Genomic DNA, 118,413 nt, shown 5'->3' on the forward strand with positions numbered 1-118,413 from the left:
CAGTCTGTCTGCTACTAAAGTCAGCGCACCGGCACATGCTGAGCTCTGAGAGAGAGCAGGTCTTCTTTGCCACACACAGAAGGGCTGGGGATCTGATATTGATGGCGTTTTTCTGCCGCCAAACATGACGCCACCCACGGCATTGTCTTAGTTGACAACGCTTCCGGTCAACATAGATATGTCCGGGCTATTTTTACTTACCTAATCAGCTGTTAAACTGTCAGATGTCAACACAGAAGTGAAAGTAAACACAGCTGATTGAGCAGATGGACATCTGTATCTTAAAGGGTAATAAAAGAGGAAAACCTAGCCGGCTCTGAGTAGCGGACCATGATAGCTTGGCATTAGACTTCAAAACATGAGAGTAACTTACTGTCACAGGCTTGAAGCTGCGCGTTCTGCCAGTAACACTCTCATTATGAATAATAATAATAAAAATAATCTGTTTAATGTCAGTTATTGCCATAAAATGTCTTTTTTGGAAGGAGGAGATCCCACAACTGCTGCATCTTCAGTGACTGCACAGCCGATGGCAGTTGTGAGGTAAGGTAAGGTAAAACTTTATTGATCCTTCGGGAAATTGTTTTTTCCAGTAGCCAGCAATTTTTCATAAACAATAAAAAAAAAGAAAAACAGGTTGTACAGGCTTCTGAAACACTCAGCTACTAGATGGCACCAGTGCACAGAATGACTGGAAGTGTGACTGATGTGAGTAAAGAGGGGTGAGGATGAAGGGTGCAGAGAGAATGAAAGGCTGGAAGTACAAGTTGAATAAACAAGAAAAGTAAAGTTCCATCTCCTTTGTTTTCCTTCACCAACACCACAAATTGGGCATGAGGATGAGCTCTTCAGTACCGACTCCACCACCGTTCCTTCAACATGTTGGTGAGCCGCACATGCAGTTTGAATTGTGGTGGAAGTTTTTTGGATAACTACATGCTAGTGATTAACGCAAGAGGAGATGCTAGACAACGAGCCGTCTTGTTACACTGCTTGGGTCCCGAAGGACAATGTCAGTTCTACGCTTTGCCCGATCAAGGTACTGCATATGATGAAGCCATGGCGGCACTTGAAAAGCACTTGGTTCCAAAAGTAAATGTGTGAGCGTCCAGACACAAATAAGAACTGATGAAACAGTTGCTGCATTGAGAGCTTTGTCTACTCTATGTCGTTATGGACGGATTAGAAAATGAATCAATCAGAAATCGGCTGATTGCTAATGTCCAACTCAGTGCTGTGTAAAAACAAGTTGCTAAAAGAGGAAGAGCTAACGTTGGAGAAGGCTTTTACAATTGCATGTCAAGTTGTGGCTGCAGTAAAGAATGCTTCATTGCTCTCATCAAACAGCACATCACCAACTGCCTCTTTTCAAGCTGTGCGTGCAACAATAGAATAGAATAGAATAGAATAGAAAAGCTTTATTCATCCCCAGAGGGGAAACACACTTTCACAACAGCGCAGTTTAAAAAATAAAGTGCAAGGAAAAATAAATAATAAAAGAGATAATACAAAATAAAATAAAAACGATCTTAAGAATATACAATTATTTACAAAAATTAGAAATTTAACACTATTAACAAAATAAAATATAATAAAATAAAATAAAATAGAAATAAAAACGGGAAAAAAATAAAAATAAAAAGCACACGAGAAGAAAAACACACTACGAATTAGCATCAGGATATTTAAAGTAGAGAGTTAAATATCCTGACACCAGTTGGGATGAAGGACCTTCTATAACGCTCCGTCCTACACTGGGGTGCCTGAGCCACTGAAGGAGCTGCTCCTCCACGGTCAGGTGCAGTGGGTGAAGAGTGTTGTCCCTGATGGAGGATAGTCTGGAGAGTGTCCTCCTCTCTCCCACCTCCTCCACCGAGTCCAGCGAGCGGCCCAGGACAGAGCCGGCCCTCGTGACCAGCCTGTTCAGTCTCTGCATATGATGAACTGAACTGATGAAACAGTAACGCAGTATGTTGCTGCATTGAGAGCTTTGTCTACTCTATGTCGTTATGGACGGATTAGAAAATGAATCAATCAGAAATCGGCTGATTGCTAATGTCCAACTCAGTGCTGTGTAAAAACAAGTTGCTAAAAGAGGAAGAGCTAACTTTGAATAAGGCTCTTACAATTGCATGTCAAGTTGTGGTTTTTTTTGTGTTCAGTAAAGAATGCTTCATTGCTCTCATCAAACAGCACATCACCAACTGCCTCTTTCGAGGTCCCGGATCATCAAAATTCACTGTCGATGCTCAAGTTTCGAGTGAAGAAACCTTTTCGCGTGAGAAAGGGAGAGAGAGTACATTGATCCTTGCGGCACAAATTCCTTACGACCTGGGCGAGGCTCTTTGTTGGCACCAAAGCCATTAATTGTTGCAGCTTCATATTAAACCTATTGTTTTCTGGGCATGAATTATCTTACCTTCTTTTACCGAGATCCTCAAGGTGTCTTGTGGAACCGGTCCTGTCAAGGTGAGAGAGAGTTCCGCATCTTCACCCGAGTGACCCCAGACCACCGCTCTCTGAGGAGCCTTCTGGAGAACCATGTGGTCCCCAAAGTAGGAGGAGAACCTCAAGAGTCCGGCTGCAGCACAGAGACACAAAAACAACGGCGTCACTGACAGACAGAACGTTTAAACACAATTTAAAATGTACAGGAAAATTTGTATTCGTAGAGAATTTGTTTTTCCATACAAAAAAGTATCATAGTATTGAATTTAAAAAAACGTTAGTTAACGAAAAGTTATTCGCAGGTTAGCAATGATGTCATTAGACTCACCACAGCTCTTGAAATAAAGCAACACCAGAAAAGTCTTCAAAATCATGGTGAAGTCAACTCATCTGCGGTGAACTGATCATCTATCTCTCAGTCTTCAGGTATACCACTCCTTCACACCGTTCACCTGACGTCACAAACACTCGTCTGTCAAAATAAAAGCCTAATAAAACATTTAAATAACAATAACCTTTTATTACAGGCATGGAGTTTGATGAGATCACACTGAGGAACTTACAACATTAGGTGAACGACTAGTTAAGATCATGAACAAAAAATATACGGATAAGTTAGAATTTTACTTTAGAAATCATTTAAATTTGCTGGAGTATTTTGTACTGACAGTTTGAAGTAAGATGTTCTTTTCTATTATTGAATTTGAAAAAATGTCTAACTTTAATCAAGTTAAACGCTGCTTCAATAAATATGCCCAATTGTTTAAACACTCTCTCTTTTCATTAAAAATGTATATAATTATATTTTATATATACAGTACATATAATTTCTTTAGGAAAAAGTCTTTGATATCCTTATGTTTATCTTTTCAAGAGAATTCTGAGATCCTTCTTGTTAATTTTTTTTTTTAAAAGTCTTAAATCTTTTAGTCATTTTTTCAAGAGAAGTAAATTTCTTATTTTATTAAATCCTTCTGTGTTTCTTTCATGAAAAACAAACATCTTTCCATGATTTTCTTCAGCCTAGTGTTAATAGAGATATAGAGAGATATAGTTTGATATCCTTGTATATAATTTCTTTGTGAAAAAGTCTGACATCCTTGAGGTAATTTTTCTTAAAGAAAACGACACAATATTATTCCAAACTTCTGTATCTGCACTAAAGAAACCGCTTAAAAACAATGTGTTCAAATATTGTTCAGAAAAAGTGTTTGAACACTCTCTGCTATCATCATAAACTCTTACACAGATTCAGTAAAGGAAAGGCGTTGCTCAGATGCTGTTGTTGTTGTTGGATATAAAAGTGACTGAAGATCTTTTGAAAACTTTCTTTAGAACCGGCTGTGTTTGTCACAAAAACCAGTGATAGTTACCAGATTAATATATTATCTTCAGTGTTTGTCACTTAAACCAGTGATAGTTACCAGAGAAATATATTATCTTCTGTGTTTGTCACTTAAACCAGTGATAGTTACCAGATTAATATATTATCTTCAGTGTTTGTCACTTAAACCAGTGATAGTTACCAGAGAAATATATTATCTTGTGTGTTTGTCACTTAAACCAGTGATAGTTACCAGAGATATATATTATCTTCTGTGTTTGTCACTTAAACCAGTGATAGTTACCAGAGAAATATATTATCTTCAGTGTTTGTCACTTAAACCAGTGATAGTTACCAGAGAAATATATTATCTTGTGTGTGTGTCTCTTAAACCAGTGATAGTTACCAGAGAAATATATTATCTTGTGTTTGTCACTTAAACCAGTGATAGTTACCAGAGAAATATATTATCTTGTGTTTGTCACTTAAACCAGTGATAGTTACCAGAGAAATATATTATCTTATCTATCTAAGATGACTGAAGCTATTATAACCCTTTTAAAAAAGAACATCTGGTCGATTTAACTTTAAAATTGCCTCTAGGTAAGAATACATTGAAGTTGGAGCACCACCTTTCAGTCTTAGTCCAAAGAAAACTATTACATTTACTTGGATATAATTAATATATTGGTCTCATTAATTAATTACGAAACCCTAGTTTGAATCAATCCCATTAACTGAAGTCACTACTTGTTATGGTGATACATGTTCTTTACTGAGTAAGAGGCTCTTAAATTGATTTCACAAAAATCTGAAAAATTGTGAAGGGACTTTTTATAGTTTAGGTTAGGTTAGGTTAGGTAGAACTTTATTGATCCCTTAGGAGGTCTCCTTCGGGAAAATGTTTTTCCAATTAGACACAGCAATACAGCAATTATTCATTAAAATAAAAACAAGAGAAATAAAGAGAAAGAACAAGATGACACAATTTAAGTATAACAATAAAGAACATAGATCAAAGACAAATAAAAAAGACAAAGGATACAAAGATCATAGAACAGAATGTCAAGATATTTTTCCTACAAAACTCAGAATTTTTCAAACTTATAGCCCAAGATACAAATGAGTCCCTGAGTCTATTAGTTTTGCACCTGGGAATGAGCATTTGTGCTCCATCTGCTTCTCTGTTCACTGATGACAGTGTTCAGAGGATGACTGTCATCATCCATGATGGACAGTAGTTTGTTCAATGATCTCCTCTCAGCAACTGTCACCAGTGAGTCCAGCTTCAACCACAGAACCAGCCCTTCTGCTCAACTGTCCAACCTGTTGACACTCCTCTTGTGTTTGTCACTTAAACCAGTGATAGTTACCAGAGAAATATATTATCTTGTGTGTTTGTCACTTAAACCAGTGATAGTTACCAGAGAAATATATTATCTTGTGTTTGTCACTTAAACCAGTGATAGTTACCAGAGAAATATATTATCTTGTGTTTGTCACTTAAACCAGTGATAGTTACCAGAGAAATATATTATCTTGTGTTTGTCACTTAAACCAGTGATAGTTACCAGAGAAATATATTATCTTATCTATCTAAGATGACTGAAGCTATTATAACCCTTTTAAAAAAGAACATCTGGTCGATTTAACTTTAAAATTGCCTCTAGGTAAGAATACATTGAAGTTGGAGCACCACCTTTCAGTCTTAGTCCAAAGAAAACTATTACATTTACTTGGATATAATTAATATATTGGTCTCATTAATTAATTACGAAACCCTAGTTTGAATCAATCCCATTAACTGAAGTCACTACTTGTTATGGTGATACATGTTCTTTACTGAGTAAGAGGCTCTTAAATTGATTTCACAAAAATCTGAAAAATTGTGAAGGGACTTTTTATAGTTTAGGTTAGGTTAGGTTAGGTAGAACTTTATTGATCCCTTAGGAGGTCTCCTTCGGGGAATTGTTTTTCCAATTAGACACAGCAATACAGCAATTATTCATTAAAATAAAAACAAGAGAAATAAAGAGAAAGAACAAGATGACACAATTTAAGTATAACAATAAAGAACATAGATCAAAGACAAATAAAAAAGACAAAGGATACAAAGATCATAGAACAGAATGTCAAGATATTTTTCCTACAAAACTCAGAATTTTTCAAACTTATAGCCCAAGATACAAATGAGTCCCTGAGTCTATTAGTTTTGCACCTGGGAATGAGCATTTGTGCTCCATCTGCTTCTCTGTTCACTGATGACAGTGTTCAGAGGATGACTGTCATCATCCATGATGGACAGTAGTTTGTTCAATGATCTCCTCTCAGCAACTGTCACCAGTGAGTCCAGCTTCAACCACAGAACCAGCCCTTCTGCTCAACTGTCCAACCTGTTGACACTCCTCTTGTGTTTGTCACTTAAACCAGTGATAGTTACCAGAGAAATATATTATCTTGTGTTTGTCACGTAAACCAGTGATAGTTACCAGAGAAATATATTATCTTGTGTGTTTGTCACTTAAACCAGTGATAGTTACCAGAGAAATATATTATCTTCTGTGTTTGTCACTTAAACCAGTGATAGTTACCAGAGAAATATATTATCTTCTGTGTTTGTCACTTAAACCAGTGATAGTTACCAGATTAATATATTATCTTCTGTGTTTGTCACTTGAACCAGTGATAGTTACCAGAGAAATATATTATCTTGTGTTTGTCACTTAAACCAGTGATAGTTACCAGAGAAATATATTATCTTGTGTTTGTCACTTAAACCAGTGATAGTTACCAGAGATATATATTATCTTGTGTGTTTTTCACTTAAACCAGTGATAGTTACCAGAGAAATATATTATCTTGTGTTTGTCACTTAAACCAGTGATAGTTACCAGATTAATATATTATCTTCTGTGTTTGTCACTTAAACCAGTGATAGTTACCAGATTAATATATTATCTTCTGTGTTTGTCACTTAAACCAGTGATAGTTACCAGAGAAATATATTATCTTGTGTGTTTGTCACTTAAACCAGTGATAGTTACCAGAGAAATATATTATCTTCTGTGTTTGTCACTTAAACCAGTGATAGTTACCAGATTAATATATTATCTTGTGTGTTTGTCACTTAAACCAGTGATAGTTACCAGAGAAATATATTATCTTCTGTGTTTGTCACTTAAACCAGTGATAGTTACCAGATAAATATATTATCTTCTGTGTTGGTCACTTAAACCAGTGATAGTTACCAGAGAAATATATTATCTTCTGTGTTTGTCACTTAAACCAGTGATAGTTACCAGATTAATATATTATCTTCTGTGTTTGTCACTTAAACCAGTGATAGTTACCAGAGAAATATATTATCTTCAGTGTTTGTCACTTAAACCAGTGATAGTTACCAGAGATATATATTATCTTCTGTGTTTGTCACTTAAACCAGTGATAGTTACCAGAGAAATATATTATCTTGTGTGTTTGTCACTTAAACCAGTGATAGTTACCAGAGAAATATATTATCTTCTGTGTTTGTCACTTAAACCAGTGATAGTTACCAGATTAATATATTATCTTCTGTGTTTGTCACTTAAACCAGTGATAGTTACCAGAGAAATATATTATCTTCTGTGTTTGTCACTTAAACCAGTGATAGTTACCAGAGAAATATATTATCTTCTGTGTTTGTCACTTAAACCAGTGATAGTTACCAGAGAAATATATTATCTTCTGTGTTTGTCACTTAAACCAGTGATAGTTACCAGAGAAATATATTATCTTCTGTGTTTGTCACTTAAACCAGTGATAGTTACCAGAGAAATATATTATCTTCTGTGTTTGTCACTTAAACCAGTGATAGTTACCAGATTAATATATTATCTTCTGTGTTTGTCACTTAAACCAGTGATAGTTACCAGAGAAATATATTATCTTCTGTGTTTGTCACTTAAACCAGTGATAGTTACCAGAGAAATATATTATCTTCTGTGTTTGTCACTTAAACCAGTGATAGTTACCAGATTAATATATTATCTTCAGTGTTTGTCACTTAAACCAGTGATAGTTACCAGAGAAATATATTATCTTGTGTTTGTCACTTAAACCAGTGATAGTTACCAGAGATATATATTATCTTCTGTGTTTGTCTCTTAAACCAGTAATAATATATTTCTCTAGTAACTATCACAAATATTAAGTGCTTGAATTTAAAAATCTCAATTTCAAAATTGCGTGCATGTTTATTCTTCTAAATGTAAAGCGTCTTTCTGTGTCCCAGAAAAGCGCTGAATAAATATGATGTTTATTATTATTATTATTTAGTCTACAAGTCTACCCTTCTGATGATGAGTGAAAGAGTCACAAATGGTCAAGTGTAAGATACAAATGAGTCCCTGAGTCTATTAGTTTTGCACCTGGGTAGGAGCATTTGTGCTCCATCTGCTTCTCTGCTCACTGATGACAGTGTTCAGAGGATGACTGTCATCATCCATGATGGACAGTAGTTTGTTCAATGATCTCCTCTCAGCAACTGTCACCAGTGAGTCCAGCTTCAACCACAGAACCAGCCCTTCTGATCAACCTGTCCAACCTGTTGACCTCCTCTTGGACACATTTCCACCCCAACACACCACAGCATAGAACAGGACACTGGCCACCACAGACTGGTAGAACATGCAGAGGAGCTTCCTGCAGATGTTATATGATCGAAGCCTCCTCAGAAAGTACAGTCTACTCTGAACCTTCTTATACACATGGTCTGTGTTGCAGGACCAGTTTACTGTCCATCCACACACCGAGGTACTTATAGTTGTCAACTATCTCCACCTCGTCACCTCTGATGGACACTGGACGTGGCTTTGTCCTGGACCTCCCGAAGTCCAAGACCAGCTCCTTGATATTTGAGGTGTTCAGCTGCAAGTGGTTCCTCTCACTCCAGTCCACAAAGTCACTTATCAGACTCCTGTACTCATCTTCGCTGTTGTCCCTGATGCATCCAACAATGGCAGTGTCGTCAGCAACTTCTGGACGAGACTTAGCTCTGAGTTGTAGCAGAAGTCTAAAGTATAGACGGTGAAGAGGAGAGGGGACAGTACTGTCCCCTGAGGTGCTCCTGTACTGCACACCACAGTGTCAGACGCGACAACCTGAAATACTGTGGTCGATCAGTAAGAAAATCCGAAATCCAGGAGACCAGACCAGGGTCCACCATGCATGTGTTTCAATTTGTCCTGGAGCAGAGTGCAGGAGGCGAAGGACGGCATCTTCTACACAACTGCGCGTGCTGGACTAGTGGCCTGAGATGTTTGAGGACCAGCCGCTCCAGTGTCTTCATCAGCTATATATAGGATGTTGTAGGATTTATTGAAAGAAACAAAGAGAAAAGGGAGAACAGTTAAGAACACTTACTGCTGCCATCGAGTGGCCAGAAGTTTAATTGCAACAAACTACAACAACTAAGTGTGAAAATGTGCATGTTTATTGTATATATACAGTATATATATTGTTTATGTTCACTTTTCGTTCAAATATAACACACATATAATGCAATTTGAAAACAAATTAAAAAGGAATATTGCTTTTTAATATTAATATATTAGTATTAGTATTGTGAAAAAGAAAATCGCAATAACCACTAGAGGGCTCTGTCTCCATTCAAACACCTTCTGATCCTATTTAATCAACACCATTCCAGTAGTTATCAGATGTAGTGTAATCCTTCACGTTTCTGTTCCTGTTAACTGAAAGACCAAAGTTCTGGTTTACGAATTCTTTGGAATGCTGACCTTCCCCCCCATCTCTCTCTGGCTTCCAAAGGCCGGCCATTTTACACATGGTCAGAAAACCAGCATGGCCAGAAGAGCAGAATGACCAGATGACTTTTCAGAATACTAAATGTATTTTTCTTGTTCAATAAAATATTAAGGAGGAGGTAAGGAGACGCCAAAGAAGGAAGTCACATGAAATATATTTCCAAATATAAAAGTGTTTTGATGTTTATATGCTGTTTGAACATACATATCAATACTATGGTTTCCTAACATATAATGTTTGATATCATACTGATCCTTAGAAAGAGCTGGGAAAGTTATGATAAGTTAGCATTTTATGTGAGCCTCAGATCTGTCAATAACGTCAAATAAAAGAAGTTTCAAAGTCAATTCGAAGGAGGAGAGAAATCCAAAGGACAGAGGGGTGGACCTTCTCCAGCCAATGTGGGGGTGAGGAATCAGATGTCACCCACCAATCAGGAGCACGAGTGGATGGCTTTAAAAAGACTTCACGCTGGACTCAAGGGGTCTCATCCCCTTCCCTCTTCACCCCCGTTCCTGACACCTGCCCCCCTTTCTTTCTGCAACAAGGTGCGGCACGTCTCCCTAGCCGCGGTACTTTCTCAAGACGCAAGCAAGCTGCACGCAACCCAGCAGCCAGCCAAGCAAGCCTGAACCTCTGGCTCCAACGAGCAACCAAACTGCTCTCCCAGAAAAGACTTGTGACCCTTGCACCGAGTAAAGATACGTCTCTGGTTGGTTACGCCAACGCCTGTAACTCAGAGCCAGGACCAGACCAAAGAAGACCGTCAGCGCTTTCCGCCGCCAAGCCTTCTTCACTGTGATCCCTGCGAAGTCAAGCCCGACATCACTGGATCCAGGGCCTTCAGTCGTGCACCTCCTGCTGCTGCTCATCCTCCTCATCCTCCTCAACTTCATCACGCCGTCCTCTCTCCTCTTGACGACGTAAGAAACTGTAACATTGTCACTCTTGCATTAATTGATGTGTTGGGATTTTTAATATTGATCAGAGGTAGCAAGATTAGCTTAAGATAAGTTGTAAAGCTTTCCCAGAAGTTGACATTAACAAAGCCTTCAAGTCCGTTTCTTCCTGAGTAATTAATATTGTTCCTTCCATGATATCAAAGCATCATCATTCCATTCCATTGTTCTTAACTCTTCTCCCTTTTCTCTTTGTTTCTTTAAATAAATCCTATAAAAAGTATGTCATTTGTGTTTACATAATTTCATAATTTTGTATAATCAATTTAAGAGACTCTTAGTCAGTAAAGAACAGATAATCACGACAACAATTTGTAACTTCAGTTAAATGAGATTTATTAAAACTAGTGTTTCATATTTAATTAATAAGGCCAATTAATTAATTATTATCCAGGTAAATTTATTAGTTTCCCTTGTACTACAAAACAAAGGGTGGTGCTCCAACTTCAGGTAAATTTTACCTAGAGGCAATTTAAAGCGACCAGAACTTAGATGTTCCAAAAATAAACCTTTTAATAGGGAACATATAACATTACTACACAGATATAAACATATTAAGTTAGGTTTGGTAGAACTTTATTGAACCCTCAGGAGGTCTCCTTCGGGAAATTGTTTAATTTCTTTCTTTCATTTATTCTTCTAGATCAGGGGTCGGGAACCTTTTTGACTCAGAGAGCCATGAAAGCAAAATATTTGGAAATTTATTTCAGTGAGAGCCATATAAATAATATATAGATGTAAGAATCTGTGCTTGACATGAATTCAAGCCCTTTTCCTTTGTTCATCAAAATCAACAAAGAATTCAGACGGGTTCATCCCTTTCCATGCCTCCATTTCAATATGTCCATCATATTTAAATGAAGCACAAGACTAAAATTTCTCCATTTCTGTGATCATGAAAAAACAAAAACAAATGAAAACATGAATTCAAACTAACAGTTTATATTTGTTAATTTTAAACATGTCTGATATGAATCACACAAGTGGATTAATTAAATGTCAGATGAAGTTTAACGAGAATAAAACTGTTCATCAGTAACTTCACATCATCATCGCTTTGTCTGATCGTCTCTGACGTCATTAGAATGTGTCTCACCTGCACCTGTTTAACGTGTTTGTGTTTCTGCGTATTCTCATTACATTCGTGAGATAAAGGTAATTTACAAATAGTCATCATGTGATGGTGTATTAATACAAGTGTGTTTTAAGGACTCGATCACAAAAGGAAAACCAGCATTTGTTGCGCTTTCATTGAAACCTGCAGCTTAACTTTGATGGAACTGACGTCATGTTTCTGTGACTCTCGTAGAGAAGAACCTGAAGCGATCAAACGCGCATTATTTTGTTCGATATATTATTTAAAAAAAAAAAAAGCTTATAATTCTATATCGTTTTTCTGAATTGCGTAAAATGACTGTCGCACGTTTTGCTCTTTTTATTCTCGATTCATATGATCTTTTCCGTGCGTTCCGTGGAAGAGGCAGGAGCTCTGATTGGCTGCTGTGCATATCAATCAAATGTTCAACCAATCGGCGCAATAACCATTTGATTAATATGCACAACAGCCAATCAGAGCTCTCTTTACTATTTTCTTATATCATATTTTATTAAATCACGCGATCTACTCGCAACAGCTTCGCGATCGACGTATTGTCCACCCCTGAAACAAGTGATAATATTTTATGTTTTATATGAAAAGCCGAAATCTGCGAGCCAGATGCAATCATCAAAAGAGCCACACCTGGCTCGCGAGCCATAGGTTCCCGACCCCTGATCTAGAGCCACATCCCACATGTACCATAATATAACCAACATTAAAACTTATGACAGGAAGTAAAATGATTTGATCTTCTATTTTGAAAGACAAGAAAATGTACAAGTAAAAGCTGAAAAAAGGTTTAACCTTTTTTTATTAATCACTTTTTTTTTCTTACAATTTGTTTTTAAACTGAAAGTACTTTCACCGAAACAGGCAGAAAAAAGGTTTTTTCTTTAAAACACCCACCAATAATATTTTCAATGTTCAGCAGTAATTGAAAGAAACAGAAAGATCTGTGAACATGGTTTCATTCATTAACGTGTGAGTCGTGGCCAACATGTCTGAAGCTTTATCAACCCTTCTTCCTGCAGTGAGAACTAATGGTCGGGAAAGACAGCGATCCTTTTTGATCACTGGACACGATGAACGGTGGTGCAGGTAAGACTCCGTCTTTGCTGTAGATGGGGCAGTGCTTGTAGTCGCACGGCCAGTACGACCACGCGTATCGAAGAGCGGTGACCCTGGAAGTACTTGAACAAGGACGCGCCGACACTTGGATGGTGGACGGTCCCGTCCTCATTATGGTAGTCGAGTGCCATCGTCTGGGAGACTTGCGTGAAGAGCCCTTGCAATAGATCTGCAGGAGAGAATTAACAGAATCAACACTTGCTTATTGAGCCTGAGGCCGAACAGATTCGTGCTCGCAACTCTTCCTCAACACTGACACGAGACTTTACCTGATTATAAGTTAGAACTTCTTCATTATTCTCTCTTCAAACGCAATATATTTTGGTTTTATGTTTTTTTTAAAGTGTTAAAATCCCTTTGTTTGTTTGTTTTTTAAAACATTTTTTTTCATTTTTTTTAAGAAAAAGTCTGACATCTCTATGATTGTTTTTTTCTTTTTATGACTATTTTTTCCAGAGAAAAAAACCTTTCTTCATTCTTGTTTTTTGTTTATTTAAATAAAAATTAAAAAATGCTATATTTCTTTTTTCTTCATGATCCCATTTGTTTTTGTACAAAAGAACGTATGAATCAGTTTGTTTTTTAAAGAAAAAGTCAGATTTTTTTTTTTCTTCTGTTCGTTTTTTTTTTTAAAACAAATAAAAACAAATAGTTTTTGGTTGTTTTTTTGGTTTTTTTAAGCCTGACTTTATGATTTTATTATGTTTGTTGGGTTTTTTAAGAAAAAGTCTGACATCCTTATGAATTCATCAGTTTTTTAATAGATGGTGTGACTTCTTTATGTTCCTTAATTAAAATACTTTTCTTTCTCATTATTCTTTTTAATTAAAAATGCTTATGATTCCATTTGTTTTAATGAAAAAAGTTGTGATTATGTTTTTTTTCCTGTTGTAAATCCTAATGATTCTCGTTTTCATATTTACTAAAAATCTTTAAAGTCTGTTTTTCAAATTACAATCTTTCTGATTTCTTTTTTTGTGTGAAAACAAAACGTGAAAAAGTCTGATATATTTATAAATGTTTTTAATTAAAACTCCTTATGATTCTGATTATTTTTCAAATTAAATAGTCTAACATCCTTAAGGTTATTTTTTTTTCTTTAATAGAAAATCCTTATGATTCTGTTTGGGGTTTTTCAAAGATAAATTTAGACTTTATTCTTTATTTAAAAAAAATATATGTACGACATCCCATATATACCATATGATTTGGTAAGGTTTTCAATAAAAACACATATCATTCTGTTTGTTTTTTATTCCAAATATTTGTGACAACGATCTACACGACAAGCTCACCTCGAAGATGCTGGGATGCTGCGTGGCCGACACTTCCTGGTCGAAGGTGATGTTGTAGGACATGGAATCCTGCGTGATGTTTTCAGGAAAAGGTCCGGCGAAGGCTACGTCCTGGTCGTACGCCACCGCCCTCGCGCCCAGACTCAGTCTGTAGGCCACGTCTTGTTTGTAGCGCGGATGGCGCCTGAAAGAGTTAAGATAAGTTACACCTTCACACGTTTGGGAAATTTAAGATGTGGAAGGAGGTGTAGTGACAATGTCTTTTGACAATTGCGTGTACTTTGATTCCATGGGTTTAGAAATGTTATTAATAAATGCTGTACAACATTCATCAGACACTGTAATTTTACACTAAAAAACGAAAATTTTCTTTCGAAAATGATTAGTAATTAAATACATTTAAACATGTTTTCATAGGCAATCAACACATTCTTAGTTCATTTGAGTTTTATTTTGGGTCTAAATTTGTCCAATGAGACAGACTGAGTTGTTATGTTTTGCAATGCTGAACCCAAGAGCAGACAGAGGCGAAGTTCCAGAGGATACCAAAAGGGGTTTATTGTAGAAAGGGGAAGCAGGTGGTGGAAGAGTAGGCCAGAGGGAGAGCGAGGTCAGCGAGCTGGAGTTAGTGATCCGAGTTACACGGTAGAGTGAAATACGATCTGGCGCCGACCGCGGGGAATCCAAGGGTTGATGAAGGGGGTTGATTGGGGATCAGGAACAGGTGAGCGTGATTGCTGATGAGGACCAGGTGTGAGGTGAGACGACCGGAGGAGTGGCAGACCAGGGGGAGGGGAACACAGCAGACTGATGTGATCACAACAGTACCCCCCCCTCAAGGGACGACTCTAGGCGGCCTAGGCCTCTCTGGGTGAGCCCGATGGAAGTCACGGATGATGGAGGGGTCGAGGATGAGACCCTGCGAAACCCAGCTCCTTTCCTCTGGCCCATAACCCTCCCAATCCACGAGGTATTGGTGCCCCCTGCCCCGACGACGAACGTCCAACAAGAGGGGACGGAGATATCCTCCTCCTCGGCGGGAAACAAGGGTGGCTGGTACCCCAGGGAACACTCGAATGGGGACATGCCAGTGGCAGCGCAGGACATGGAATTGTGGGCATACTCAATCCAAGAGAGATGGTCGCTCCATGCAGAGGGGTTGCGCGCAGCCACACAACGAAGTGCAGTCCCTAAGTCCTGGTTAGCTCTCTCAGCCTGCCCATTCGTCTGTGGTTGGAATCCTGAAGACAGGCTGACAGAGGCTCCAAGTGCTCGGCAGAAAGCCTTCCAAACTTGGGAGATGAATTGGGGGCCACGGTCGGAGACGAGGTCAGTGGGAATCCCGTGGAGGCGGACGACATGCTGCACAAGCAGCCGGGCAGTCTCTGTGGCAGTGGGGAGCTTGGGGAGGGCAATGAAGTGAACTGCCTTCGAAAATCTGTCCACCACCGTTAGTATCACAGTGTGGCCCCTAGAGGGAGGAAGACCGGTCACAAAGTCCAGGCCGATGTGAGACCGGGGAGTGGCAGACCAGGGGGAGGGGAACACAGCAGACTGATGTGATCACAACATGAGTTATATTCTGTCAGCATAGTCTAGGGTCTAAATTTTGTCAATTGTAACAGAGATGTTTTTTTGTAAACATTATTTACAACCATCAGTATGTGCTTACGTGCCATAGGGGGAAAGTTTATCTGGCAGATCAACAGCCACAGCCATGAAAGTCTTGTTCATGCATTTATTTGGGACGAAACCAAAGTCGGCGGTTTGGTGCCACCGGATTTCCTTGTATCTGTCTCTTTTTTTATCCACGCACAGCTGTGTGAAGACAAAAAGTGTGAGACTCACAATAGCAAGATATGGTTGTTAATCTAAAAAAATCATTTTCTATCATGGATCCTTAAACGGTCGCACCTGAACAAATCCGAAGGGGAAGTTGAGTGGCGTTTGGCCGTCAGAACCTTCATGGAACGTCTCCCTCCAGTCGTCAATCATGGCAGGGAACGAGCAGTTGTATTCGTCTCGATGAAACAAGGCATTTCTTTCACCTGAAGGAGCGAAACGTCAAGCTGTGCGGTCACAGAGTCAAAGTTTGGTCGCTACCTTGGTACCACAGGACGCCTTTGATGGTCATGTTGACCAGCGGGTGGATCATGGCATTCCACAGCACGCTGTTGCTGTCCTGATTCCTGAATAGGATAAGATAAGTTGGGTTCATTTATTTAATATTGTTCTTTCTAGTTGGTGAGTTTAGTGCGCAGTGACAGTTGTCAGCAGCAGATCTGATGTAAGTAAGTAAGTAAGTATTTATTATTTATATTGTTTGATTTCTAGCAAACAATTGACCAAGCTGTTCAGCCTCTGGGGCTCAGATGGATCAAAAGAGCAGTAGAGCTGGATGTCATCAGCAAAAATGTGATAAGAAACATCAGGAAATCTCTGAATGATTTTACCCAGAGGAATCAAGTACAGCAAAAACAATAAAGGACCCAGAACAGAACCTTGAGGGACTCCACACAACAGATTGCCGATTCAGACCTCATTTGATTGGCAGATACACTGAAACTGCGCCTAGAAAGGTACGACGAGAATCACTGTAACACAGACCCAGACAGTCCCACTTCATCCCTCAGTCTAGGAGACACTAGAGAATTAATCATGTCAAACAACACTTTGGGGTACTTGACTTCCAGGTCCTCCCACATCGTCTGATGGATCCAAGCTGACTTCACCACTGGGCTGGGAGCGTTGGAATGTCATTATATTTGACTGTAAATGGGTGGCACCCCGAGAGTGTGCAATTGATACGTTTCAGTTACTATTTAAAGCAGCGAACCCTCTGCATATATTTACAAGCGTCCCACATTCACTTTAAATCGACAAAACAGGTTCCTGGCAAACAGTCGTCCCTCTTCGCCCCCGACGTCACTTCCAAGTGTATGCGATGACAAGGGGCCGTGTCTGCGACGGAGATTTCCTGATACTTATATACAGGTACATGTGAACCCTCTTTGATTTGTTCACAAGCAGGAATATCACTCAGTGTCTCCTGTGTTTATTTCCTGCATACATGACCACTCATCAAGTTTCTTGTCCTTGGTTTGTGGAGCAGTGATGTATATCAATATTTTAACCTGCTAGTTCTCAGGACCAGCTACGAAGTGTTTGAATGTCCTCTCGGTTTGACTCTTTTTACACTTATGTTCTGGTTTATTCAGACATATCCTCGCTGAGGCGAAACCATGGCGGGGGGATGTAATCCTGGGCAAACAGTCACCCCTCATGGCATGCCACTCTCACGGGCGTCATGATGACTATGCGTTGTGAATGCACTACTGCCCTCTGCTGCTAGGAGAGTGCATTAACTTTTCTCAGAAGGTTGAAAGAGCAACCCATAGCAACAGCTTGTAGAAGGCCCCTATCTATTCGTAGAACCATGGTTATATAGATAGATGTTGTTTTTTTTTGTTGCAGTGCCTCACCACACAATTTACGTTGTAAAGTACATATTGTACATACATGGAACTAAGTGGACGCAATATTAACCAATCAGATGCAACTAAAGGCGGGTCTATCACAAAATCTGTAATTTTGGCAACACTTGTCTAAAGCCGTCGCTCAGGATTCTTCACTCTTGAGCCAAACTTAAATCTTGAGAGTTCTCGCTAAACTTTAAAGTAAATTCCCCAAACTCCATTTAATAGGAGGAAATAAACGTTTGGCTTCCAAATTAAGAGCATTTAATCAGGTGTCTCTTCCTTGTTATCCTTTATTATCACGGTTATTCTCTATACTGTTTAAATCCACGTTTGCTAATTAATTTTAAATATCTATTCGTTAATTCATATTTTTCTATACCCATTGACTGTTGATGAATGGTTTCAAATTATTTAATATGGCAGGTTAAAGATTTTAAATATAGATTTTAAAATAAATTGTTAATTAAAACATCATATTTCAGCTATGACTTATGTCTTTGTCAAGGATTGTTTTTTGATGCTATAAACCAATATTTTCCACAATCGAAGACTGCCATAGATCTATAGGATGTAGACTAAGGCCCCACAAAATATCAGAATAATTCAATATAGACTTGTTGAGAAATGATTAGTTAAATCATACATTTTGTAAACTTCATATATGTTTTAAGAATCCTGATGAGATATAAAATAACAAGTAGCCAATTAAATAAACTTCCCTTTTGGGTTTATATACTTTTAAATCTGACACTAATGGAGTCAGTGCCTCACCAACCATGAACCGAAGCTTTCAACACTTACTGTAGCAACACTGTCTTGATACTGTGACTAAACACTGACACCTGCTGGACCTTAAACATCTCTACAGGCAACCTATTTGACAGACTCAAATGACACTGATTTAATGAACTAGTTACAATATAAAATACAATGACTTGTATATACTAGGTTCTAGTATATACAAGTCATTGTATTTTATATTGTTTTAAAAATTAATTTATCCTGCTGTGGAAAACAAACGCTCACATTGAAAAGATGCCTCAGTATTGAGGAGCTGGATTGATTTGAATAAGACAATTCTTTAAAAAAAAAAAAAAAACTTGCAGAAAACAATATCAACAGTAAACTAAGATGCACATTAAAATAAAAAAAATAAGTAATACATCTTTCAAACTATACATCTCCAAGTTTCTGTGTGAATACAGCCTCATTAATCAAACTAGCCAATAGCGTAACAATAGTCAAACCAAAACTGGGAAGTTAAATCAAAACCTTCACTTTGATTCTCACCTCAAGCTTGAGTCGTGAAATCCACAGCGCTGAAGAGCTCTGGGCGACGACCACGCCTGGATGGGAGTGTTGCCCCAGCAGGACTCCACCAGACCGATGGGGTACTTGAGTACGTCGTACATGTAGCGTCCAAACAGTCCGCACACAGCCGAGAAATTTTCCAAAATCTCTTGAGAGTTCAGGATAAGAAAATGTGAGATTACACAAAATAAGATCAATATTTGTCTCAAGTTTGTTCCCGACACTTTCAAAACGGTTGCCTATAGTTGTGTACTGTTGCTGACGATACAGGGTCAACAATACATTGTGATAGTGTAGTAAAAAGGATACGCTTGTACTATTGTCCAGTACTTGACTCTGGTGTTACGATAGTGTAGTAACAAGTATATATGTGTAGTATTGTCCAGTACTTGACTCTGGTGTTACGATAGTGTAGTAACAAGGATATATGTTTAGTATTGTGCAGTACTTGACTCTGGTGTTGTGATATTGTAGTAACAAGTATATATATGTAGTATTGTGGAGAACTTGACTCTGCTGTTACGATAGTGTGGTAACAAGTATATATGTGTAGTATTGTCCAGTACTTGACTCTGCTGTTACGATAGTGTAGTAACAAGTATATACGTGTAGTATTGCCGAGTACTTGACTCTGGTGTTGTGATAGTGTAGTAACAAGTATATATGTGTAGTATTGCCAAGTACTTGACTCTGGTGTTGTGATTGTGTAGTAACAAGTATATATGTGTAGTATTGTCCAGTACTTGACTCTGCTGTTACGATAGTGTAGTAACAAGTATATACGTGTAGTATTGCCGAGTACTTGACTCTGGTGTTGTGATAGTGTAGTAACAAGTATATATGTGTAGTATTGCCAAGTACTTGACTCTGGTGTTGTGATTGTGTAGTAACAAGTATATATGTGTAGTATTGTCCAGTACTTGACTCTGCTGTTACGATAGTGTAGTAACAAGTATATACGTGTAGTATTGCCGAGTACTTGACTCTGGTGTTGTGATAGTGTAGTAACAAGTATATATGTGTAGTATTGCCAAGTACTTGACTCTGGTGTTGTGTGTGTTGTAGTATTTACAGACCACATGACTCTTGACAAAGTCGTCACTGCTCTTATTTGTTTTCAAACCAAAATTTGTCCAAACATCACCTTTAAAAGCTTCTGGAGTCACTGTATCCTCTCGTCCTCAGTCATCGCCAGGATGTCAACGTATTTTAAATGTTATTATGTCATAGATCTAGCGAACGTAATTTTAATTGAAATACATAAATGAGCTAACGTTATGAAAATAGTGAATAAAGGTGCTGGTGAATATCGACACACTATTGTTAAAAACTTCGCAATGTTTTATGTATAAATGTTTTCTCACACCGTCAGTTTCCTACCTGGTGTCGGTACCGCCCAGGGGATTTCAACAGCCTCCAGGTCCAACAGCTCAGTGTTACTATGCCTTAAAGACGCCATGAACGGTCTGACTTGATGGTAGGTGGAAGAAATATTGATCTCCGTTGATGCGTTGAAGATCTGTCAACGAAATATTTCCATGGTTACAGAATGTGCGATTACAGGAACAGAAGAAAGAAGAGGTTTCATGACCAACCTGGGACATTTTGAAATACATGTTGCTCTGTCCTCCGCACAGCCAAACATCCCCGAACAACACGTCTGTCAAAATGGCCGTGCTGTTGTGGCCGTGGACGGTCAGATTGTAGGGGCCACCTGGAGGCACCGGAGGAAGGAGGAACTTCCAGATACCTAAACAATGAGATTAATCATTTAAAGGAGAGTTTGATTTTATATTTAAATTTCAAGTTAACTTTGAAGACAACGTGTATAACATTACATTTTTGAAACACAATAATCATGCATATAATATAATTAAAAGATTTCAACTGCTGTGCGAGCATCTGGAATGCCTGGAATGCTGGAATTCAGCTGAACCATCAATGAGTTAACGTACCTGCTCCTGTGATTCTTTCATTAGACAAACTGTAACAAGAAACTAAAATTGTATCTAAAAAGTGGGGATTGTGGAGCAGATCTAGCTCTGTGAAAGGAATCCTTCTCTATTATCCTTACAAAAAAGTGTTTCAACACACAGTCGGACTAATGGAGACAGCACAAGCTTGCTCGCTTTCTTCGTGGATGTCAGGGCCAGAAGGAGCGAGACCTCAAATAAAAAGAGTGTCTAGTGTCTAGTGGGACTTGGTCAAAAGGCTCAAAGGTTGGGGGTGCCGTCAGGGCCTACCCTGCCCAAGGGATAGCCCATGAGCTCCCGACCCCCATCTGCACCAGTTCCCGGAACCAAAGTGCCCCTGGGGAGTACTGCGCCACCCCTATTAACCACAGGCGCTCCTGCTTCGCCCTCTAAACCAAGGGGAGGAGGAGTCGCGTTGAGGAGGAAACACAAACAGTAGCTTGGCTGGCCACCATAAGTGGGCCAAACCTTCTGAGGCCCTGATGGAGAACCAAAGAGGATATTTGAAGTTCTTCTTGCTGGTGAAGGGGTCCGCCACCAGATGACGGAATCGAAACCACATCTTAGCAGCCACTGACTTGGACAGACCCCATTCGTCCTGGACGGCACCCTTTGACAGTCTGTCTGCTACTACAGTCAGCGCACCCGGCACATGCTGAGCTCTGAGAGAGAGCGGGTGACGGTCTGCCCACAGCCAAGTCTTCTTTGCCACACACAGAAGGGCTGGGGATCTGATATTGATGGCGTTTTTCTGCCACCAAACATGTCTTAGTTGACAACGCTTCCGGTCAACATAGATACAGTATGTCCGGTCTATTTTTACTTACCTAATCAGCTGTTAAACTGTCAGATGTCAACACAGAAGTGAAAGTAAACACAGCTGATTGAGCAGATGGACATCTGTATCTTAAAGGGTAATAAAAGAGGAAAACCTAGCCGGCTCTGAGTAGCGGACCATGATAGCTTGGCATTAGACTTCAAAACATGAGAGTAACTTACTGTCACAGGCTTGAAGCTGCGCGTTCTGCCAGTAACACTCTCATTATGAATAATAATAATCTGTTTAATGTCCATTATTGCCACAAAATGTATTTTTTGGAAGGAGGAGATCGCTCCCCCACAACTGCTGCATCTTCGGTGACTGCACAGCCGATGGCAGTTTTACAGGCTTCTGAAAGACTCAGCTACTAGATGGCACCAGTGCACAGAATGACTGGAAGTGTGACTGATGTGAGTAAAGAGGGGTGAGGATGAAGGGTGCAGAGAGAATGAAAGGCTGGAAGTACAAGTTGAATAAACAAGAAAAGTAAAGTTCCATCTCCTTTGTTTTCCTTCACCAACACCACAAATTGGCCATGAGGATGAGCTCTTCAGTACCGACTCCACCACTGTCAAGTCAAGACTCAATTGCACTCCAAACCAGCAGAGGGCGAACATGTGCAAAAGACTCTGGTGGGACCAACATCCTGGCCTGTGTTGCCAGTAGGACCGAATTCACCTGCGCACCCACCAGAACAGCATGGCCTAAATGTTTGGACTGAGCCCAGTCAGTCTCTCTCACCTGCTCCTGATCACCCAGAAGATGCAACTGGTAGGAAAGAAACTACTTTTAAAGAGGATTATGTTTGCTCCTGAGTGCTAATAATTTATTAAGATACTTTTGTTTAAGCTAATTTAAGCTTGCATTTTGTCTTTTGGTTTGCACTTAAAACTGATTGTTAGCACGTACTGAAATAATTTTGTAAACTTGTTTGGAAAAGCAAGTAATATGAACATTTTATTTAACATTTTAGTTGACCTTTATTGAAATGTATTAAAACTAATGCATGTTTCTGTTTTAAAGGTTTTCAACCTATTCGTTTATGACAATTATATTCCGAACTGGAATCTTCGTCTGAAATCATCAGAAGAAAATAAAAACCAAAGAGAAAGAATCGAGTTGTCCTTTGCATCCTTCGACAAGTGGTCAAGCCCTTTTCATGTTCAGGCATAGTTGTGGTCCAAACACTCACAGAACTTGACAGTTGAAAACCAGAGCGTGGCAGTGAAGACTTGGATCAAAGACCCAAAGTCAAGCTGTCGACGCAAAGGCCTACAGTTGAAAACCATCGTGTGGCAGTGAAGACTTGGATCAAAGACCCAAAGTCAAGCTGTCGACGCAAGGAGATCAATTGAAGTAAAAATCCTCAACCATGGCGAAGGTAACTCTTGGGAGAACAGTCAAGCAACTGAAACAAGAGAGAACCTTAGCGAAAACAGCCTTAACCAAGCAAGTGAACTACCTGAGCAGAGCAGCAGAGGACTTGGTCGAGCACGAGCTACGAGAAGAGTTCAGAAAGCTCAGCTCTCTTGCAAGGAACGTCAGCAACACAAATTATGAATATGAAGCTGGGCTACTTGCAGACAACGAAGCTGAAGTTGATGAGGGTGAGAGGTCAAGCTTGACAAGTACCAGCGAGATGACCTTGAAAGAATGACAGAAGATTGTGATGCAAAACTGCATGAGGTCAGGAACATAGTTCAATCTCACCTGTGGCAAAGATATGGAGAAAATAATCTCTGCAATCCAGGATGCAGGAAAAGCCTGTGAAAGAGCTGATTCAAGCCCTATTACAACCGAGACGGGTTTGAAGTTCAGCTGGAAGGAGTGAGGAACCTCATCCATGATGCCACTTCGACCATGAGGAACTGGGACGGATGGATCCCTCCTGATCAAGTAACACACCTGCAAATCAGAGTAAAGGACTTGAGAGCCCTAGGAAACACCCTCGAAGCCAGGAGGGCAGAATTCCTCACCGCACAAAGATTCGCTGAAGAGGAAAAAAGAGGAAAAGAGCCTCAACTCTTGGCAGCTCTACAACCAGTGTTGAGGATCAAGCCGACCAGCCTTCCTAAATTCACTGGGATCAAGAGGAATTTCCACAGGTGGAGAAAAGACTGGGAGAACCTACAAAAGCAGGGAGAGCCAACTGGCTCAGTTGAAGTTAAGAAGTTTCAACTTCTTGACAGTGTGGATGAGAACATATCTAGAGACCTGCACCTTTCAACATACAACAGTGCTGAAGACATATTTAGGGTACTTCAAAACGGGTATGGAAATAAGTCAACGATTGCTCTGGAGATAATTGAGGACCTGGAGAGCATCCCCCCCTCACGCCAGCCAAGAAAGGTGATCGACCTAATTCAAGCTGTAGAAAAGGCCCTGAATGACCTCATTTAGCTTGAATGTACTGGAGCCATCAAGAATCCCCTGGTAATCCGATCTATAGAGAGCAAACTGCCGGACAATATTAAGAGGGACTGGCTGACATTCATGGTAAATCAATCCAATGGAGTCAACCCCGACAATCACTTTGACAGCCTTCTCACATTTTTAAAGACTCAGGAGGAGATTTTAGAGAGACTAGACCAACTGGGTGTAAGTAGAACGCCCGAAAAGAAGTCTCAGTTCTTGGAAAAGAAATATGCCTCGACAAAGTCAACAGAAAAAGGAGGATGTGTTGTCTGTGGAGATGAAAGGCACCTTGAGAAGATCTTCTTTTGCAAGCGGTTCAAAGAACTGAAGCCCGGCGAAAAATTAAGTGCTGTTGAAAAGCTTGGTGCATGCAGAAGATGCCTCAAATGTCATACGGAGGATGAGGAATGTGTAGACACTTACCTGTGCAGGAACAAAGACTGCATGAGAGGAAGATCATCGGACCACCATTTCCTTCTTTGCCTCAAGGGAGGATTCAAAGGGAAAGTATCCGAGAAAGGGAAATCCAGCATCAGACGGCAGCCACTCACAGAGGAACAGGAGGAGTTGTTATCCGAGCTCACCCCAGGCATGGCAGAAAAGTTCAGGAAAGCCTTCACCAACATGGCTGCGAGATCCCATTGCGCTAAAAAGGACCTACCTGGAAGGATGGCCTCAATTAAGTGTGAGTTGCCAGTACTTCTTATGCTTTTGGAAGTAACCGCCAATGCAGGAGAGAAGATTGGAACTCTCATTGACCTAGCTTCAGATACTAACTACATCACTCACAGAGCGGCCAAAAGACTGAAGCTACGCAGTGAAAAGGTCACACTTGTTGTCCATGGAGTTGGAGGCATGGTTATGAAGGTCAAAACCAAAAGGTACTCCCTCAAGGTGAGAGTCAAGACACCTAAAGGCATGGAAAGAGCACACAAGCTCATCTGCTATGGCTTGGATGAAATTGCAAAAGTGCACAGAGTAGTCAAACCACTACAACTCAAGAAGTTTTTCCCCGATACCAACCTGGAAGAACTTCAAAGACCAGAGCAAGTTGAGCTCCTCATCAGCCACCGTGAAGGAAGACTTGCTCCACAGAGATTAAAAGTAGTAGGAGACCTTGTCCTTTGGGAGAGCCCTTTAGGAAAGACTGTTGGCGGAGCGCATCCAGACCTCTGTGAAGAAGTAGACATGGCTCTACATGATTCGAAAACTCACTTCGCAAGATCAATGAGAACCACAGCAGTGAGGTACAGAGAAATTGCTGAGACCCAAGAATTCAGATCCGAAACCAAAAGCACAGTTGCTGGCAGAGAGCTCCAAGACTGGTGGAAATGGGACAGCATTGGAGCAGCGAGCAAACCCAGGTGTGGAGGATGTCGATGCGGCAATTGTCAGCCAGGAGGTAAAGATATGACCCTGAGTGAGGAAAAAGAGCTTGAGGTTATTAGGCAAGGCCTTTTCTGTGTAAAAGCTGATGCTCACAGTCAGGAGCCTCACTGGGACACAAAGTATCCCTGGATTCAAAATCCAAGCTCCCAGCCCAATAACGGGAGTGAAGTGAAGGCAACCTTTCTGAGGACAGAGAGACTGCTCAAGGAAGAACCTGAGTGGCGTGCAGCATACACTACCCAAGTCCATGAGATGGTGGCGAGGAAAGCAACGAAACTCAAGCCTTGGGTCTGGTCAGGCCAAAGTGGGAGGCAGAAGGATGAAACGGAACATCCAGCATCACAAGACCCGTTCCCCATTCTCCCCAACCAAGTGAGGGGAGAAAACAAAGCTCTTGGAGTTGGATGTCCTGTTGAATCGGACGAACTCTACCTTTTGACTTCAGTTAACTTCTCAAAGAGAAAAAAGAAAAGTTATGGGTACCAGACCTTTTTCGCTAATAGAGTGGGAGAGATCCAAGAGTCCACATCTATTGAAGACTGGAGATGGATTCCTGGAAAGCAGAACATTGCAGACCTCATAACAAGAGGAGCAACAGGAGAAGACCTCAAAGAGGGCTCTGTGTGGAAAAATGGAGTTTTTGAAACGCCCCTTGGAAGAATGGCCGGCAAAGTCAGCCAAAGAAGTTGTATGCAAAGGAAGGCATAACCAAGCTCCAAAGAAAATGTTTCACAGCAGCACTAACCCGGGCACAAGTGAAAATAGTCCCAACCTCTGCTCTAGCAAAGACTGATCGAAGCAGCTCTAGTGGAGAAGATCTCCAGGTCCAAGTCTGGCGACTACCCGCTGGTGCTGCAGTGAGGAAAATCCTCGACATCAGTAAGTACAGCAGTCCAACCAAACTAACCACAGTCATTGCTTGGGTATGGAGAGCTGCCACAAAGTGGAAGAAGATGTTGGTCAGGACTTCAGCCAGGAGTAAACCGAAAGAAGAGGCGATTAATTCAGTCCAAATGACCAGGTCCAGAGCCAAAGAAGCTGCGCTTACGGTCTGGGAGTGTGAAGATGCAGTCGGAGACTTGTTCCTTGCAGCCCAAGAGGAGGTAACCTTTCCGGCCATCACACTCAACAGACTTGCTGTCATTGAGGACCAAGTGGTAAACAGGAACGTGGGAAGCCCAATCAAAAAGTGAAAGGGCATTCAACCAAAATACCTGCAACAGTTATTCACAGGGATGTTAGACGGATAGTTGTCCTGCTTCCAATTGAAGAACAGCGACAGAGGGAAAATTAAGCAAACTGAATCCAGCACAGTATGCAAGTGGTGTGACCTCCTTGGGTTTGTCAACCAGGAGGTCAAGTGGGAGGTGTGAAGTCTTGGCTCAATTGCACTCCAAACCAGCAGAGGGCGAACATGTGCAAAAGACTCTGGTGGGACCAACATCCTGGCCTGTGTTGCCAGTAGGACCGAATTCACCTGCGCACCCACCAGAACAGCATGGCCTAAATGTTTGGACTGAGCCCAGTCAGTCTCTCTCACCTGCTCCTGAAAGCAGGACATGACCACAGCTCCTGATCACCCAGAAGATGCAACTGGTAGGAAAGAAACTACTTTTAAAGAGGATTATGTTTGCTCCTGAGTGCTAATAATTTATTAAGATACTTTTGTTTAAGCTAATTTAAGCTTGCATTTTGTCTTTTGGTTTGCACTTAAAACTGATTGTTAGCACGTACTGAAATAATTTTGTAAACTTGTTTGTAAAAGCAAGTAATATGAACATTTTATTTAACATTTTAGTTGACCTTTATTGAAATGTATTAAAACTAATGCATGTTTCTGTTTTAAAGGTTTTCAACCTATTCGTTTATGACAATTATATTCCGAACTGGAATCTTCGTCTGAAATCATCAGAAGAAAATAAAAACCAAAGAGAAAGAATCGAGTTGTCCTTTGCATCCTTCGACAAGTGGTCAAGCCCTTTTCAAGTTTAGGCAGAGTGGTGGTCCGAGCAGACACAGAACTTGACAACCACCGTTCCTTCAACATGTTGGTGAGCCGCACATGCAGTTTGAATTGTGGTGGAAGTTTTTTGGATAACTACATGCTAGTGATTAACGCAAGAGGAGATGCTAGACAACGAGCCGTCTTGTTACATTGCTTGGGTCCCGAAGGACAATGTCAGTTCTACGCTTTGCCCGATCAAGGTACTGCATATGATGAAGCCATGGCGGCACTTGAAAAGCACTTGGTTCCAAAAGTAAATGTGTGAGCGTCCAGACACAAATAAGAACTGATGAAACAGTAACGCAGTATGTTGCTGCATTGAGAGCTTTGTCTACTCTATGTCGTTATGGACGGATTAGAAAATGAATCAATCAGAAATCGGCTGATTGCTAATGTCCAACTCAGTGCTGTGTAAAAACAAGTTGCTAAAAGAGGAAGAGCTAACGTTGGAAAAGGCTTTTACAATTGCATGTCAAGTTGTGGCTGCAGTAAAGAATGCTTCATTGCTCTCATCAAACAGCACATCACCAACTGCCTCTTTTCAAGCTGTGCGTGCAACAATAGAATAGAATAGAATAGAAAAGCTTTATTCATCCCCAGAGGGGAAACACACTTTCACAACAGCGCAGTTTAAAAAATAAAGTGCAAGGAAAAAGAAATAATAAGAGATAATACAAAATAAAATAAAAACGATCTTAAGAATATACAATTATTTACAAAAATTAGAAATTTAACACTATTAACAAAATAAAATAGAATAAAATAAAATAGAAATAAAAACGGGAAAAAAATAAAAATAAAAAGCACACGAGAAGAAAAACACACTACGGATTAGCATCAGGATATTTAAAGTAGAGAGTTAAATATCCTGACACCAGTTGGGATGAAGGACCTTCTATAACGCTCCGTCCTACACTGGGGGTGCCTGAGCCACTGAAGGAGCTGCTCCTCCACGGTCAGGTGCAGTGGGTGAAGAGTGTTGTCCCTGATGGAGGATAGTCTGGAGAGTGTCCTCCTCTCTCCCACCTCCTCCACCGAGTCAGGCGAGCGGCCCAGGACAGAGCCGGCCCTCGTGACCAGCCTGTTCAGTCTCTTCCTGTCCCGGTCCGTGCTGCCTGCTCCCCAGCAGACCACAGCGTAGTGGATAGCAGAGGCTACCACGGAGTCATAAAAGGTCCTTAAAAGTGGTCTGCACACTCCGAAGGACCTCAGTCTCCCCAGGAGGTGGAGGCGACTTCGGCCCTTCTTGTACACGGCGTTGATGTGTGTGGACCAGTTCAGTTTATTGTTGAGGTGAACACCCAGGTATTTGAAGCTGTCCACCAGCTCAATGTCCGAGCCCTGGATGCTCACCGGTTGATGTGGTGGGGACTTTTTCCTGAAGTCAATCACCATCTCCCTTGTCTTACCGGTGTTTAAGCAAAGGTAGTTGCTCTCACACCAGTCAACAAAGTCCTTGATGACTGACCTGTACTCCAGCTCGCCCCCCCCCAGACACGCAGCCCACAATGGCCGAGTCGTCAGAAAACTTCTGGAGGTGACAGCTGCTGGAGTCATAGGTAAAGTCCGCCGTGTAGAGGGAAAAAAGGAAAGGTGACAGCACTGCCCCTTGAGGCACCCCGGTGCTGCAGAAGGGAACATTTTCATGGGAAAAGAGGAGTGATGCCTGCCAAAGGACCTGCACCACCAGGAGTGAGTTTCAAAAATGCAAATGTAAATAATAATAATAAGCGAGGTCCCGGAACATCAAAATTAACTGTCGATGCTCAAGTTCAAGTGAAGAAACCTTTTCGCGTGTAAGAGAGAGACAGTACATTGATCCAATCAAGATTGAACACCAAACTGCTCATTAATTTTGGTGATGGAATGGAATCAAGATGGAATGCGGCACGAATTCCTTACGACCTGGGCGAGGATCTTTGATGGCGCCAATGACAACTGCCATCACGTGAGCCCGCAGTCAGCGAACGACCGTCACGGCAGCCCACATTAATAAAACCTTGCACGTCTATTGCTAAGCTAACGGTAATGACGCTGAAAGCCACCTGATACATGAGACCACTTGCAATAAAGTAACAATAATAATGTTTTATGTTGTTTTTATTCAATCTGATGCAATCCTGTTCTACTGTCTTTGGAGTAAATTATTAAAATATTTATTTATATTTATAATTTTGTGTATTTATTCATTTTAACCAACAACAATTGTGTTAATACGGATATAGCGGAAAATGTATCTAAACTCTGTTTTTTGACGTAGATTTGAAAGTCATATCATTATATAATATGTAAAAGAAACTACACATTTATTTTAAATATCATAGAATTATACTCTTAAAAGTTTAGTGAAAAATTACACTGTATTATGACTCATGATGACCTTGACTACTATCATGGTACATTTGGAGAGATTTTACGCTAGAAATTTGAAATAAATGATCATTAATTATAGTCATTATATGTTAATGACAACATTTTCAAAATTAAATTTAAAAAAAATCCTTAAAAGCTTAGTGAAAAATTCCACTGGATTATGACTCATGATGACCTTGACTACTATCATGGTACATTTAGAGAGATTTTACTGTAGAAATTTGAAATAAATTATCATTAATTATAGTCATATGTTAATGACAACATTTTCAAAATTGAATTAAAAAAAAATCCTTAAAAGTTTAGTGAAAAATTCCACTGGATTAGGATTCATGATGACCTTGACTACTATCATGGTACATTTGGAGAGATTTTACTGTAGAAATTTGATATAAATGATCCTAAATATAGTTGTAAGAGACATACAGGCTGAAGATGTGCTGCACGGTGTGTTTAAGTGTGTGTGTGTTGCAGAGGGGGCGGTTCACATGGGAGTAGGCGTGTGTGCGTGCGGAAGTGTGTGCGTAAAGGTGGGCACTCACAGGTGACGCAGAGAGAGAGAGAGAGAGTCAAGGTTGGAAGTAGCCGTAATTTTTGTTGAACGCTACACACTACACGCTACACGCGATGGGAAAAGCTATTGCTGTTTGTATCACAATAAATGCACCAAAAGCATATCTGGATCTCAGCGTATCTGTTATCAGAACAAACCAAAGCGCGTCATAAATCTACGTACCTGAGGACACAACTTCATACTCTCAGCGGCCAAAATTTTGTGTTTGGAAGCCGCAACATTTGTCAACAAAAAAGGCGTAGAATGAAAATCATCAAGCCGCATCAAAGAACCAAGTCGTCACGCACCGACTAGCCTGAGAACAAAGCAGCCACAGATAAGTGCCACACCACGCCATCCATTCACCTGGGAACAGGTAGGCCTGAACCTGTTAATGTTTGTGGATTAAGGAATCCGCTTCAACTGGAATGCATTGTGTCAAGTGAGGACAATGTATTAAATGGATGTTACGCTGGTTGCATTGATGGTGGCGCATATTCTCTGTGCTTTATTGGATTGTGATGTCGGGACTTTGTGGCATGTGGCGGCTGATGTTGAAATTCTTGGATCGAATCTGCTCTGTCAATGAATTGAAATGCAATGTCTATGGATGGATTTGAATACGCTCTTGAATGAAATATGATTGTTTTGCTACATACAAAAATACAATCCAACGGAAATGAGTCAAATAAACGCCGATGCTGAATGTTCAAACATGGAACGTGAAAAGAGGGAAATTAAACTGACGGCCAAAGCTATGGAAAATAAAATCGAACGGTTGCAGAATGAGCGCAAAAGTGCCGTTAATAAAATCAAAAAGCTTATTCCGCAAATTAAAGCGCACATGAAATCAAAAGAAAATGTAACTGAAATCCCATCACAACTGAATAACTTGAATGCACTGTGTAAAAAGGCCACTGACCTGCACAACGAAGTATTGCAACTTCTTCCCGATGATGAACATAAAAAACAAAAAGAGTGGTTTTCTAGCATTATGGATTACAGTGATGCATTCAAGGAACGTGTGGAAAAATGGATAAAGGAAAATCCGCATGAAAACTCAAATGAATTACCACTACATACAAATACTTCTGAGCAACCAACAAAGGAAATAAATTATGCAGTACAAATTCCTGTCGAAAAAAGCAAGAATTTGTCTGTGGCTGACCCTCCAGTACCTGTTTCCACTGAACAAGATCCTCAGGATGAACTACAGCCCTGTGACAGCATCTCAAATGCAACCAAGAAATCGCGCTCACATCATTCCTCATCTTTAGCTTCACGCTCATCTGCTCGCTTAAAAACGGAAACAAATCTTGCAATTTTGGCAACAAAACAAAAGGCATTAAAGGAAAAACATGCATTGGATGAAGAGGAGTTAAAGTTACGCAAAAGAAGAGAACAGCTTTTACTGGAGAATGAAATCGCTGAGGAAATGGCAAAACTAAGTGTTATAAAATCACAAAGCAGTGTCGGCAGTAAATCAAAGTCAAAGGTTTCAGACGGGATGAACTCATACTATGAAAAGACATGCTCAAAACAACAACTTAACCCCAAGGCTACGGAATTTGTACCATCACTGCCAGTTAAACTTAAACCCAACGCAATTGAAACCACACAGACAGTTGTGACGCCTAAAGTCACTCACTTAAGTAAGTAAGTAAGTAAGTAATATTTATTTATATAGCGCTTTTCAAGACCAGGGTCACAAAGCGCTTTAACAATCAAAACAATACTCAAAACAGTACATACTTCAAAGATCAAGACAACACCGAGAACAACACAGGAGTTCGAGAAATTCAAGGAAAAGCCTGAACAAATAGAAACGTCTTAAGATGTTTCTTAAAGGAGTCAGTAGATCATCAAGCGCAAAGAGAGAGGAAGATTGTTCCAAAGCTTAGGAACAACAGCCTGAAAAGATTTCTCTCCTCTGGTCCTGAGCCGTGTGCGTGGAACCATCAGTAGATTCTGATCCACAGACCTCAGAGCCCGAGCTGGGGTGTAAGGCTGGATCAGATCAGTGATGTAAGGAGGAGCCTGACCATGAATAGATCTGAAAGTAAGAACCAGAATTTTAAAGTTGATCCTGAAAGAAACTGGAAGCCAGTGAAGAGTTTTAAGGATCGGAGAAATGTGAGTTCTTCTACTAGAGCGGCTCAGAATTCTCGCTGCAGAGTTCTGAATCAACTGCAGACGAGACACATCCTTCTTGTTAAGACATGAAAACAAACTGTTACAATAGTCCAGACGAGAAGAAACAAACACATGGATTATAAGATCCAGATCATGTTGTGACAACATTTTCCTAAGTTTAGAGATTTTTCTCAGTTGAAGGAAACAGTTTCTGGTCAGTTATATACCTGACATAAAACATCTCCCAGGTCCTTCTTACATGCTCCAACGTTATCTAACAATTCCTGAAGATCCTGTGACTAATGTCACACAAACTGATGCATCACAAAACGACAGTGTGCTGGACATAATGAGAAAACAAAATGAAATTTCAACACTCTTGATGCAACAACAATGCCTCTCAGCACTCCCAAAAAGGGAAATTCCCATTTTCGATGGTAACCCACTCAAATACCATTGGTTTATTAAAGCATTTAAAAATGGAGTTGAGCGAAACACCAGTAACAACTGTGACAGACTCTACTTCCTTGAACAATACACCAAAGGGCATGCAAAGGGACTAGTGAGGAGCTGTCAGCACATGGAGTCGAGCAGAGGATATGTGAAGGCGAAGGCTCTATTGAAAGAACACTATGGCAATGAGCAAAAGGTAGTACAGTACTACAGTACACATTTCTCCAAATGTACCATGATAGTAGTCAAGGTCATCATGAATCATAATCCAGTGGAATTTTTCACTAAACTTTTAAGAGTTTCATTCTATGATATTTAAAATAAATGTGTAGTTATTGACAGATTATAATGATATAACTTTGAATTTACCCCATAGAAATGTAAGGTAGATTTCCGCTATAGCGCTATTAACACAATTTAAATGAGTTAATTCGTATTGTTGGTTAAAATAAATAAATGGAAACATAATTAATATAAATAAATTATATAATCATTTAGTCCAAAGAAAATAGAACAGAATTGCATCAGGTTGAATAAATACATCATAAAACATTATTACTTTTAATTTATTGCGTGACAAAAACAATTTTCAAGTTGTTTCAAGCTATCTGGTCGCGTCTTTACGGTAAACTTGGCAATAGACGCGCAAGATTTATTCAGTGCGGGCTCACGTGATGGCAGTCAATGACACTCATTTTTTTCAGGGCACGTATCATCATACCTTCTTTTACTGAGACCCTCGAGGCTTCTTGTGGAACCGGTCCCGTCAAGGTGAGAGAGAGTTCCGCATCTTCACCCGAGTGACCCCAGACCACCGCTCTCTGGGGAGCCTTCTGGAGAACCATGTGGTCCCCAAAGTAGGAGGAGAACCTCAAGAGTCCGGCTGCAGCACAGAGACACAAACAACAACAGACAGAACGTTTAAACACGATTTAAAATGTACAAGAACATTTGTATTCGTAGAGAATTTGTTTTTCGATACAAAAAAGTATTATATTATTGAATTTTAAAAATAAGTTACTAATAAGTTAGGTTAGCAATGACGTCATTAGACTCACCACAGCTCTTGAAATAAAGCAACACCATAAACGTCCTAAAAATCATGGTGAAGTCAACTCATCTGCGGTGAACTGATCATTATCATCACCTATCTCTCAGTCCTCAGGTATACCGCTCCTTCAGACCGTTCACCTGACGTCACAAACACTCGTCCTTCAGAATAAAAGCCTAATAAAAAAATTAAATAACACCTTTTATTACAGGCACAGAGTTTGATGAGATCACATTGAGGAACTTACAACATTAGGTGAACGACTAGTTAAGATCATAAACCAAAAAGATAACGATAAGTTAGAATTTTACTTTAGAAATCGTTTAAATTTGAAGGCGTATTTTGTACTGACAGTTTGAAGTAAGATGTTCCTTTCTATTATTGAATTTGAAAAAATGTCTAACTTTAATCAAGTTAAACTCTCTTCAATAAACATGCCCAATTTTTTAAACACTATTTTTGTCAATTTCTTGTTGTTGATCGAAGCAAATTTTATTACATTTTTTAATTTAATAATTAAAAAAACAAATGTTTCTTCATAAAACAGCCGCCACATTGCTGAATTTTGACACAGTTAACAATGATGCACTGAAACAATAACTCAAACAATTAAACAATTCAAATTACAGTATATTTTAAATGGTTAATCAAATCAGCTTCAGATTGTAATCGATATTTAAATCAAGAAACAAGAATATATTTATCATTCATTTTATAAATTACACTTTAATAATTAATTAAAAACAAAGCAACTCGATCAAAGGAAACATGTATAACTTACTAAATAAGAAGATTTTCAAGAATCCATCCATCCATCCTTCTCTCTCATTCACCTTGAACCTCCAGAGATGACGTGTCTCCATATAGAGTCAAAACCACATCAAGTCTTTATCCTCTGGTGTCAATAAAAAAAAAATTATAAGCACCTTTGAGTCAGTGACAGTCTGATGAAGCTTCATTAAACAGTGTCATTATCTTCAGAGTCCACTAGATGGTAGTGATGTGTTGATGAAGCTTCATGAAACAGTGTCATTATCTTCAGAGTCCACTAGATGGTAGTGATGTGTTGATGAAGCTTCATGAAACAGTGTCATTATCTTCAGAGTCCACTAGATGGTAGTGATGTGTTGATGAAGCTTCATTAAACAGTGTCATTATCTTCAGAGTCCACTAGATGTAGTGATGTGTTGATGAAGTTTCATGAAACAGTGTCATTATCTTCAGAGTCCACTAGATGGTAGTGATGTGTTGATGAAGCTTCATGAAACAGTGTCATTATCTTCAGAGTCCACTAGATGTAGTGATGTGTTGATGAAGCTTCATGAAGCAGTGTCATTATCTTCAGAGTCCACTAGATGGTAGTGATGTGTTGATGAAGCTTCATGAAGCAGTGTCATTATCTTCAGAGTCCACTAGATGGTAGTGATGTGTTGATGAAGCTTCATGAAACAGTATCATTATCTTCAGAGTCCACTAGATGGTAGTGATGTGTTGATGAAGCTTCATGAAACAGTGTCATTATCTTCAGAGTCCACTAGATGGTAGTGATGTGTTGATGAAGCTTCATGAAACAGTGTCATTATCTTCAGAGTCCACTAGATGGTAGTGATGTGTTGATGAAGCTTCATGAAACAGTGTCATTATCTTCAGAGTCCACTAGATGGTAGTGATGTGTTGATGAAGCTTCATGAAACAGTGTCATTATCTTCAGAGTCCACTAGATGTAGTGATGTGTTGATGAAGTTTCATGAAACAGTGTCATTATCTTCAGAGTCCACTAGATGGTAGTGATGTGTTGATGAAGCTTCATGAAACAGTGTCATTATCTTCAGAGTCCACTAGATGTAGTGATGTGTTGATGAAGCTTCATGAAGCAGTGTCATTATCTTCAGAGTCCACTAGATGGTAGTGATGTGTTGATGAAGCTTCATGAAGCAGTGTCATTATCTTCAGAGTCCACTAGATGGTAGTGATGTGTTGATGAAGCTTCATGAAACAGTATCATTATCTTCAGAGTCCACTAGATGGTAGTGATGTGTTGATGAAGCTTCATGAAACAGTGTCATTATCTTCAGAGTCCACTAGATGGTAGTGATGTGTTGATGAAGCTTCATGAAACAGTGTCATTATCTTCAGAGTCCACTAGATGGTAGTGATGTGTTGATGAAGCTTCATGAAACAGTGTCATTATCTTCAGAGTCCACTAGATGGTAGTGATGTGTTGATGAAGCTTCATGAAACAGTGTCATTATCTTCAGAGTCCACTAGATGGTAGTGATGCGTTGATGAAGCTTCATGAAACAGTGTCATTATCTTCAGAGTCCACTAGATGGTAGTGATGTGTTGATGAAGCTTCATGAAACAGTGTCATTATCTTCAGAGTCCACTAGATGGTAGTGATGTGTTGATGAAGCTTCATGAAACAGTGTCATTATCTTCAGAGTCCACTAGATGGTAGTGATGTGTCGATGAAGCTTCATGAAACAGTGTCATTATCTTCAGAGTCCACTAGATGGTAGTGATGTGTTGATGAAGTTTCATGAAACAGTGTCATTATCTTCAGAGTCCACTAGATGGTAGTGATGTGTTGATGAAGCTTCATGAAACAGTGTCATTATCTTCAGAGTCCACTAGATGGTAGTGATGTGTTGATGAAGCTTCATGAAACAGTGTCATTATCTTCAGAGTCCACTAGATGGTAGTGATGTGTTGATGAAGCTTCATGAAACAGTGTCAGTATCTTCAGAGTCCACTAGATGTAGTGATGTGTTGATGAAGCATCATGAAACAGTGTCATTATCTTCAGAGTCCACTAGATGGTAGTGATGTGTCGATGAAGTTTCATGAAACAGTGTCATTATCTTCAGAGTCCACTAGATGGTAGTGATGTGTTGATGAAGCTTCATGAAACAGTGTCATTATCTTCAGAGTCCACTAGATGGTAGTGATGTGTTGATGAAGCTTCATGAAACACTGTCATTATCTTCAGAGTCCACTAGATGGTAGTGATGTGTCGATGAAGTTTCATGAAACAGTATCATTATCTTCAGAGTCCACTAGATGGTAGTGATGTGTTGATGAAGCTTCATGAAACAGTGTCATTATCTTCAGAGTCCACTAGATGGTAGTGATGTGTTGATGAAGCTTCATGAAACAGTGTCATTATCTTCAGAGTCCACTAGATGGTAGTGATGTGTTGATGAAGCTTCATGAAACAGTGTCATTATCTTCAGAGTCCACTAGATGGTAGTGATGTGTTGATGAAGCTTCATGAAGCTATTTCCCTTTCTTTTTAGCAACTTTATTAATGAAACATAATTTTTAAACTGATGGCGCCACCTACTGACCTCTGAACAACATGACACTGTTTCATGAAGCTTCACCATTACATCACTACTTTGAGGGAGAAGATCCTGAGATGCTCTGGATTTTTTAAATCAAGTTGTCGTTAATGTGCAAAAAATATGATTTATATAGTTATTTATCCATGTTGTGACAAAGAAATCCAATGTATTATTGAGTCAAAAATGGAGAATAAGCTTCATTATATCTAAAGTTGACCTTGAGTGGGTCCAAACAAACTAAAAAAACGTGCAACTTATTCTGTCATTTGGATCAGCTTGTTTTGATATCATTTTCTTTTCACACCTAACTTTCACGCTCCACCAACAAACAGGATCTTCACATGTTGTTTACCTTCATGTGCAGATGTGACACGTAATAATATCTCTCACACTTAACACATGCTGTTTGAGAAGGTTCAACGCCCAGCTGTTATAAATACAGGATTGTCTCAGTTTATATTTGATCCCCAGAAATATAATAATTATACTAAATCTCGAAGTAAATGTATTGTATTTTGTTTTTTATTCATTATATATAATATATATATATATATATATATATATATATTTATATATTATATTTTTATATTAAAAACATATAATACTAAACATTTTCTAAGATATATGTACAGTACTGTGCAAAAGTATTAGGCAGGTGTGAAAAAGCTGTAAATTAAGAATGCTTTCAAAAATATAAATAATTGTTTATTTCTATCAATTTACAAAATGCAAAGTGAGCGGACAAAAGAGAATCTAAATTCAAATCAATATTTGTTGTTTCAACCCTTTGCCTTCAAACCAGCATCAATTCTTAAGGTACATTTGCACAAAGTCAGGGGTTTTGTAGGATTCTAGTGTCTGATGAACAATTATACCAAACAGGTGCCAAAGCTCATCAACTTCACAAGTGAGTGAAACACAGTCATTAAGGGAAAATAATACAGATGTGTAGGAGCTCAAAACTAGGTACCAAGCTGAGGTTGTGGAAGAAACTTTCATATCACAGATCATACACCATGACTGAGCAACAAGACACAAGGTAGTTCTACTGCATCAAGGTTTGTGCCAGACAAAGATTTCAAAGCACACTGGGTTTCAAGATGTTCAGGCTCTTTGAAGAAGCACAAAGAAACAACGTTGAGGATCGTAGACACAGTGGTCTGTCAAGGAAACTTAGTGCAGCAGATGAAAGACACATCAAGCTTTTTTCCCTTCGAAATGGGAAGATGTCCAGCCGTGCCATCACCTCAGAACTGGCAGAAATAGGGACCAGGTACACCATCTACTGTCCGGAGAAGTCTGGTCACACCAAATATTGATTTGATTTGTTTCTTCTGTTCATCCACTGCATTTTGTTAGTTGGTGAAAATAAGCTATAACACCAAGTGTCGGTCGGTATTTGATAGTGATTTTAATTAGTTGTTTTTTTTCTTTAATGACACAAGCCATTGATTATTCCAAACTTCTTTTTTCATTTCTGGAAAAGTCTGACATCCTTCTGTTTATTTTTCTTAGGAAAAAACTTATTTTATACTGTTTGTTTTTCTTTTCAGGAAAAGTCAGAGGTCCTTATAATTCATTTTTTTCCCCCATGAAAAGTCCGACATGTTTTGTTGAAAAGTCTCTTTTCATTAAAAATGTATATAATTATATTTTATATATATATATATATATAATTTATTTAGGAAAAAGTCTTTGATATCCTTATGTTTATCTTTTCAAGAGAATTCTGAGATCCTTCTTGTTAATTTTGTGTTTCTTTCATGAAAAACAAACATCTTTCCATGATTTTCTTCAGCCTAGTGTTTATAAATAGAGATATAGTTTGATATCCTCGTATATAATTTCTTTATGAAAAAGTCTGACATCCTTGTGGTAATTTTTTTTAAAGAAAACGACACGATATTATTCCAAACTTCTGTATCTGCACTAAAGAAACCGCTTAAAAACAATGTGTTCAAATATTGTTCAGAAAAAGTGTTTGAACACTCTCTGCTATCGTCATAAACTCTTACACAGATTCAGTAAAGGAAAGGCGTTGCTCAGATGCTGTTGTTGTTGGATATAAAAGTGACTGAAGACCAAACCCTTTCATTGCTGTGAATCATCAACGTAAGACTTTTATTGTCGACACTTTGGTAGCAATTCAAGCCTTTGTTGATTGATAAGCAGCTGCCTGTCAATCATTAATTGTTGGGAAACAATTTCCGAGGTCCGTCGCTGATCCTCTCCCAACCGTCCCGGAACACGAATCGCTGTCTTCACGTAAAAGATGAAATGGATGGAGGAAGAACTTAGAGGAGACAGAATTGTCTTTTCGAATCACCGTTTTGCAAAAGGGGAGAAATCCAGTACTACAGTTTCCGCAAACTGCACTTGCTACTGCTTAGACGGGTCCGAGGAAAGTTCTGACAAGCCCCACAGTGCGGCTTCGTTTTATTGAAAGGAAACAATGTTCGATTACATATTCAAACAAGCCATTAAAATTCAAGACAGTTCATGATAGAGTTGTGGTTCTTCGTCTGACGGCTCACGTTGTCCAGGATGTTGGTTACATGTGTCAATCGGTACAAAGGTCAGTTAGCTGATAAAACAGGACCCTTGTACGATATGTTCTAGTGTGTCAGCAAGATGTGTTTTGTCTGTCTCGCTATCAGCCCCCCAGTGAATTAAGTAAGTAATATTTATTTATATAGCGCTTTTCCAGACCAGGGTCACAAAGCGCTTAAACAATCAAAACAATACTCAAAAAAGTACATACTTTAAAGATCAAGATAATACTGAGAACAACACAGGAGTTCCAGAAAATCAAGGAAAAGCCTGAACAAATAGAAACGTCTTAAGATGTTTCTTAAAGGAGTCAGTAGATCATCAAACACAGATGTTTCTTGAAGGAGTCAGTAGATCATCAAACACAGATGTTTCTTAAAGGAGTCAGTAGATCATCAAACACAGATGTTTCTTGAAGGAGTCAGTAGATCATCAAACACAGATGTTTCTTGAAGGAGTCAGTAGATCATCAAACACAGATGTTTCTTGAAGGAGTCAGTAGATCATCAAACACAGATGTTTCTTAAAGGAGTCAGTAGATCATCAAACACAGATGTTTCTTGAAGGAGTCAGTAGATCATCAAACACAGATGTTTCTTGAAGGAGTCAGTAGATCATCAAACACAGATGTTTGTTGAAGGAGTCAGTAGATCATCAAACACAGATGTTTCTTGAAGGAGTCAGTAGATCATCAAACACAGATGTTTCTTAAAGGAGTCAGTAGATCATCAAACACAGATGTTTCTTGAAGGAGTCAGTAGATCATCAAACACAGATGTTTCTTGAAGGAGTCAGTAGATCATCAAACACAGATGTTTCTTGAAGGAGTCAGTAGATCATCAAACACAGATGTTTCTTGAAGGAGTCAGTAGACTCCATCAAGCGCAAAGAGAGAGAAGATCGTTCCAAAGCTTAGGAGCAACAGCCTGAAAAGATTTCTCTCCTCTGGTCCTGAGCCGTGTGCGTGGAACCATAAGTAGATTCTGATCCACAGACCTCAGAGCCCGAGCTGGGGTGTAAGGCTGGATCAGATCAGTGATGTAAGGAGGAGCCTGACCATGAATAGATCTGAAAGTAAGAACCAGAATTTTAAAGTTGATCCTGAAAGAAACTGGAAGCCAGTGAAGAGTTTTAAGGATCGGAGAAATGTGAGTTCTTCTACTTGAGCGGGTCAGAATTCTCGCTGCAGAGTTCTGAATCAACTGCAGGCGAGACACATCCTTCTTGTTAAGACATGAAAATAAACTGTTACAATAGTCCAGACGAGAAGAAACAAACGCATGGATTACAAGCTCCAGATCATGTTGTGACAACATTTTCCTAAGTTTAGAGATTTTTCTCAGTTGAAGGAAACAGTTTCTGGTCAGTTTTCTACAGTGTTGAACAAGAGACATGTCTTTATCAAATACAACACCCAGGTTTCTCAGGCTCAGTTTGACAGACCGACCTAAGTCACCCAAGTACTGACTCAACCCTGGAATCTTATCATCAGGAGCAATCACCAGAGTTTCAGTTTTGTCCACATTTAGCTGTAGAGTGTTTTCACTCAGCCATTGTTTGATTTCTAGCAAACACTTGACACTTGTGTTTGAGTTTGTGAGAGTGTGTGTGTTTGAGAGTGTGTGTATTTGAGTATATGTGTATTTGTGAGTGTGTGTGTTTGAGAGTCTGTGTATTTGTAAGGTGTGTGCATGTGAGTATGTGTGTATTTGTAAGGTGTGTGCGTGTGTGTAAGTTTTAGAGTTTGTGTGTTTCCACAATTTCCCCCTTTTGAACTCAACATGAGTTCACAACAATTTTGAATTCAGAGAAGTTTGATTTGACAAAAACTTATAATACTTGATCATGTAAACATAAGGCGACGCAAGGTAAACAATTCAAGTAACACAGTATCACCAATATTTGATTCACAGCGTTTCAAAATAGAAAAATATATATATATATATATTTTTTAAATTTATATTCCCCCTTTTTGACTCTGAAAGAGTCCACACAATGGAGAGGTATTAGACGTACATTGCAATTGAGCGGTCAGATTCAGGCTGGTCGTCTGACCTATCTTCAAACTGAGCGGTGACCTCGTTTTCAGGGTCCACTAGGAGTAAGGGCATCATATGTTCAGCAGGATTGGTGTCCACCGCTCTAATGATCACCCGATTCAAGAGACTTCTAATACAGGGAATCAGACAGCATCACAACAGTGTTAATATGGCTGCGAACACAGCGATTGAAATTAAGGCTGAGCTCACAAGGGCTTTGTATTTCCCAAACACGTTCATCCAGTTATCCCACATGGAGGTTTCCACCCCTGAGCGGTCTTTCATCTTTTTGCTCAGAGTTCTTAACCCTTCAAGCGCTCGGGTCAAGGATTCATCCGCGGCTGTGTTGTTGGGGATGAAAGTGCAACACTGTTCGCTGAACCGAACCGAAGACCAAACCCTTTTATTGCTGTCAATCATCAACGTAAGACTTTTATTGTCGACACTGTTGCAGTAATTCAAGCCTTTGTTGATTGATAAGCAGCTGCCTGTCAATCATAAATCTATTGAAGAAGTCAGTTCTCTGCTTCTCTCTTGAGTTCTGTGCATTCATTTGATCCAAGGAAGAGTGAAACTTAAAACAATACATTTATTTTAGGTAAAATTATCCTATCTTCTGTGTTTGTCACTTAAACCAGTGATAGTTACCAGAGAAATATATTATCTTCTGTGTTTGTCACTTAAACCAGTGATAGTTACCAGAGAAATATATTATCTTCTGTGTTTGTCACTTAAACCAGTGATAGTTACCAGATTAATATATTATCTTCTGTGTTTGTCACTTAAACCAGTGATAGTTACCAGAGAAATATATTATCTTCAGTGTTTGTCACTTAAACCAGTGATAGTTACCAGAGATACAGTATATATTATCTTCTGTGTTTGTCACTTAAACCAGTGATAGTTACCAGAGAAATATATTATCTTCTGTGTTTGTCACTTAAACCAGTGATAGTTACCAGATTAATATATTATCTTCTGTGTTTGTCACTTAAACCAGTGATAGTTACCAGAGAAATATATTATCTTCTGTGTTTGTCACTTAAACCAGTGATAGTTACCTGAGAAATAAATTATCTTGTGTTTGTCACTTAAACCAGTGATAGTTACCAGAGATATATATTATCTTCAGTGTTTGTCACTTAAAACAGTGATAGTTACCAGAGAAATATATTATCTTCTGTGTTTGTCACTTAAACCAGTGATAGTTACCAGAGAAATATATTATCTTCTGTGTTTGTCACTTAAACCAGTGATAGTTACCAGAGAAATATATTATCTTCTGTGTTTGTCACTTAAACCAGTGATAGTTACCAGAGAAATATATTATCTTCAGTGTTTGTCACTTAAACCAGTGATAGTTACCTGAGAAATATATTATCTTCAGTGTTTGTCACTTAAACCAGTGATAGTTACCAGAGAAATATATTATCTTCTGTGTTTGTCACTTAAACCAGTGATAGTTACCTGAGAAATAAATTATCTTGTGTTTGTCACTTAAACCAGTGATAGTTACCAGAGATATATATTATCTTCAGTGTTTGTCACTTAAAACAGTGATAGTTACCAGAGAAATATATTATCTTCTGTGTTTGTCACTTAAACCAGTGATAGTTACCAGAGAAATATATTATCTTCTGTGTTTGTCACTTAAACCAGTGATAGTTACTAGAGAAATATATTATCTTCTGTGTTTGTCACTTAAACCAGTGATAGTTACCAGAGAAATATATTATCTTCAGTGTTTGTCACTTAAACCAGTGATAGTTACCTGAGAAATATATTATCTTCAGTGTTTGTCACTTAAACCAGTGATAGTTACCAGAGAAATATATTATCTTCTGTGTTTGTCACTTAAACCTTTGATAGTTACCAGAGAAATATATTATCTTCTGTGTTTGTCACTTAAACCTTTGATAGTTACCAGAGATACAGTATATATTATCTTCTGTGTTTGTCACTTAAACCAGTGATAGTTACCAGAGATATATATTATCTTCAGTGTTTGTCACTTAAACCAGTGATAGTTACCAGAGAAATATATTATCTTCTGTGTTTGTCACTTAAACCAGTGATAGTTACCAGAGATATATATTATCTTCAGTGTTTGTCACTTAAACCAGTGATAGTTACCAGATTAATATATTATATTGTGTTTGTCACTTAAACCAGTGATAGTTACCAGAGAAATATATTATCTTCAGTGTTTGTCACTTAAACCAGTGATAGTTACCAGATTAATATATTATCTTCAGTGTTTGTCACTTAAACCAGTGATAGTTACCTGAGAAATATATTATCTTCAGTGTTTGTCACTTAAACCAGTGATAGTTACCAGATTAATATATTATCTTCTGTGTTTGTCACTTAAACCAGTGATAGTTACCAGATTAATATATTATCTTCTGTGTTTGTCACTTAAACCAGTGATAATATAATTCTCTAGTAACTATCATCAACAATTTTAAGTGCTTGAATTTAACTTTTCAAATATTTTAACGTTGAATTGTTTTTTTTTAAATAATTGAATGGAGGGATTGAAAATGTCTAAATGAACAACGTAATTTTCAGTTTTATATTTTGATTATTCAAAAATGAATGTTGTGTTTATCATATTGATTATGAGATAAAGTTACGTATTGCATTTTTGAATAGATCAAAGTCAAATATTGCATTTATGACAAGATTAAATTAGGATATTTCACATTGATTTTGAGATCAATTGATTATGAGATTTAAGTCACATATTTGCATTTATGATGAGATTAAAGTCGCATATATCACATTAATTATGAGATCAAATTATCGACTTAAATGATATTTGAGTTGCCATTTTACTTCATCGTTTCAGACTAAAATTGCTGAGTCAAATTCAATTCAATATCCAAACAAGTTTTAAAATCTTTTGAAACTCTCTTTTAAAACAGGAAGTGGCATCAATACTCACTTAATAGTCTTCCTTGTCCTTCTGTTTCAAAATTGCGAGCATGTTTATTCTTCTTAATGTAAAGCGTCTTTCTGTGTCCCAGAAAAGCGCTGAATAAATATGATGTTTATTATTATTATTATTTAGTCTACAAGTCTACCCTTCTGATGATGAGTGAAAGAGTCACAAATGGTCAAGTGTATCTAAGACGACTGAAGCTATTATAACCCTTTTAAAAAAGTTTTCTTTCAGAACACTTGAAGTCACTACTTGTTATGGTGATAAATGTTCTTTACTGAGTAAGAGGCTCTTAAATTGATTTCACAAAAATCTGAAAAATTGTGAAGGGACTTTTTATAGTTTAGGTTAGGTTAGGTTAGGTAGAACTTTATTGATCCCTTAGGAGGTCTCCTTCGGGAAATTGTTTTTCCAATTAGACACAGCAATACAGCAATTATTCATAAAAATAAAAATAAAAACAAGAGAAATAAAGAGAAAGAACACAATGACACAATCTAAGTAAAACAATAAAGAACATAGATCAAAGACAAATAAAAAAGGATACAAAGATCATAGAACAGAATGTCAAGATATTTTTCCTCCAAAACTCAGAATTTTTCAAACTAATAGCCCAAGGAACAAATGAGTCCCTGAGTCTATTAGTTTTGCACCTGGGAAGGAGCATTTGTGCTCCATCTGCTTCTCTGTTCACTGATGACAGTGTTCAGAGGATGACTGTCATCATCCATGATGGACAGTAGTTTGTTCAATGATCTCCTCTCAGCAACTGTCACCAGTGAGTCCAGCTTCATACCAACCACAGAACCAGCCCTTCTGCTCAACTGTCCAACCTGTTGACACTGCTCTTGGACACATTTCCACCCCAACACACCACAGCATAGAACATGACACTGGCCACCACAGACTGGTAGAACATGCAGAGGAGCTTCTTGCAGATGTTAAATGAGCGAAGCCTCCTCAGAAAGTACAGTCTACTCTGAACTTTCTTATACACATGGTCTGTGTTGCAGGACCAGTTTACTGTCCATCCACACACCGAGGTACTTATAGTTGTCAACTATCTCCACCTCGTCACCTCTGATGGACACTGGACGTGGCTTTGTCCTGGACCTCCCGAAGTCCAAGACCAGCTCCTTGGTATTTGAGGTGTTCAGCTGCAAGTGGTTCCTCTCACTCCAGTCCACAAAGTCACTTATCAGACTCCTGTACTCGTCTTCGCTGTTGTCCCTGATGCGTCCAACAATGGCAGTGTCGTCAGCAACTTCTGGACGAGACTCAGCTCTGAGTTGTAGCAGAAGTCTAAAGTATAGATGGTGAAGAGGAGAGGGGACAGTACTGTCCCCTGAGGTGCTCCTGTACTGCACACCACAGTGTCAGACGCGATGTACTTCAACCTGAAATACTGTGGTCGATCAGTAAGAAAATCCGAAATCCAGGAGACCAGACCAGGGTCCACCATGCATGTGTTTCAATTTGTCCTGGAGCAGAGTGCAGGAGGTGAAGGACGGCATCTTCTACACAACTGCGTGTGCTGGACAAGTGGCCTGAGATGTTTGAGGACCAGCCGCTCCAGTGTCTTCATCAGCTATATATAGGATGTTGTAGGATTTATTGAAAGAAACAAAGAGAAAAGGGAGAACAGTTAAGAACACTTACTGCTGCCATCGAGTGGCCAGAAGTTTAATTGCAACAAACTACAACAACTAAGTGTGAAAATGTGCATGTTTATTGTATATATACAGTATATATATTGTTTATGTTCACTTTTCGTTCAAATAAAATAATAAAAAATATTGTGAAAAAGAAAATCGGAATAACCACTAGAGGGCTGGTTACGCCAACGCCTGTAACTCAGAGCCAGGACCAGACCAAAGAAGACCGTCAGCGCTTTCCGCCGCCAAGCCTTCTTCACTGTGATCCCTGCGAAGTCAAGCCCGACATCGCTGGATCCAGGCCCTTCAGTCGTGCACCTCCTGCTGCTGCTCATCCTCCTCATCTTCTTCACCACAACCTCCTCAACTTCATCACGCCGTCCTCTCTCCTCTTGACAACGTAAGAAACTGTAACATTGTCACTCTTGATGTTCTTAGATGTTCCAAAAATAAACCTTTTAATAAGGAACACATAACATTACTACACAGACATAAACGTATTAAGTTAGGTTTGGTAGAACTTTATTGAACCCTCAGGAGGTCTCCTTCGGGAAATTGTTTAATTTCTTTCTTTAATTTATTCTTCTAGAGCCACATCCCACATGTACCATAATATAACCAACATTAAAACTTATGACAGGAAGTAAAATGATTTGATCTTTTATTTTGAAAGACAAGAAAATGTACAAGTAAAAGCTGAAAAAAGGTTTAACCTTTTTTTATTAATCACTTTTTTTTTTCTTACAATTTGTTTTTAAACTGAAAGTACTTTCACCGAAATAGGCAGAAAAAAGGTTTTTTCTTTAAAACACCCACCAATAATATTTTCAATGTTCAGCAGTAACAGAAAGAAACAGAAAGATCCGTGAACATGGTTTCATTCATTAACGTGTGAGTCGTGGCCAACATGTCTGAAGCTTTATCAACCCTTCTTCCTGCAGTGAGAACTAATGGTCGGGAAAGACAGCGATCCTTTTTGATCACTGGACACGATGAACGGTGGTGCAGGTAAGACTCCGTCTTTGCTGTAGATGGGGCAGTGCTTGTAGTCGCACGGCCAGTACGACCACGCGTATCGAAGAGCGGTGACCCTGGAAGTACTTGAACAAGGACGCGCCGACACTTGGATGGTGGACGGTCCCGTCCTCATTATGGTAGTCGAGTGCCATCGTCTGGGAGACTTGCGTGAAGAGCCCTTGCAATAGATCTGCAGGAGAGAATTAACAGAATCAACACTTGCTTATTGAGCCTGAGGCCGAACAGATTCGTGCTCGCAACTCTTCCTCAACACTGACACGAGACACTCGATTCAGTCTGGCCATTATTACTCATTATTTATGATTCTGTGTTTGATTAAAAAAGTTGTGATAATGTTATGATTGTGTTTGTTTCTTCTTTTTTAAGATCCTAATGATTCTCGTTTTTATATTTATTAACAATCCTTCTGTCTGTTTTTCAAATTACAATCTTTATGATTGTTTTTTTTGTGTTAAAAAAACATATGGAAAAAGTATGATATCTTTATAAATCTTTTTTTTATTAAAACTCCTTATAATTCTGATTAATTTTCAATAGTCTAACATCCTTAAGGTTCTTTTTTTTTAATAGAAAATCCTTCTGATTCTGTTCGGGGTCTTTCAAAGAAGAATTCAGACTTTATTCTTTATTTTTATTATCTTATGATATGGTCAGTTTTTCAATAAAAACACATATGTTTGTTTTTTATTCCAAATATTTGTGACAACGATTGACATGACAAGCTCACCTCGAAGATGCTGGGATGCTGCGAGGCCGACACTTCCTGGTCGTAGATGATGTAGAAGGACATGGAATCCTGCGTGATGTTTTCAGGAAAAGGTCCGGCGAAGGCTACGTCCTGGTCGTACGCCACCGCCCTCGCGCCCAGACTCAGTCTGTAGGCCACGTCTTGTTTGTAGCGCGGATGGCGCCTGAAAGAGTTAAGATAAGTTACACCTTCAAACATTTGGGAAATTTGAGATGAGGAAGGAAGTGTAGTGACAATGTCTTTTGACAATTATATCTGCCTTTGGCCCTATTGCTGTAGAAATTTTTTTTCACACTTTCTTTCGAAAATGATTAATAATTAAATATTTAAACATGATTTCATAGGCAATTAACTCATTCTTAGTTCATTTGAGTTTTATTTTGGGTCTAAATTTGTCCAATGTGACAGACTGAGTTATATTCTGTCAGCATAGTCTAGGGTCTAAATTTTGTCAATTGTAACAGAGATGTTTTTTTGTAAACATTATTTACAACCATCAGTATGTGCTTACGTGCCATAGGGGGAAAGTTTATCTGGCAGATCAACAGCCACAGCCATGAAAGTCTTGTTCATGCATTTATTTGGGACGAAACCAAAGTCGGCGGTTTGGTGCCACCGGATTTCCTTGTATCTGTCACTTTTTTTATCCACGCACAGCTGTGTGAAGATAAAAAGTGTGAGACTCACAATAGCAAGATATGGTTGTTAATCTAAAAAAATAATTTATCATTTTCTATCACGGATACTTAAGTGGTCGCACCTGAACAAATCCGAAGGGGAAGTCGAGCGGCGTCTGGCCGTCAGAACCTTCATGGAACATCTCCCTCCAGTCGTCAATCATGGCAGGGAACGAGCAGTTGTATTCGTCTCGATGATACAAGGCATTTCTTTCACCTGGAGGAGTGAAGTTCAAGCTGTGCGGTCACAGAGTCAAAGTTTGGTCGCTACCTTGGTACCACAGGACGCCTTTGATGGTCATGTTGACCAGCGGGTGGATCATGGCATTCCAGACCGCACTGTTTCTGTCCTGATTCCTGGATAAGATAAGATAAGTTGGGTTCATTTATTTGTCATTGTTCTTTCTAGGGGGTGGGCCTTTTTGTTTTGTCTGTGGTTTGTTTCTGTTTTGTGTTCTCCAAGAGTTCAGTGGCAAACCTGATGTTCTACATCCCATCCCCCACACAATCATGTCACCTAGTTACCGCCATAAAGACAGCTAGTCTTCTGCGCTCTCTCTCTCTCTCCCTCTCTCTATCTCTCTCTCTCTCTCCCTCTCTCTCTCTCACGATCCCCGCCCGTGTCTGATGATGGCGTGACACTGTCCGCTTCAGTTCAGCAAGACTGACTGTTTGGAGTCTGTCATTCAGTGAATGATCTGCTGCTGCCAGACGCGATCCAATGGCAAGGCAGCCAAGAACATGCAGACACAGGTGTGCGGAGGACGATCATTGCTGACATGAGGCTGATCACATGTAACTCGATATTCGATAGCCATTCCTGACGTCACATGCCGCAAAAGAGGACCGCAGCCTTCAGACTCAGGGTATGCCAGATCTATCACTCAGCAAAGCTGTCGGCGGTTTGAACCTTGTTGAGTGGACAACATCTAGACCCGCCTTTGCAGCACCTCTTGTCAAGGATATTACTAACAGTCTTTAGATGAAATAGGAATGGTTGTCACTGCCCTGTCGGCGGATGGGGGGTAAGGGGTGGGTTAGTGCGCAGTGACAGTAGCCAGCAGCAGATCGGATGTACTTGACTTCCAGGTCCTCCCACATCTTCTGATGGATCCAAGCTGGCTTCACCACTGGGCTTAGTCGACGGTCATTATATATGAGTGTAAATGGGTGGCACCCCGAGAATGTGCCATTGATACGTCACAGCCGTTCTTGGATTATGATGTAGGAACTGAGGAGCGTTTTCCAGCTGTCCTCCTGTCCTATCTGAAATAAAAAGGAAACTAACGTGCATGTGTAACCATACTCGGACCTGGGGGTACAGGCTGATCCAAACACTGCTTAATGAAAACACACTTTGCTGCCTGACTACAGTATAACACATGCCTGTTCTGGTTTATTCAGACTCTGTCGCCTTTAAATCGACAAAACCGGTTCCAGGCAAACAGTCATCCCTCGTCGCTACTTGCACGTCACTTCCAAGTGTATGCCACGACAAGTGGCCGTGTCTGTGACGGTGACAGCGCCGATATGATGGCAGTGCAAGCAGGGATATCGCTCAGTGTCTACAGTGTTTATTTCCTGCATCAACCATGCTTCTCTACACCTTGTGTACACGGACACAACCCTGCGTGCAACAGCTGAGACTTTGGTTTGTGGAGCAGCGATGTAGCTCACCATTTTAACCTGCCGGATCTCATGGCTGACGCTGTGAAGAGTTAAAATGGACCTTTCTGGTTGTTTCATTCACATGTTCTGTTCTATGCAGACATGTCGGCGCGGTCACACTCATAAGCCGACATAATGATATCAGGACCCACTACAATCCACACGCATGGTCAGGCAATTGTAATCCTAGGTGAACAGTCACCCCTTGTTTCTCCTACATGTCACACTTCAATGTACCTCAAGAGGAGTCAGCGAATCTGTGTGGGTAATTTCCTGATACTTATATGCAGGTACACCCTCTTTGATTTGTTCACAAGCAGGAATATCACTCAGTGTCTCCTGTGTTTATTTCCTGCATGCATGACCACTCATCAAGTTTCTTGTCCTTGGTTTGTGGAGCAGTGATGTATATCACCATTTTAACCTGCTAGTTCTCAGGACCAGCTACGAAGTGTTTGAATGTCCTCTCGGTTTGACTGTTTTTACACTTATGTTCTGGTTTATTCAGACATATCCTCGCTGAGGCGAAACTATGGCGGGGGGATGTAATCCTGGGCAAACAGTCACCCCTCATGGCATGCCACTCTCACGGGCGTCATGATGCGTTGTCCGCGATAATGAAAGACCTGACGCGGGACAGTTAATACTAACTGTGAGAGACTTGTGGCAGACAAACAATACACACTGATCTTGCTTCCTGCTCAGAGCAGTCCACTGAAGTTCTCCGGGTGAGCAAGTGCGGTTCAAGATTCACAACTTGACTGTTCTGTGATCAGCACTGTGGAGAGTGCACAAGCACTTCTAGTGTCTACCAGCTGGTTTGCTTTAAATGAAGCATGTTTTCACTCTGGTCCGGCAGGTCAATTTGATATGCTCGCTCCTTAGCAGAGGTTAGCTTGTTTTCTTCAGACCTGGGTGGTCACAGAATATTCAGCGTCCACTCTTCAGGTGTCCTGCTTCAGCTGCTTCAGCTTTCACTCGTGGTTTGCCATTCTTCTGATCATAACTTCCTAAGTGTTTTTTGGAGATCTCGTCCTCTGGGACCCCTGACTCGTTCATGATGAGCGCTTCTGAGTCTTTGTTTGATCAGAGACACCCATATTGCTTTGCGTTTTTCACACTTTGGTTAACATGCGGAGCGCCGGCCGCCAACGGTGTTTCGTCAAAAAGGGTGTTCTTCTGGGAGTAGCTTTTTTTTCTCCAATGCTGTGCATGGTGTAATCAATAGCAACAGCCTGTAGAGGGCAGAGCTCTGTGATTTAGAAACCCCAGGTTATCTATATAACCATGGTTCTACGTGTGGTGTGGAGCCCTCTACACGTGTGGCCCAGTTTGCCATTCTTCTGATCATTACCTCCCGCTAAGTGTTTTTTTGGAGCATTAAGATCTCGTCCAATGGGACCCCTGACTCGTTCGTGACTCACCTCACAATGCGCAATCCATCACAAACTGCGTTGAATGCAATTACTATTTATGCGCGCCGGTTTGCATATCTCTGAATGTCGCCAATTCAAGATTCAAGAGCAGCTTCGTCCGCCAGTACATATTGTACATACATGGAATTACGTGGACGCAATATTAACCAATCAGATGCAACTAAAGGCAGGTCTATCACGGAAGGCCTGACGCAATATTAACCAATCAGAAGCAACTTAACTTCGGCTTCCAAATTAAGAGCATTTAATCAGGTGTCTCTTCCTTGTTATCCTTTATTATCACGGTTATTCTCTATACTGTTTAAATCCACGTTTGCTAATTAATTTAAAATATCTATTCGTTAATTCATATTTTTCTATACCCATTGACTGTTGATGAATGGTTTCAAATTATTTAATATGGCAGGTTAAAGATTTTAAATATAGGATTTAAAATAAATTGTTAATTAAAACATAATATTTCAGCTATGACTTATGTCTTTGTCAAGGATTGGTTTTTGATGCTATAAATCAATATTTATCCAAAATAGAAGACTGCCATAGATCTAGAGGATGTAGACTTAGGCACCTCAAAATATCAGAATAATTCAATATAGACTTGTTGAGAAATGATTAGTTAAATCATACATTTTTTAAACTTCATATACTGTATGTTTAAAGAATCCTGATGAGATATAAAATAACAAGTAGCCAATTGAATAAACTTCCCTTTCAACACTTACTGTAGGAACACCGTCTCGATACTGTCACTAAATACTGACACCCGCTGGACCTTAAACATCTCTACAGGCAACCTAGTTGACGGCTCAAATGACACTTATTTTATGACCTAGTATATACAAGTCATTGTATTTTATATTGTTTTAAAAATTAATTTCTCCTGCTGTGGAAAACAAACGCTCAAGTGGAAAAGATGCCTCAGTAAAAACCTGCAGAAAACAATATGAACAGTAAACTAAGATGCACTTTAAAATGAATACAAGTAGATCAAGTTGAAACTTTGAGAGGAACAGGACGAGACAACAAACAAATTAAAGCAAATACCCTATTTTCCGATATAGGATCAAAATTGTCCCACGCAGTTGAAAGTTTCAATTTGAAACCTTACTATAAGTGCGTCTTTAATTGCTGTTTTGAAAAACAAATGATCCGCGATCCTTTAAGCAGACGCATCCCGTTGACAGATCCGCTTCCTTATAAACACAGTTTGGAGCATCAACGTCAGTTCGTAACAGAGTTGGTTTTGGTCACACGACTTTCTTAGAGCGATATGTGCAGTGTTGGTGTTGTCAGACCCATCACTAGTAAACTATTAAGTCACTAGTAAGTCCAATTATTGATTCATTGTTGTTTTTATTTGTACACATTGCATTGTCAACGTTTGAGTCTCTGTCCAACCTTTTCTATTTTTGCACACAGGAACAAATGACTAGCAGACAGCCATGGGTTGCTTGGTACTTGCTGTCTATACATCTCCTGGTTTCTGTGTGAATACAGCCTCATTAACCAAACTAGCTGCACTATGCTACGCCCTGCTAACGAGAGCCAATAGCGTAACAATAGTCAAACCAGAACTGGGAAGTTAAATCAAAACCTTCACTTTGATTCTCACCTCAAGCTTGAGTCGTGAAATCCGCAGCGCCGAAGAGCTCTGGGCGACGACCACGCCTGGATGGGAGTGTTGCCCCAGCAGGACTCCACCAGACCGATCGGGTACTTGAGTACATCGTACATGTAGCGTCCAAACAGTCCGCACACAGCCGAGAAATTTTCCAAAACCGCTTGCGAGTTCAGGAAAAGAAATTGTGAGACTACACAAAATAAGACCAATATTTGTCTCAAGTTTGTTCCCGACACACAATTTAAAACAGTTGCCTATAGTTCTATTGACAAAGTCGTAACTGCTTTAATTTGTTTTAAAACAAAAATATGTTCAAACATCACCTTTAAAAGCTGCTGGACTCACTGTATCCTCTCGTCCTCAGTCATTGTCAGGATCTCAATGTATGTCAATGTCATAGATCTAGCGAACCTAGTTTTAATTGAAATACATAAATGAACTAACGTTGTGAAAATAGTGAATAAAGGTGCTGGTGAATATCGACACACTATTGTTAAAAACTTCGCAATGTTTAAGTGTATCAATGTTTTCTCACACCGTCAGTTTCCTACCTGGTGTCGGTACCGCCCAGGGGATTTCAACAGCCTCCAGGTCCAACAGCTCAGTGTTACTATGCCTTAAAGACGCCATGAATGGTCTGACTTGATGGTAGGTGGAAGAAATATTGATCTCCGTTGATGCGTTGAAGATCTGTCAACGAAATGTTTCCATGGTTACAGAAGGTGCGATTACAGGAACAGAAGAAAGAAGAGGTTTCATGACAAACCTCAGACATTTTGAAATACATGTTGCTCTGTCCTCCGCACAGCCAAACATCGCCGAACAACACGTCCGTCAAAATGGCCGTGCTGTTGTGGCCGTGGACGGTCAGATTGTAGGGGCCACCTGGAGGCACCGGAGGAAGGAGGACCTTCCAGATACCTAAACAATGAGATTAATAATTTAAAGGAGAGTTTGATTTTATTTTTAAATTTCAAGTTAACTATAAAGATAACCGGTGAAATATTTAATTTTTGAAACACAATAATGTATATGTATACATGTATAAAATATTTAATAAAAATGATTTTGACTGCTTTGCGAGCATCTGGAATGCCTGGAATGCTGGAATTCAGCTGAACCATCAGTGAGTGAAAGTACCTGCTCCTGTGATTCTTTCATTGGACAAAGCGTAACAAGAAACTTAAATCGTATCTAAAAAGTGGGGATTGTGGAGCAGATCTAGCTCTGTGAAAGGAATCCTTCTCAATTATCCGTACAAAAAAGCTTTTGAACACCAGCCAATGTATCACTGTGTTAGCAACCCATTTTTGATTTTTATTTACAGTTAACATGCAAATATTCACGAAGTTTGTAAATTTCATTGATGCAACGAAACTTCCAGCCACTAGATGGCAGTCATTATGTCCTCCACAGCTCAAAGAACAATGAAATCCCGCAAGATGATTGAGGACGAGAAGATACAGTGAGTCCAGCAGCTTTTACAGCTGATGTTTAAACATATTTTGGTTTGAAAACAAATGAAAGCAGTTACGACTTTGTCATCTTCATCAACACCTCACAGTTTTGTGTGACTAAATGATGGGTCTTTCAGCCCTCTACTATGGCTTGAGTTTTTTTTAAATAAGTATTGGTACAAATGTGGGTATTTGGTTTAAATGTTTTTTTGCAATGACGCTTGAAAAACAAGCAGCCCTCTCATTCACTTTTATCACTTTTATTTAACAAAAAGTGCTACTGTAAAAGTAACTTAAGTAACTTTATGCGGAACAGTCGCTGAGGATTGCGCTTCCATGCGCAATCTTAAAGGAACTGTAACAGGCACAACACACACCGTTACAGTATTTTACTTAACCATGTACAAAAATGTACTTTTAATTTGCGCAGACCTATAAGAAATACAAGGACTTGTAATACTATAATTTCTTTCAGCCAACATAGAAAATATTTGTATAAGTTACAGGGCTATACATTCTTTTAAATAAGGTCTGTCTTAAATCATGAAATAAACTAAACGGGATTAAATTAAACATGTAAACATAACAGTAAAATCCACCTTGCCCCACACTTTTGGGTCCCATATGTTTTCCCATATGAGTAACAGGCCAAAACCCTCACTGGACACAACAGGTTAAGAGTCGTCGCCCGGAAGGACGAGTTGAGAACCTTCGGATTGGACGCTGGGCTCAGACGCAATGACACTGATGACTCCTCAACTCCAAATGAAAAACATTCAGGGCTAATGGAGAGAGCACAAAGCTCACTAGCTATCCTCGTGGATGTCCTCGCCAGAAGGTGCAAGACCTTAAAAAACAAGATGTCACTCATTTGTAGCAAGCCGCACCCCGGGGTGAGCTGCCACCATGAGCCACAGGAGGGACATAACAGCGCCTGCTAAAGTCACATGACGTCAAGCTTGCAGCAACTGTGTTGTCAGTTGGACTAATAGAGACAGCACAGGCTTGCTCACTCTCTTTGTGGGTGTCAGGGCCAGAAGGAGCTAGGCCTCAAAAAACAACATTTCCAGTAGGACATGGTCAAGAGGCTCGAAAGTTGGGCCAGTGAGAGAATCCAGCACCAGCTGTAGACAGGGCCCGGGCATTCTCCAGTGTGTGGAGAGCATCCCGCTCATCTCTTCCCGTACAAGAGCAACAATTTGAGACCTGGGGTGCCGTCAGGGCCTACCCTGCCGGACACAGAGCAGCGGGAGCCCAAAGGATAGCCCACGAGCTTTCGACCGCCATCTGTGCTGGGAACCGCAGTGGCCCCGGGGAGAATGGCACCACCACTATTAACCTCAGACACTCCTGCTTCGCTCTATGAACCAAGGGTGGCGGAGGAGGAAACGCGAACAGTAGCTCGGTCGGCCCCCTCAAGTGGGCCATAGCGTCCACGCATAGTGGGGGGCAGTCCGTGGCCCTGATGGAGAACCAAAGAGGACCTTTGAAGTTCTCCTTGCCTTTGGGGTCCGCCACAGTTTGACTGAACCGAGACCACATCTCAGCAGCCACCGACTTGGACAGAACCCATTCGTCCTGGACAGCCCCCCTCGACTGTCTGCTACTTCATTCAGTGCACCCGGCACATCCTGAGCTCTGAGAGAGAGCAGGTGACGGTCTGCCAACAGAGAAGTCTTCTTTTCCACACTCACAAGGGCTGGGGATCTGATATCCTCTATGGCAATTCGATGCGCCATGGAGGTGAAGCTGTCTGACAGCATTAGGACATTGCACTGTGAAAGTTGGGGAAAAAGTTGAAGCATTGTGAAATGCTTTTAACTCTAGCCAGTCGATGCGTCTGGATACTGGTCTGTTCCAGACCCCGCTGGCGTAGATCGGACCCAAAGTGCCTCCCCAACCTGTCAGTGATGCTTCTGTGAAGACCTGAGTGTAGCGAGGACGCAACCTCAAAGTAACTTCTCTCCTGAGGTTGGGAGTTCCAAAATCTGGATTCTGCAAAAACCTGTGCGGGAAGGCACACTTTTCAACCTTGTTCCTGCTTGGGATCTAGCTTGAGACGACCAAACCATCTCTGGAGCTCCTTCATTTGAAGCAAGCCCAGCCGCACCGCCTTGTGAGCTGCTGCCATGAGTCCAAGGAGGGACATAACAGTGCCTGCTGACGTCACTTGAGCTTCCAGCAACCGTGTTGTCAGTCGGAGAATGGGCTGGATACACATGTCCGGGAGGCACGCGCATCCTTCCTCTGTGTTCAGCACCGCCGCCAGGTGGAACAACTGCTGAACTGGAGTCATAGTGCTCTTGCTGAGGTACACCATTTACCCCAGAGTGGCAATGTTGCTCACCTTCTGATTGTGACCCAGACTCTCTGCTTCTAACAGCTTCTAAGTTCAAGTGAACAGTCCAGTGGAACCAGTACGACAAAAGCTCAGACACCTGCCACTGAGTGTACGCAATAAAGTTATTGTTGCTATGGACATTGTTGGACCCTTTGAGCCAGGACAATATGACATGGTAGATTATTTTAGTAAGTAGCCAGAAGTAGCTTTTACTCATACAGCAATTACTAAAAATGTTATGACATTCCTGACAACAGTCTTTGCCCGTGAAGGTAATCCTTGCGCCATCACAACATACAACGGACTGCAGTTTACATCATCTGCTTTCAAAGATTTTCTTAGCATGAGAGGTATCAAGCACATAAGAACGAGTGTGTATCATCCACAGTTGAATGGATGTGTTGAACACTTCTATGGAGTATTAGAAGACAGTGTTCAAGCGGCAGAAGCTACCGAAAAGCCTTGGAAATCTGTGGTTACAAAAATGCTTCAGAGATATCGTGCAACACCTCATCCTACCACTGGGTCATCACCATTCCAACTGCTGTGAGGGAGAAACTTTTAAAATGAGAAAGAGAGAGAGACAGTTCAGTGAAAAAAATACAGTTGAACAACAAACTAGTGCAAGCTCATTCATTTTGAGTGATGGATCGAGCAAGATGGAATGTGGAAAGACTTTCTGTCAGCCCAGAGGACTCAGCGGGTATTTGATGCAGCTCAGTTGAATTCAGTTCAGTTCAGTTCAGTTTATTTAAAACAGGGGTGGGCAAACCGGTCCTCAAAGGCCCACAGGAGTTACAATGAAAAGATGCTGCACCAGATTTAGCACAAATGCTACTTTCCATCTGTAGTCCTCAACAAAGATGCAGACAGTTTACATAATACAACACATACAAATAAAGCAAAAACACAATAATATACAAAAACACAGTACAATCGAATAATGTCATATGATGGCCAAATACCCGTCTCGGTAGGTTTGTGTACCTTAATATTTTTGGATTTAAGTAACTTGCGATGACACATCAACTTAAAACTAGTTTAATGACTCATATTGATTGTGATTTTTATTTTCACTCTAAAAGCTCTTGATGGTGTGAACATGCTACATATCTACTGTTTGTGGTGAGGGGCGGAGGGTGAATTACGGTACAAAAAGAAAGTTAAAGTTATGTTATTATCCATCCTTCAGACAGACAACGGAAGTCTGGAAACAGAAAATTCGTCCAACTGCTACAAACCGGGATTTGACAACTTTTGCGACATTTAGCGAGTTCTCATGGGAAATGCAGTCTCACGTAGTGCTAAACAATACAAAACTAATAAAAACTACAGTGTCTTCAACAACTTTACATCCTGACATCGTTTCATTTGAATCCAGTGTGTGTGTGTGTGTGTGTGTGTGTGTGTGTGTGTGTGTGTGTGTGTGTGTGTGTGTGTGTGTATGTGGGGGTGTGTGTGTGTGTGGGTTTGGGTGTGTGTGTGTGTGTGTGTGTGTGTGTGTGTGTGTGTGTGTGTGTGTGTGTGTGTGTGTGGGTGGGTGGGTGTGTGTGTGTGTGTGTGTGTGTGTGTGTGTGTGGGGGTGTGTGTGTGTGTGGGTGTGGGTGTGTGTGTGTGTGTGTGTGTGTGTGTGTGTGTGTGTGTGTGTGTGTGTGTGTGTGTGGGGGGGGGGGGGTGTGTGTGTGTGTGTGTGTGTGCTCATCAAAGTAATGCAATTACACAATTAAAATTGTGTACATGATCATATATGATTGTGTATGACAGGAATTGCACAGACACACGAGAAACTGTACAAAAATATGCGGTAAGAAAAAGAAGAATGACTGACTAGTGTTTTTTTGTTTCTTTTCTTTACTCTGAAGTTTGTATGATTTACTATTGACTCATAAATATGAAGCCTAACATCACACTTTCTCACTAGTTTTTCGTATTTGCATTGAATATGTTTTGTTTGTTTACAAGTGTAATTAGAGAAACTAAATAAGCCTTCTTTGTTTTAAGGTTTGCTTAATTTGCATTTATCGTAAAAATGACTTCATAACTTTATCTTGAAAATCAAAGAGAAATATATTTGAATAGTTCTAAATATACTGTATATAGGCCTTGGCGTAGATGTAGGAACGAGGCAAGAGATGATTATGTCCTTTACTGACGACAATTATCTCCACGAAATGGAATACATTATTATTATTATTATTATTGTTATTATTTTTTTTATTTCAAAACATTAATTGTTGCAGTTTTCTGGAGACGTCATCATACCTTCTTTTACTGAGACCCTCGAGGCTTCTTGTGGAACCGGTCCCGTCAAGGTGAGAGAGAGTTCCGCATCTTCACCCGAGTGACCCCAGACCACCGCTCTCTGAGGAGCCTTCTGGAGAACCATGTGGTCCCCAAAGTAGGAGGAGAACCTCAAGAGTCCGGCTGCAGCACAGACACACAAACAACAACAGACAGAACGTTTAAACACGATTTAAAATGTACAAGAACATTTATATTCGTAGAGAATTTGTTTTTCGATACAAAAAAGTATTATATTATTGAATTTTAAAAATAAGTTACTAATAAGTTAGGTTAGCAATGACGTCATTAGACTCACCACAGCTCTTGAAATAAAGCAACACCAGAAAAGTCTTCAAAATCATGGTGAAGTCAACTCATCTGCGGTGAACTGATCATTATCATCACCTATCTCTCAGTCCTCAGGTATACCGCTCCTTCAGACCGTTCACCTGACGTCACAAACACTCGTCCTTCAGAATAAAAGCCTAATAAAAAAATTAAATAACACCTTTTATTACAGGCACAGAGTTTGATGAGATCACATTGAGGAACTTACAACATTAGGTGAACGACTAGTTAAGAACAAGACCAAAAAGATAAAGATAAGTTAGAATTTTACTTTAGAAATCGTTTAAATTTGAAGGCGTATTTTGTACTGACAGTTTGAAGTAAGATGTTCTTTTCTATTATTGAATTTGAAAAAGTGTCTAATCTTATCATCAATTAAAACGTTGCTTCAATAAATATGCCCAATTGTTTAAACACTGTTTTTTTCAAATTTTTGTTGTTGATCGAAGCAAATTTTATTACATTTCAAATTTAATAATAATAAAACAGCCGCCACATTGGTGAATTTTGACACAGCAATGATGCACTGAAACAATGACTGAAAAAAAAAAAAAATCAAATTATATTTTAAATGGTTGATCAAATCAGCTTCAGATCCGAAAATTGAATCAAGAAACAAGAATATATTTATCATTCATTTTATACAATACACTTTAATAATCCATTCAAAACAAAGCAACTCGATCAAAGGAAACATGTATAACTAAACTATGATTTTCAAGAATCCATCCATCCATCCATCCATCCATCCATCCATCCATCCATCCATCCATCCATCCATCCATCCATCCATCCATCCATCCATCCATCCATCCATCCATCCATCCATCCATCCATCCATCCATCCATCCATCCATCCATCCATCCATCCATCCATCCATCCATCCATCCATCCATCCATCCATCCATTCATGAAACACTGTCATTATCTTCAGAGTCCACTAGATGGTAGTGATGTGTTGATGAAGCTTCATGAAACACTGTCATTATCTTCAGAGTCCACTAGATGGTAGTGATGTGTTGATGAAGCTTCATGAAACAGTGTCATTATCTTCAGAGTCCACTAGATGGTAGTGATGTGTCGATGAAGCTTCATGAAACACTGTCATTATCTTCAGAGTCCACTAGATGGTAGTGATGTGTTGATGAAGCTTCATGAAACAGTGTCATTATCTTCAGAGTCCACTAGATGGTAGTGATGTGTTTATGAAGGATCATGAAACAGTGTCATTATCTTCAGAGTCCACTAGATGGTAGTGATGTGTTGATGAAGCTTCATGAAACAGTGTCATTATCTTCAGAGTCCACTAGATGGTATTGATGTGTTGATGAAGCTTCATGAAACAGTGTCATTATCTTCAGAGTCCACTAGATGGTAGTGATGTGTTGATGAAGCTTCATGAAGCTATTTTCCTTTGTTTTGAACAACATGACACTGTTTCATGAAGCTTCACCATTACATCGCTACTTTGAGGGAGAAGATCCTGAGATGCTCTGGATTTTTATATCAAGTTGTTGTTAATGTAAAAAAAATATGATTTATATGTTATTTATCCATGTTGTGACAAAGAAATCCAATGTATTATTGAGTCAAAAATGGAGAATAAGCTTCATTATATCTAAAGTTGACCTTGAGTGGGTCCAAACAAACCAAAAAAAAAGTGTTGCTTATTCTGTTATTTGGATCAGCTTGTTTTGATATAATTTTCTTTTCACACCTAACTTTCACGCTCCACCAACGAACAGGATCTTCACATGTTGTTTACCTTCATGTGCAGATATGACACGTAATAATATCTCTCACACTTAACACATGCTGTTTGAGAAGGTTCAACGCCCAGCTGTTATAAATACAGGATTGTCTCAGTTTATATTTGATCCCCAGAAATATAATATTGTACTAATTCTCGAAGTAAATGTAATGTATTTTATTTTTTATTCATTATATATAGTCATTCATTATATATATATATATATATATATATATATATATATATATATATATATATATATATATATATATATATATATATATTAGATTAATTAATTGTATTTTTTTGTATATACATTTTAACTTTAGCTGTATTATTTCAGTTTAATAGTCTGTAATTCCAACTAAACAAATTCCTGTGTTGTGTTTACAAAGCTTGCAAAAACAAGTTTTCTGATACATAAGTGAGTATATATTTGTCGTCGTCTTTTCTCGTCATCTTCATTTATTCCTGTTCCTTTATGTCAGTGGTTCTTAACCTGGGTTCGATCGAACCCTAGGGGTTCGGTGAGTCGGTCTCAGGGGTTCTGCAGAGCCTCTGCCGCGGAGGTTCGGACACACCTGAATTATCGTGTAAATCCGTGATGACAGACCCCGCTTGGCCATCACTGGCGACACCATAAAAGTCCTAAAAATCATGGTGAAGTCAACTCATCTGCGGTGAACTGATCATTATCATCACCTATCTCTCAGTCCTCAGGTATACCGCTCCTTCAGACCGTTCACCTGACGTCACAAACACTCTTCCTTCAAAATAAAAGCCTAATTTTTTTTTTAAATAGCACCTTTTTTTACAGGCACAGAGTTTGATGAGATCACACTGAGGAACTTACAACATTAGGTGAACGACTAGTTAAGAACAAGACCAAAAAGATAAAGATAAGTTAGAATTTTACTTTAGAAATCGTTTAAATTTGAAGGCGTATTTTGTACTGACAGTTTGAAGTAAGATGTTCTTTTCTATTATTGAATTTGAAAAAGTGTCTAATCTTATCATCAATTAAAACGTTGCTTCAATAAACATGCCCAATTGTTTAAACACTGTTTTTCAAGAATCCATCCATCCATCCATCCATCCATCCATCCATCCATCCATCCATCCATCCATCCATCCATCCATCCATCCATCCATCCATCCATCCATCCATCCATCCATCCATCCATCCATCCATCCATCAATCCATCAATCCATTCATGAAACAGTGTCATTATCTTCAGAGTCCACTAGATGGTAGTGATGTGTTGATGAAGCTTCATGAAACAGTGTCATTATCTTCAGAGTCCACTAGATGGTAGTGATGTGTTGATGAAGCTTCATGAAACAGTGTCAATATCTTCAGAGTCCACTAGATGGTAGTGATGTGTTGATGAAGCTTCATGAAACAGTGTCATTATCTTCAGAGTCCACTAGATGGTAGTGATGTGTTGATGAAGCTTCATGAAACAGTGTCATTATCTTCAGAGTCCACTAGATGGTAGTGATGTGTTGATGAAGCTTCATGAAACAGTGTCATTATCTTCAGAGTCCACTAGATGGTATTGATGTGTTGATGAAGCTTCATGAAACAGTGTCATTATCTTCAGAGTCCACTAGATGGTAGTGATGTGTTGATGAAGCTTCATGAAACAGTGTCATTATCTTCAGAGTCCACTAGATGGTAGTGATGTGTTGATGAAGCTTCATGAAACAGTGTCATTATCTTCAGAGTCCACCAGATGGTAGTGATGTGTTGATGAAGCTTCATGAAACAGTGTCATTATCTTCAGAGTCCACTAGATGGTAGTGATGCGTTGATGAAGCTTCATGAAACAGTGTCATTATCTTCAGAGTCCACTAGATGGTAGTGATGTGTTGATGAAGCTTCATGAAACAGTGTCATTATCTTCACAGTCCACTAGATGGTAGTGATGTGTTGATGAAGCTTCATGAAGCTATTTTCCTTTGTTTTGAACAACATGACACTGTTTCATGAAGCTTCACCATTACATCGCTACTTTGAGGGAGAAGATCCTGAGATGCTCTGGATTTTTATATCAAGTTGTTGTTAATGTAAAAAAAATATGATTTATATGTTATTTATCCATGTTGTGACAAAGAAATCCAATGTATTATTGAGTCAAAAATAGAGAATAAGCTTCATTATATCTAAAGTTGACCTTGAGTGGGTCCAAACAAACCAAAAAAAAAGTGTAACTTATTTTGTCATTTGGATCAGCTTGTTTTGATATAATTTTCTTTTCACACCTAACTTTCACGCTCCACCAACGAACAGGATCTTCACATGTTGTTTACCTTCATGTGCAGATGTGACACGTAATAATATCTCTCACACTTGCTGTTTGAGAAGGTTCAACGCCCAGCTGTTATAAATACAGGATTGTCTCAGTTTATATTTGATCCCCAGAAATATAATATTGTACTAATTCTCGAAGTAAATGTAATGTATTTTATTTTTTATTCATTATATATAGTCATTCATTATATATATATATATATTTTATATACATTTTAACTTTAGCTGTATTATTTCAGTTGAATAGTCTGTAATTCCAACTAAACAAATTCCTGTGTTGTGTTTACAAAGCTTGCAAAAACAAGTTTTCTGATACATAAGTGAGTATATATTTGTCGTCGTCTTTTCTCGTCATCTTCATTTATTCCTGTTCCTTTATGTCAGTGGTTCTTAACCTGGGTTCGATCGAACCCTAGGGGTTCGGTGAGTCGGTCTCAGGGGTTCGGCAGAGCCTCTGCCGCGGAGGTTCGGACACACCCGAATTATCGTGTAAATTCGTGATGACAGACCCCGCTTGGCCATCTGTCAGAAAAACTGTTCACAAAGTTTCACAGACAAATCAGTTCAATAGCAAAAGATTCAGACTCACACCAGTAAGAGATTGTTTCTTCACTCCGGAGGGAACAGTCGAACCAACGCGGAAGTTAGATCGCACCAACTGTTCGACGAAGGCCCGCGTTCCTCCCTTTTTATTCAGATTGTTCACAGCAAAACACATTGTGGAGGAGTTACATCAAAAGCACAAAGTTGTTAGTCATGGTACCTCTTGGTACTTTTCGGATAACAGCCAAGGTCGTTGTGCATATTCTCATGACGAGATCTTATGCTCATCCCCCCTCCCAACTTGGTTAATGTTTTCCTCTATGCTCTTTAGTTGAACCCTATATGTGGATATACTTATTAAGGTAAGGTAAGGTAAGGTAAAACTTTATTGATCCCTCAGGAGGTCTCCTTTGGGAAATTGTTTTTTACCAATAGCCAGCAATTTTTCATAAACAATAAAAAATAATACATAAAAAATAAAATAAGAAGAACATAAAGAGGAAGAACAAGATGACACAATCTAAGTCTAAAGACAAAGACAAAGGACATAGGTCAAGGAAAGAAAAACAACAAAGACAAAGATACAGAGACTAACATGGAACAGAACATCCAGATACTTTCACTCCACTCCTGCCCCCGAACTCAGAATTGTACAATTTAATAGCCCGAGGGATGAATGAGTCCCTGAGTCTATTTGTTTTGCACCTGGGTAGGAGCATTCGTGCACTCATTCTGCTTCTCTGCTCACTGATGACAGTGTTCAGAGGATGACTGTCATCATCCATGATGGACAGTAGTTTGTTCAATGATATCCTCTCAGCAACTGTCACCAGTGAGTCCAGCTTCATTCCAACCACTATTAGTGCCCTTTAGTTGAACCCTTTCAATTGGTTGTATCCCGTGAAGAGTTTCAAACAAATACATTGTCAAAACAGTCAACAGTTTCTTGCTTAAGGCAATCAGCAGTTTCGAACACATATGCATTTGTGGCAAAGCGAACACATATTCATTGTGGTGGATTAGTCATATGCATTATGGCAAGACAAACACATTAATATTGTGACAGCGTAGTAAGTAAGTAAGTAAGTAAGTAAGTAAGTAATATTTATTTATATAGCGCTTTTCGAGACCAGGGTCACAAAGCGCTTTAACAATCAAAACAATACTCAAAACAGTACATACTTCAAAGATCAAGATAATACTGAGAACAACACAGGAGTTCGAGAAATTCAAGGAAAAGCCTGAACAAATAGAAACGTCTTAAGATGTTTCTTAAAGGAGTCAGTAGATCATCAAGAGCAAAGAGAGAGGAAGATTGTTCCAAAGCTTAGGAGCAACAGCCTGAAAAGATTTCTCTCCTCTGGTCCTGAGCCGTGTGCGTGGAACCATAAGTAGATTCTGAGTAAGCAGTTTAAAACACATTAATATTGTAATAAAGCAATATTTCTTTCACACCACCACTGGCTACAGACCATCATGCTACACTGCTTGGCCAACCAGTGCTGAAGGGAATTAAGTGCGACTGTCGTGGTAGAACGTCGCGTTATTCCTTTGTTAATATTTTAATCCGTACTAACTATGTTGGGCAAAAGAAGAAAGTGGTCGGACAAATATGTACAACATGGATTCACATGCAGTGAGCGTCCTGTCCGCATGATTTTCAAAAAATTTTCTGTTTTATTTTTCATTAAAGAGGGGTTCGGTGAATGCGCATATGAAACTGGTGGGGTTCGGTACCTTCAACAAGGTTAAGAACCACTGCTTTATGTGCTTAAAGAGTATGGTGGCCCACAAGTTCATAACTGTGCACAATTTGTTTCAAAAGTTTCTGAATTTCTTTCAAAAGTTTCAAAAATTGTATTGGAGTTTGTCATTTTCTTTCCTTCATCACACATAAAGTGTCCAACATGTAAAACTGCTGTTGGTCTAGTTTGCGAGTTAGAATACAATATACAATATATTATTAACATTTAAATGAACGCGTAATCATGAGGGAAACTCCTGATTGCATGCGTCTACAGCGAATCTGTTTATCAGTTGACTTACGCAGATGTCTGTCCTTGGTCCAGAGAGTGGCACCATTGAGAGTATTAAACATGAACGATTTATCAGTTAATCAAGTGATTGTTTGAAATGTGTGTTAAATCCAGATGATTGATTTATCAGAATCAGAATCAGAATCAGAAAACCTTTATTAGTCCCGCGAGGGGAAATTCGGTTTAACAACAGCAAGAGAAATAAAAACACCCAGAATTAAAAACGAGAAAGAAAATCTAAATAGAATAAAAGATAAATCTGCGCTATATAATATATACACAATCATATTTACATAAATAACAAGAGGTGCAGTTAAATAGTTATCTTGGTGTGATTTACAGTGAAGTTGTCACATCCTAACATTCCCTCTGATTGCATCATGAAATAATGATGCAATAAAACCAAGACAAGTCTGATTACAGAATAATCATCGCGAACAGAAGCTAAACATGCTAAACTATCATCCGTATGGTGCCTCACAAAGATTACATTGGTGAGAAAGCAACAGAGCAAACATAGATTCATTTAATGAAAACAATTATACATTGTGAGGAATTTCTCTTAAATAAATAAAAAAGTAAAAGAAAAAAAACCCCCCAAAAAAATCATTCCAAATCAAGTATTAAACCTGAATTAATTGAATGGAAAATCATCAAAACAAACATGTTTATACTAACTAAGTAAAATCTAATAAAGCCTATATATAGTAAAGATTTTGTTAGAATATATATTGACATAGAGCCAGTATCCACTTCTTTGAAAAACCTCTCTAGCGAGGTAAAAAGGAAGAAGCAGCCCCTGTTAGTCTGTGACCATGGATGTGGGCTCTTCATGTGAGGTGTTGGTGACGTACATGTAGCTCGTCCTGCAACATGAGATGAACAGCATCGTGTTCACTGGACAAAACAGAACCAATACATCTTTGTTCTCAGGAATGGAATAACCTGTTCGATGCCATCTGTACAGAAACCCTCTTCAGCAGTGTTGTTCAGCAGAACCGTGCAGCAAGAATTATTAGGTGTTATAACACAGTAACAAGGTATATTTGTAAGTAAGTAAGTAATATTTATTTATATAGTGCTTTTCGAGACCAGGGTCACAAAGCACTTTAACAATCAAAACAATACTCAAAAAAGTACATACTTTAAAGATCAAGATAATACTGAGAACAACACAGGAGTTTGAGAAATTCAAGGAAAAGCCTGAACAAATAGAAACGTCTTAAGATGTTTCTTGAAGGAGTCAGTAGATCATCAAGAACAAAGAGAGAGAAGATCGTTCCAAAGCTTAGGAGCAACAGCCTGAAAAGATTTCTCTCCTCTGGTCCTGAGCCGTGTGCGAGGAATCATCAGTAGATTCTGAGTAAGCAGTTTAAAACACATTAATATTGTAATAAAGCAATATTTCTTTCACACCACCACTGGCTACAGACCATCATGCTACACTGCTTGGCCAACCAGTGCTGAAGGGAATTAAGTGCGACTGTCGTGGTAGAACGTCGCGTTATTCCTTTGTTAATATTTTAATCCGTACTAACTATGTTGGGCAAAAGGAGAAAGTGGTCGGACAAATATGTACAACATGGATTCACATGCAGTGAGCGTCCTGTCCGCATGATTTTCAAATTTTTTTCTATTTTATTTTTCATTAAAGAGGGGTTCGGTGAATGCGCATATGAAACTGGTGGGGTTCGGTACCCTATTTGTTTCAAAAGTTAGTGAATTTGTTTCAAAAGTTTGTGAATTTGTTTCAAAAGTTTGTGAATTTGTTTCAAAAAATTGTAAATTTGTTTCAAAAGCTTTTGAATTAGTTTCAAAAGTTTGTGAAATTGTTTCAAATGTTTGTTAATTAGTTTCAAAAGTTTGTGAATTTGTTACAAAAGTTTGTGAATTTGTTTCTCAAAAGTTTGTGAATTTGTTTCAAAAGTTTGTGAATTTGTTACAAAAGTTTGTGAATTTGTTTCTCAAAAGTTTGTGAATTTGTTTCAAAAGTTTGTGAATTTGTTTCAAATGTTTGTTAATAAGTTTCAAAAGTTTGTGAATTTGTTACAAAAGTTTGTGAATTTGTTTCAAAAGTTTATGAATTTGTTAAAAAAATTTGTACATTTGTTTCTCAAATGTTTGTTAATTAGTTTCTCAAAAGTTTGTGAATTTGTTTCTCAAAAGTTTGTGAATTAGGTTTCAAAAGTTAGTGAATTTCTTTCAAGGTTTGCGAATTTCTTTCAAAAGTTTGTAAATTTGTTTCAAATTTAGTAATGGAGTTTGTCATTTTCTTTCCTTCATGACACCTTATGTGCCCAACATGTAAAACTGTTATTATAGTTTGTGAGTCTGAACACCCACTTGTTAAATATTTAGAAAATATGTCCACACCCTGAGTGGAGTATTATTTACATTTAAATGAAAGAGTGATCATGAGGGAACCTCCAGAGTGAAGGAAGAATTTATATTTTCTCCAATGAACAAACCTATGATTTATTATTTCCTAGTTGAAGAATCTTATTGTATTATTATTTCATCTCTGATTGAAAACGTCCACTGCCTGCTCTAAATCCCGGGGTTATTTATTCCTTGGTCTCAACTGTTTGGATCCTAATGACCTGCTGACGTCAGCAGGGGGCGCTCACACTGCATGACTGATCGAGCTGCACAGGAACCGATCGTTAGGATTTTTAGAAATGGCTTCTCCTGTTAAAAAAATAACTTTGATGGATTCAAACGATGAAGGAAGTTTAAGCACACATTTGAAAAATAATAATAATAAAAAAAATGTGTTTATTTTAATGGTGTGAATTAATATCAGTAACAACCCAAAGGTACAATCTAGAGACAATTTTTCAATATTTACGTTGTGATGAAGTGAATGTGTCCCAAACACGAGGAGGGTGAACCATGGATTGCCTGTGATTTACCAAGAGTGTGTCTCTTTCAAAACAGGTAGAAGTGCCAAGAAGACGAAACTAAACTCAACCTCAGTGAACACTTACCTTACCTTACCTTACTATTGAACATGTTGTTGTCAATTAACCTGCAGAAAAATACAACTAATCAATGAATTAAATGCGTAAAAAAAAGGAGTTATCAGGTATATTTGTTTCAAACCTTTTTTAATATTGTTTCAAAAGTTTGTAAATTTGTTTCAAAAGTTAATAAAAAATATTCAAAATATTGTTAATTTTTTTCAAAAGTTTATGAATTTGTTTTCAAAGTTAAAAAAAATAAAATAAAATTTTAGTTTAAGATTAAAATCATTTTTTTCAGAGTTTTCTTTTATCAGTTCAGACATTTGTTTCTGAACGTCCCCGTCATCGTTTGACATGATTTGTCTGCGGCTCCCCTAGTGTTACATCAGTGTAACTGCATGGTCGTGTTAGACTTTCCACAAATGTATTTCCCTTCAAAATTCTTTCATGTTTTTACACAAACGTACATGAATGACATTTGTCTGTGTCGTGGTGAAAACATCAATGCTAGCTCATGTTAGCACGATTAGAAAAAAAATGCTACCTGTTGCTCGTGGGCTTCGTCTCGGCAACTCTGTCTCCGGATAACGACGCCGAGGGTTGGAACTACCAACCTTTGATCCCACTGACTGGAGTTCACACGAGCGTCAGAAGAAACCTCCCGCACCAGCCTCACCGCGGGGGGTGATGATCCGGGCGGCGAGGGTTTCCTCTCCGATGAAACCGTGGGTTTGAAGTTTTGCTCCCAGATCCTGTGATCGCGTCCCACCGAGTCCCTTTGATATCGGAGCCATTTTCTGGAAATCCCAGGAGAGCGTCGGATCAAACGTCCGAACACAGAGTCTGACAGTAAACGCTCGCTGTCGGGAGGATGTGGCGTCTCTGCAACGATGATGCAACAATCTAACGTCTGGACACTGAGCTACACAATAATGAGCAAACACAACATCTCTGAGATCTCTCTGTATATTTTACGAAGCTTTCAGTCACTTTTTTGACATAGAGACAAAAAAAAATGTGTGATAACGCTAAATAAATAATTGTTTAAAAGTTTCCAATTATGATCTTTTTATTTTGTTATTTACTGAAAATGAACGTATTTATTTAAACAGTGTTGAGACTTTGTAAACGCAGAAAATTTAGAGAGAATTTATTTCATTGCAGTAACACGGTGCAGACAAGAGAGGGAGCCAAAAACGCTATTTTGAATCCGACAGATTGAGTCTTTAAATTAAATTAAATACCAAAATGCATAGTCATTAGCTGTTTGAATCGTTATCTATAATAACAATAACCAAGTGAAATAAATGTTTAAGACTTAAAAACTGACTTTCATTCAAAAACTAAGATCAATTAAATCAATTGAAAAAAACCCTCTTTTTTCAATTTTTCAGTTACCTTTGAAATGTTCTATTTCCAAAGTAGTGCTTACCATTTTAAAATCTGCATTGACTATTTAAGATTATACTTCTCAATAATACAAATATATTGACTTTAGTACATCTTTAATAATTTACAATTACCCCTTTCTTAACTTAAAAACAAAAACAAATATTTTTTTTACTGATTAATATCTTGTCTAACAAATAAAAAGAAAGAAAAAGATTGAATAGGGAATAATTGTCTTAGTTATTTGAGTGTAAAAATAATTTTAATTGTATATTAATCAATTTAATTAAACGCAACCTTTTGTTTTGTTATGTATGAAGTGGATTTTTATCTTGTATTTCTGGCTGTTGTTTACATTTCTCACCGGAAAGACAAAATACTCTGATAAATATCTTAAATATTAAAGATATTTCATTCATCTTCATCATTTATATTTATATATCTCTGAAGAAATGGTGTTGTCGACTACAGTAGTTTTTCCTTTTCACCATTTCCATTTTTGTATGTTTTTATCTCTTGTCAATTGTAAAAATATGAATTTTAATTTCAACCCAATAGACTTTTTAAAATTGGATTTTCAATTTGCATTATCCCTCACATCATCTTATTTAAATACTTCCTTAAATATATTCAATAAGTGAATTAACAATTAAATAAAGTCGTGTTTTTTTTTGGTTTTGCACTTTTTCTCTCCTGGAATATATATTATATGTCTTTAATAAATATATTGTTTATACATATATTTATATTTTTATATATATTTTTTATTTTACATTATCTTACTCAAATACTTTCATTCATTTTTAACCGCTTCATCCCTTGTGGGGGTCGCGGGGAGACTGGAGTCTATCCCAGTGTCATAGGGCGAGAGGCAGGGGACACCCTGGACAGGACGCCAGTCTGTCTCAGGAAACACAAAGACAGACAACCATTCACACACACACTTATATCTACAGATTTTTTTTTTCTAAATCAACCTCTGTATGTTTTTGGACTGTAGGAGGAAACCGGAGTGCCCGGAGAAAACCCATACATTCCTTTTAAATATATAAAAGAAGTGAAAACTAATTTGGAATATATGTGTATTTTCACCACCAGTGGCATGTTAATTCGATTTTTGCTATTTTTGTTCTCTCTTGCTTTATTTTATTATAAAAATGTGTCATTCTTTGGTATTTCCATGCGGTTCGACGTCACATTTCATCACATTTCAAGGGCTCGGTTCAAAGTGCGTCTCATGTCTCCAGCGGCGCTGATGAAAGCAGAGGAAATTAGCGTCGCTATCAGAGCCGGCATCGAGTCGACGGAGGACAATGGCTCGTCAATTTCACCAGTTTCACTCGGAGCAGACGGTAATTGCTTCGCCGTCTCTTTGGAAAAACCTTTGACCAATCACGAAGCACTTTCACCTACAGCTGCAATTACACTGCCGTGATTGGCCGCCGGCGTTTTACTCCGGTTTTCAGACAGAATTCTTGAGGAGCTGAAAAGTTCTCGATGCAAGATTTGTTTCACTCGTCCTTACGTGGTCTTCAGTAGATGTTTTCACCCCCACAACCCACTCAGTGCATTTAAAATAGGTTTAAAATGGATTCTTTTGACGTGTAAGACTAAGATTCACTTTAAAGCAGCACTACGTTACATTTGTAAACATTTTTGTTTACCTGTTAATTAAGGTTCATTTGATGACTTGCATTATTTTGTTTTCTAGTTCATGTCTAATGAAGTACATTAAGCGTCATTAGAATATTCAATTATTTAATTGAACATTTCAAATGTTAAAAGTTTTTTTCACCTTGATTTTTCTTTGTAATAATTGAATTCAATAATTTATTTTTTGAATAATCAAATAATTTATATCTAAAAATGTTGGAAACACCTTTGTTTTTTGAGCCTTTGGGTCACTTTGACCATAAATAACGCATTGGTATCTTTTAAATTATTGAAAAAAATCAAACAATTAAAATCATTTTTTTATATGGATTGATATTCTAATTCCAATTATTCAAAAATGCATTTTTTTAAATCAATATTTGTTTTATTATAAGGGCTTTTAAATAATTTTAAAACATCAATAGCCTTTTAATTTCAATATATATATTTTTTTAACCTTTTAAATTTAATATATTTACATTTTTAGCCTTTTGAATTCAATATTTTCCATTTTTTTTTTTTTTTTTTTTTTTTTTAAAGGGCTTTTAAATGATTATTATTTTTAAATCAATAGCCTTCTAATTTCAATATTTATTTATTCTAAACATTTTGAATTCAACATATTTACATCTTTAGCCTTTTGAATTCAATATTTTTCCATTTTGTAGCCTTTTAAATTCAATATTTTACCTTTGTTATCCTTTTGATTTCATTTTTTTTCCCCATTTTTAGCCTTTTGAATTCAATATCTTTCCATTTTGTAGCCTTTTAAATTCAATATTTTAACATTTTTATCCTTTTAAATTCAATATATTTTTTATTTTTAGCCTTTTGAATTCAATATTTTTCATTTTTAGCCTTTTGAATTCAATATTTTCCCATTTTTAGCCTTTGGATTTCAATAGTTTTCATTTTTAGCACTTTAAATTCAATATTTTATCATTGTTATCCTTTTGAATTCAATATTTTTATTAGTAGCCTTTTGAATTCAATATTTTTCATTTTTAGCACATTAACTTCAATATTTCATTAAATTATTTTTTCTTTAAAAACCAATAGCCTTTTCGTTTCAATATTTAGTCATTCTAAGCTTTTTGAATTTAATATATTTTCATTTTTATCCTTTTGAATTCAATTTTTTGCCTTTTGAATTCAATATCTTTCCATTTTGTAGCCTTTTAAATTCAATATTTTAACCTTTTTATCCTTTTAAATTCAATATATTTTTATTTTTAGCCTTTTGAATTCAATATTTTCCCATTTTTAGCCTTTTGAATTCAATATTTTTCATTTTTAGCACTTTAAATTCAATATTCACAAGTTTTTTATTCATTTATTATTTTTCTTTAAAAATCAATAGCCTTTTAATTTCAATATTTATTTATTCTAAGCCTTTTAAATTTAATATTTTTTTCATTTTCATACTTTTGAATTAAATATGTTTTTATTTGTAGTCTTTTGAATTTAATTTTTTTTTTAACACTTTAAATTCAATATTTCTTTTTATAAGAGCAATTAAATAAATTAAATCTTAAGACGTTTCTATTTGTTCAGGCTTTTCCTTGAATTTCTGGAACTCCTGTGTTGTTCTCAGTATTATCTTGATCTTTAAAGTATGTACTTTTTTGAGTATTGTTTTGATTGTTTAAGCGCTTTGTGACCCTGGTCTGGAAAAGCGCTATATAAATAAATATTACTTACTTACTTAAATTCTCTCTTTCTTTTTTTTAAATCAATAGCCTTTTTATTGTAATATCTAGTCATTTTAAGCCTTTTATTCAATATATTTTCCTTCTTAGCCTTTTAAACATGATATAAAAATGTCGGTGCAACAGAACGACGGTTCACCAGAATAACGAAGGATTCTCTCACAGTGATCGTGTCAAAACAAACATGAAACCTGCTCCAAACAAATGACTTTCACGTCGAAGCCGCCATCGTTCACAGCGACTGCGTGACTTCTTCATACGACTGTGATTCTATTTCCGTCCGACAGCAGAGCCGGTGTCATTGCGGCTCGTGTCATGGCGGAGCAGAGGGAGGTCCGGGATGACAGAACCGGCCCGGAATAGGAGGCGACAGGAAGGTGAGAAAGGACGGTGGAAGGAGAGGAGATGAAGGAACGAGTCACACCTGAGTCATCGTTATGGAAATGGAGAGTCACAGCAGAAGGCTGACTCACTGGGATGTTCTTTCACACAAACACTGGACCCTGAGGAGAAGATCAGCGGACCAAGGTTAGAACATCCTGCACTGGGTTCAGGACAAACGGCTCGTTGGACTTCATGATGCTTCACTTTTCTCTTAAACGTGTCATGATGACATTCTTTCATTGTTGTTTTTGTGAAAAGAGAAGAAAAAGGACGTGTGAAGCACATTTAATTATTAAATACATTTCAAAGCACCGCGATAATAAAGGAAGACGCAGCTGATTAGAAGGTCAAAGTCCAACTCTGGTGTCATGTAGTGAATGTTCTTCAAGACGCAGTAACTTCTCATCATGACCATGTTTTACACTTTATTACTTTATAAAGTTGCTCTGAAATCTGGACGAACGAGAGGTTACGAGAGTCCATTATGACATAATAAAGGCTTCACTCCTCCTCCAGCTGTGATCATGCTTTGTTTATACAAAGAGTCCCTTGGAGGTGGATACTTCCAGGATTCATGACAGGACTTCTTGACCAATCACAGCAGAGTGGGTGTGGTTATGAATAACAAGATTTAATCTCCAGTAAAACAAAGTGTTTTCAGTGGGCGGAGCTTAAGATCATTTTCTGATGTCAATATTTCAATGAAAATAGAGTTTTGTACAAACACACACTGATGATACAATAGAGTCACACATCACAACAACACACACACACTGATGATACAATAGAGTCACACATCACAACAACACACACACACTGATGATACAATAGAGTCACACATCACAACAACACACAAACTGATGATACAATATAGTCACACATCACAACAACACACACACACTGATGATACAATATAGTCACACATCACAACAACACACACACACTGATGATACAATAGAGTCACACATCACAACAACACACACACACTGATGATACAATAGAGTCACACATCACAACAACACACAAACTGATGATACAATATAGTCACACATCACAACAACACACACACACTGATGATACAATAGAGTCACACATCACAACAACACACACACACTGATGATACAATAGAGTCACACATCACAACAAAACACACACACTGATGATACAATAGAGTCCCACATCACAACAAAACACACACTGATGATACAATAGAGTCACACATCACAACAACACACACACACTGATGATACAATAGAGTCACACATCACAACAAAACACACACACTGATGATACAATAGAGTCCCACATCACAACAACACACACACACTGATGATACAATAGAGTCACACATCACAACAACACACACACACTGATGATACAATAGAGTCCCACATCACAACAACACACACACACTGATGATACAATAGAGTCACACATCACAACAACACACACACACTGATGATACAATAGAGTCACACATCACAACAACACACACACACTGATGATACAATAGAGTCCCACATCACAACAAAACACACACACTGATGATACAATAGAGTCCCACATCACAACAACACACACACACTGATGATACAATAGAGTCACACATCACAACAACACACACACACTGATGATACAATAGAGTCACACATCACAACAACACACACTGATGATACAATAGAGTCACACATCACAACAACACACACACACTGATGATACAATAGAGTCACACATCACAACAACACACACACACTGATGATACAATAGAGTCACACATCACAACAACACACACACCCTGATGATACAATAGAGTCACACATCACAACAACACACACACACTGATGATACAATAGAGTCACACATCAAAACAACACACACAAAGATAAAACAATAGAGTCACACATCACAACAACACACACACACTGATGATACAATAGAGTCACACATCACAACAACACACACAAAGATAAAACAATAGAGTCACACATCTATTTTTCCATTGTGTTAATTCAGGGTCAAGGTGACCAGGAGGCCAGAGAAACAAATATGTTTGCAGTATCCCTTGTGTTGTCTTACTGCAAATGTATTTCTTAAAGCCAGGGAGGTCGTTCATCTTATCCAAGAGACAACACAAGGGATACTACAAGCACATTTGTTGGCCTTGACCCACAGATAAGATGAGGGTTAAGACCATCTTAGATCCACACGTGAGTTGATCTTTAAACAAGATAGTGAAGAGTTATGAATAAAACAGTTTAATGAACTTGATCTGTAGACAATATGGTCATATTCTGCAGAAATTAAATTAATCGACGTTTACAGTTGTTTTTATTGCATTAACTCATGTTATGTTATGTTGGGAACACCATTACCCACAACGCACTGCACCAATAAAAGCCAAATACTCATGTGATTGAGTCAAATCATCAATAAAAAGCAGTTTTTTTCTTGCTTTTAATTAGATTTTTCTCTTTATTTTACGACGCACGAAGCCGAATAGATATGATCTCTCTATGAATTAAACGAATGCACGTTTTTAATTGATTTCTCTTTTCCTTCAATGATTCCTCGTCGTGATCTTTCCGGTGTAAAGCGAGCGACCGAGGATTACGACGTCACAGCTGTCGACCGTTGTAGTCGTCGACCTTTTCCGATTTAACCCTCGATTAAATCCTCGTCCGCGAGTCATTTCGGGACATTTAGGAGGAATTAACGCCAGTCATTTGTGAACCAGTGTCTGCGTGAACACATGTTGTTTTTAAATAGAGGTCAAACCTCAGATTATTCTCCTGGACCTCCAGGGCTTATCTATGGGTGACGCTCCGTTACCACGGCGACAGCAACAGGATGTTGAGGCAGAGAGGTGATGACCTCAGAGTCCAGTTAGAAAAAAACACTTTTATTCTCGTTTATTCACAAACATCCTCGAGTTAAACATGTATGTTTGTATTATTTGTCGTATCAAAAGCAGTATTTCATTAAAAAAAAAACTGGCAAGAGAATTAATGGCTGAAGAATAAACAGAAATAAATGTGTCTAATAATAGATTGAATTTGCCTGAATGGTACAAAAAAATGTGATTTTCTGATGCAAAAAAACAACTTTTTTTTATTGTAAAAGTTTTAAAAAATGACACAAACTGTAACTTTTAAAAACAAAAAATTCAGTTTGACATTTTCTATAATTGAACGTGGTCTAAAATGTGACAGTACGAGTAAAATAAAGTTTGTTTAATGAAATAGAAATAATATTAACAATCGACTGTAACCAACAATCATTACAAACATTGGAATCGGGAATTTAATCACAAAGATATTGAACAGTCCAAGGTTATGTCCAAAATCTGCACTTAAACTTAGTATTTAGAGTGCACAAGTGTGTTCACACTGAGCAGTGTGTAAAAATGTAGTGTGCAATGTGCACTCAAATGGGCAGAAAATTAAGTGTGGATCGATGGACACTTTCCACCCTCAACGTCCTCCATCTTAGTGATGTAGATGAAGCTAAACTGAAGCTAATCTAACGCTAAACTGACACTAAACTGACGCTTATCTGAAGCTAAACTGAAGCTAAACTGAAGCTAAACTGAAGCTAAACTGAAACTAAACTGAAGCTAAACTGAAGCTAATCTGAAGCTAATCTAACGCTAAACTGACGCTAATCTGAAGCTAATCTGAAGCTAAACTGAAGCTAAACTGAAGCTAAACTGAAGCTACTTCACTGACGACGAGTCTTCGGAGAAGATACTGACGTGAATGTCTCGAGAAAACACTCATTTAAACCACAAAACAACACAACAACAGTAATAACACAATGAAACACAACTTAATAACTTGTTTCAATTGGTAACGACTGGTTACAATCTACATCTAAAAATTAGTAGAAGAAGAAACTGTCGAGTCATTTCCTGTAAGTGTGTAGCAGCAGAGTTTGATTAGAGACAGAACTACCCTGTCGAAAGTTAGTGCACTGTCTTACAGTGTACTGTAAAGCAGTGAACTCAGAGAAGTGCACGATTTAAGACACAGCTTAAGTGTATATTAACAGGACGTAAGAAACTGATTTCAATATATTTTTCATTCTTCGAGGCTCAGTGTTTTGAACCTTCTCAGTGTAGAGTTGATATTGTACACATTGTTGATACACAAAAAACTTCATTTTCAAGTCACAGTTCAACTGTGTGTGTGTGTGTTCTCTAGAATATCGTCCTGAGACAAAAACACTTTCTGTTCTTTTCACCTTCAAACCAAAGTGACAAAACACGATCGATGCAAGACAAACAATGCCGGAGCCGGAGCGTAGGATCTGGTCTTGACGGATGAGTCCGGTTTGTGAGAACAGCCGATGAAAATGAACTCTTGGAGAACAACACTGCAATTTAGAGAGGGGGGGGGGGTGTAAGAACAAAATACTAACGTGTTTTTATATCTAAGATATTGAGTTTATTCTAACAGAAGACATTATTCATTTATTGTATTTATACAAATCACAATTCATATGTAAAGCTCCAAATAATAGTAATAATTATGGCTCAATATTCAACATAGAAATGAATTTACATGTGAAAGACGCAGAAATATAAGTTAGTAACGAGAGTTTGAGAATATATTTGATGGAAATGTTTCATAGTAATTATTATATTTTTATATTCATCATATATTTATATACATTTTTATATACGGGATATTTTCCTGTAGTTTTCCAAATGTTGTTTTAGTTGGTGTTGTTTATTTGTAAAAGAAGTAGCCGAGAGAGAAAACTTTATTTAACAAATACCAACCAGTGATTCAGATACTTTGCAGATGTTTTTACTGTAGTCAGTAGCGCAGTGGTGACCGTCACAGTGACCAGTCAGCCTTGAGAAGCGTGTGAGACGATCTCATCACATTTAAAACATTGAATTATTCACGATTACTAGAAAGAGGTTTCAATGCATCAAAATAACAAAAACTTTAGACACAGAACTTCAGAAGTAGTTCATTTCAAGGTCATTCTACGGTGGCTTAGAGAGCCCAAAAGAAAATCAAACAACAACAAAGGCTATCGAAACAACAGACAACACAACAAGGAAGTCGAAAAGATAAAAAAAAACTCTTTCCGTGACTGTCGTGAATTGTTAATATTTCAATATATAAACTTAATTTGTTCGACTAAACCTTGACACCTGGTCCGTCATCAAACTGAGTCCCCGTACCAGAGTCTACTATTTCACTTCTTAGTGATGACTTTTTCAAATATCTTCATGGACGAAACTGTAACACAACAATTTTATACCTCAAATTACACATTTATACGAACACAAAATACCACATTTGTCAATCGGATCATTTTCCAAGCAACTTCCTGGTCTGACGAGCCATGTGACTTTTTACACCAATAGGAACGTCCAGCTACACGTGAAGACGACTCTGATTGGTCGAAACTTGTTCGAAATTCGCTAAACATTGTCTTGTAACAAAAGATTAATATACAATCGTTCAAGTGACTTACAAGTATGACCAAATACAAAGATCTTCTCATTTTAAACTACTTGATTTTTTTAATTAGTTATTGATTACTTGTAAGTTTAAAAAAGGATTCAGCCAATCAGAGATGAAGGACACGTTCAATTCAGGTGAAAACCTCTAAGTTTCTATAGATGTTTTATGTAAGTAAGTAAGTAAGTAATATTTATTTGTATAGCGCTTTTCGAGACCAGGGTCACAAAGCGCTTAGACAATCAAAACAATACTCAAAAAAGTACATACTTATGTGAGATAGAAAGTGAAAAAAAAAAAGATGTTAAAAGAAAGAAATAGCATGAAAACTGTAATTAACCATCAAGTGTTTCTCCAGAAATAACCATTACTTACTGACTTACATCATAATTTCTCCACAGAGAGAGAAACAAAAACCTGCTCCGTCAGTCAACAGCAGCGTTCTGATCACAGGCGTGAATCCACTGTAATCTCATAATTAACAATCCCTCGGCGTGTGTTTGACGGAACCTGGACAGGAACACGAGTGCGATGTGTTGATGGGATTATTTGTCACTTTGATGAGGCGCGACACGAATATGTGACCTGCCAGACGACGGCGCAGCTGCATTAGACCATTGTAACGGTTTCTTTTGGTGTCTAAACCAGAAGGATCTTCTCGCCTGCAGTTCATACAAAACTCTGCAGCCAGAATTCTGAGCCGCTCTAGTAGAAGAACTCACATTTCTCCTTCAAACTCTTCACTGGCTGCCAGTTTCTTTCAGGATCATTTTAAAATTCTGGTTCTTACTTTCAGATCTATTCATGGTCAGACCTTCCATCAGTGATCTGATCCAGACTTACACCCCAGCTCGGGCTCTGAGGTCTGTGGATCAGAATCTAGTGATGGTTCCTGAACTTCTGGACCAGAGGAGAGAAATCCTTCCAGACTGTTGATCCTAAGCTTTGGAACCATCTCTGTGTTTGATGATCTACTGACTCCTTCAAGAAACATCTGTGTTTGATGATCTACTGACTCCTTCAAGAAACATCAGTGTTTGATGATCTACTGACTCCTTCAAGAAACATCTGTGTGTTTGATGATCTACTGACTCCTTCAAGAAACATCTGTGTTTGATGATCTACTGACTCCTTCAAGAAACATCTGTGTTTGATGATCTACTGACTCCTTCAAGAAACATCTGTGTTTGATGATCTACTGACTCCTTCAAGAAACATCTGTGTTTGATGATCTACTGACTCCTTCAAGAAACATCTGTTTTTGATGATCTACTGACTCCTTCAAGAAACATCTGTGTTTGATGATCTACTGACTCCTTCAAGAAACATCTGTGTTTGATGATCTACTGACTCCTTCAAGAAACATCTGTGTTTGATGATCTACTGACTCCTTCAAGAAACATCTGTGTTTGATGATCTACTGACTCCTTCAAGAAACATCTGTGTTTGATGATCTACTGACTCCTTCAAGAAACATCTGTGTTTGATGATCTACTGACTCCTTCAAGAAACATCTGTGTTTGATGATCTACTGACTCCTTCAAGAAACATCTGTGTGTTTGATGATCTACTGACTCCTTCAAGAAACATCTCTGTGTTTGATGATCTACTGACTCCTTCAAGAAACATCTGTGTTTGATGATCTACTGACTCCTTCAAGAAACATCTGTGTTTGATGATCTACTGACTCCTTCAAGAAACATCTGTGTTTGATGATCTACTGACTCCTTCAAGAAACATCTGTGTTTGATGATCTACTGACTCCTTCAAGAAACATCTGTGTTTGATGATCTACTGACTCCTTCAAGAAACATCTCTGTGTTTGATGATCTACTGACTCCTTCGAGAAACATCTGTGTTTGATGATATACTGACTCCTTCGAGAAACATCTGTGTTTGATGATCTACTGACTCCTTCAAGAAACATCTGTGTTTGATGATCTACTGACTCCTTCAAGAAACATCTGTGTTTGATGATCTACTGACTCCTTCAAGAAACATCTGTGTTTGATGATCTACTGACTCCTTCAAGAAACATCTGTGTTTGATGATCTACTGACTCCTTCAAGAAACATCTGTGTTTGATGATCTACTGACTCCTTCAAGAAACATCTCTGTGTTTGATGATCTACTGACTCCTTCAAGAAACATCTGTGTTTGATGATCTACTGACTCCTTCAAGAAACATCTGTGTTTGATGACCTACTGACTCCTTCAAGAAACATCTGTGCTTGATGATCTACTGACTCCTTCAAGAAACATCTGTGTTTGATGATCTACTGACTCCTTCAAGAAACATCTGTGTTTGATGATCTACTGACTCCTTCAAGAAACATCTGTGTTTGATGATCTACTGACTCCTTCAAGAAACATCTGTGTTTGATGATCTACTGACTCCTTCAAGAAACACCAGTGTTTGATGATCTACTGACTCCTTCAAGAAACATCTGTGTTTGATGATCTACTGACTCCTTCAAGAAACATCTGTGCTTGATGATCTACTGACTCCTTCAAGAAACATCTGTGTTTAATGATCTACTGACTCCTTCAAGAAACATCTGTGTTTGATGATCTACTGACTCCTTCAAGAAACATCTGTGTTTGATGATCTACTGACTCCTTCAAGAAACATCTGTGTTTGATGATCTACTGACTCCTTCAAGAAACATCTCTGTGTTTGATGATCTACTGACTCCTTCAAGAAACATCTGTGTTTGATGATCTACTGACTCCTTCAAGAAACATCTGTGTTTGATGATCTACTGACTCCTTCAAGAAACATCAGTGTTTGATGATCTACTGACTCCTTCAAGAAACATCTGTGTTTGATGATCTACTGACTCCTTCAAGAAACATCTGTGTTTGATGATCTACTGATTCCTTCAAGAAACATCTGTGCTTGATGATCTACTGACTCCTTCAAGAAACATCTGTGTTTGATGATCTACTGACTCCTTCAAGAAACATCTGTGTTTGATGATCTACTGACTCCTTCAATAAACATCTGTGTTTGATGATCTACTGACTCCTTCAAGCAACATCTGTGTTTGATGATCTACTGACTCCTTCAAGAAACATCTGTGTTTGATGATCTACTGACTCCTTCAAGAAACATCTGTGTTTGATGATCTACTGACTCCTTCAAGAAACATCTGTGTTTGATGATCTACTGACTCCTTCAAGAAACATCTGTGTTTGATGATCTACTGACTCCTTCAAGAAACATCTGTGTTTGATGATCTACTGACTCCTTCAAGAAACATCTGTGTTTGATGATCTACTGACTCCTTCAAGAAACATCTGTGTTTGATGATCTACTGACTCCTTCAAGAAACATCTATGTTTGATGATCTACTGACTCCTTCAAGAAACATCTGTGTTTGATGATCTACTGACTCCTTCAAGAAACATCTGTGTTTGATGATCTATTGACTCCTTCAAGAAACATCTGTGTTTGATGATCTACTGACTCCTTCAAGAAACATCTGTGTTTGATGATCTACTGACTCCTTCAAGAAACATCTGTGTTTGATGATCTACTGACTCCTTCAAGAAACATCTGTGTTTGATGATCTACTGACTCCTTCAAGAAACATCTGTGTTTGATGATCTACTGACTCCTTCAAGAAACATCTGTGTTTGATGATCTACTGACTCCTTCAAGAAACATCAGTGTTTGATGATCTACTGACTCCTTCAAGAAACATCTGTGTTTGATGATCTACTGACTCCTTCAAGAAACATCTGTGTTTGATGATCTACTGATTCCTTCAAGAAACATCTGTGCTTGATGATCTACTGACTCCTTCAAGAAACATCTGTGTTTGATGATCTACTGACTCCTTCAAGAAACATCTGTGTTTGATGATCTACTGACTCCTTCAATAAACATCTGTGTTTGATGATCTACTGACTCCTTCAAGCAACATCTGTGTTTGATGATCTACTGACTCCTTCAAGAAACATCTGTGTTTGATGATCTACTGACTCCTTCAAGAAACATCTGTGTTTGATGATCTACTGACTCCTTCAAGAAACATCTGTGTTTGATGATCTACTGACTCCTTCAAGAAACATCTGTGTTTGATGATCTACTGACTCCTTCAAGAAACATCTCTGTGTTTGATGATCTACTGACTCCTTCAAGAAACATCTGTGTTTGATGATCTACTGACTCCTTCAAGAAACATCTGTGTTTGATGATCTACTGACTCCTTCAAGAAACATCTATGTTTGATGATCTACTGACTCCTTCAAGAAACATCTGTGTTTGATGATCTACTGACTCCTTCAAGAAACATCTGTGTTTGATGATCTATTGACTCCTTCAAGAAACATCTGTGTTTGATGATCTACTGACTCCTTCAAGAAACATCTGTGTTTGATGATCTACTGACTCCTTCAAGAAACATATCAATACACTTTTATTTGAGATTTTCCTTGAATCTTTGAAACTCGTTTGTTTGTCTCGTGGTGTCTTGATCTTTAAAGTTTATATTTTATTGAGTAAAATAACAATATTGAAAATTCTAGGAAGATGTTAGTAAAAATTGACACGATCAAGGTGGTGGAATTAAAATTTTAGGAAAAAAAAAAAGTTAAAGTTGGCAGTTGTGATAAGAACTAAACAAAAACATAAAAAACATAAAAAAGAATATATTTATACATCTTTTTATAATTATAATTATATCATTTCTAAGATCGTAAATATATATTATATATATATATTTATTTTTCTATACATAAATAAATACAAATGCCGTAATAAATAATACATTTTAAGATGGTAAATATATTTTCACTCGTTTTACCTGGCAAACAAAAAACAATGAAAATAATATGATAAATAATAAAACAAAATAATATATATAAATATATTAAATGTTCATAAATGTGATCCTTGCTTTTCCAGTATCACATGCTCAGAACAATAAGTAAAGATCAAGTAAAAAACAGCCTCATAATAGATTATAAAGGCAGTAAAACACACTTTATGGATTAATTAATGTTTTATAACTTTTGTCCTGCAGGAATAAAAGGAGAGAAAACAGTCTGTTCGATTATAAATGAAGGTTTAAATGATAGAAATATGTCAAAGATGGTCAACGTTCTTCATGAATCCGATTCATTTCAAGAACAAGGATTCGATTTCCTGGATTATAAATCTTCTCAACTCATCTGGTTAATAGATTTTAAATCTACCGAGGTTTAAATGTTCGTGAAATTCCAAAAGTATCCGTGACGGCAGCTTCAGCTCCAGAGCGGACGGAAGCAGTCGACTCGTAGGAAGGCCTGGTTTGAGACTGGGATTGTTTCTGAGGCAGTCGAGGGAATCGAACCTTCACGACTGTAGTTTGTTGTCGTTACTGTCGGAGATAAAACCATCTCAAGTTTGTTCCCTCGAACCTCCAGACGTTTATATTCAATATATTTAAGAAACAGAAGATAATACAGCAAAAACAATCTATTTTCAATCTCTAAAAATCTTTTCTTCTTCCACGTTTCTTGCCGTCGTCTGCTACGTCTTCAAACGGGTCCTCGGATTTTATAGCTCATTAACTTTAACTTCCAAAGTGATGCTTTATGTGAAAATAAAATAATAGTAGGACAGAGAAGAGGTTTTTGCTGGAGGGCAGCAGCGTTTTTATATTCTGGAGAATGGCTTGTTATAATATCATTTTTCTCATTTTTTTATTGAGAATCACCGTGTAGCAGTCGAAGGGAACGAGCAGACTTTTGACAAAAGACGTCCAAACTCTCAGAGTTTGAGCAGATTCAAGTGGATTTTTTTTTTTTTTCATTTGAAATGGGCTAGAAATGTCTTGTATCCTTTCTCACCACCACATTTCAAAATAAAAGCACCTTAAAACAGAAAATTGAATAAAGTTAAGCTAGAATCTTTAAGTACAACGTTAAAAAATATTGGGAAAATATTGTATAAAAGAAAATATTATTAAAAAGAAAAAAGTATTAAACATATCGAACCAAAAACATGAAAAAAAAGGCATTTAAGAGTTAAACTTTAGAGAAAACTATGTTAATACTTGCAATTAGTGATGTGTTGGTCAAGCTTCATGAAGATAATGACAGTGTTTAATGAAGCTTCATCGACACATCACTACCATCTAGTGGACTCTGAAGGTATTGACACTGTTTCATGAAGCTTCATCGACACATCACTACCATCTAGTAGACTCTGAAGATAATGACATTGTTTCATGAAGCTTCATCAACACATCACTACCATCTAGTGGACTTTGAAGGTAATGACACTGTTTCATGAAGCTTCATCGATACATCACTACCATCTAGTGGACTCTGAAGGTATTGACACTGTTTCATGAAGCTTCATCGACACATCACTACCATCTAGTAGACTCTGAAGATAATGACATTGTTTCATGAAGCTTCATCAACACATCACTACCATCTAGTGGACTTTGAAGGTAATGACACTGTTTCATGAAGCTTCATCGACACATCACTACCATCTAGTGGACTCTGAAGATAATGACACTGTTTCATGAAGCTTCATCAACACATCACTACCATCCAGTAGACTCTGAAGATAATGACATTGTTTCATGAAGCTTCATCAACACATCACTTTCATCTTGTGGACTCTGAAGATAATGAAACTGTTTCATGAAGCTTCATCAACACATCACTACCATCCAGTAGACTCTGAAGATAATGACATTGTTTCATGAAGCTTCATCAACACATCACTACCATCTAGTGGACTATGAAGGTAATGACACTGTTTCATGAAGCTTCATCGACACATCACTACCATCTAGTGGACTCTGAAGATAATGACACTGTTTCATGAAGCTTCATCAACACATCACTACCATCCAGTAGACTCTGAAGATAATGACATTGTTTCATGAAGCTTCATCAACACATCACTACCATCTAGTAGACTCTGAAGATAATGACACTGTTTCATGAAGCTTCATCAACACATCACTTTCATCTTGTGGACTCTGAAGATAATGAAACTGTTTCATGAAGCTTCATCAACACATCACTACCATCCAGTAGACTCTGAAGATAATGACATTGTTTCATGAAGCTTCATCAACACATCACTACCATCTAGTGGACTATGAAGGTAATGACACTGTTTCATGAAGCTTCATCGACACATCACTACCATCTAGTAGACTCTGAAGATAATGACATTGTTTCATGAAGCTTCATCAACACATCACTACCATCTAGTGGACTATGAAGGTAATGACACTGTTTCATGAAGCTTCATCGACACATCACTACCATCTAGTGGACTCTGAAGATAATGACACTGTTTCATGAAGCTTCATCAACACATCACTTTCATCTAGTGGACTCTGAAGATAATGAAACTGTTTCATGAAGCTTCATCGACACATCAGTACTTTCCAAAAAGAAAAATACCAGCTCCATAAACAGTAAAAAAAAATAAAAGGAAAATAAAACAGCTTCAAGGTGGAATCTACAATTAAACCTAGGGAAGAAAAATGTTAAATTGGCACTTATGATAAGAACTAAAGTGGAATTACTGTCATGGATAAAAAAAAACGTTTTAAAAAACATCAACACATTTTAAATCGTTTCTACCTGAAAAAAATAAAATAATATATATATATACATTATTATAAAAAAAAAGAAACTGATATTGAAACTATCAATAAAAAAAACGTAACACGTTCAATTTGGCGTCTGTTTAACGTTTTATAATTGACCAGACAAACAAACAAAAAGCCAAACATCTAAACATTACCCTCTAAATACTAAAGAAATATCAGCACCTGAAACAGGGTCAAGTCGGTGTCAAAGGGTCTGATCAATGAAAATAAATCATGGTAAAACGACAATAACAAAGACCGACACAACTGTCCGTACGAGTGAAGACGGACCGAGTCGATCTCTTATGACATCACTCTCATGCTTGAACACGACCTGGTGTTGACACCTCCCGGTTTTCCCTGGTCTTGATTGGAGCGCGGCAGGTTTTTTCCGTGGGTCCATGTGGTGAGACAGATGCTGCCGGAGCTAATTGTGTTTCCCTGGAGGCCACGTCTCGCAGACGCTGGAGCTCCAGATGAAGACGTTCACTCCAGACACATCCGTGTGGATCATGAGAGTGTGGATCAGGATTATCAGTCATACTTATTACTTGGTTGATAAATCCCTCAATATACAAGAATAATTCTGAAAATTCACCTTCATTCAGAGTCTCGATCCAAACGTGACACAACATGACGCCGGAGTAACTAAGCTGAGGAAAAAGAAGTCGCACAACAACGAGTTCTAGTGTTCGACAATTAGAAAAGTAAATTGACTTGAAATCAAAGGTTGAAATGTGGCATTTTAATTCACTGCGCACTCGGCTGGTTAATGGAAGACGGGCTTTTGTTTTCTAGTCGACTGCATCGTTTACTGAGCGCTGGAGTCGAGGCGAGTTTGACTCTTGTTTACACACGTTCAGAACCACAATGTGATTGTTTTTGGCAGCGAGATGAGACCAGCGAAGTGTCACATTAATACAAACCCGCCAGCGAATATTGAAACTATCGTTTTGAAATTAAAACGTTGAACCCGAGGCTGACTGAGAGTTCTAATATACGGAGACGTGTTAATGATTTTACGACGGCTATGAAGGCGTTAGCCGTCCTTGCTAATGTACTTTAGCGCTCGAGCTAGCCAGGGAAACAAGGAAATTAGATTTTTTTCTTTTTTAATGTTGTTTTCTTTTTTTAGTATTGTTTTCAGAAATGTAATTTAAAATGATTAAACTTTATTACTTTTGTTTCCAAACATAAGGATAATTATCCACGTCAAGAAAACATATGGTTAGCATCAAACGTTGTAACTTAAACTGTAAAACTATATTTGAAGGTAAGCATCTTAGTTCAAAAATCTCCAATTAAATATTTTATGATACAATTCTAAATGTTTTTTAGAAAATCAAAACTATGCTTCTTTCCCGCCAATTAATAGTTTCCGTTATGGGGTGAATTTGTAGAATAAGCATCAAGCCGTACTTAAGTTTTCTTGCTTGAATCAACAATAAATTAGTAAATTTGATCTTTTCCCTTTATTTCCATCCTCAAAAAATGTGTTAAATATGTGTCTCTTTTTATTAAACATATGGACAATGTTTCCATGTCGCTACATAGCATTAGCTTCAAACATATTGACTTAAACTTCAAATTATTCACCAAATTTCAATAGTTTTATGATTTAAATGATGCCCTCGATTCTAAATGATCTCTTTTCAAAGACGAAAGCGTATTTTTATCAGGATTTGTGTCTATTCCACACTTTTGCATACAATACTAACATGTTTTTGCTACTCATTGATACATAACGTAACACAAATAAGACACGGAACGTATTTATTTGTAACATAAAGCACATCAGTAAATTTGCCTTCAACTAATGTTTTATTATTAGTTTAATGCTATACTTGCTAGCTTAGCTCGAGGATAACAGTGCTAGCATCTGAAGGGAAACTATTTTTGAATGTTTGAATCCAAGTTCAGTAAATCTCCAATTAAATACATTAGTTTAATAAAATTTGGAACATTTTTCTAACAGGAAAATAAAAATGACGTTGTTTTTTTTACCGCAAATTAATTCATTACTTAAGTCATAGCCTTGGGTTTTCAAGGTTTCCTTGCTTGAATTAACAATATTTATTTTATTTGATCTTTTCCTTTTATTTCCATCTTAAAAATGTGTCAAATGTATTTAAAATGATCAAACTTTCAATTTTTTTTAAATAAAAACATATGGACAATGTTTCCATGTTGCTACATAGCATTAGCTTCAATATAGCTTGTTTAGGTCAATATAATTATTGACTTAAACTTTATTTACTTTAAATTATTCACCAAATTTCCATAACTTTATAGAATAGAATAGAAAATGTTTATTCATCCCCAGAGGGGAAACACACTTTTACAACAGCACAGTTGAAAAAAAAAAAAAGTGCAAGGAAAAAAGAAATAATAAAAGAGATAATACAAAATAAAATAAAAACGATCTTAAAAATATAAAAATTATTATCGAAATTTAACACTATTAACAAAATAAAATCGAATAAAATCGAATAAAATCGAATAAAATCGAATAAAATCGAATAAAATAAAAATAAAATAAAATAAAATAAAAAACAAAAAATAAAATAAAACACACGAGAAGAAAAACACACTACGGATTAGCATCAGGATATTTAAAGTAAAGAGTTAAATATCCTGACACCAGTTGGGATGAAGGACCTTCTATAACGCTTCGTCCTACACTTATAATTTTAATGTCGCCCTTGATTCTAAATCATCTTTTTTTAAAGACAAAAGTGTATTTTTAACAGGATTTGTGCCCATTACACATTTTCATACCATGCTAACATGTTTTTGCTAATCATTGATACATGACGTAACACAAATAAGACACGGAACGTTATTATTAATACAACTTAAAACAAGTCAGTCATGTTTTGTTGAATCATTACTTAAGTTACAGCCTTAAGGTTTCAAGGTTTCCCCGCTTGAATCAACAACAATTATGACTTTAATTTAATTAGTTTTTTCTTGCGTTCGCTCCTGTTTCTACGGAAACCAAGGCGACGCTCATGAGCCGGCGCGACCTCGCGGAGGCGTCGACGTCGGTGTCAACGAAGACTAACTCATGATTAGCCGAAGGACTTTTTCCGCGTCGGCCTCGACTTATGTTGTCGATCAGGACCGACCAGACCCGCCGCGGCTTTTTAAGAAATTGCCGGAGCTTGTTGATATTGATTAGATCAGATATTGACCGAGTCGCCAGTTTCCTCCTCGGTTCTCATATCAAACTGGCTCGCGACACAAGCAATCATGGTGGACTCAGAGTGGATCTGTTCTCTCCTCCTCCTCCTCCTCCATCCCTCCATCGCTGCCCTCGTTCTCTGCTCTCAATCAGGCCAATTGATTTCTTTGTCTCTTTACATCCTCTGCACCTCGCCATGTGCCTCGGACCAGAAAGCAATGTATTAAGTGCTTGTTTGGATCAATTTAATGTGCAATGATAGCACATTTACAAACTGCTGACGACCAATTCTCCTTCATTTACCGACCTCTCCACGGGCGCCGCTGCAGAGTCGCCTGCAAACACCTGACGCCGGAGCAACGAAGAGTTCATGAAGGTGAAGAATGTTGGTCGAAATTGAAGCTTTTCATGTGTCACATGTATCACATCTCGGATAAAAAATGTTTCATTTTATTTCATCTTTTTTCTTAAAAATGAATATGAGTTTGATTCTGACGACTGTCTCGTCAATGGAATTTAAAAGTTGAGTGTAACTAGGAGGAGGCCCGGGACACACCCAAGAGTCGATGATGTTCATCAGTGGCTTCTGGCCCATAGAGGGCGCCGCACTCCCACCGATTTTTTTTTTTTTAAATTTCTTCAACTTTTTATATTTCATTTAATTTTAAAAGTGATCCTTTTTGAGTTTGAAAATGATCGATTGAAGTCTCGTGTTGATAAACCATATTTGCACTGATTCACGTTCTGATTATAATCTTGGTTGGTGTTCGGTCGTCGTATCCGCCGATCTCTGGCTCGCTTTTTGAAGAGCCCGTCAGTGATGGAAAATGCTGAGCTAATATTTTGCCAATACATTTTTTTAAACACTTTTTTATCATTACAATTGTATCACTGCCGGTGTTTAATCAAAACAACGCACATCTTGAACTTGAGGATAATCACTCATTCAAGTTTGTGTGTTTGGTAGAAACCTTCGCAGTAAGATCATTTACGACTTCTGAAATTTGCAAAGAAGATATAACAGCGAACTAACAGCTCTGTGCTCCAGACGGACATGTAAACTCCTTCTTCCTCACATGTCTTTACACTAAATAAGTCTCCTAATGATGGGAAAGTCCAGAGCTAAAGTACTTCTAGTACACATTTGTGAGTGTATGTTTGCATCACTGCTCGTGTGAGAAAGGATGTTTTCGTGCCTGGTACGATCTTTGAAGTTTGTGTTTGGTAGAAAAAACCTTTGCAAGTACAAGTATCGGCTTGTGAAGCTGCGGTGAAGATGCAACAGTAAATGAACAGCTCTGTGCTTCAGACCGACATGTAAACTCTGTGTTCTTCTTTCTCCTTGCAAGTAAAAATGTGTGACTTTAAACCACGTCTGATTTCTATTCTTTGATTAAGTAAAAAGAGTTAAGTCGGATTTCTAACCCGACAGACCGAAGGTACAAACTGGGCCATAGAACGAGTCGACCGGAACCTTCTGTACCAACTAGGAGGCCCAGTAGTTCCTACTGGACCATTACAAAGGCAGTTCAAAGGACTGACGGCAGCATGAGGGGCGTCATCCGGACCACGATCCCAAAAGAAGGAGATTTTCATTAGAAATAAAGTTGAGTCGTTGATCGCAAATATAGCTGGACGTGTACGGACGTCTCCGCCTCCTCAGGCTGGTTCTATTGATCCCGACGCGATGAATAATAGATACTGACTAATTAAAATGTGAAATTTAAAAAAGTCATACGCACGTAATCTCCAGCGATTACATCTTAACTCTGGTGGAATTGCTTCGTCACAGATGGTCGGAGTGGAACGGGGGATGAAAACGTGTGAGTTGAGACGTTTAAGTCAAGCATCTGTTTGCTTTAAGAAAGTATAACTCAAGGATAAAAAGGGAATAAAAACAAACATTTCTTCTTTTAATTGCTGGAGTTAAGATCGCCGGGAAGACATTGAAGGAGCCTTTATGGATCTTTCCGGATCAATAAGCGTCAATCAAGACCAGAGAGAGAGAGAGAGAGACGTCGCACATTGATCGGCTCGTCCACTAATGAATCTGCATTAATTGATCAGGAACAGTCGTTTCTCCCAGAAATACTCCAGCAGAGAGTCTGTATCTAGTCCAGGATCAAATTAAAAATGGTATTTGTATCAAAATACAAAACATTTTCATTTCATTTTCAGCTTTTTTCGTTAGTTTTCCCCAGAAAATATGGATCCGAGGTGATTTCGGTGGAGTGATCTTGAGGAGTGATACATCGTCTGCGCCTGGACTTCAGAGCTCCTCCTCTCACGCTGAGTTATGGCATCGACAGAAAGAAAATCGATGCTCAGCCCTGACAAGAAAAAAGAGAAATCTTCACCTGGAATAAACCAAGAAGAACATCAAAGTGCATCAAAGCCCTCGTCTGCCATCACATGATGAAGTGTAGCATCAAATATACCTGGTTTTTAAAGCAGTGGATGAATAATAAAACAAGTATTTAAATGAACATGTTGAATTGATTCTAGACATGAAACTTTGAACCTGAACAAACTTAACATTTCACTTCAGAATCATAAGTAAAATCAATTCTTATTGATTCAATGAACAAGATGTTTGTTTAACTGTAGTACTTCTCCTCCTTCTCTTCCTCTTCTTCTTCTTTTATTCTTCTTCTTATCTTATTTCTATTCTTCTTCGGCTTTTTCTTCGTCTTCAGTTTCTTCTACTTTTGCGTTTGTTCTTCTTGTTAACCTTCTTCTGTTTCTTCTTCATTTTCTTCTGGTTCTTCATCCCCATCTGATTCTTCTTCTTCTTCTGCCTCTTTGGATTTTTCTTCTTCTGCTTCCTCATCTTCTTTTGTTTCTTCTTCTTCTTCTTTTCTGTTTCTTCTTAATCTGATTCTTCCTGTGTTTCTTCTTTCGTTTTTATTGTTCCTTTTCTTCTGCTTTTTCCTTGTATTTCATCTTCTTTTTCTCGTTCCTCTTCTTACATGGTTTTGGGTCGCGGGGGCAGCAGCTTCAACGAGGAGGCCTAGACCACATCATCCGGCTTTTCCCGGAGGACTTTCCAGTGTCTCCAGGAGAGACTGTGGCCGATCCAATGAGTCAAAAGCTTCTCAGTGACAATGTTACGTCTGTACGTGAAAAAGTTCAATGAACTGGATGAATATGCAGTGGTTTTCGAATATAAAACTGACTTCTTGAACTGGCACCGTCAAGTTTGCTCAGATTCAAATCAACCATTTATTTTCTATTTCCGCTAATAATTCAGGGAGTCTAACCAAAAAAGCTCAGTCGTGATCAGTCGACCGTAACTCTCTTCCAGAAGCCGAGCCAGAAATGAGTTCAAATATCTGAGGCTTGTTTGCGTCTTAAACACCGATGATTCGCTCCCTGGAACGACCTGTCTCGTCGCATCCCTGTTGATCCTGATTGTCTTTCCACTTCTGATGAGGAAGAAAATAGTCTCGGCAAACTTCTGCCCGTCAAAGAAAATTACCGGAGCAGGAAGCCGGCGCGAGGAGGAATTGAACGGAGGTGTGTTTTGATTGAATATGTCCATCCCAATTATGTTGTAGCTCTCAGGCAGCCGGCTCCTCATTATTCCACCTTCCCATCAGAGCGCCTTCCTTCAAGTGTCGCCGCCAACCCTCGCCTCTCATCAGTCCTTCTTGTTATTCTTACCATTTTGAGGAAGGCGTCTTGGGTTTTCAGGAACGGATTATCGATCCTTTAACTCAGTGATGCAAGAGCCGTGAATCCAACATCTTCAGTCATTGAATGAGGAAAAAAAAAGAAGTGATTTTAAGTCAAAAACTTCTGGGGATTTTTCAAAATATCAAAAAGATTAAAAAAAAAAATAGTTTGAAGGCCAGAAAAATCAATAATTTCATCAGCAACAAACAAGAACTACAATGGAAATAATAACAGAATAACAAACTTGAAAGTGTTGGAATAGTGGTTCGTAGTGTTAGTGATGGTTGTGGGTTTTCTTGAAAACTGAAAAATGTGTATTTTCAATGTTCTCCATGTGCTTTCGTGGAATGACTCCCAAATAAATACATAGTCAACTCTACATTTTACATAAATGTCGGTGCGTTTCTGAGTGCTTCAGAAAGAAAGAATTAATAATTTACGATAAATAAAGAACAAGGAAACGTTAAATCCCAACTAAGGTATTTTTGCAGGATTTCTTTTCTCCAACAGGATTAAATTGATAAACTTTAAGGTACGATCTTCACATTGATGGATGTTATTGGTTTAAAACTCATGTCTGACTTAATACTGACATCCTTCTGATACTTTTGTTTCCTCTCTGTCTTCATTTTATTCTAATAGTGACATTTAACATCATTTTTCTGAATACGGTCGTCGACAAAATGTTGACAAATATTCTGCTCACAGGAAAGATGGAAATAAATGACTCAACTTATCTTTATTCATAGAACACTTTAACAGATCAGCAGTTGACAGGAAGTGCTTTGCAAGAACTAAAGTGTGTGTGTGTGTGTGTGTGTGTGTGTGTGTGTGTGTGTGTGTGTGTGTTGTTGTGATGTGTGACTCTATTGTATCATCTGTGTGTGTGTGTTGTTGTGATGTGTGACTTTCTTGTATCATCAGTGTGTGTGTGTTGTTGTGATGTGTGACTCTATTGTATCATCAGTGTGTGTGTGTTGTTGTGATGTGTGACTCTATTGTATCATCAGTGTGTGTGTGTTGTTGTGATGTGTGACTCTATTGTAACATCAGTGTGTGTTGTTGTGATGTGTGACTCTATTGTATCATCAGTGTGTGCGTGTTGTTGTGATGTGTGACTCTATTGTAACATCAGTGTGTGTTTTTGTGATGTGTGACTCTTGTATCATCAGTGTGTGTGTGTTGTTGTGATGTTTGTCTCTATTGTTTCATCAGATTGTGTTGTTGTTGTGATGTGTGACTCTATTGTATAATCAGTGTGTGTGTGTTGTTGTGATCTGTGACTCTCTTGTATCATCAGTGTGTGTGTTGTTGTGATCTGTGACTCTCTTGTATCATCAGTGTGTGTGTTGTTGTGATGTGTGACTCTATTGTATCATGAGTGTGTGTGTTGTTGTGATGTGTGACTCTATTGTATCATCAGTGTGTGTGTTGTTGTAATGTGTGACTCTATTGTATCATCAGTGTGTGTGTGTTGTTGTGATGTGTGACTCTCTTGTATCATCAGTGTGTGTGTTGTTGTGATGTGTGACTCTGTTGTATCATCAGTGTGTGTGTGTTGTTGTGATGTGTGACTCTATTGTATCATCAGTGTGTGTGTGTTGTTGTGATGTGTGACTCTATTGTATCATCAGTGTGTGTGTGTTGTTGTGATGTGTGACTCTATTGTATCATCAGTGTGTGTGTGTGTTGTTGTGATGTGTGACTCTATTGTATCATCAGTGTGTGTTTGTACAAAACTCTCTTTTCATTGAAATATTGAAATTGAAAACAATTTGTTTTTCTGGCGATTAAATCTTGTTGACCATAACTACACTCCACTCTGCTGTGATTGGTCAAACACGGAGGTTTGTCACCGGCGTCATCAATCCCGGAAGTCTCCACCTCCAAGGGACTCGTTGTATAAACAAAGCAGGGTGTGATCACAGCTGGAGGAGGAGTGAAGCCATTATTACATCATAATGGACTCTCGTAACCTCTCGTTCGTCCAGATTTCAGAGCAACTTTATAAAGTAATAAAGTGTAAAACATGGTCATGATGAAGAACTAACTGCATCTTCAACACTTTAAACATGTCAAGAAAGTTGGATTTTCACATTAGTTCAACTTTAATTGTGAATTTAATTCAAAATGTAATGTGATGTTACAAAATGTTCTTCTGAAGGTTGAAACTTCATCTTGTTATATCACGCAATAATGCTTGAATCGGCGAGATCTCGTTGAGATCTCATCTTCCGATCTTTCCAGAGCTGAGAGGTTCGGAAAATCATAGGTAGCCACATTGGCCCATATTTAAACAGTTAATAAAAAATCTGTTAATTCTCATAATATATATATATATATTTTTTACCTTTTTTTCCACAATAAAAGTTCACATTTGCACAATTATATTTCACTTAAATTCTTGGGCACCGAACCACTGCGAGTCAATTATCAACATCCGCCTTTAACGCTTCAGCAACTTTCCAGATCTAAAAAAAAAAAACAATGTTTCGATGCCACTCATTAGGAGTCGTTACTGAAGACGTGTTTCTTGATTGAAGGGGTTTTTTTTCTGCTGAGAAAACTCTTCACAAGCATCGACGGGAAAGTCACCGTCTCAGGCTGCGGCGAGTCAGTCTCCCACTAGAATAGCAAGAAGCCAGAAAAAAAAGACTGCATTGAGCAGAAACTTCTCTCGCAGCCCATCAAAGTGTAGAAGCTGACTGGAATCCTAATATCTGCCGATGCCATCTGCTCGAGGGCCAAACGTCGTCAGCGCGTTTTAAGGCCATTCCTCTGTATGATTGTGTTCACTGAACTATCACATCGTCCGTCAGTTGGAAATCTTAATCCCGGCGACTTATCTGTGACAGCCGCAGACATGAGCAATTGATGCATCCATGGTTCAATTTCATCGGCTCCATGAATATGTTTCGACAGAAATAAAGCAACATCTCCGAGGAAATCAAGTTTAAAACACTTGGTTTGATAATGATGGCGAAGACATACTTTCAGTTCATGTCCAAGGTTGTTAGGAAGGGAGGTTCAAGTTTATTCTACCTGTGATAACCTTCTGTATTCTGGTTTCATTCCACACACATCTCTTTCTGCTCTTGAAGAATTAAACTCTTTCTACAGAACAAAAAAAGAAAAAAAAGGAAATGCTCTGCCATCATCTCCATGGATTCAGATGAACTGAATATCAATTCACAGACAAGGTCAAACCACAATCATTCAAATACAATTCAGACTTACTGCCTTATTTTTAAGCAAGTTGAATCATTTGTTTGAATAAAAACTAACATCAAAGTTTCCAGTTTCACAAAGCTTAAACATTTAAATTTTTTTGTTTTCATAATAATAATAATAATCAATCAAATTGATTGACATGCAACACAACACAAATCAAATTAAACATTGAAAAGTTAAACTGAAAATGAACATTGTTTTCTGATAACTGCAGCCCTGTTTGCACAATTACTCATACGTGACAATTTGATAAATGCAAAAATAAATGTGTGTTTGTCATGTTTGACAAATAAATTGACATAGAGTTTGTGTCTAACTTCCTTTACACACCTTTAAGACAGTAATAATCATTACTACACAAACTACATGCTGTAAGTATTCGTTTTATTCCTGTGTGTGTTTTAACTTATTAAATTCTTCATGGACCGGTACACGGTCTCCGCCAAGTGGCTCAAGATCAATGGTTTAAATTGCCTTTTCAACCTCTGAGTTTTGGACTGTGGGAGGAAACTGGAGTGCCAAGATTTTGAGCTTTCTATTGAAGAAGAAACAATAAAAAAGTTCTGCCATCATCTACATGGATTTAGATGAACTTTTTATAAATGTATGGTCAAGGTCAAACCACAATCTTTCAAATAAAATTCAGACTTACTGCCGTATTTTTAAGCAAGTTGAATCATTTAAAATAAATAAAAACTAACAAAGTTTACAGTTTCACAAAGCTAAATTATTTAACATTTTTTGTTTTGTTTTCAGATGATAATCAAATTGATTGACATACAGCACAATGGAATCAAATTAAAAATTAAAAGTTGAACTGAAAATGAACAGTGTTTTCTGATAACTGCAGCCTTGTTTGCACAATTACTCATACGTGACAATTTGATAAATGCAAAAATAAATGTGAGTTTGTCATGTTTGACAAATAAATTGATATAGAGTTTGTGTCTAACTTCCTTCATACACCTTTAAGACAGTAATAATCATTACTACACAAACTACATGCTGTAAGTATTCGTTTTATTCCTGTGTGTGTTTTAACTTATTCAATTCTTCATGGACCGGTACACGGTCTCCGCCAAGTGGCTCAAGATCAATGGTTTAAATTGCACTTTCAACCTCTGAGTTTTGGACTGTGGGAGGAAACTGGAGTGCCAAGATTTTGAGCTTTCTATTAAAGAAGAACAAATTAAAATGTTCTGCCATCATCTCCATGGATTTAGATGAACTTTTTATCAATTTATGGTCAAGGTCAAACCACAATCTTTCTAATAAAATGCAGGCTTGTTGACGAGTTGAATCTTTTTGAGTAAAGACTGACGAAGTTTGGTCAAAGCCAAAAAACATTTAATTTTGTATGCTTTCAGAAGATAATCCACCACAAAACCTTCAATTTGTCAGAGTGCATGGTTGGGTTGTTCTTAATGAAAAAAATCTGACGCAACACAACGAGGTGAAAAGTTGCTGCTGATATTCGAGGGTTGAAGCTCGGCTGAACTTCCTGCTGTTCTCGCTCTCAATCCAGATGTTAGGTTTCAAGCTCAGCGACTCAATCTACAGTAACATGAAGTGTTCAAGCACCGAGGTGAAAGAATCTGGTTCCAACATCCAGTCTGTGCCTGACATCCAGAGCAGGCTGTTGAGAGAAGACTTCGTAAAACAGATTCACACTCACTGAACTGTGGGTCGACTGCCATATATTAAGATATGATTAACATTTGATAAGATCACACGTGTCGATCAGTGGGTCAGTGGTCTTCGGTTTCCAAGAGAGAACATAATAAAAACACAAATGTAAAATCCAGCATCATTTACTGTGAATATTTTTCACGATATGAAGTATATCCAAAGGAATTCATCGAAACAATTGAAGACGTGAGGAGGTCAATATATATCGCGTTCATTCTTGTGTCTTTTATATAAAAAATAATAATAATAATACCAGACAATATGAAGTAAACAAGAAAAATTTTGTTTCAGGAGTAACAAGTGGGGATTGAAACTTGCCCAAGGGCTTCCTGGAAGCGACTATTTGTGGATGAAGAGTAAATAAACAATATTTAAAATTAAGAATAACAAATAATTTTGAAGAGGAAATGTATTCAAAAAATAATGATCAGAAATGTGGTTTATTTGGAATATTCTCTTAGGCTCATGGCCTGAGAAGTTGTGGGTTCAATCCCAGCTTCGGAGCAAGATCGTGATAAGTGAGCTGCCTCGCTGCGTCACAGCCTACTCCCATCGTCGTGTGAATGTTTGAAACTGTTGCAAGTTACTTCGAGTAAAGCGTCTTCTAAGTGTAACATGTAAAAAACATTTCTTTGATGATGATCGACCTTTAGTACTTGGATCTGATTACCTCAATATTTCAAGTCATCGAAACTGTAAATGTCAACACTTGTGATTCAAACGACACCACAAGACTCTCTTTCCTACTTCGTGTTGTAATTGAATCAAACAAAGATCCGTTTGTCATCTGCATGAAGTCTCAGAGGAGAAAATAAACATTTCGTTCCCAGATGGTTTATTGACCTCTGTTCCGTGACGCTAAACAGTGATGCATCTCATTCCACTGAGCTTGGCCGCCCAGGAGGGTCGAGCCTCGTTGATCTGCTTCGTCTCTGGGTTCATAAAAGCGTTTAGCAGCTTCCTCTCACTGCAGATCAACAACGGTCAGAGCTCATCGAGCGCGAGGTTTCGTCTGCGATGCATCACTTCAGGGCTTGCACCAGGTGGCACTTCCATGATTCCAAATTAATGGTCTATGTGAAACACCTTTTTCCCCCCATTGATTCCAATAAGACGGAGCAGTCAAGAGAGAAAAACAACACAGTTGGGTCAAAAAAACATGCTGAGAAAAGACTTGTGGACTCCTGAAATGTTGAGGTTCATGTCTATTCAGCAGAATATATTCATGGATGAAAGAGTTTTAGACAAAACAGAACAAGTGACAATGTGTTTCTTGAGAATGAACAACATTCGGTCGTCCTTCCTTCTGAATCCAACGTTTTCAGTCACGTTGACGACCAGATTGACTCTTTTCTCAAAGCATCTCTAGCTTAGTCTAGAGGATTAACGCCAGTTTAAGCTTAGATGTTTACATCCATTTTCATTTTCGGTTTTTCATGGTTGTTATCAGAATCAACCTTTATTGCCAGTTTTGTAAACACATAATAATCATGTTGTTACGATGACAATAAAACATTTGTGGACCTTAGTACAGCAGCGGAGAAATGGTTACCATTAGAGAGTTACATTGATGCAAGACTGGAGTCTCAAATCACATACTTGTGTACTTAAACTTTAAAGTGTTTTTAGTGCATAAGTGCGTCTCAATTCTTAGTATGTAAATGTAGTGCTCCTTACACACTAAATTGTGACTAAAACACCCACAAAACATATGGATTGATGGACACTTTCTACACTAAACGACTCCATCTTAGTGACGTTGACGTTATAAACGGAAGTTACATAATATACAGTATACATATATATTCATATACTTATAGGTGTATTTTCAGCAGCAGTCACGTCTTCGCTGCTGATACCGGCGTAAATATTTCGTCAATATTTCTCATATTTCTTGGTCCAAACCAAACGTGCTGCCAGCAGGTGGCGATAGTGTTCTTACAGCTGCTTGAAATCATCATTGAATAGTAGTAGAAGAATAAGCTGTCGCGTCATTTCCTGTTAGTGTGTAGCAGTAGAGTTTGATTTGAGACATACTATCTGTGGAGGATTAGTTACTAGTTAGTACGTACGCTATCCTGATGATACTAACCAGTGCACTAAGAGGAGTGTGTGATTTGAGACACAATATGGGGGTATTTATCAAATGTGTTTGTTTTTTTCCTGAAACTGTATTTTAACTGAACTCTCGAATAGATGAGGCGTCACCGATGCATTTACTGAGAAGCAGTTTTACCGTGGAAAGACAAAAAAAAAATGCTTTTAGGAAATGTGACTCAGCGTTTTCCCTCCAAGTGTCTTTCAAATTAACTGCAAACTTTCCTTTTAGCGTCGCTCATTGGTGCATAATGAAGCCCATTTGAAGCACACGGAGCGAGAAGTTCAGTGGACTGGAGCTGCAGCTTGTAGAGTCGCTGCACAAGTGCAGCGTATGAAATATGCATCGAGCGAGAGCACATCTACATGTGTTTTGTCCAGAGCAGAAATGTCAACTTTGATCGAGGTAACTCCTCATAAATACACAGGAAGCAGTTGTACGGGCTTTTACGTCGTCGCCTCTCCCACTTTTGTGCCTTTCGTAAATGAGCGGAATCTTGTCGAGGCAGAAGAAAGCTCTCGACGTTCTAACGCGACACTGAATATTTCATCAACGCTCTGGTGTTAGCAAGCCGGGCTACTGATGAAGTCGACCAAACACTTCCCCTGTTGTGGCTTCAGAGCAACACAGTGAACACAGGAACACGATCATCTGGCGCCACAATACAACTAGCATTTTTGTCGTCTTCAACAGGATCAACAACGGCTCATATTTGTGGCTCAAAATCGTTGTAAAACAGCTCAAGAGTCTCTTTATATCATATGAAGATTTGTTCATTTGTACCAGGAAGTACTTATTTTACTGAAGACAAAAACAATTAATAAAAAGGGCTAAAAGAAAAATCAAGAAATACATTAAAATCAAAACAATTAAAGTATTACTACATGACCTGAAGCATATATTCTATTTTAGGCAAAACATAACAAACCATCAAATAAAGGCAAAAGGTCAAAAACATACATGTTTCTTTAGCAATTTCATAGAAACTAACCATGAACCATGTTTATGAAAAAAAGAAACATGTGAAAGTAAAAGCTATAAATACAATTCAAGCTCTTTACATTTATAGAAATACAAGTAAAAATGAAGATGAAAAATGTGCTTCGATAACTGCAGCCTTGTATAAACGATTACACATACCTCCTAGTTTGATCCAAAAATAAAAAGTTTATTCCCCTTCAAAAGTATCAAATGCTTCATGGAGTTGTGCCCAGAGAGTGAGTCGAACCACTAAAAGTGGATTCAGATGAACTTAATATCAGTTTACAATCAAGGTCAAACCACATTCTGCAAATAAAATGTAGACTTACTGACTCTTTTATCAGCAAGTGTAATCATTTTGAGTGAAATCAAAGTTTGGTCAGAGACAAAAAACATTTTATTTTACTTGTTGTTTTCAAAATGATAATCATATTGTTGAAAATTACAGAACAACGTAAATACAATAAAAAAGTAAAACTGGAAATGAACATTGTTTTCTGATAACTGCAGCCTTGTATGCACAATTACTCATACGTGACAATTAGATATATGAAAAAAATAAAAAACCCATCTTTGACAAAAAAAATAATTTGGAGTTTGTGTCTGACCTTAAATTGCTCACCTTTAAGAACATAATGATCATTACTAAACATACTATATAGTGTAAGTATTAATTCTCCTTCAGTGTGGGCCAGTATTCAATGCTTCATGGGCTTCTGGTACACAGCCTCGGCCCAGTGGCTCGAGAGCAATGATTTGAATTGTTCTCTAAACTTCCGAGTTTTGCACTGAGGGAGGAAACTGGAGTGCACGGTGGAGTTTGATAGGTGCATTTTCATTTGCTTCCGTCGGTGTGAATCTACAAATTTTGGCAAAAAGCTTTTTTACAGTTTTAAAGTCTTGAATCACTTTGAAAATGATCACTTCGTCAGTCATCCCTCTTGTACGAAATTCTACTTTCATTGTCAAAACCAGGATGAAAGGCAAACTATTGATGTATATTTTTAAAACAAAAACATTTGTTAAATAGAAAAATGCCGACTCATGATGCTGGGAAATGATTCCAATGATCAAATTTTGAAGTAAGAATTCAGTCCACAAAGGAGGGACGACAGTGTCTGGACTGCTGGACGAGTGTTGTCCGCCGTGTCGGTCCCGGGGCGTCCTCGCCCTCACATCCTTCTCCAGCGCTCGCTCTTGTCCTTCCATTTTCCCCTTTATTGCCCCAAGGACTTTAATCATATTCTCAATCTTATTCCAACCTCCAGCCGGGCAGGTTTGCAATTGGGTTCCCAATCCAGCCTTTCGTCTTTGAAGCAGCCGAGTGTTGAGCTGACAGGTCATGTGACCTGCCTCACCTGCTCGCCGTCGCCGGGATGTGAGTGTGAGTCGGGGGGGGGGTATGGCGGTCCATGATATATTTCCACTCTGTGTCAGATGGATTAAGTTCATCTGCAGTGATGTTGGCACCAAAAATGTTTTGTGGCGCACTTAGCATATAAATGGAAAAGAGATTACATCGCCATCAATTTGCGAGTTCATAGTCAGGCTGGGGCGACGCTGCCCCGCATGCACAATAAGGCTGTTGAGAAATTATCACTTTGCGGTGCACAACCTGTCGGAGTCGCTTTTCTGCGGCTGACAAATAAACCTCTTTCCGTGAGTCGACGTGTTGCTTGTTATAATAATGTATCAGTCGGAGCGACGAGAACAAAAGTGAGGCGCGAAGAACAATTATCGACTGAGAATTCACACTTTATTCTGAGATGAACATGTAAACGTCGATGTTAGTTCAGTTTCTTCGCAGAAAAGTTGATTGTAAAAATAAATTAAATCAATTATTATTATGATTCGATATTAATCCCTTGTGTTTTCTCAGGGGTCAAGGTGACCCAGAGGCCCCAAAACCAATCCTCCCGACCTCCCCGGCTTCCATAATACATAGACCCAGAGACAACAAAAGGGTTAAACATGTATTTTTTCCAAACTAGGGGAATTTAAATTGTCACAGCAGCTCATAAAACAACAATATTTAACATACAAACTCATTGTATTAAATACCAAAAAAATAATTCAAGAAATAATGAAACAATGATACAAATACAATAAAGATTATAAAGGAAAACAATGATAAAATAAATAAACAATAAAATGGCAGATAAAAATGATAATAACATTAAAATAATGGAATCAAACAAACAAAAGAACAAGGACAATAATGATATGTGTATCAACAATAATAAACCTTAATAAATCCCACAACACCACTAGAGTATGTAATGGAAGTAAACGAGTGGGTCTTGGGAATTAAAAACCTAAATTAAATCATTGGGGTGAATTAAATAAAAGTTCACTAACCCGAAAATGAACTAGTTGTTTTTTTTTCGTATACACATTACTACGAGTTGTTCCTTTTCAAAATCACATGTATAACCAAAGACTAAATACCAGAAAAAACTGTAAAGGCAAATATACTACAGTATACAGTGTATAATATATACAGTATATATATATATATATAGAGAGAGAGAGAGAGAGAGAGAGAGAGAGAGAGAGAGAGAGAGAGAGAGAGAGAGAGAGAGAGAGAGAGAGAGAGAGAATAAATGATACATAGAAAAGATGCATAAATTATAATAAAATAAAATGACTGATTAAAATAGGCACAGAAACAATAAATAAAACAAAACATTTTTGAACCGTAAAGAACAGAATATAAAATCACGTCGGCTTCATTTTCAATCATTAAACAGGAACAAAATCCCGGCACGAGTCGACGTCCATTCTCTTAACAAGGCTCATTTGTTTTGATCGAAACACGATTTACACAAACTTTAAAATTAACATTGTTTTTCAAGATTTGACAGTTTTTCTAATTTAACACTTCAGGAAATTTACCAGCAACAATGAGTTTTCCTTTAATCCTTTTAATTGTTTCTCGCTCATAAATATTCACTCACCAGTCAAAGCACTTGTAATTGTTTGTAAGTCAGATTGACGAAAACAACACAAGAGTGCCTCCAGGGCAGAATTATACTTAGAATAATGTATTATTTTTTACCTGCGGGGTTATTGTACTCGTTCATATTTACACCAGCAGGAAAGAAAAGAAAAGAAAGAAATGGAATGGAAAGAAAAAAAAGGCAACCCGTCAAGACTCACACATGAATAACATGTGTGAGTTCTATGAGATTGAAAAAGATGATTATAAGTAGCGACAGTGTGTTTGACACTCCGAGGATGTTCAGAGGGTTCTAGAGTTCCTCCAGGTACATCTCGGTCGATCAGCCGACGCTGACATCTCACTCCACAGAGTCAAGACTTGATGGAATGTTCCTAACATCGCCCTCTAGGCAAGTCTCGACCCATTTGACTGATTCCCATTCTCTGCTATACTGGATCAGTTGATCCGTCAAACTTGTGTTATTTCAAGGCAACACTGGTTTGGATCTCAATGATCCAGATACACAGTTTTAAAGGGCAACTAGTGTCAAAACTTTAATTTTCACAATAAATATTTCTTTTATTTCTCCTATTTTTCGGCGCACCAGAGGTGCAAAATCAATGAACGTCATGGAACGAGCTTTGGAACATGGAGTTTAATAGGCTATCCTTCATTAGAGCCACATACAATTCCCGGTCCTCTCCTGCCAACCGACATCTTTGGTATGGAGACGACCCGGCCTGTCTCCAGTGAGCAGCCCCAACAAACCTCACGCACATACTAGAGGGCTGTAAGACCGGCAGAACCCGAGGACGACACACCTGGCGCTACAACCAAGTGCTGATGCGCTTGGCTGCAGAACTGGAGAACAAGAGAGTAGCCACCATTGCATTGCCTCTGATTGCCCAACCCTCAAACGGAAAAACGAAATCCGGGAGGGGAAGAAACTGTGCACCAATCAAACACCTCCAGATTTAAGACACACTTGGCAAAGCCAGGATTGGGAAATGGGTGTCGATCTCGACCAGAGACCTACTGTCCTTCCTGGTCCTCTGGTCTAAGTCCTGCCGCCATGTCTTCAATTGTTGAGCTAACGTCCCGTGGCAGGATGCAATTGATGAGGCATTTAAAGGAAAGCGGCTGCGGTATGCCATCTTAGCAGCTGACGCAGAGGCGCGGGGCTGGAATGTAAAGGTATGGCCAGTGGAGGTGGGCTGCAGAGGCTTTGTAGCCGGATATAAGAGGGCAGGCCCAACGGAACGCAGTTCAAGACCTTGCTACTGCAGCAGAACAGGGTAGTCAGTGGCTGTGGCTAAAGCGAAGAGACACAACATCGGCTTCCAAATGACCACGTGGTGCCACCGTGCGACACAAACCCAGGTCTGATCAGCCTGTGGTTGGTCAACCACGAAAGAGGGTGTCTTTTGACAAGTGGCCGAAACCCCCCAATACTTCGGGGCACACAACCGATGGTGTGTCGTGCTAGTGGCACTACATGACCCCAGTGCCTGATCCCATCACACCCAGGAGGAAAACGCCAACGCCAACGGTTGTGCTGTTTTATTGTTTGTGTTTTGGGGATTTTTAACAACCAGTTCTATTGAGAAATCAGAATAATACGTACAATAAGTTGCTTTAATCGCCGTGCGAAATACTACAACCGGAGACTTAGTCATACCGAAGTCATACTGAAACATCTCAACAGAATTTTGAACGCTGTGTACCAGATAATGTTGGTTTAAGGTCTTAAAGTACAACCAGAATGAATACATAAACTGCACTGTCTACTTTTGAAGGACATAAAAAATGATTCAACACAATACACTACAACGTACACTTCATTTGGTGTGTTCCAGGCGTCATAATTCATATGTTTACAACATATATTCTCTTGTGTTTGCGATCTTGAAGGTCAAACACTCGCATTAACATTCACGGCAGCTCTGGAAATGTAAAGACGTTGAAAGTCAATTGTGATTGTTGTGACAGTATCAGAGAGAAGCTTTTCTCCCTCCAGAATACTTCAAAGTGTTTTCATCCCCATATCTGATCGAAGGACCCCAACAGTTTAATTATTCATTTGGTCGATATGTTTTTCCATTTCATAACCTCTTTGTGCAGAGACGGGTACATAATCCTGCACTGAAGTTGTGTCTTTGTTTTAAAGCAGCGCAGTATGCGACGAAGATAAAATAAAAGTGCCTTCAGCCCTCGGCACACATCTTAATTCCCGCCAAGCCAGGGTCGCTGTGGAGAAAAGCTAACGCAATAAAAACTTGGCTGCCACGGGACAGTGTTTGAGATCAGTAATGGCCTGAATGTGGAGAAGCTGCTTCTCAGGTGAAGAGCTCGCCACGTCTTGGATGTAAATTACTTTGGATGTGATATTATTTTTATGATTTCTTCTCAAGTCAGCGCCGGTATTGACTCAAAGTCGAATGACTCACCTGCACATCACGGAAGAAATGACAAACAATGAGCCGCGACACTTTCTCTCAATTCATGTTCTGATATGAGTTATTATAGATTTAGAAGAGAACACAGATCTTGTAATATTAGTATCTCATCTTTTCCCAACACTTAAAGCAATAGTTCAATCAAAATACAAATTTCGGACGCACAGTGACAGCTGTTTACACTCCGGTTTCCTCCGACAGTCCATAAACATACAGAGGTTGATTGAGAACTTGGGGAAATTGTCCGTAGGTATGAGTGTGTGTGTGAATGGTTGTCTGTCTTTTTGTGCCCTGAGACAGACTGGTGTCCTGTCCAGGGTGTCCCCTTACTCTCACCTGAATAAACTGGGATAGACTCCACCCCCCGCAACCCCCATAAGGTATTAAGTGGTAGAAAAATGGATGAAAGACAAATATGAATTTAAGTAAGTAAGTCATTTATATTTGTAAAGCATTTTTCTAGACCAGGGTCAGAAAGCACAACAGAACAATACACAGTTAAAATAAATATTTTAAAAGGTCACGACAACAAAGAAAAGGTTAAGAAAAAGCTCAAATAAAAGTGTCTTCATATGTTTCTTGAAGGAGTCAGTAGATCATCAAACACAGATGTTTCTTGAAGGAGTCAGTAGATCATCAAACACAGAGATGTTTCTTGAAGGAGTCAGTAGATCATCAAACACAGATGTTTCTTGAAGGAGTCAGTAGATCATCAAACACAGATGTTTCTTGAAGGAGTCAGTAGATCATCAAACACAGATGTTTCTTGAAGGAGTCAGTAGATCATCAAACACAGATGTTTCTTGAAGGAGTCAGTAGATCATCAAACACAGATGTTTCTTGAAGGAGTCAGTAGATCATCAAACACAGATGTTTCTTGAAGGAGTCAGTAGATCATCAAACACAGATGTTTCTTGAAGGAGTCAGTAGATCATCAAACACAGATGTTTCTTGAAGGAGTCAGTAGATCATCAAACACAGATGTTTCTTGAAGGAGTCAGTAGATCATCAAATACAGATGTTTCTTGAAGGAGTCAGTAGATCATCAAACACAGATGTTTCTTGAAGGAGTCAGTAGATCATCAAACACAGATGTTTGTTGAAGGAGTCAGTAGATCATCAAACACAGATGTTTCTTGAAGGAGTCAATAGATCATCAAACACAGATGTTTCTTGAAGGAGTCAGTAGATCATCAAACACAGAGATGGTTCCAAAGCTTAGGAGCAACAGTCTGGAAGGATTTCTCTCCTCTGGTCCTGAAGTTCAGGAACCATCAGTGGATTCTGATCCACAGACCTCAGAGCCCGAGCTGGGGTGTAAGTCTGGATCAGATCACTGATGGAAGGTCTGACCATGAATAGATCTGAAAGTAAGAACCAGAATTTTAAAATGATCCTGAAAGAAACTGGCAGACAGTGAAGATTTTAAAGGATCAGAGAAATGTGAGTTCTTCCACTAGAGCGGCTCAGAATTCTCTCTGCGGAGTTTTGTATGAACTGGCGAGACAGATCCTTCTTGTCACTTGGTCTGCTAATGGAGTCTTTACACATGTGTGACCATTTACTTGTTTATTATCATTTAATGAATTGAATCGCTTGAGCGACCAGAAACAGAAGAAGATGTTTATTTTATTGATAAAAGAGAATGACCTAAAGAACCGCCTCCGTCTCACAGGATCAAGCTAACAATAATCCACCTGAAACAATGGCCTTTCAACGGCTCATCACTTTCCCTGTTTGAATATCATCAGCAGCAAAGTTACTGTGCTTTGTAGATCCTGATTATGTTTCTCCTGCTCAAAATAAAACCATCCGTGTCGGTAAAGAATCTCCTCATGAGTCGATCCTGAATTTAAAATAAGTGCTTAAAGATGCTCCTGGTCCATAATGTTGTCCTTCTCCTTGTGTAAATACGGCGACTGGTATTATTTGACAACTACTTTCTTCACTCAAAATCTATATTAGATATACTTTTATTATCAGTAAAACATTACAGTCACTGCTTGTCTCCATCATAGATTCTATTGTTAGAAACTCACATTTACTATCAGGCCAGAAGAAGAAGAAGGAAACAGCCGCTCGGCGTTCACGGTGAATTATAACGGAATCCTTCAGGGGATGAGCTCACAACGTTGTTTCACTTGCGCCTCTTTATCGATCGCTTCTGCGCTTGAGTGGCCACGGACTCCTCTGTAAATATGTCATGGACAAATGGAAACGTCGTCAGACCGCTGGGAGGACGAGAATGTCCATCAAATCCTGGATAAAAGAGGGAAAACGATTCAGGGAAAAAAACAGAAACGGTTCAACGGAGTCAAATCGAATTAGTGGCTTGTTTACTTCGATTTCCTGATGTTAGCGACGTGGGATAACTTATGAAACGTATCGCTGAAACAGATGTTGATTTAACACCTCACCATGAATCGGATCATCTGTGGACGTCAGTGTGGTTCTGGTATTGGACTCGCATGCGAAGGAAAACAGCCATTTTCGGCGGAAATCGTGGGTTAAACCACTTTGGTTGAAACACTTTTCCTCATTAAAGTGGATCGTTTAGACAGTTACAGTTGAAAATGTTCGATTGTAGTTTAAAAAACAATCATTATATTTTTATGATTTATATATATATATTACAAAAAAGGTTTGTTATTCAATTTAAAATCAGATTGAGAATCTTTTATTTTGCTCACACAGAATAACAAAAAAAAGATAGAAAATCAATATAATATACAAAAAATATGCAAACATACAAACAACTAACAAATATACAGTAGACGAATGAAGATATGAGATAAAAATACAATAAAAAATAAAAATAATACAAGTTGCCTTATTATTACTACATTGTAATATCACTGTTAATAACTACATCGGTAAATATATAGTTAAAAAACAAATGCTGGTCTGATTCTTTAGAAATTAGTCTTTAATGCAACAACACAGATTATTCAATAACACAACAACCGATTTTTAAATAATAAGAAAACATTTCTCAAGATGTTTTACCATATAAGTCATTCCTGTACTTTGCTTGTACTCAATAGAATCCACCAAGTTTTTGCGGAGGTTAAGACCACAGATTAAACGTGATATACTAAGATGTACTCTTTGACAGGAATCCTCAAATCAGAAATATATGTTTTTGGTTTACAGCAAAGCATTATGGGAAAAAACAGCAGTCATTTTTTTTTAGCTTGTATGCACTTTTATTCTGTCATTCCATCCTATAAAAATACATCGATACATGAATTCACTGTAAATTCACTGTTCTGGTTCTCTTGGATCTGTCGTCAGCCTTTGACACAGTTGATCACCAGATCCTGCTGAGAAGACTAAGGGATGAAGTGGGACTGTCTGGGTCTGTGTTAGAATGGTTCTCATCTTACCTTTCTGGGCGCAGTTTCAGTGTATCTGCCAATCAAATGAGGTCTGAATCGGCAGATCTGTTGTGTGGAGTCCCTCAAGGTTCTGTTCTGGGTCCTTTATTGTTTTTGCTGTACTTGATTCCCTTCGGTAAAATCATTCAGAGATTTCCAGATGTTTCTTATCACATTTTTGCTGATGACATCCAGCTCTACTGCTCTTTTGACCCAACTGAGCCCCAGAGGCTGAACAGCTTAGTCAATTGTTTGCTAGAAATCAAACAATGGCTGAGTGAAAACACTCTATTGCTCCTGATGATAAGGTTCCAGGGTTGAGTCAGTATTTGGGTGACTTAGGTCAGTCTGTCAAACTGAGCCTGAGAAACCTGGGTGTTGTATTTGATAAAGACATGTCTCTTGTTCAACACTGAAGAAAACTGACCAGAAACTGTTTCCTTCAACTGAGAAAAATCTCTAAACTTAGGAAAATGTTGTCGGAACATGATCTGGATCTTATAATCCATGCGTTTGTCATCACTGATCTGATCCAGCCTTACACCCCAGCTCGGGCTCTGAGGTCTGTGGATCAGAATCTACTTATGGTTCCAGGCACACGGCTCAGGACCAGAGGAGAGAAATCTTTTCAGGCTGTTGCTCCTAAGCTTTGGAACGATCTTCTCTCTCTTTGCTCTTGATGGATCTACTGACTCCTTTAAGAAACATCTTAAGACGTTTCTATTTGTTCAGGCTTTTCCTTGATTTTCTGGAACTCCTGTTGTGTTATCAGTTTTATCTTGATCTTTAAAATATAAACTTTATTGAATATTGTTTTGATTGTTTAAGCGCTTTGTGACCCTGGTCTGGAAAAGCGCTATATAAATAAAAATTACTTACTTACTTAGATTTTTGGGCTAAAAATACTTGTGTAAATGCCCCAAATATCATATTGGTCGCAGCAACAGTAAACTATGGTTTACGTCTCCAAAATCACCTTAACTTTATTCTCACCTGATGATTGTTTCCGTCATCAATCATTTACAAAATCCATTTCACCACTTACTCATGTTACAGTGCTTTAAAACGACTGCTTATCACGGAGCACAAGTGTATTTCTACCAAAGATTGCAACAGCTCTTATTGGCCGCCGTGATGCTTTCATCCGTCATATCTTGAATCGATGTTTTATGTGCGACTGATCAGTAATTGCAGCTCAACATTTATCTCCCACCGGTTTCCTCCAGAGACTCACTAGAGTGAGTGTGAACGACTCCTCGATAGTACAGACGTAACTCAGTGCGTTACAGCAAGTGACCTCCAGGCAAGAGACGTCTTTATTTCTACAATAAAAACCCGAATGTTTAATCTAAATTAAGTGCTAAACGTTGGAGGAATCAACTTTAAGTGAAATTTGATTGATAAAAAGATGAAGAAAACAGCTTTATGAAGGCGCAACAGAGTATTTAAGACAACAGACCTCAACTGGAGTGAACAATATCAGCTGTAAAATGAACCACAATCTATAAAAACACAGTTTTGTCTTGTCAATACTGTCAATAATTGTTTTCATACTTGTTCTGACATAATCAATTGAAACTTTACAAAAAAGCATCGCAAAAAGGTTTTGGTAATATTTTTCCACAACATCTTATATTTAAAAGTAGTATTTAGATTCGCCTGACAAAACTTCTTTTGATTGATTGATTCATTTTTCAAATTTTTGTTATTTCCAATCCTTAAAGATGAGATAAGATATTCCTTTATAAGTCCTACGAGGGTAGATTCCACTTAAAGTTGCAAAAACCCAGTAGAAAGATAAATCAAATTAAAATGGTAGCAATGTAGGCACTAATACATATGTATAGTCAGTAATAATTATCCCTAAAAATAACTATGTACACCACTATTTAAGCAAGCCTAAAGCCCTTTTCTTAAAGTACTTATTTGGTACTCAAATGAAGCCTAAACAATAAGCAAATATAGGTTCAAGCTATCGTTCTAAAGACAATAAGATCTTCACTTAACTCAACCTTTTCTTGCCAAATATGATTCTTACCATAATTGCTACAGCCATATGTGCACAATTACTCATCCTGTTTGTTCTGTCATAAGTTCTGGTTCAATTAAGTTCAATTTTATTCAAATAGTTTTATATAAAGAGTTTTCTCAAGACACTGTACAGTAGTTGAAACTCTCTCTCTCTCTATATATATATATTGTCTGCCATTGTTAACGACTGGAAACAAAAAGAAATATAAATATATATATATATATATTTATATTTATATTTATATGAAGAATTTCCTGAATATATGATATTTTACAAATTATTTAATGCTTTGTTTTTGTTTAAAGCATGTCCTTTTTTATTGTAAGGGGGCAACAAGGGGGGCATGAGACCCCCATGAAAATTAAAATATGTCCAATGTTAATTAAATTTAAACCACATTTATAATACATGAGAAATGTTTCTGTAAAATCACATACTTTTTAGAATTGTAAGGGGGCGGAAAGGGGAGCAAAAGACCCCCATGAAAATTAATTTTGGTCCAATTTTGATGAAGACAACATTGCTTTAAAATTGGCATGTGGACTACTGACCTCTGAAGGTTTTTGTTGGGGGGGCAACTCCATCAGGTCTATGGAAAGGGGGCACAATGGGGGCAGAAGACCCAATGAAAATGAAAAAACATTCCATATTGCTGACGTTTAAATCATATTTATTATATATAAGGAATATTTTCATGATTTTTTGGAATTGTTAGGGGGCGAAAACATGTATGTTCAGTGAATATATAATATTATGCTTTGTTTTTGTTTTAAAACACGTATTTAAGTGACGTTAAAAGACATAGAACTAGTTGAAGATCGCACTCGGGATGGAGCCAACATTTCAATTGACTTTTCACTAATGAGAACCAAATCACGAAAGATGAAACTTGTCCTGAAGCCATGTTCATAATCAAGTCATTTTCCTTCAAGATAAAAGCTCCGACGATGGATGAAGACGTCAATATCTCCAAATGAGGCCGTGATTTATTTATAACGCCGCAAAAACTGACCTAAAAATTCCCAAATTGTGACTCGTTAATCAAAGTCCTCGTGAGTCGCGACAGTGATGAATCGTAACCGTGAGTCTCCTCTGCTTCCGGATCCGAGGGGGATTGGAGGGTTCAGCTCGTCGTTGCTTATTTACTCCCTCGCTTTCTCCCGCTCTGATCGTAGGTCACAGATTCCTGACTTTTGTTTCAACCCCAGAAAATCGCTCTTTTACGCTTCACGTCTGAAATAGTTCTTGCAAATGTGGCTTCTAATTAAGTGTCAGGCCTTCGCCGGAGTGAAATGATGGATCATCCGAGGGGCCGCGTTCATAAAAGTCAGCCGAGCAGAGTGAAGTGTAAGCTGGGGAGTCGTGGGCTCCGGGGGGACCGTGGCGTGCAGTGGTGTCTCTGCAGATGCTGGCACTCGTGCGGTCGTGGTAGACGGCGGTGGATCCCGCGGTGCATCATGGGAGAGACGACGGCGTGCAGTCACTGTCACGCCGCAGCTTCTCGCTGTAATTAGTGCGTCATTTCCCAGCTGGCACGTGTTTAATTTGATAAGTTGTTTGTTCAACATGGAAATGTTCGCTTCACGAGTGAAGTCACTGGAGCGTCTGTGGGTTGTTTTTTCAAATCTGGGTCACGAGAAAAAAATGGATGGTTTTCAAGTTGGGTTTTGTTGAAAATGTGCGTCGGAGACGAAAGAGACTCAAGAATAAAGACCTTCGTGATCATAATGGAAGCAAAACTTTTTTTTTCTGCCATCGTCACCGACTGGAACTATTAAATAACGTGAAAAAAATGATACAAAGACATTATCTTTAAATGAAAAAGGTCTCAATGAGGCCAACGGAAGGAGACAAAAGGGGACAAAAGACCCCCATGAAAACCATTTTCATAATACAAAAGAATTGTTTCCATAATATATATAATATCAGATACTTTTTGTAGTGTGCGTTCAATTTTTTTTTACATTTTTTAACCATATTTACAATATATATATAATATATATATAATATATATACATAATACATATTCCGTAATTTCAGATAGTTTTTTTTATTGTAAGGGGGCAGCAAGGGGGGCAGAAGACCCCCATGAACATTTACGTGAGTCCAATTTTTTTTTAACATTTTGTTAACAATATTTACAATATATATATAATATATTTAATATATTTATATAATACATATTCCGTAATTTCAGATAGTTTTTTTTTATTGTAAGGGGGCAGCAAGGGGGCAGAAGACCCCCATGAACATTTACGTGAGTCCAATTTTTTTTAACATTTTGTTAACAATATTTACAATATATATATAATATATTTAATATATTTACATAATACATATTCCGTAATTTCAGATAGTTTTTTTTATTGTAAGGGGGCAGCAAGGGGGGCAGAAGACCCCCATGAACATTTACGTGAGTCCAATTTTTTTTAACATTTTGTTAACAATATTTACAATATATATATAATATATTTAATATATTTACATAATACATATTCCGTAATTTCAGATAGTTTTTTTTATTGTAAGGGGGCAGCAAGGGGGGCAGAAGACCCCCATGAACATTTACGTGAGTCCAATTTTTTAAAACATTTTGTTAACAATATTTACAATATATATACAATATATTTAATATATTTACATAATAAATATTCCGTATTTCAGATAGTTTTTTTTTATTGTAAGTGGGCAGCAAGGGGGGCAGAAGACCCCCATGATAATTAAAACATGTCTAATGTTAATGAAATTAAAACCACATGTATAACACATGAGAAATGTTTCTGTAATATAAGACACTTTTTGTATTGTAAGGAAAGGGGAGCAAAAGACCCCCATGAAAATTAATTTTGTTCCAATTTTGTTGAAGACAACATTGCTTTAAAATTATCATGTGGTCTACTGACCTGAAGGTTTTTGTTGGGGAGGACAACTCCATCTAGTCAAGGTAAAGGGGGCAGAATGGGGGGCAGAAGACCCAATGAAAATTAAAATACGTTCCATTTTGCTGATGTTTAAATCATATTTATTTTATATAAGAAATATTTTCATGATTTTTTGAAATTGTTAGGGGGCGAAAAGTAAGTAAGTGAGTAAGTTATTAGTATTTATTGAGCGCTTTCGGGCCATAAGACCCCCATTAAACTTCATACATGTCCAATTTTGATGAAAATAGATTTTTCTTTAAACCCAGCAAGTGTAACTGACGTCTCAGTAAAGGTTTAATGTTAGAGGGAGTGAAGGGGGACTCATGGGGGCAGAAACACCCTTGAAAATTCAAACTTGTCCAAATTCAATGGAATTTAAAACACATGAATTCCAAAATTTCGTCTACTTTTGATAATTAAAAGGGGGGCGGAAAGGGGGGAAGAAGACACTTGAAAACTCAAACATGTATAATTTCAATTAAATATTATTTAATACATATTAAATAAGGATAAACCTACAATTCGGATAATTTAAGAAATTTTGAAGCCCATAATCCACGTTAAATTACTAAAAAACTGAAAGTTTTTTGAGTTTAAAATGGTTTTGACTAGAAAATGTGTTTTATATTTCTAGGAAACGTCGGGTACATCTGAGCTTTTTTAATAAAAGTAAAAAACTGCACAAAAATCACTCGAAGCAACATTTGAAATGATTTAACTGGTGTAGATTTGAAATGATTTTTATTAACCTTTATTGACTTTTCTAGGCTGTTATTATTCATTATTATTAGTATTGTAGACGGTAAAAGTACCAGAAAATAATATTTTTAAAGCATTTATTCACCAACATTATTCCACTTTATTTGATTATTTTATTTATTTAAGAGTATTTGACTCTGCGTTTCTACCTTCACGTTCTCGCACCTTTGAGTTTTCTAATGGCCATATTTTTCAAGAACATTGAACTCCGTGCTCGAGAGGATCTTCACAGGCCGCGGCCGCGCGATGAATTGCTTTTTAAATGCGGTGATTAATCTGAGTTTGGCAATAAGTGATGATAAACCAACTGTAAAAATGTACTCAGCAGCGGTAAAGCGCATCCAATAATAAGCGCTGATGTAAACACTGAAGGACGAAGAGAGTCGTTTGTTTGCTTCACAGAAAAAAAACACTCGACTTCACTGGAATCAACATTTATCCTGGAAGAAAAATCAATATTTCAGTTTGTAATGAAGTAAAAATAATGTAAAAATAACAAATGATTCTTGAATCTTGTTTTTATTTGCTTGTACTTCATAGAATTCACAAAGTTTGTGCGGAGGTTAAGACCACAGATTGCAGGTGATATACTAAGATGTACCGTATGACAGGAATCCTCAAATCAGAAATATAGTTTTTTGCTTTACAGCAAAGCATTATGGGGAAAAAAACAGCCATTTATTAGCTTTTATGAACTTTTATTCTGTCATTTATTCTCTGAATCTCATCTGGAGTCTGGATCCTATACCTTGCTAGCGTGGCTCAGAGGGGAGGGACACCCTGAACAGGAACGTGTAAAACACAGACACATAACCTCATGTTTTTCTCCAAAAATGCGATGAATAAAAATACATTGATGCATGTTTTTGGCTAAAAATACTTGTGTAAATGTCCTATTAAACTATTGTTTACGTCTCCAAAATCACCTTAAACTTTAATCACACGTGAAGATTGTTTTTATCTATTAACATATTTTAACTGTAACTAATTGAGATTTTATCTTGTGCTAATGTTTACCGAGTCATTTGAAGTAAAAACATGTTTGTTTTTTCTTCTTGGGATCCAATGA

General features: G+C 38.1%; 2 protein-coding genes across 2 annotated transcripts; both read right to left on the reverse strand.

The window, feature by feature from the left end:
• Positions 1–12,448: 12,448 nt before the first annotated feature.
• LOC148074665 (sialate O-acetylesterase-like) lies at positions 12,449–34,113 on the reverse strand. Its single transcript, XM_087796178.1, has 10 exons — positions 34,024–34,113; positions 33,687–33,848; positions 20,447–20,601; positions 20,232–20,370; positions 18,831–18,999; positions 16,165–16,250; positions 15,976–16,109; positions 15,734–15,879; positions 14,062–14,245; positions 12,449–12,935 (listed from the first exon to the last, which is right to left on the reverse strand). Exons 1-10 carry the CDS (start codon positions 34,067–34,069, stop codon positions 12,651–12,653), a joined length of 1,506 nt encoding a protein of 501 aa, XP_087652304.1. The 5' UTR covers positions 34,070–34,113; the 3' UTR covers positions 12,449–12,650.
• A 13,079-nt stretch (positions 34,114–47,192) lies between these two features.
• LOC148074666 (sialate O-acetylesterase-like) lies at positions 47,193–60,186 on the reverse strand. Its single transcript, XM_087795723.1, has 10 exons — positions 60,134–60,186; positions 59,797–59,958; positions 54,503–54,657; positions 54,288–54,426; positions 53,728–53,896; positions 49,283–49,368; positions 49,095–49,228; positions 48,846–48,991; positions 48,314–48,497; positions 47,193–47,755 (listed from the first exon to the last, which is right to left on the reverse strand). Exons 1-10 carry the CDS (start codon positions 60,177–60,179, stop codon positions 47,471–47,473), a joined length of 1,506 nt encoding a protein of 501 aa, XP_087651849.1. The 5' UTR covers positions 60,180–60,186; the 3' UTR covers positions 47,193–47,470.
• Between the last annotated feature and the right edge of the window lie 58,227 nt (positions 60,187–118,413).

Source organism: Callionymus lyra, chromosome 7 (assembly GCF_982586985.1).
Source record: "Callionymus lyra chromosome 7, fCalLyr1.hap1.1, whole genome shotgun sequence".
Taxonomy (NCBI): Eukaryota; Metazoa; Chordata; class Actinopteri; order Syngnathiformes; family Callionymidae; genus Callionymus; species Callionymus lyra.

Bases quoted from the DNA above. Each gene is read 5' to 3' on its own strand.
- LOC148074665 (XM_087796178.1), bottom strand. From the start codon at position 34,069: ATGATTTTTAGGACGTTTATGGTGTTGCTTTATTTCAAGAGCTGTG. The intron at 16,251-18,830 runs GTGAGAATCAAA...TATCCTATTCAG, and splicing joins TTTCACGACTCAAGCTTGAG to GAATCAGGACAGCAACAGCG. The intron at 16,110-16,164 runs GTAGCGACCAAA...TCGCTCCTTCAG, and splicing joins AGGCGTCCTGTGGTACCAAG to GTGAAAGAAATGCCTTGTTT.
- LOC148074666 (XM_087795723.1), bottom strand. From the start codon at position 60,179: ATGATTTTGAAGACTTTTCTGGTGTTGCTTTATTTCAAGAGCTGTG. The intron at 59,959-60,133 runs GTGAGTCTAATG...TCTGTGCTGCAG, and splicing joins GCTTTATTTCAAGAGCTGTG to CCGGACTCTTGAGGTTCTCC. The intron at 49,369-53,727 runs GTGAGAATCAAA...TATCTTATCCAG, and splicing joins TTTCACGACTCAAGCTTGAG to GAATCAGGACAGAAACAGTG.